General features: G+C 39.8%; 3 protein-coding genes across 5 annotated transcripts; 2 read left to right on the top strand and 1 right to left on the bottom strand.

Moving 5' to 3' along the window:
* Positions 1-23,292: 23,292 nt before the first annotated feature.
* On the top strand, positions 23,293-26,444 carry RAG1 (recombination activating 1). Its single transcript, XM_053560451.1, has one exon. The coding sequence runs from the start codon at positions 23,293-23,295 to the stop codon at positions 26,425-26,427; it is 3,135 nt and encodes a 1,044-aa protein (XP_053416426.1). The 3' UTR covers positions 26,428-26,444.
* Positions 26,445-49,023: 22,579 nt separating this feature from the next.
* Positions 49,024-56,019, bottom strand: RAG2 (recombination activating 2). The gene is made up of 2 exons (XM_053560454.1): positions 55,892-56,019; positions 49,024-50,909 (listed from the first exon to the last, which is right to left on the bottom strand). Exon 2 carries the CDS (start codon positions 50,879-50,881, stop codon positions 49,298-49,300), a length of 1,584 nt encoding a protein of 527 aa, XP_053416429.1. The 5' UTR covers positions 50,882-50,909; positions 55,892-56,019; the 3' UTR covers positions 49,024-49,297.
* Positions 51,591-129,819, top strand: IFTAP (intraflagellar transport associated protein). Of its 3 annotated transcripts, none has more exons than XM_053560463.1 (8): positions 51,628-51,708; positions 55,448-55,528; positions 65,961-66,116; positions 105,658-105,815; positions 107,412-107,483; positions 108,859-108,925; positions 119,652-119,791; positions 129,574-129,819. In XM_053560463.1, the coding sequence occupies exons 3-8, from the start codon at positions 66,014-66,016 to the stop codon at positions 129,736-129,738; spliced, it is 705 nt and encodes a 234-aa protein (XP_053416438.1). In that variant the 5' UTR covers positions 51,628-51,708; positions 55,448-55,528; positions 65,961-66,013; the 3' UTR covers positions 129,739-129,819. The 3 variants fall into 3 exon arrangements, with proteins under 3 accessions (XP_053416437.1, XP_053416438.1, XP_053416436.1); XM_053560461.1 differs by lacking the exon at positions 55,448-55,528 and adding an exon at positions 63,829-63,868 and having other exon boundaries at positions 51,631-51,708; XM_053560462.1 differs by lacking the exon at positions 55,448-55,528 and having other exon boundaries at positions 51,591-51,708.
* The last annotated feature ends 14,360 nt before the right edge of the window (positions 129,820-144,179 follow it).

Raw genomic sequence — 144,179 nt, 5'->3', positions numbered from 1 at the left:
AGTTTGGTGGGCATAGGATGAGGCAATCAGGGTCTGCTAATTGGCTTATCTGGGGATAGAAATCCTAGTTCTTTTAGTATGGGCTGCTATCTGGATAGGTCAGCCAATCCATTGAAATGCAGTTCCTTGGGTAAGGGGAGCTAAGACCAATTAAGTCCATTCCTTGCTCTGGGTGGGTTGGTCAATCCACTGTAATGAAGGACCTGGAGGATATCTTAAAAACTACCCTTAGGTTCCAAACAAGTAAGTTAAGAATCTTTACAACCAGGTAGTGGTGGTGGCTCCATCTCTAAAAATAGCCGGGCGTTGTGGCAGGTGCCTGTAATCCCAGGTAGTCGGGAGGCTGAGGCAAGAGAATCACTTCAGCCCAAGAGTTTGAGGTTGCTGTGAACTGTGACACCACGGCACACTACCAGGGGTGACAAAGTGAGACTGCCTCAAAAAAAAAAAAATCTTTAAAACCATCTGTGCCCTTTCAAGTAACAAGTATAGAGAAGCAAATAAGGGGATTGTGACTAACTACTATCAAGCAAATGAGGTTATAGGAGCTGACTATCATTGTCATTATTATTTTAGCTCAGCCTGTTTTGTCACAGAGTTTGGGGGACCCTAACTTCAGTTGTCACCTTGCACCCCTTTATCAATTTGGAAAGGACTTGTACATCATTATCATTAATGTGTTAAATTTGATTTGCTCTCATTTTATTTATTTGCTCATATTACCTTTTTGTCAGATTTTGGTAAAAGGCTTGATTCACGAGTGTATTTCTGGCTCTTAAGTAATCTGAATCAAATGCATGTAACATAATAATTAGACTTTTTTTTTTTTTAGAATTTTGAAGAACTCATTGGTAAAATAATCACTGATCCCTGAAGATTTTTTGGAGGTAATATTAAAATATTTAAACTTCTATAATTGCTCTCTTCAGATATTCTGAAGCAATTTATGTTTCAAATTATATTCTCAGAAAGTTTTCCATATTACTAAGATTTTAAATTCATTACCATATAATTTTGTGCATGACATTACTATTTATTTTAGAAAATCTTTTTTTTAGCAAGGAGTTTTCTAAGATCTGGGATATAGCAGGAACAAATAGGCAAGATTCTTGCCTTCATGGAACTTTTCTTTAGTGGTCAGGGAAGAAAATAAACAAGAAACAAAGAAAAATAGTTTAATATGTGGGGGAGAAGGAAAACATCCTGTTTGCCCCCAGAAGTTTCACTGAAAGTTCCATTCACAATAAGGCAGATTAGTAAGAGAAAGATATTACGAATTTATTTACCATGTGCCTGGGGACAATAACAGAGTAATTACCTGACATTTCAGTGGGGTATAGATGTTTATATATCCTCATTTTCAGAGAGGACAGGGAGATGAAGAATATAGGTAATTCTGTTTAGGGTACTAAGTGGTGACTAGGGGACGATGAATAGATACTTGGGAGAATGGATGGATGGAAGGAAGGAGGGAAACAGGTGGACTTACAAATTAACTGGAGAGATAGGTATTATCTTTAAAATGGGCTGGGCCAGGTCAGGTGGCATTTTTGATTTTCTTTCCTGCAATATATTGAGACAACAAGGATAAGAAGGAAAAGCAATTGTTCTTTTCAATGGGTTTGTTTGGTTTTATGGAGATAGAGGGAAAACCCTTTCCAAGGCCTATTGATGTCTAAGGGCCTTTAATTCAAAATACTTTATATCAAGGAGTCATATTTTGGGGGTGAAATTCTCTGTGCTTCTATACATATAATAGTAACCACTGTGTAAACACTGCTCAGCAAATGTTTCTAGTTTTCCTTCTGGCCTCATAGTGAGGCTGTATTGTCTTGGGGTTAGATATGGCTCTGTGACTTGTTTACTCAATGTAATATGAGAAGTCATACGTACTACTTTAGCACATATAATTTGCCATTCTGGATCTTGCCAATTGCCACAGCAATATCACTTCTTCTACATTTAATCAACCAAAGTATGTTGCAAGGCCAATTTAGAATCAAGGGATGAGAAAACAGACTCTACTTCTTGTTGAGATAAATTATAAATTATGTTTCGAAAAATATAGGCAAAGGTGAAGAATTGTGACTGTCTGGCAGTGCCTGTGGCTCAAAGGAGTAGGGTGCCAGCCCCATATACTGGAGATGGCGGGATCAAACCCAGCCCCGGCCAAAAACTGCAGGAAAAAAAAAAAGATTGTTTTGCAATTAGTCTGTCTCTGGGACTATGGGCACCTGCCACAACACCCAGATATTTTTAGAGATGGCATCTCGTTCTTGCTCAGACTGGTCTCAAACTCCTGAGCTCAAGCAAGCCACAGGCCTTGGCCTTCCGGAGTGCTAGGACTACCAGTGTGAGCCTCCATGCGCAGCCCTTCATAGGTATTTTAGTGGAATACTGGGAAAGAGGGTCCACTTGACCTTCCATTAATCTCCTCTGAAACTTTATATTTCTTAGGGTTTCTATAATATTATTTAGCAGTATGTAACTGGCTTCCCATTGAACAAATTCCAATGACCCTTAATTCTCTCCCTTAATTAACTACTTGACTTTTTGAGTTGTTTCCCAGAAATGGTGGATGTTCTGCAAGACAGAGGAGCTGAGATTTAGGAGGCCCCTGAGCAAGATTCCTGTTGCCAAGAATCACCACCCACCTCGATCTGCACAGTGTACTAGCCCCTTGTTAAGTTACACCGTGACCTGGCCCAAGGTAGGTGGCTTCATTAAAAGCTTCTGATCTCTGGGAGAGAGGGATTTGAGGCAGTTTCTCCTGTCCTTGCAGCAATATTAAAACACAATCTTTGAGGTCTCAATAATTAGATCTTTGTGCAATGAGTAACTCGATCTACACCAAAATTGCCTTTCGGTTTTCACACCAGTTATGTCCCATTTTGTTCTGTTCATCATTAGCAATACTTTAGTATCAGCTAAATTAACCTATAGTTTGTAAGGTCATTATGTACTGTAATCCCTAACTAGCATAATGCTACGCTAAAAATGCTGGAGGGTTGGTTGAGTGAAAGTTGATCATATGATTTGGGCGATTCTTGTTATACCCAACTAAAACAGAGTTGAGAAGCCAGATAGGAAAAAGCCCTCAGGACACATAATATAGCTCCAAGAGAGTAATTCTCTGCAAGCCTGTCTAATGAAACTGCCTACCTTAACCTGAAACTGAAACCAGTTTTATCAAATGGCTTCTGACACTGACTTGTTACAACACTAATACTAATATTATCTGTCACCATCACTCACTAATTGGAACTTGCCAGCAACCCAGAACCCTACTAGTACCAATGAACTTTCTCAAAGAGCAATAGTTATCACTTCTCATTTTTTTTATAAAACCTCCAACTTTTTGTTCTCTGGACATACGGAAGACCTCTTGGTCTGCACGTATGCCCTGAATTGCAATTCTTTCTTTCCAAATAAAACATTACAGTTCAGCGATATATCTCTACATTTTTGTTTATAATTAGACCCAGGGGCACAGTGATTTGGATTCTTTCTGTTTAGACATGAATTCAGATTTCAAGAGGGGTGAAGGAAGAGGAACTGGGATGAGATTATTTAGCAGTCCCCAGTTCTGGTTTCCACATGATATGCTGGTCTGTTGTTTTCCTCTGGGACCGAGTGGCAGATGTAGACAAATAGCAGGTGAGAAGGAAGGGTGGCACTTGGCTGTAAACAACAGCTGCACAGCTGTAAACAAGGGGAGCTAAGTTTAGAACGGCCTTGCATCTGCAGCATTTGTTTCAATACTGCCACCTACCGGGAATATTCCTGAACTGACTTTCTTTTTTTTTTTTATTAAACCATAGCTGTGTACATTAGTATGATCGTGGGGCACCATACACTTGGTTCATAGATGGTTTGACACATTTTCATCACATTAGTTAACATAGTTTTTGTAGCATTTTCTTAGTTATTTTGCTAAGACCTTTACAAGGGTATATGTGAATCCTAGTAAATGTGGAATGTAAAGGTCTTAGCAAAATAACTAAGAAAATGAACTGACTTTCTATTGTCAGCTGGTGAGTGCTGGATGTGAAATGATTTGTAACAAACACAGGCCATACTGGGAGAATTCTTAGGCATCATATTCTTTGGTATCTCACAAAGTCTTACTGTGGCACAGGAAATGATTTCATATGCAAACAGATGATTTTAGCTGGATGTACATTAACATCAGACACACATTAATGCTGAATTGCATTTCCAATATTCTTTCAATCTTTTGGGGGATAAGGAAGGTATCTGTTTGGTGCTTTATGCCTTCTGACACTTCTGTTTCTTTTCTTTTTCCTTTTTTTTTTTTTTTTTGAGACAGAGTCTCACTCTGTCACCCTCAGTAGAGTGTTGTGGTGTCACAGCTCACAGCAACCTCAGACTCTTGGTCTTAAGCAATTCCCTTGCCTCAGCTTCCCAGTAGCTGGGACTACAGGCGCCCACCACAATGCCCGGCTATTTTTTTGTCACAGTTGTCACTGTTGTTTAGCAGTCCCTGGCTGGGTTCCAACCCCAGCCCCAGTATACGTGGCTGGTTCCCTAACCACTGAGCTACAGGCACTGAACCACTTCTGTTTATTTTCACTTCCATTTCTTTCTAAAAGAGAGAGAGCGTTTTCTTCCTCCATTATATTTCTGCTAATACAATTTGATATCATATAAAAGTTCTTCTTTAGTTAAGTTCATTTAACTGACAAGATGCGTCCCTTTAAGGACAAGTATTAAACAAGTACTACTGCAGGTGGTAAAAGAAAAATTTTCTCTTAGATAAAAGAAAAATTGTGAAGACGGTGCACAGATTAATGTTATGAAGGTGTTGGCACAGTGCATTATCAACCTCCGACCCTTACCCTTTGCCCCTACACATGAAGAAACGGGCCTCCTTTGCAATGTTTTTCTAAGAGGCTTAGTTGAGATCGTTGGGATAATGGATTGGTAGATTTTGTTATGATCAACAAGTCCAAGAGGGAGGAGAGGCTGCCCCCAAAGTAACCAGAGGTGGGCATCTCCATGGACACTGACAATGCCTAATGCACAAATGGTGTCCCTTCTGCTGGTTCCTGGAAGACAAGAAGAACATTGAGAAAAGAACTGGGAATATGGCCTCTGTGGCACTGAAAGGTACAGGAAACTAGGGACTTTCAGTCACGATGAAGGGGCACAAGAACTAGCAGAGCGGTGTGACGGCCATAAAGCTTGTTGTCGATGGTTGTTAAATTTGGGGTCTTAAATTGCATTTTGGAGTTTTTTCTTTTAACCAGTCAAGTAATTATTGTTATATTTGTTATATACTGCTGATGTAGAAAAATAGGGGCAAAACCCTTACATGTCAAATTCACATTTAGAAGAGTTACAAATCTCAGTTTTGCAAACAAGTGAATATCTTTCTTTTCATAAGCCAGCTGACTCTGCATTAGGAATCCTCATTCAGCTCGAAGCCAGGAAAATTTAACTAATCAACGCCTAGTGTTCTCTGTCCTTTCAGATTCAAATAGGCGGTCCTGGATTTTTCATTTTCTGCTCCCTCCTTCTTCCTTGGTGACTCCTGCACTTCTGACATGATGGATTATGGGGACCTGGCTGACATCCTGTCAGAGTCTTGGGGGGTGATCTTGACCACTCCCCCTGTTCCCTTCAACCCCTCATTTTTTTTCATCATTGATCATCTTCCCATACCTCCACCCCCTCTTTTTCTTTGTGAGGGCAACATCATCTCTCAACTACCTCTGTGCCCTTTTCACCTCATCAGCATCAGAGAACCCACAGTGGGCTTGTCTCGGCCCTTGGACGCCCTGGATCCCGCACAGCCTATTCACCTCTGCTGCTGCCAGGCCTCAGGCCGGCGTGCCGTAGTGGAACTGTGGATTGTCCAGGCTCTCTCCAGGAAATCAGACCCTTTCAGGTCTCAGCTCCCCAAACTTCCTGAGAGGCGGTTCTTTTGACTGAAGCTAAGGTGTGGCCTGGCTTGGGCACCAGGTCCCTCCTTGGAGGTCTCCACCAGCCTCTCTCTTGCTTGCCCTTTTTCCTTTCTTCCATGTCTCCTTCCAACCTCCTTCTCACCTCCAGGAATATTGATCACATCTGAGAATGGAATGGCCCACTTCTTGGTCCGAATTTATTATTTGGGGGATACACTCAATTCAGAAGGCCCAGGCTAAAGCAAATCAAAACATTTTCTTTTGGACTTATTTTCTGGGTAATGAGTTTCAGCAGACTAATTCTAAACATTTGTACGCAAGTTTTTGTGTGGGCATACTTTTCATTTTTCCAAGATAAATGCCCAGGAGTGTAATTCCTTGGTCCTATGGTAGTTGCTTGTTTAGTGCTTTTGAGATTTAATAGGCTTCAAAAAACAATTTCAAAAATTTTCAAATTTACAGAGAAATTTAGAAGATATTACAGAGAATTCTTATATGTGCTGCGAACGTCTTATCTTCACATGGGACATTTACCGTAATTCATGAACCAGTAAACTTCCTTCAGCCATTCTCATGGAGTAGGTACAGTAGGTTGAATGAGGGTCCTCAGAGAGGTCAGGAGCTTCCTGATCTCTGGAGGATGGCAGAGACTCTGCAGATGTGATTAAGTTAAAGACTTTAAGTTAAGGAGACTATCCTGGATCCTCCAGATGGCTCCTAAGTACAATCACACATATCTGTAAGAGAGAGAAAGAGAGATTATTAACACAGAAAAGAAAACAATGTGACTAGTGAGGCAGAGATGGGAGGGATGTGGCCACTCTGATGGGCACACAGGAATGGAGGTCTAGAGGCCAGAAGAGGTGAGAAACTAATTCTGTGGGTTTTTGTTTTGTAGAGACAGAGGCTCACTTTGTCGCCCTGAGTAGAGTGCCGTGGCATCATACAGCTCACAGCAACCTCCAACTCCTGGGCTTAGGCGATTCTCTTGTCTCAGCCTCCTGAGTAGCTGGGGCTACAGGCGCCCACCTTAGTGCCCGGCTATTTTTTTTGTTGCAGTTTGGCTGGGGCCGGGTTTGAACCCGCCACCCTTGGTATCTGGGGCCGGCGCCCTACCCACTGAGCCACAGGTGCCGCCCGAGAAACTAATCCTGTAATTCTGTCTTAGAACCTTTTGAAATTCAAATGATACCAGAGGAATGTATGAGTTTTTCTCCAGTTCACTTCCCCTTTCTGAAGGCAGCCAGACTAGATTCTTGTACGTCTTTCCAGAGATGTTTGATGCATACACAAGCAAAGTATTCATTTGTATATTTTCTTTCTCTTTTCATGTAAATGATATCATGTATGTTGTTCTGTACCGTGCTCTTTCTCCACTAACAAGAACTCTTGAAGATAGTTTCATTGAAATCATTTCCTTATTCTTTTTTACGTTTGCATAATATTCTGTTGAAAAGATGGAGTAGAATTTATATAGTGAAGACTTCAGTTGTTCTCAATATTTTGTTATTACAAACAAGGCTTCAATGAATAGTTTTGTGTATATATTATTTTGTTTTTATTAAAGTATATCTGAATATCGTTGAGATGAGTTAACAAATGTTCACTTTCACTTTCTCGGTCCAATGGTGAGTACGTGGGCTGAATTGTGTACCCCCCCCCCACCAATTTATACTTTGAGGCCTTAACCTCCAGTGGGACTGTATTTGGAGATGGGATCTTTAAGGAGGTCTTAAGGTGAAATGAGGTCATCAGCGTGGGTTTGAATTCAATGGGACTGGTGCCTTTATGAGAAGAGGAAGAAACACCAAGAAAGTACATGCATGGAGAAAAGACCATGTGAGGACACAGCCAGAAGGTAGCCATCCTCAGGTGAAAGACAGAGGCCTCACTGGAAACCAATCCTGCTGATACCCTGATCTTGGACTTCCAGTCTCCAGGACAGTGAGAAAACAAATCCTCTGTTTCAGCCAGCCAGGCTGTAGTGTTTTGTTATGGTAGCCCTAGAAGACAAACGTAGTGGAGAAGTAATTTAGACCATTATTGTAACATTGCTATCCATACAGGCTGGACTATTGTGTGTTTTTTCCAGCCTCTGTTTATGGAATGACATTTAGGTTAGTTTCAACTGTTTGAGATAAACAGTGCTAACATAAACATTACAGACTTTTTTTTTTTTTTCTAGAGACAGATTCTCACTTTATCGTCCTCGGTAGAGTGCTATGGCGTCACAGCTCACAGCAACCTCCAAGTGCTGGGCTTAGGCAATTGTCTTGCCTCAGCCTCTCGAGTAGCTGGGACCACAGGCACCCTCCACAACACCCGGCTATTTTTGTTGTTGTTGTTGCATTTTGAACCTGCCACCCTCGGTATATGGGGCCGGCGCCCTACCCACTGAGCCACAGGTGCCGCCCCCACATTACAGGCTTTTTAAAAAGAAGTGTTTTTGGGTTTCCAACTAACAGTTGTGTACCTGATCAAAAGACAGCCAGAAACTTGGTATAATCAAAACCCCAAAGATGACCTACCTTAAGTATAATAGAAGATAACTTATTTTGGAGCATCAGGGGAGGTTCTAAAGTCCCAAATATACCAGGGGTTGAACTAAACTTTTCCTTACGATGTTATCCCCAAATTTCCAGGTAGCCACAGCTTTTAAAGACAATTCACAACAGCAGAAGGAAAGATATTTACATATGTTGGTCAGCACTTACGGTTTTGAGGAGTAGATGGCCCAAATTCAACCTAGGTTAAGCAGAAAATTGAAATTCTTGACTTTTACAACTGAGATGTCTGTGAGGTTGGAGTTTATTTCAGGCATAGTTGATTTCAAGAGTTTTTCCCCACTGTTCCTTTTCTTCTATTGCCTGGTTGGGCTTCTTTTTCATATAGGCTTTTGTCATAAGGTAGCATGATGGCCTTTGGCACTTCCAGGCTTATGATTCTTTGGGAGTACAACCCTGGAGAGAAGGGATGGTCCCTTTCTCGCCACTATTCACATCAATCCCCCACAGGTACTCTGCCTACTCGGGTCATGTGCCTAACCCTGGACCATTCACTTTATCTAAGGGATTGGGAAACTTTGACTGGCTGGCCTTGGTTCAGCAAGGAGGCAGGACTGGAGGACTGATAGTTTTGGGGTTTAGACTCCTTTTCTTTGGCGAGCATATGTGTCTGTGTAGGTCTTTCTGACTTTGATTGTCTAAGTTTCTATGAATGACTAGATTGGTTTTCTAGGGCTTCCATAACAAAGTACCATACATGAGGCGGCTTAAACAACAAAAGTTTATTTTTTCACAGTTCTGGAGGTTAAAAGTTTGAGATTAAGGTGTCAGTGGGATTGGGGTCTTTGGTGGCCTCTCCTGCTCATAGGCGGACTCTTTTAGTGTCTTCTCATGGTCTTCCCTCTGGGTGTGTCTGTAAAGACACAGTTACATTGGGTTAAGTCCATCCTAAGGACTGCTTTTTAACTTAATTACCTCTCTAAAGACCCTATCTCTAAATGCAGTCACACTCTGAGGTACTGGGGGTCATGAGTTCAACATGTGAATTTAGGCGAGGGGGACACAAGTCAACCCATAACAGTGATCAGCCATCTCATTTTGGCTAATATATTCTTTTAAGATTTTTGGTATCTTAAAGTTTCGCTCAGCCTAGAAACCATTATATTTTGTCTTTTTAATATGACTTTTTATATCTCCGTTCCAATCTGCTAAGGATTGACTTTACAGTATAACTCCCAGGAGGCAAACTTAAGTCCAGTCTTTTTTAGGGGGAAGGTACTTCTCTGTTACCCCTATATAATGCCTAATATTTATTAAATGCATACCAAATGTCAGATTTTTGGTCAGGCATTTATTATTTAATTATTTAAGCCTCAAAAGAACCCTGGAAAATAGGTGTTAACCTATTTTTACAGAAGATTAAACTGAGCAAATCACTGCTCACAATGATTAGATGAGGGATTCAAGGTCCTGGAGATATGTGGTGACAGAGCAGAAATTACATCTTATACCTCGTGACCCTCAAAAACAATTTTAATTGATACATAATAATTGTACATATTTATAGAGTACAAGGTGACATTTTGATAATATGTCATGCTCAATTTAGGATAATTAGCATATCCATCCCCTTCAACACTTATCATTTCTTTCTGATAGGAACATTTAAAATTCTCTCTTTTAACTATTTGAAAATATATAATAGATTATTGTTAACTATAGTTAACCATAGAGTACTATAGTTAACAATAATCTAGAGAACAGTATTAGAGAACACTTTAACTTATTCTTCTCAACTAGCTGTGATTTTGTATCCATTAACCAATATCTCCCTATCCCTTTCTCCCCCGGCCCTTCCAATCCTCTAATAACCATTATTCTAGTCTCTATTTCTATGAGATCAACTTTTTTTAGTTTCCATATATGAGTGAGATTATGAAAGGCACATATATATTTCTGTGTCTGCCTTATTTCCCTTAACATAATGTTCTTCAGGCTTATCTATGTTGCCCCAAATGGCAGGATTTCATTCTTTTTTGTGGCTAAATAGTATCCCATCATCTTGTCTTTACCTATACATATGTGGGTGGACACCTGGGTTGATTCCCTATCAATAAACATGATAGTGCAGATCTCTCTTGGAAATATTGATTTCCTTTCCTTTGGATATATACTCAGCAGTGAAATTGCTGGGTCATATGGTAATTTGAAATGGTTTTTTAAGGAATTTCCGTACTGCTTTCCATAATGACTGTACTAATTTATACTCCTACTAACAGCGTATAAGAGCTAATCTTTCTCTGCATCCTTACCAGCATTCACTAAGTTTTTTCTTTTTGACAATAGCTATTCTATTCAGTGAGATTAAATCTCATTGTGATTTTGATGTGCATTTCTCTGATGATTAGTGATGTTGAGCATTTTTTATATACTAGTTGGGCTTTTATATGTCTTCTTTTGAGAAATGTCTATTGAGATCATTTGTCCATTTTTAAATCAGGTTATTTGGTTTTTGTTTTTGCTGTTGAGTTGTTTCAGTTCCTTGTAGATTCTGGAATTTAATCCCTGGTCAGGTGAGTAGTTTGCGGATATTTTTTCTTTTTAGGTGGATTTTCTCTTCACGCTATTGATTGTTTCCTTTGCTATGCAGAAGCGTTTAGTTTGATATAATCGTGTTTGTGGTTTTTTTGCTTTTGTTGGCTGTGGTTTGGAGGTCTTATCCATCAAATATTTTCCTAGACTAATGTCTTGAAGCATTTACCCTGTATTTTCTTCTAGTAGTTTCACAGTCTTTATCCCCCTTTGAGTTGCTTTTTGCTTATGCTGAGTAATATGGGTCTAGTTTTATTCTTCTGTATTTGGTATCTAGTTTTTCCACCACTATTTATTGAAGAGACTGTCCTGTCCCCATTGAGCGTTGCCTTTGTCAAAAATTAGTTGACTGGTGGGATTACACCTACGGTGCATCTTACAAGAATGTAGAATATAAATGTCTTAACACAATAACTAAGAAAATTCCAGGAAGGCTATGTTAACCAATGTGATGAAAATATGTCAAATGGTATATAAAACCACTGTATGGTGCCCCATGATTACATTAATGTACACAGCTATGATTTAATTAAAAAAAAAATCAGTTGACTGTAAATACTTGGATTTCTCAGTTTTCTGTTTTATTCCACGGGTCTCTGTATCTGTTCTTATGTCATTATCCTGCTGTTTCACTCACTATAGCTTTTTGGAAGTCAGATAGTGTGATGTATCCATTTTTCCTCTTTTTACTCAGGACTTCTTTGGCCATTGAGAGTCTTTTGTGGTTCTGTATGAATTTTAGGATTGTTTTAGGTTTACTCTAGCTTGAATACCAGCCCTGAGAAATTTAGATCAAATTCCTCCTCCATCAGTGTTTGAATTCAGTCTTAGATCCTATGCAGGTAAATGAGATGAGGAGGCCAGCAAATGCCTTTTGACCACTGGGTTTAGAAATGGAACAGATGTCTTCAATTAGAAAGGATGTCTAACGGTCTCATACACTGGCCATCACTTCTCAGTTCTTCAAACTCCCTCCTGGAGATGTGGTTCTCAGGTCTTCACTTCTTTGATGAAGAGGAGGAGGCTTTTATTGCATATTTTCTGGGGCCAGTCCGCATTATCAAGACAATGAGAGTAGAGTTCCATGTTGGTCCTCTGTCTGTGGTGGGGATCTGGAGTTAATGAAGTGTGAGATCTTGTGGAAGTCACTCTGACCTTTAAATTTCGGGCTCTGAAAAATGGGAAACAGCCTCTTACCTGCCAAGGAAATGATGGCACCAGGCTGGGCTGGAGAACCACATTCACTAGATGCTGATAGCACTGGACATTCTCACTCAACAATATCCACCATAGCAGATGCTGGGGGTTTCATTTTGAGAATATTTTCTGTTGGCTTCATCTTCACTGCAATTTTGCCTACACATCTCAAAGTTCAAAATTAATACATACAATTCATTTCTTTTTAAAAAAGTTTTTGGCCCGTTACATAGTCTATAGAACCAGGGGATGTGGTGGAGGGGAAGGAGAACAGAGGTTGTGATAAGGGGAGGAGAGAAGAGAAGAAAAGCAAACATGATTCTTTTTTTTTATTCTTTATTTTTTGAATTTAATTTTTAATTAAAATCATAACTGTATACACTTATAGGGTACAATGTGATGATTTGATATATAATGTGGAATGCTTTAATCAAACTGATTAACATAACCATCACTTCACTTATTTTTCGTGGTAGGACATTTAAAATTTACTCCTAGTTATTTTGAAATATACCCTTGCATTGTGCACATTCGGTGAGATCCTGACAACTTCCCTCCCTCCTCCCACCGACCACCCTCCCTCGCTCCTCCCTGCCTCTTTCTATATTTGTGTTTTTTTCACTCCTATGAGTATGTAAGTGTTTATATATTGGTTTAATAATAGTATTGAGTACATTGGATATTCCCTGCCCCCATTCTTGAGACATTTTACTAAGAAGAATGTGCTGCAACTCCATCCAGGTTAACATAAAAGATGTAAAGTCTCCATCTTTTTAATGGCTGAATAGTATTCCATGGTATACATATACCGCAATTTGTTAATCCATTCATAGGTTGATGGGTATTTGCGTTGCTTCCATGACTTGGCACTTATGAATTGGGCTGCTGTGAACATTCTGGTGCAAATGTCTTTGTGGCTAGTGTAAACTAATACAACCTTTATAGAAAGAAGTATGGAGAGTCCTCGAGGAACTAAAAGTTGACCTTCCCTTTGATCTCGCAATCCCATTACTAGGTAAATGATTACTTCTTTTTTTTTTTTTATTGTTAGGGATTCATTGAGGGTACAATAAGCCAGGTTACATTGATTGCAATTGTTAGGCAAAGTCCCTCTTGCAATCATGCCTTGCCCCCATAAAGTGTGACACACACCAAGGCCCCACCCCCCTCTCTCTGTCCCTCTTTCTGCTTTTCCTCCCCCCCGTAACCTTAATTGTCATTAATTGTCCTCATATCAAAATTGAGTACATAGGATTCATGCTTCTCCATTCTTGTGATGCTTTACTAAGAATAATGTCTTCCACTTCCATCCAGGTTAATATGAAGGATGTAAAGTCTCCATTTTTCTTAATGGCTGAATAGTATTCCATGGTATACATATACCACAGCTTGTTAATCCATTCCTGGGTTGGTGGGCATTTAGGCTGTTTCCACATTTTGGCGATTGTAAATTGAGCTGCAATAAACAGTCTAGTACAAGTGTCCTTATGATAAAAGGATTTTTTTCCTTCTGGGTAGATGCCCAGTAATGGGATTGCAGGATCAAATGGGAGAACTAGCTTGAGTGCTTTGAGGTTTCTCCATACTTCCTTCCAGAAAGGTTGTACTAGTTTGCAGTCCCACCAGCAGTGTAAAAGTGTTCCCTTCTCTCCACATCCACGCCAGCATCTGCAGTTTTGAGATTTTGTGATGTGGGCCATTCTCACTGGGGTTAGATGATATCTCAGGGTTGTTTTGATTTGCATTTCTCTAAGATATAGAGATGATGAACATTTTTTCATGTGTTTGTTAGCCATTCGTCTGTCATCTTTAGAGAAGGTTCTATTCATGTCTCTTGCCCATTGATATATGGGATTGTTGGCTTTTTTCATGTGGATTAATTTGAGTTCTCTATAGATCCTAGTTATCAAGATTTTGTCTGATTGAAAATATGCAAATATCCTTTCCCATTGTGTAGGTTGTCTCTTTGCTTTGGTTATTGTCTCCTTAGCTGTACAGAAGCTTTTCAGTTTAATGAAGTCCCATTTGTTTATTTTTGTTGTTGTTGTTGCAATTGCCATGGTAGTCTTCTTCATGAAGTCTTTCCCCAGGCCAATATCTTCCAGTGTTTTTCCTATGCTTTCTTTGAGGATTTTTATTGTTTCATGCCTTAAATTTAAGTCCTTTATCTATCTTGAATCAATTTTTGTGAGTGGGGAAAGGTGTGGGTCCAGTTTCAGTCATTTACATGTAGATATCCAGTTCTCCCAACACCATTTATTGAATAGGGAGTCTTTCCCCCAAGGTATGTTCTTGTTTGGTTTATCGAAGATTAGGTGGTTGTAAGATGTTAGTTTCATTTCTTGGTTTTCAATTTGATTCCAAGTGCCTATGTCTCTGTTTTTGTGCCAGTACCATGCTGTCTTGACCACTATGGCTTTGTAGTACAGACAATCTTCCCCAACACATTCTATGAAGCAAACATCACCCTGATACCAAAACCAGGAAAAGACCCAAACAAAAAGGAGAATTTCAGACCAATCTCACTCATGAATATAGATGGAAAAATTCTCAACAAAATCCTAGCCAATAGATTACAGCTTATCATCAAAAAAGTCATTCATCATGATCAAGTAGGCTTCATCCCAGGGATGCAAGGCTGGTTTAACATACGCAAGTCCATAAACGTTATCCACCATATTAACAGAGGCAAAAATAAAGATCACATGATCCTCTCAATAGATGCAGAAAAAGCGTTTAATAAAATCTAGTATCCTTTTCTAATTAGAACACTGAAGAGTATAGGCATAGGTGACACATTTCTAAAACTGATTGAAGCTATCTATGACAAACCCACAGCTAGTATTTTACTGAATGGAGTAAAACTGAAAGCTTTCCCTCTTAGAACTGGAACCAGACAAGGTTGTCCTCTGTCACCTTTACTATTCAACATAGTGCTGGAAGTTCTAGCCAATAAAATTAGGCAAGACAAGGAAATAAAGGGAATCCAAATGGGAGCAGAAGAGGTCAAACTCTCCCTCTTTGCTGACGACATGATCCTATACTTAGAGAACCCCAAAGACTCAACCACAAGACTCCTAGAAGTCATCAAAAAATACAGTAATGTTTCAGGATATAAAATCAATGCCCACAAGTCAGTAGCCTTTGTGTACACCAATAGCAGTCAAGATGAGAAGCTAATTAAGGACACAACTCCCTTCACCATAGTTTCAAAGAAAATGAAATACCTAGGAATATACCTAACGAAGGAGGTGAAGGACCTCTATAAAGAAAATTATGAAATCCTCAGAAAGGAAATAGCAGAGGATATTAACAAATGGAAGAACATACCATGTTCATGGATGGGAAGAATCAACATTGTTAAAATGTCTATACTTCCCAAAGCAATCTACCTATTCAATGCCATTCCTATCAAAATACCAACATCGTACTTTCAAGATTTGGAGAAAATGATTCTGCGTTTTGTATGGAACCGGAAAAACCCCGTATAGCTAAGGCAGTTCTTAGTAATAAAAATAAAGCTGGGGGCATCAGCATACCAGATTTCAGTCTCTACTACAAATGATTACTTCTTAACCAGTTCATGGATTCAATAACCTCCTAGACTTTTTCTGATAACTCAAGGGTGTAGACTTTTGTGCCCACACGGTGGCACTAGCTGCTCAGAAAGCAGCGTAGCTCTCCGCCGGCTGTGGCACTCCTGAAAGCACGGGAGCGAGCTGCCGCTGACGTGTAGAGCAATTAACAATGCATTAGAAAAATGTCCTAACAGGGATAATCCACACTGAGTTAATTAGAAAGCAATTTGAAGACTGGGGAATTAGAGGACAAACGAGAGCGTGGAGACGCTGTCAGTCCACCGCGGATGCGAGGTGGCAAGTTTGCGGTCCCCTAAGGCTCTGCTCCGCTTATGAGCTCCTGAGATCCTGCACCATGGCCAACCTGAGTTTCCCTCCAGGCTAAGACAGGCGCGGTGGCATGGGAGTGAGAGGAGCGGGGACGTCCCTTTTTCAGGTAGCAGAAAGAATCTTGTCCTGGGACCAGGGAGACCAAGTTGATAAGGCTGTTTGTGCTACACTAATTCTCTTCTGTGACATTGAACAGGACAATTTTTGCCCTTTGGGAACGGGTTCTCACCTATCAAGTATATCCATTGGGCCAGACAATGTCTAAGTTCCCTTCTAACTCTGGCTTTTCATTTGGTGATAGCCGACAAGAGTTTTGCTCATTGGAGATATATAAATAGGTGTTTATGTATATGAATATATTTATGTCATCACTGTCAACAGCATCTGCCGGGTTATGATAAGATGCCCAAATGCCGTGTTCATGCACTCAGATCACTTCTGCAGGCGGAGATTTTGATTGATATCGGCAATTGAATTTGAAAAGGTCTCTTATAAAGGCCTTTGGGGGGCCAAGGGGAATAAAGGGAGGCAACCCTCTAGGGAGGGTTTGGGACTTGGATGGAGAGGCAGGTGAAAGGAAGCCTGACAGGGATCACAAGCCTGCAGGAGCAGGGCCAGGGAAGGGCTTGTCAACACAGCACTGCCAGGCTTCACCAGGCTGCCGCGGTGGCACTCTAGCTTGGGCAACAGAGTGAGACACTCAAAAAAACAAACAAAAGAACCCACATGAGCTTTGGAAACCAACTCCACTTTTGCTACATAGTGGTTGTGGAGTAACCACAGGCACGTTTCTACTTTGCTCTAAACTTCTGCCTCTTCAGTGATCATAATATCAATGCATCTAATTGTGGTGAGAATGAAATTATAGGTAAAGCCCTGGGAAGCCTGGGCAATTGCCCTCAACAATGGTGACTCATTTATTTTTAATTATTTGCCTTTTTCTTTTTTACTGAGACGCCTACATCTGAGGTTGTAGATGACCGAGATTGAGGCTCATAAAGTTTAAGTAATGAATCAAAGGCCTGAGCTGAGAATCCAGGTCTATTGACTTCAAAACTCTAGTCATGTTTAAAGTTAAGAGTAGTTCCAAGGAGCATCAACCTTCCCTGACCCAGATTTAACCAGGTAGAAGGGATCTTCAAAGAGGCAGGCACTGTTTCAAGCATTTCCCTGTATTCACTCTTACCGTATGACAGCATTGGCTCTGGGAAGCATAAACTCCTAGTATTTCCTTTATACAGATGTGGAACTGAGGCACAGAGGCGAAGTTTGTGCCAGAGCTCATATTGGCAAGATCATTTCTAACCCCAATTCTTGAGGAGTGAAGTGGCAGCCAATGCTTTCAGCACACACCTGTGCATGGGTCTACACTCATACCATCCCTTCCCCTCCCCCAGCTTCCTAAGGAGCCAGGTGCCAGCTGGAGCTGGGGGCTCCTGGCCTGTGATTGGCTGCCATCATTTGTGGTTAGCCCTCCAGGGTGAGGGAGGCTGAGAAGGACAGTGGAGGCTGATAAATAGCACAGCCATTTGCTCTGAGGGCCAACAGAGCCAGAGGAGGGGCAGAGAACACACTTTGCCTTCTCTTTGGTATCGAATAATAGCAACTGAATTGCAGACATCCCAACACTTTGGCCAGGCAGCCTCCCGGGCAAGGTAACACTCATACTTTTCATGTCTTGAGCCAAAATACTTGTTACATTTTTATGTTTCTAATTAGAAGCCCTTGAGCTTTTTTTTCCTTGCAGGAGATGAGGGGATGGAGTGAGGGAACCTGACTCCAGTTTGTTTTTTCTTTCTAACACATGAATACAGAGAAGGTACAGGAAGCCAAGTTGAGGGATGCTGAATTTCATGGAAAACATGCAAAAAAATTTCACTTATTATAAATGAATGCTTTTAGCAGAGGAAAGGTTTTTTTTTTTTTAGAGACAGTCTCACTTTATTGCCCTCAGTAGAGTGCTGTGGTGTCACAGCTCACAGTAACCTCCAACTCCTGGGCTTAGGGAGTCTCTTGCCTCAGCCTCCCGAGCAGCTGGGACTCCAGGCGCCCACCACAATGCCCAACTATTTTTTTTTTGTTGTTGCAGTTTGGCAGGGACTGGGTTCGAACCTGCCGCCCTTGGTATATGGGGCTAGTGCCCTACCCTTTTGAGACACAGGGGGCCCTGGGGGCCCCCCCAGAGGGGAAGGTTTAAGGAGGGCTCTTGAATGAATTCATAAACAAACCAGCAGAGGGAAAGGGAGAGACTCTTGGAGACAAATACTGTTAGTCCAGGGAAGAAAAATAATCAGAAGCAAACAAATTCCAGGGTGAGAGGGAATGTGTAATTTGCCAGGTATTGCCAAGTATTGGCAGGCATTTCTGAACTAGATTAGAGTAAGGAGATCAGTGTTTCTCAAAATGTCCACTCACATCAGGATCACGAGAATGTTTGTTAAAAAAATATACCATTTCTGGACTCCATCCCAGTCAAACAACCAGACTCTCTGGGACCTGATGATTTGCATTTTTCTTTTTCTAAAACAAGCTCCCTAGTGATTCTGATTTATATTAATTTTGAGAATTGCCATGGTAGAGACTCTCCTGTGAGTTGATATTCTTGAGTCAGGACTTCTGACCAGGACTCTTCCTTAAGTGGTTTGTGTAAGAAGTTGTCTGGAGGAAGGGCACGAATCTTGGGGTTATTTTGTGGATGCCTGAGACTTATAGAAAGGCTTTTGATGCTGTCAATATTTTCATGCATGGTGTTTGGCAAATAACACCATGCATAACATGATGGTATTTGTGGAGTGAAGGTAATGAATAAATGAGAGGTCATACCTGGGCATAAAGTTATCACTTGGAAATTGTGTACAGATCAAGTGAAAGATGTCAGGAGGGAAGATTGTGGTCTAAGTGCTAGTGTGTGTGTGTGTGTGTGTGTGTGTGTACATGTGAAAGGTGGGCAGCTGGAGTGGAAGACGGGGTGTGGAGCTGCTGCTGAAGCCCAGCCTCCTGAAACTACTAATAATATCAGTCCCCAGAAACTATAGCTTCTGTCCTGCTTAAGCCACCCCAGACTAGTTGGTCAAAATGAATCCAAGGCCCGTGGAGGGAGGCATTCCCGCAGCTGTGCTATCAGATGATGGCACTGCTGAGATGGCAGTGGCCTGTGGGGACAGAGATGAGCCAGCATCAGCCCCTCAGCCTTTTAAATGTTGAGGCTGGTCTACTACTGAGACCATTTGTTAGAAGAGAGATCAAGCATTTGCAAGATTTTTAAGTGTCAAAAAATGACTACAAGATAACTCTTCCATAATCCCAACTTCCTGCTGTCTGCAGGGCCATCTTTTAGTCTCTTTTCTACATGTTTATCAGAAAACAAAGATAAGCTAAGGATGGTGGTCAGATGTGAGACTCAGCTGGGTCTTTAACTTTGCCGAATGAAATGTAGAAAAATATGAAAAAATAACCCTGAGTATCTATACCTCTAGCCTTTCAAATAGTTTTATCCAAAATGAATTGATCATGGAATGTTAAAAAAGGCATGTTGTGAAAAATTCAAACAATACAAAAGTGAATAAAAAGTGTAAGAGGCTCTCTCACTGGAGATAAAACACTCCAATTAAGATTTTAGCGCATATCCTTCCAGAATATTTGTACTTCTAATGCACGCACAAATATGAACATGGATGACTCAGCGGGGGCCTATTACACTCGCCGTATTGCTCTGCTTTCTGCTGGTCCATATGGGTCTCTTCCATATCATTGACTTATATACAAATTATGTATATGCGTCAATGCACATAGAAAATGTCATTTCCCGTCTGGTTTTCCAATTATGTCTGGACCCTAGTTTAATTAATCATGGAAAACCCTTTTGGTAATTATTTATATTGTTTCCTAGTTTTCAAAGGAATGTCTTTTTTTTATTTTTAAATTTTTTTAATTGAAAAGTAAATTTATTTCAGGTTAATATGAGGGTATAAACAACCAGGTCAAAAATCTTTGATTTTGTTTTGTAAAATCTCTCTTGTGGTTGTGTCCCACACTCAAAAGGTATGCCAAATACTCCCAGGAAGCAATTTTTTTGGTCAGGGCTGGATTTGAACCCACCACCTCCAGCCTATGGGGCCAGTGCCCTGCTCCTTTGAGCCACAGGTGCTGCCCTCCCATGAAACAATTTTTTTTAAACATATCTATCTCTCTGTCTCCCTATCCATGTCACTGTATAGCTATAGTAAGGTTTCTATAAAATGACTATTGAATAAGTTCCTCAAAGGAGATTCATTCTACCAAAGATAATATATTTAATTTTTTAAGACATTGCTAAATTGTCCACTAGATATTTTATATCAATTTATACTTCTTCTCAATAATGTTTGGAGATATCTTAATCTCTCCATGCCTTGATAAATGGTCAATAATATCAATAGTTTTAATCTTTGCTAATTGGATAGATTAAAAAAAAATCTCACTAAGTTTAATTCTTAAAAGTTCTATCTTCTTCCAAAAGTAATTCATGTTTATTATTTTATTTTATTTTACTTTATTTTTTATTGTGACTATGTTTTTTTTTTTTTCAAATTAATATGAGGGTACAAATTTTAGGCTACCTTGTTCTCACTTCCAGGGTAAAGTTCCATTTGTAGAAGAGCGCCTCACCCAGGGAGCGTGTTGTACACCCTCACAAGGTGCACCCTCCTTCTGCCAAACATCCATCCCCTGCTCCCCTCTCCCGCTTTCCTCTACCCCTGAACTGGACTATATTAGTGTTTTATTGTCCTTGTGAGCGTACATGTTTATTTTAAAGAGTAAAAAATCACAAGTAAGGATAAGTAGTGTAAAACGTATATAGATTTCACAGATAACCATCATTAACATCCTAGCGTGTATTACGCTAAAACAAGAATAATAATACATGCCTTTCATCCATTTCTTACATAAACTTTTAGCAGTTGGGTTGGAAAAATATCTAATAAATAACTTTGATTCAGGTGTCAATAGCTAATATTAATGACTACTTGGTGATGACACTCTTTCCATGGGATTATTTAAATAAATATATTTTGGATAATGTTTTAGGCAAGTGGGAGTCAGGAGGGGAATGCATAGGGAGGGGAGATAGTTCTGGGAGTCCTACAAACGTGCCTTGTGATTGACTTACTCAGTGTGAGAGGTCAGTATTTAACTTGATGAGTTAACTACTCAAAATATTATCTTGGTAAATACAGTGGAACCTCTGTGAGCTGACCACCCAAGAGACTGTACAAACTGCTCAACTTACAGAGATGGTCAACCTTAAGAACTAGGCCTCCTGTACTGATATGTACATGTGGTGCATGTCCAGTCTATGAAAATTTTCAACTTAAGGAGGTGGTCAATGTAGGGAGGTGGTCAGCGATGAGGGTTCCACTGTATTTCTTTTAAATGACAAAAAAAAAAAAATTATCTTGGAATGTCAGAGAGAAAGTGCTTTAGGAAAAGACTGGAAATTAAAATACTGAAGGAATGAGAAGACATTTCAGGCTGAGTTCAAGCCAATAAGGCAGAAGTGATCAGAAAATCCCTAGCACTTGCCTCACAGAGAATTAAGGGACAGAATTGAACTGTAATGAACTATAACCAACTTTGAGATGTTTGTTGGGTTGAAGTTGAAATACCTGTAGAGGTTAATGAGACCTTTGAAATAGTTTGGAATTGTTTAACTCTCATACAGTCCTGTATAGCAAAAACTAATAGATCTCCTTTTTAATCAAGTCTTGGAAGTTTGCACTTAATTTTTATGGAAAACACTCATCTCTGATGCACGATGGATGTAAGATGGAATAAACTTTGGTAGTTTAAAGGGAGGACTTGCAAAGAAGCTTTGGTGGCAGTAGCTAGGATTAGTTCTTGCTGACATTACCCTCAACCCTTCCAATCCCAACCCTGATAAAAGTATGTTCATCTGAGGATTTTTCTCTAAGACTACATAAATATAAAAATTCTTATTAATTTGGCTAGTTAATTAATTTAGGAAAAACGTATGTTTTTTGATATAATTGGTAGATCAAAAGAGTTATTAGCCCAGGCCGATTTGAGAGGGAGGTAGATGGGATGATAGGACAAAAATACAGTTGCTGTTTTTGCAATTATTTGTACTAAAGAATTTTGGGAAGATTGATCTCACTGGGTCTAGAATGTACTTAAATGGCATTGTCAGATTTTTTTCTGCAACACAACTGATTTCTCCACTGCAACCTGGATGAGTAGGGTTTCCTGGCATATGTAATTGAGAACGCTTTTTTACCAGAAGAAAAACATTACCCCTACCTCTTATTAAAAACTATAGAGCCAATGGCCATTGACCAGCAATGACTTTCAAGAGGATCTTTGTGAGTTTTATCTGAAACCACCTGAATTTTTCATCTTGAAAGTCCTTCAGAACCTTGGTATAGGCACATTGTGGTTTGTTGCTGGTTTAGAATTGGGTGGTTTTTGTTTCTAATGTAGACACAGTTTTGTAATTTACACCAGCATTCACTAATTAAAATGGTAAGCATAATTACTCTCCATGATACTTATTATTAGTTTGCATTCATAAAACTCAAAATTCACTTCATTCTTTCAGGTCATGAGTAATTAGTTTCTTTGGGTTTGTAGCTTTATCATCCTTTTATGAACCATTTAGAAGAAATAAACGGCCAACCTCCTGGAAGACTGCTTTAAAAAGCTGGAAATATATTGTCCAGCTAGTGCAATGAGGCTAATACAATGTGGAAAATATTACTTTTCTTGGGTTTTAGTAGTCAGTTTATCTTTGCTTTATTCGGCAAATAACTATTGGGCACCAAATGTGTGTCAGGAACCTTAGGGGGACAAAGATGAATCACTCACAGATTCTGTCCTTAAAGACCTTAAGATTTTTGGGGGAAAATGAATAAGATTTTATGTACACATTTAAAAAGTATTTTATATATGTAAAAGGTATAAATGACTATTATAATTACTGTCAGAACAAGATCAGTACCTAACATAGTATTTAATTTAGAATAGAAGGTTAAATAAATAACTTTTGGAATGAATTAATGAGTGAATAATTGAATACATTAACTTTTATAGTTTTCAAAGTATATCAGTGGGATAATAATATTTTTCCTAATATAATTTGTGTTACTGCCCCCAGGTACCTCAGCCAGCATGGCTGTCTCCTTCCCACCAGCCCTGGGACTCAGTTCTGCCCCAGAAGAAATTCAACACCCACATATTAAATTTTCAGAATGGAAATTTAAGCTTTTCAGGGTGAAATCCCTTGAAAAGACGCCTGCAGATGCTCAAAAAGAAAAGAAGGATGTCTCTGAGGGGAAACCCTCTTTAAAGCAATCTCCAGCAGTCCTGGACAACAAGGCTGGTGGTCAGAAGCCAGTCCTGACTCAACCAGTATTAAAAGCACACCCTAAGTTTTCTAAGAAATTCCACGATGACGGAAAAGCCAGAGGCAAAGCCATCCACCAAGCCAACCTTCGACATCTCTGCCGCATCTGTGGGGATTCTTTGAAAACTGATCAGTACAAGAGGCGATACCCAGTGCATGGGCCTGTGGATGGTAAAACCCAAGCCCTTTTACGAAAGAGGGAAAAGAGAGCAACTTCCTGGCCAGACCTCATTGCCAAGGTTTTCCGGATTGATGTGAAGGCAGATGTTGACTCCATCCACCCCATTGAGTTCTGCCATAACTGCTGGAGCATCATGTACAGAAAGTTTAGCGGTGCCCCCGGGGAGGTGTGCTTTCCAAGGAACACAGCCATGGAGTGGCACCCCCACACATCCTCCTGTGACATTTGCCACAGTGCCCGTCGGAGTCTCAAAAGGAAGAGTCTTCAGCCAAATGTGCAGCTCAGCAAAAGACTCAAAACTGTGCTTGACCAAGCAAGACAAGCCCGTCAGTGCAGGAGAAGAGCTCAGGTGAGGATCTGCAGCAGAAAAGTCATGAAGAAGATTACCAGCTGCAGTAAAATACATCTCAGCACCCAGCTGCTTGCGGTGGACTTCCCTGACCACTTCGTGAAAGCTATCTCCTGCCCGATCTGCGAGCACATCCTGGCTGACCCCGTGCAGACCAACTGTAAGCACGTCTTTTGCAGGATCTGCATTCTCAGGTGCCTCAAAGTCATGGGCAGCTATTGTCCCTCTTGCCAATATCCATGCTTCCCTACTGACTTGGACAGTCCAGTGAAATCCTTTCTGAGTGTCTTGAATTCCCTGATGGTGAGATGTCCAGCCAAAGGGTGCAATGAGGAGGTCAGCTTGGAAAAATATAATCACCATGTCTCAAGTCACAGGGAATCAAGAGAGACTCTTGTGCATATTAATAAGGGAGGCCGGCCCCGTCAGCACCTTCTGTCCCTGACTCGGAGAGCTCAGAAACACCGGCTGAGGGAGCTCAAGCTGCAAGTTCAGGCTTTTGCTGACAAAGAAGAAGGCGGGGACGTGAAGTCTGTGTGTCTGACCTTGTTCCTGCTGGCTCTGAGGGCAGGGAATGAGCACAGACAGGCGGATGAGCTGGAGGCCCTCATGCAGGGACGGGGATCTGGCCTGCAGCCAGCTGTTTGCTTGGCCATCCGTGTCAACACCTTCCTCAGCTGCAGTCAGTACCACAAGATGTACAGGACTGTGAAAGCCATCACGGGCAGGCAGATTTTCCAGCCTTTGCACGCCCTTCGGAATGCTGAGAAGGTCCTTCTTCCGGGCTACCACCCCTTTGAGTGGCAGCCACCTCTGCAGAATGTGTCTTTCAGCACCGATGTGGGCATCATCGATGGGCTGTCTGGACTCTCCTCCTCAGTGGATGATTACCCCGTGGACACCATTGCCAAGAGGTTCCGCTATGACTCGGCTTTGGTGTCTGCTCTGAAGGACATGGAAGAAGACATCTTGGAAGGCATGAGGTCTCATGACCTAGACGACTACCTGAATGGCCCCTTCACTGTAGTGGTGAAAGAGTCCTGTGATGGAATGGGAGATGTGAGTGAGAAGCACGGGAGTGGGCCAGTCGTCCCGGAAAAGGCAGTTCGCTTTTCATTCACAGTCATGACAATTACTCTCACACATGGCTCACAGAGTGTGAGGGTGTTTGAGGAAGCCAAACCCAACTCTGAACTGTGCTGCAAGCCACTGTGCCTTATGCTGGCAGATGAATCTGACCACGAGACCCTGACTGCCATCCTCAGTCCTCTCATTGCTGAGAGGGAGGCCATGAAGAACAGCCAATTGATGCTTGAGATGGGAGGCATCCTCCGGACTTTCAAGTTCATCTTCAGGGGCACCGGATATGATGAAAAACTTGTCCGGGAAGTAGAAGGCCTCGAGGCTTCTGGCTCAGTCTACATTTGTACGCTTTGCGATGCCACCCGTCTGGAAGCCTCTCAAAACCTTGTGTTCCACTCCATAACCAGAAGTCATGCTGAGAACCTGGAACGCTATGAGATGTGGCGTTCCAACCCATACCACGAGTCTGTGGAGGAGCTGCGGGACAGGGTGAAAGGGGTCTCGGCCAAGCCTTTCATTGAGACGGTGCCATCCATCGATGCACTGCACTGTGACATTGGCAATGCAGCTGAGTTCTATAGGATTTTCCAGCTAGAGATAGGGGAGGCATATAAGAATCCCAATGCTTCCAAAGAGGAAAGGAAAAGATGGCAGGCCACCCTGGACAAACATCTCCGGAAGAAGATGAATCTAAAACCAATTATGAGGATGAACGGCAACTTTGCCAGGAAGCTCATGACCAAGGAGACTGTCGATGCAGTTTGTGAGTTAATTCCTTCCAAGGAGAGGCATGAAGCTCTGAGGGAGCTGATGGACCTCTACCTGAAGATGAAGCCTGTGTGGCGATCTTCATGCCCCGCTAAAGAGTGCCCAGAATTCCTCTGCCAGTACAGTTTCAACTCGCAGCGTTTTGCTGAGCTCCTCTCTACCAACTTCAAATATCGGTACGAGGGCAAAATCACTAATTATTTTCACAAAACTCTAGCACATGTTCCTGAAATTATCGAGAGGGATGGCTCTATTGGGGCATGGGCAAGTGAGGGAAATGAGTCTGGTAACAAACTGTTCAGGCGCTTCCGCAAAATGAATGCCAGGCAGTCCAAGTTCTATGAAATGGAAGATGTCTTGAAACACCACTGGCTATATACTTCCAAATATCTCCAGAAGTTTATGAATGCTCATAACGCATCAAAAAACTCTGGGTTTACTGTGAGCTCACAGGCAAGTGCAGGGGATTCCTTAGGCATAGAGGACTCTCTGGAAAGCCAAGATTCAATGGAATTTTAAGTAGACCAGCCACTTGTGAGTTGGTTTTTGCAAATGAGTTTTCTTCTGGGTTGCACTGAGGCCTCCTCCTAGCACCCTTCACTACTGTGTGTGGGGCTTCACCACCCAAGAGGTGGCAAGTTGGAGTGAGAGGCTACAGATGCTCTCGTGTCAGGAATGGATTAACCAATGAGCTGATTGCTTGAGCCACTCAGTGAGTTCAGAAAAGCAATGGGAAAAAATCAGTTACTTGAAAGCTCAATCACTCAGAACAGAGGTAACTGCAGGGGACCAGACACAAAGATCAGTGTGCATGCATGACTGAGTGCCATGAAAATCAAAGCCAAGGTTGTCAGAGAACAGCCAGTGAGGCTAGAAGAGAAATTTGTCTTGTGGTTTTCATTTTTCCTCTTGGTTTATTATATTTTGTATTGAGACATAATACATGTTTTCTATTTCATTTTTATGTAATTCTCTATTTTATAAATTTCACATATCTTGACTCATTCTACAAGGTTTGAAAGAAATTTCTTGAATTTTCTAAGAATAGCTTATATTTGAATGGCACAATGACCTTTACAAAGTGCTCCTAATGCATTTTCTCATTTGGTACGTTTATGCAGAAATACCTTGCATCATGAAAATTTCTGAAAAATCAGTCCTTTTATAGGTTTAAATAGTATATCTGTTTGTAGCCTTCAGAGTGTAGGAGGTTATCAGTTGTCATGGAGTTTGAAATACTGAAGTTAGAGGAATACACCTGTGGGTCATATTAAGTTATTAAGTCCTCTGATTATACATGTTTCCTTAGCTGTCAGTTGCCATCTACGCAGTCTTTGTTTTCACTTTTTAATTTCAAGTAATTTAGAGTTTCCAAGTGCTTTCCCATACAACCTCAAGGCCATAGAGGATTTTTAAAAATCTGGGTTTGCTCAATGTTTAAAAACAGATATCATGTCTTGCTGAAAATTTCTGCCACATTTTCTCCAAATGAAACTTGGGTCAATTTTACTAAACTCAGGTTTCCTAGAGTCCTTCCCTGTGTAATATGTTATTCTTTCTAGTACAATTAGTTTATTTTCAGCATATTTAAAATTTTATAGCAAATAACTCTGTACTTTTCCTACCTGCTAAGTTTAAATGGAGACTGCTCTTGTAAGTGAAAGAGTTAACGTTTGCTCAGTGTTCTTTTCTTTTTTTTGTGTGTATTTTTTGTTTTTTATTTTTGGTCACTTTTGGAATCTTTTCATCCTCATTTTGCCCCACTCACTTTGTTGTGTAGATGTTGTTATTATTCCCATTTGATGGAGATTTAAATATTTTGCCATTAGGTCCAGGGATAATTAGCACCTGATTTAGAATTTGAATCAGGTCTTTTGTTTCCAAATTGCATATTCTTTCTACCCCAAATATTGATCACTATTTTTTGTTTATAAGGTAGTATCACATCTAATCACCATAGCTCATAACTTTAGGATTACATTTTGTGGGGGGAAGGAATGCATGCATTTTAAAGTTATTTGTGTGTTTTGGACATTTTTTTTTCTGAGACAGAGTCTTACTGTGTCTCCCTGGGTAGAGTGCTGTGGCATGATAGCTCACAGCAACCTCAGACTCTTGGTCTCAAGTGATGCTCTTGCCTCAGCCTCCTGAGTAGCTGGGACTGCAGGTGCCCATTACAAAGCCTGGTTAGTTTTTCTTTTTTTAGAGAAGGGGTCTCACTCTTGCTCAGTCTGGTCTTGAACTCCTAAGCTCACACAATCCACCCACCGTGGCCTTCCAGAGAGCTAGGATTATAGGTGTGAGCCACTGTGCCTACCCGGCCTGTCTTGGACATTCTGATAGAAGAAAGTAATGCTAAAGCTCTACAGAGTCCCTAACACCTCTGTAGACTCCAGTTGTGTGGAAACTATTGTCTGTATCCTTAAGAATTTGGGATTTGCCAGTTGTTGGCAATATAGAGCAGGCATAGGATTTTATACACTAGTGAGTCATAATGATATGTTAGTGTTAATTAGTTTTTTTCTTCCTTTGATTTTATTGGCCATAATTGCCACTCTTCATACACAGTATATCAAAGAGCTTTGTAATTTAGTTGTCAAACGTGCATCAGTGGCATTATCCTAAGTGGTATGTGTTTGGTGCTTTTGCAGGGATTGAACTTGGAATTTTCCATTAAAAAATGCAGCAGGTTTCTTTGCTTTTTTATATGCAGGATATCAAATCCATTTATAATTTAGTTGTCAAAAACATCTACATATTTTAATATTACTTTTTTGGAAAACTATTAGTTTTGTGTTTTGGAAACTAATGGGCTTCTAAGCCACCTCTTCCCTTCATTTCACGTAATCCTTCCGACATGTCCCTGCACTAATAAACAGGTAAATGCACATTATCGTCTAGTCCCTGAAGCATGCTAGTGCTGGTTTGTGGATCCCCCTCTCCCCACTTCCACTCTGTTACTCATTTGAGTGGCACTGTAAATACTTTTCAATATTAAATTCCCCCTTTCTAGCATTGTAGGAACTATTTTGAATTCATGTGACTTAGAACATGATTTATAGCACAACCTTCCCAATAATCCCTTAATCAGATCACATTTTGACAAACCCCAGGAACATCTGGCTGCAGGAATTTCAATATGTAGAAATGCTGCCCATGGTTATTTTTTGTGCTTATCATTGAGATAGCAACAGCCCCTGGTTTTATACACGAGTTTTATTTTTAACAATGCCCATTGCAAATGCAGTCACATACTCCAGGGAAATTCAGCACATAGAATGAAGCTTTTATTTTTTGTTTGTTTGGAAATAGAGACTGGGACTTCAGAAGGCAATGCATTTTTCTCCTGTGAAACCTGATTCTACAAGTTTTCCTGCCAAGCCACTTAGGTGCATTGCAGGGACCAATGATCATGGCTGATGGAGACTGATGGTTGGTTGGTGAGGTCATAAAGAGCTTTGAGATTAATAAATGTGTGTGGAGATCCAAGAGCAGGAGGAAAAGGTGCCTTTTCCTTCCAGGTGAACTGAAATTTAGTTTTGCCTCTATTTATTTTTACAGGATAGCTGAAGATAAAAAAAAAAAAGTTTTTGTTTTTTTGTTTTCATTTGCAGTTTTTGGCCAGGGCCAGGTTTGAACCCGCCACCTCTGATATATGGGGCCGGCGCCCTACTCCTTTGAGCCATAGGCGCCACCCAGAAGAACATTTTTTTTCAGTTGAAAATATGAGGTCTCACATTATATCAAACAGAATTCAAATTCCACACAGGTAGAAGGCAGGATGTGTGAGCACAGTGGTGCCTGGGAGGAACAAACCATCATCTGGACGCAAGTTGTTTTTGATTGCAGATATGTGTGTTTTCAGTGATTGTATGACAAGTAGTCTATTCTTTTGACGTTAAGAGATTTTAAGTAAGACTAGACACTTTGTACCATTTTACTTTCTCTCCATTAACTATAGTAATCTACATAAATATACCTCAGAATTCATTTTGGGAAAGACGTTTCTTTTTGTAGAATTGCACTTCACTTTATGTTCCTACAAATAATCTTGCATTTTGTTTAACAGCTTCCAAGAGCTGTATTTTTTTTTCTGTTTTAGAGAATGTTCACGTACCAGGATGCAAGGGATTGATTTTGTGGGTGGGAGGAAGTCCTGTATTTTCATGTCAGATACTTTCAGAGAAAATGAAATAAGTTTCCATAATGTTTTTATATTTTAATATTTCCATTAATTAATATTATGGTATTGTTAGCAATTTTATGTTTCAGCATTTGAAATAAAAATTTAAGATGAGAAAACAGTGGCTATTATGATTTTTATTCAAATAATCAACACCTTTTTCCTTGAGAGAAATACAAATAAATTTGATGATATTTGGAATAAAGGGCGATAGAATAGTGATAGTGAGTGTAATTTATCCTAATGTAGAATGAGACAATTCAGTTCCCTGTGTTTCGTTTTTTAACTCCTTTGAGATGCTGATGAAAACATAGACCTATTTTCTGGACAATTCACTACTTATATGCTCAAAATTTTGGTCAGAAGTTGTTGACCTGTCCAGGGCCATTCAGATAATGGCATGAATCACTAAATCCCAAGTTCTTTTGCCCCTAAGGCTTTTTTTACTAATAATAGTAGCTATTTACCAAACTTTTTGTGGTAACCACTCAGTGTATATTTTCTAATTTGATCCTTTAGAGGTGGATACTACTATTATCTCCATGTTACACACGAGGTTATGAAGCTTATTTCAGCCAGAAAATGGCAGAGCTACATCCCTACATTTTCTAGTATCTCAGCCCCATCTCTGTTGAAATATTCTTGGTTCCCTTCTTCTCAGGACTGAGATTCAATCTGGCTATCTGTCTATAGTATCTGATTTTTTAAAATATCAAAATATGCCTTTCTTTGTAGGCAAATAGCCTGTGCTCCAAGGCCCATGGGCCCTTATACTATTTTGGCACTCCAAGTCCATTCTCCAAAATTCTCAGTCACTCCACAATCCAGCAAGAAACACGTTCACTCCTGCCACTGCTGGGGGTCTTTTGGACATGGCTCTTTGCAAATTTCAAGTACTACTCCTGCCTTTGAGAGTGTAGCATTCCTTACCTTTTAAGGCCCAGTTGGGGTCTGCATTCTTCTCAATATCATTTCTAACAACTTCAGCCTATATTTTAAATAAATACTTATAGGATACCTTCTGTGAGCAGGCAATGTATCCTTGGAACTTGAAATAGAGTGATGAACAACATAGTTTCTATTAACAAAAAGCTAGGGGGTTGTTGGTGGGATGGCAAACTAATACAGCCTTTTTGGAAACAAGTATGGAGAACTCTCAAAGAACCAAACGTAGACCTCCCATTTGATCCCACAATCCTATTACTAGGTATCTACCCAGAAGAAAAAAAGTCATTTTACCATAAGGATATTTGCACTTGAATGTTTATAGTAGTTCCATTCACAATTATAAAGATGTGAAAATAACCCAAGGGCCCATAAAGCCTGAATGGATTAATACACTGTGGTATATGTATACCATGGAATAGTATTCAGTCCTAAAAAATATAGAGACTTTGTATCTTTTGTACTCACCTGGAAAGATTTAGAGAACTTCTCCTAAGGAAAGAATTTCAAGAATAGAAAAGCAAGCCTCCAAAGTACTCAATACTAAGTAGTCCATCAATAGCCCACGTGAGAGAAAAACACAGTTAAATTCAAGAGAGGGGAGGGAAGAGATTTAAAAAAATACTCACTGAACTGGTACAATGTACAGGTATGTGGCACATTTCATGGATGAAGGACTCAATTACACCCTGGAATTTACCTTGCAAATGCAAAGAATGAAACCTAATCATATGTACCCTCATATTAATCTGAGAAAAAAATAAAGCCCAAACCAAAAAGCCTAGAGAAGATAGACAGCAATTCAACAACAAGTCTACTTAGCATCTGGTGACACACTATTAGGTGTCAAGAAAGAAAAGCGGGCTGGGTGCAGTGGCTCATGCCTGTAATCCCAGCACTCTGGGGGGCCGAGGTGGATAGATTGCCTGAGCTCTTGAGTTTGAGACTGGCCTGAGCAAGAGCGAGACTCTGTCTCTAAAAAAATAGCCAGGTGTTGTAGCAGGTGCCTGTAATCTCAGCTACTTGGGAGGCTGAGGCAAGAGGATCCCTTGAGCCCAAGAGTTTGAGGTTGCTGAGTTATGACTCCACAGCGCTCTACTGAGGGTGACAAAGTGAGGCTCTGCCTAAAAAAAGAAAGAACGAGAAAGAAAGAAGGAAAGACAGAAAGAAAGGAAAGAAGGAAGGAAGGAAAGAAAGAAAGAAAAGAAAGAAAGAAAGAAAGAAAGAAAGAAAGAAAGAAAGAAAGAAAGAAAGAAAGAAAGAAAGAAAGAAAGAAAGAAAGAAAGAAAGAAAGAAAGAAAGAAAGAAAGAAAGAAAGAAAGAAAGAAGTACTAGAATTGATCAGAGCACAGTAAGTGCAGGATGAAGTAGAACTGGACAGTAGAATGTAACCTAGTTAAAGCAACTAGGGAGAGGAAGCGTTTCAGTGGAGAATGGTAGAATGAGTGGGTGAAGTCAGGTGAGTTACCTGGAATGGTTTGTGTTACCTGGGGCCAACTTGGTCTGTGCGAAGACTCTGGGGTGGGGAGAGTAAGTGGAAGAAGGTCAGTGCACGGGGGCAGACTGAGGAGGTGCTGCTCTGGAGAATCAGGTAGAAGCCTTATCCTGCACAACCCAGTGGGCTTGGTGAGGGACTTTGGATCCTGCCCTAACTGCACAGAGAAACCATTGGAAAGTTGAGACAGGCAAACGATGCAATCCATACCACATGAGGAGGGGCTGGTGGTGAAATGCATTTGGAAGGTAGTAAGTGTGAGGGAATTTGTCCAAGGGTGAGAAGGGTTATTCATATAATTCAGATGATGGAGTACCAATTCCAAGCCTTGTTTTCCCTTCAGTGATACCCTGCCTACTAATTTATACATCTCATCCCCTCAGATGACACTGTCCAATCCAGGCAGGAGGAGGGGAGGGGAGGTTCCACAGTCCTTGATGACCTCATCTTCTTATGAAGCCAGCATTTCATCCCATGGCTTTTCCTCTTCTTTCTCCTGGAAATTTCCTTTTTCCCTTCTCTTAGCCTTGATATACTATTTTCTCTTCTTTTGATGTTGACCACATATTTCTGCCTTCACAAAATACACACTGACTGACTTAGAGGCCAAGGTCTGCAAACTTACTTAGAGGCAAAGGTGTGCAAATTATTTTTATACTAGGGTCTGATCAAGGTCTAAATAAATACCTAGTCTCATGTAGCCATTTTTTCATCTTTTTCTTTAAGAAGCTCATACTTTTTCATGGTCCAAAATTGATGATTGAGCCATCTTTTGCACTCACACCCCCTCTCTTTTGAGTTATCACTCTACATTTTGCATGGAACTTCAAATGGTCCTTTCAACATTTCCAATTTTCTTAGTTGTAATCTCTCTTCAGCGGGGATAACAAAAGAAACTTAGAGATATTTTAGCCCAATTTCTTAATTTGACCAATATTTTCCAGCTTAAAAAAAAAGGTGAATTCTTATTACATGGATAACCTGGACTCCACAGTTTCAAATTTGTCATCAATTGTTTTTAGTTTATTACTTTATTTTCCATAATTTGCCCTCTCTGCTACTACTCATCCTATAGTGAGACTATAAGGTCCCTCATGTTTTACATTTCTTTTTCTGGCCCCATAATATTTAATATGGATCTTGGGATTTTTAATAAACATTTACTGATAGGCCACACTGAGAAGTTAAGCTATAGATTCAGGGTATCTTTATTCTTAACCTGACTTTTAAAAAGGCTGTTATAGATAACTTCTTCTTATTCTTACAAATTAGGATTTAAATGAATATATATCTATTGGATTGATATCTGGAGAGATGATTAAGAATTAGTTCTCTTAGAAATAAATATACAATGTTGGATGTTTCTTGACAGAATTAGGTTTGGGAAAATGTGTTATCATCTAGGGTAAATTCCAAGTCAAAATGCAATATTCTGTGCTAGAATTGAGTTTTGTGGCATATAAATAATTTGGAATTCTTGTCACTGTGTTTTTAACACAGCCATTACAATGGCTGTCTATTCTAAATTTACCATGATATCTATTCTAATCTTGTGTGAACTGTATTCACACAAGAATACAGGAAAAGAGAATAAATATAACCTAAGATCTCATCTCCTTCTGTGAATTTTACTGTACTTTTATTTTCCAAATTCTCTGAGGTATTTAGAACATGAAGAATTTGTTTTCTTTTCTTTTTATTTTTTATTAAATCATAACTGTATACATTGATATGATCATGGGGCATCATACACTCGCTTCATAAACCATTTGACACATTTTTATAACAGTGGTTAACATAGCCTTTCTGGCGTTATCTCAGTTACTGTGCCAAAACATTTACATTCTACATTTACCAAGTTTCGCAAATACCCCTGTAAGATGCACCACAGGTGTGATCCCTCAGATCCCCCTCCCTCTACCCACCCCCCCTTCCCACTTCCCCCTATTGTTAAGTTGTAGCTGGGTTATAGCTTTCATGTGAGAGTCTCAAATTAGTTTCATAGTAGGGCTGTGTACATTGGGTACTTTTTCTTCCATTCTTGGGATACTTTACTAAGAAGAATATGTTCCAGCTCCATCCATGTAAACATGAAAGAGGTAAAGTCTCCATCTTTCTTTAAGGCTGTATAGTATTCCATGGTATACATATACCACAATTTATTAATCCATTCGTGGATCGATGGGCACTTGGGCTTTTTCCATGACTTAGCTATTACAAATTGGGCTGCAATAAACATTCTGGTACAAATATCTTTGTTATGTTGTGATTTTTGGTCTTCTGGGTATATGCCCAGCAGAGGGATTACAGGATTGAATGGCAGATCTATTTTTAGATCTCTGAGTGTTCTCCATATATCTTTCCAAAAGGAATGTATTAATTTGCATTCCCACCAGCAGTGCAGAAGTGTTCCCTTTTCTCCACATCCACGCCAACATCTCTGGTCTTGAGATTTTGTGATATAGGCTAGTCTCATTGGAGTTAGATGATATCTCAAAGTAGTTCTGATTTGCATTTCTCTGATGATTAAAGATGATGAGCATTTTTTCATATGTCTGAAGGCCTTGCGCCTGTCTTCTTCAGAGAAGTTTCTCTTCAAATCTGTTGCCCAGCCTGTGATGGGATCCCTTGTTTTTTTTCTTGCTGATGCGTTTGAGTTCTCTGTGGATTCTGGTTATTAAACCTTTGTCAGAGATATACCCTGCAAATATCTTCTCCCATTCTGAGGGCTGTCTGCTTGCTCTGCTTACTGCGTTCTTAGCTGTGCAGAAGCTTTTTAGTTTGATCAAGTCCCAGTAGTGTATTTTTGAAGCTGCTTCAATTGCCCGGGGGGTTCTCCTCATGAAATACTCACCCAGACCAATTTCTTCAAGGGTTTTCCCTGCATTCTCCTCTAGTATTTTTATAGTTTCATGTTTTAAGTTTAAATCTTTAATCCAATGAGAGTCTATCTTAGTTAATGGTAAAAGGTGTGGGTCCAATTTCAGTCTTCTGCAGGTTGCCAGCCAGTTCACCCAGCACCATTTGTTAAATAGGGAATCTTTTCCCCACTGAATGTTTTTAATTGGCTTGTCAAAAATCAAATAGCGGTAAGTAGCTGGATTCATCTCTTGGTTCTCTATTCTGTTCCAGATATCTACTTCTCTGTTTTTGTGCCAATACCATGCTGTTTTGATCACTATCGATTTGTAGTAAAGTCTGAGGTCTGGTAGTGTGATTCCTCCTGTTTTGTTTTTATTTCTGAGTAATGTCTTGGCTATTCGAGGTTTTTTCTGATTCCATATAAAACGAAGTAATGTTTTTTCAAGATCTTTAAAATATGACAGTGGAGCTTTAATAGGGAGTGCGTTGAAATTATATATTGCTTTGGGTAGTATGGACATTTTGATAATGTTGATTCTTCCTAGCCATGAGCATGGTATGTTTTTCCATTTGTTAACATTTTCAGCTATTTCTTTTCTTAGAGTTTCATAGTTCTCTTTATAGAGATCTTTCACGTCTTTTGTTAGGTAAATTCCCAAATATTTCATCTTCTTTGGCACTACTGTGAATGGGATAGAGTCCTTAACTGCTTTTTCAATTTGACTGTTGTTGGTGTATATAAAGGCTACCGATTTATGAATGTTGATTTTGTAACCTGAGACGCTGCTGTATTCCTTGATCACTTCTAGGAGTTTTGTAGTAGAGTCCTTAGTGTTTTCCAGATACACAATCATATCATCTGCGAAGAGCGAGAGTTTGATCTCTTCTGACCCTATATGGATACCCTTGATCACCTTTTCTTCCCTAATTGCGGTGGCTAAAACTTCCATTACAATGTTGAAAAGCAATGGAGACAATGGGCAGCCTTGTCTGGTTCCTGATCTGAGTGGAAATGATTCCAATTTAACTCCATTCAATATGATATTGGCTGTGGGTTTGCTGTAGATAGCCTCTATCAGTTTAAGAAAAGTCCCTTCTAGACCAATTTTCTTGAGTGTTCTGATCATGAAGGGATGCTGGATATTATCAAAAGCTTTTTCTGCATCAATTGAGAGAATCATATGGTCTTTGTTTTTTAATTTGTTTATGTGCTGAATTACATTTATAGATTTACGTATATTGAACCAGCCTTGAGACCCTGGGATAAAACCAACTTGGTCATGATGTATAATTTGTTTGATGTGTTGCTGGATTCTGTTTGTTAGGATCTTGTTGAATATTTTTGCATCTATATTCATTAGTGATATTGGTCTATAATTTTCTTTTCTTGTTGGGTCTTTTCCTGGTTTGGGGATCAGGGTGATGTTTGCTTCATAGAACGTGTTGGGTAGTCTTCCTTCTTTTTCTACCTTTTGGAACAGGTTGAGTAATATAGGTACTAATTCCTCTTTAAAGGTTTGGTAGAATTCTGACGTGAAACCATCTGGTCCCGGGCTTTTCTTTTTAGGGAGGTTTTGTATAGTTGATGCTATTTCTGAACTTGATATGGGTCTATTCAACATTTCCACTTGATTCTGGTTAAGTCTTGGAAGGTGGCGCACTTCCAAGTATCAGTCTATTTCCTTCAGATTTTCATATATCTGAGAATAAAGTTTCTTGTAATATTCATTAAGGATTTTTTGGATTTCTGATGAGTCTGTGGTTATTTCGTCTTTGTTGTTTCTGATTGATGATATTAGAGATTTTACTCTTTTTTTCCTGATTAGGTTGGCCAGAGGTTTATCTATTTTATTGACCTTTTCAAAAAACCAGCTTTTTGATTTATTGATCTGTTGTATTATTCTTTAGTTTTCAATTTCATTTAATTCTGCTCTAATTTTGGTTATTTCTTTTCTTCTACTGGGTTTGGGGTTGGAATGTTCTTCCTTTTCCAGTTGCGTGAGATGTCCCATTAAGTTGTTAACTTCCTCTCTTTCCGTTCTCTTGAGGAAGGCTTGCAGTGCTATAAATTTCCCTCTTAGAACTGCGTTTGCAGTGTCCCAGAGGTTCTGATAGTTTGTGTCTTCATTGTCGTTTTTTTCCAAAAAATTGGCGATTTCTTTCTTAATCTCATCTCTGACCCAGCTATCATTCAGCATAAGGTTATTTAACTTCCATGTTTTTGTATGGGTATGCAGATTCCTGTTGTTACTCAATTCAAGTTTTATTCCATGATGGTCCGAGAAGATGCATGGAATAATTTCTATTCCTTTAAATTTACTGAGGTTAGACTTGTGACTTAAAATGTGATCAATTTTGGAGTAAGTTCCGTGGGCTGATGAGAAGTATGTGTATTCAGTTTTCTTGGGATGAAATGTTCTGTAGATGTCTGCTAAATCTAAATATTGGATGGTTAGGTTTAAATCTAAGATTTCTTTGCTCAGCTTCTTTCTGGAGGATCGATCCAACACTGCCAAGGGAGTGTTGAAATCTCCGACGATTATGGAGCTGGAGGAAATCAAGTTGCTCATGTCTGTTAGAGTTTCTCTTATAAATTGAGGTGCATTCTGGTTGGGTGCATAGATATTAATAATTGAAATCTCATCATATTGAGTATTACCCTTAACAAATATGAAGTGACCATTCTTGTCCTTCCTTACTTTTGATGGTTTAAAGCCTACTGTATCTGCAAATAAACTTGCAACACCTGCTTTTTTCTGCTTACCATTTGCCTGAAATATGGATGACCATCCTTTCACCCTGAGTCTGTATTTGTCTTTTAAGTTGAGATGTGACTCTTGTATGCAACAAATATCTGGCTTGAGTTTTTGTATCCAGTCAGCTAACCTATGTCTCTTTAGAGGACAGTTTAAGCCATTCACATTGATGGAGAGTATTGATAAGTCTGGTGGAATTTTGGGTATCGAGTTTTTCAAAGGTCCAGTGGACATTTTTAATCCTTTCGCCAGTGTGGAAGTTGGAGTTTGATCCGAAGTTTCTGAGTGAGTTTACTTTTGTGGTATAGGATTGGGTTGGTCATTGTGGAGGATAGGTCTGAGAACATCCTGAAGAGCTGGTTTACTTATGGCAAATTTTTTCAACATATGAATATCATTGAAGTATTTAATTTCTCCATCATAGATGAAACTCAGTTTAGCTGGATACAAGATCCTGGGTTGAAAGTTTTTTTGCTTTAGGAGATTAAAAGTTGATGACCAGCCTCTTCTGGCTTGAAAAGTTTCAGCAGAGAGATCTGCAGTTATTCTAATATTCTTACCTTTGTACGTTATAGTTTTCTTTCGCCGGGCTGCTTTGAGAATCTTCTCTTTCATGTTAACTTTAGTGAAGCTAATTATGATATGTCTGGGGGATGACTTATTGGGGTTGAATCGTGCTGGGGTTCTGAAACTGTCTGCTATCTGAATTTCAGATTCTCTAGGCATGTCTGGAAAATTTTCTTTCATAATTTCATGCAGAAGGGCCTCTGTGCCCTTGGAGGCAACTTCATCCTTCTCAGAAATTCCTATAATCCTTATGTTGCTTTTTTTTCGAATTATCTGAGAGTTCTCTGAGTGAGTGATCCGTTTTTGCTCTCCATTTCTCTTCCTCTTTGAGAGATTGGGAGCGTTCGAAGACTTTATCTTCAATGTCAGAAATCCTTTCTTCTGCTTGCTCCATTCTGTTACTGAGGGATTCTACTGTATTTTTCATATCTTTGAGGGCTGTAAGTTCTTGCTTCAGTGTGTCTAAGTCTTTGGTGGTTTTGTCTTTAAATTCGTTAAATTCTTGAGACAATTTTTGAATTTCTCCTCGAATTCCTAATTCCATTTTATTAATCTTGTCTGCAATCCAAATTCTGAATTCGATTTCTGACATTTCAGCCAGTTGTTTATGTATGGGATCTTCAATCATATCTGCCGTATCTTTTCTTGGGGGGGTTGATCTATTCTGGTTATTCATGTTACCAGAGTTTTTCTGCTGATTCCGCCCCATGGTTATTTTACTCCCTTTGGTTTTTTCCCCTGGGATTTTATCGAGGGCCCGTACAGTGTTGTGGCCTGAGAAACTGGGGCCCTGTCTGGTGTAGTGGAGTAAAGTGGTTCTGTCTTGCTCTCAGCTGGTTTCTGTTCGATCCTATTGCAACTTCTACTCTGGCTTGAAGTCTCAGCTGTGTGGAAAAATCAGCAATTAAGTCACCCCGCCTGCCCACCTCTGGCCCCAGTTGGAAAAGGAGAATCAAACCTTCCTACAATCGCACACCCAGGGCACCGCCTGAAAAGTCCTCAGTCTATTAGCCCAGTTCAAAAGGTCCAAATCCGCTGTCTCAATCGGCACTTGTCTCGGGTGGGAGAGTTCAAGAGGTCTCTGGGAACTGGATCACAGGGGCTTGGTGACTCCTCTGACACGGCTCACCCCAGTGCAGTGTGGAGTCAGGAGGAGCCACCCAGCAAACAGAGCAGTCTAGGAAGGTTGACGTCTCCTTCCCCACTTTGCCCCTCTGTCAGACCCAGTCACTGGTATCTCTGCAGATGGCTAACCCAGTTGCCTGCAGTGAACAGACACTCCAAGGGTTTGCACCTGCCTGAATCACAAGGAAGTCTGCCAGGCCCCCGCAGACTGCCGCTATCTAGCAGGAGGAGATGGGGCCTGACATCTTTGAGTGTTTGATGCAGGTGATGGGAAGGAGGTGTTCACTCAGGCTTAGCCCCATCCCTGATGGATGCTGCTAACAGAACAGAACAGAACAGAACAGAACAGACAACTTTGCGGGGTTCTGTCTCTGTTCCTGTCGAAATCGCCTACAGAAGACGGGCTGTTTTGAGTTCAAACGTCTTTGCTGCTGGAGATTTGCATTCGAACACCTCTCTGGGTCGGCCCCGCCCTGGAAGTTTCCCGGGTTTGTGAGCCGTGTCAGGAAATCCCCCGCTCAGCTCACCAGTGGCCTCCTCTGGTTGCCCAGGGAGACAGGGGGTGTGGCCTCAGAATATCCAGAAGTGAGCGTTCTGCCGTTAAAGAAAAAAAGGCTGTTGATCTACCTCCAGGGAACTGCTGCTCTGGTGTGGGCACTCAGGCGACCCTTTTCTCCTCTGTCCCGCACCCCAGAGTCAGCACTGAGCGGCCGCAGTTTGTGCTGGGTCCACACCCCTCAAGAGATCCCCCAAGAATCAGAACTGTTGGGGGATGGGCCCCCAGACCCCGATTGGGAGTGGGGGGGGGAAGCTAGAGTTTCATTCAGTTTTACGCAACACTACGGCCCGGGGAGGGCTCCTGCACTGCACCGCAGGGAAGTGCCGCCAAGGCTTGATTTCCCCTCAGCAGAGTGCCCTCTCCTCGCTCACGTGTCCCAGAGTCAGCACTGACCTGACGCAACTCAGGCACTGTGCACTCCCCTCGAGAAATCACCCAAGGATCCGAACTCTGGGGGGATAGGCCCTCAGACCCCGAGTGAGAGTAGGGGCTCTCAGCTCTCAGCGGGGAAGCTAGAGTCTTATTCAGTCTTGTGCCCCTGTTGTCCAGGGAGGGTTGGTGCACTGCACCGCAGGGAAGTGCCACCGAGGCGTGACTCCCCTTCAGCCCGGTGCCCTCTCCTCACTCGCACGCCTCAGAGTCAATGCTGACCAGTCGCAACTCAGGGACTGTCCACTCCCCTTGAGAAATCACCCAAGGATCCGAATTCCTGGGGGACAGGCCTCCAGACCTCAGTGGGCGGGAGGGGAGCGCCGGGGATTCAGGGTTGCCGGCAAAGGATTCCCAAAGTTTTATTCAGCCCTATGTCCGGCAGGAGAACGCCACGGCACCCCAGTAGGGGAGGTAGGTCCAGTTTTTAGAAGGTCTGTCCCTGGAGTGTAGTGGGAGGGCCTTTAATTTCTGCCCGCTTGTTCAATTGTGGGGCTCTTGAGCCGGTCTCATGGGGGAGGGGGACTCCCGTCCGCCTGGTGGTGGATTTTGTACCTTTTGTTTGCATCCTTGTGATCACAGCTTGCCTCAGCGGTGTTGATGTACGTTCTTCAACCTTCTCTCTTGGTGAGGCTCAAGTCCACCAGGACACCTACTAAATTCCTGTCCCTTAACTCTCCTTCTGGACGGGAGCCTCTGTTGAAAGCTGGCTTCAGTCCGCCATCTTGTCTCCGCCGGCCGTCTCTATTCATATTCTTATCAAGAATTTGTTTTCATAGCTCCTTTGTTTACTAAAGAATCAGAAAGGTAGCAGAACAACAATTGTAGAAGTGAATACCTTTCAGTCTATATATAGGGAACAATTTATTATTATTATTGTTATTATTGAGACAGAATCTTACTCTGTCACCCTGAGTAGAGTGCCATGGCAACATAGCTCACAGCAACCTCAAACTCTTGGGCTCAAGTGATCCTCTTGCCTCAGCCTTCTGAGTAGCTGGGACTACAGGTGTGGGCCACCATGTCCAGCTAGTCTTTTCTACAAAAAATGGAAAGAAGGGATCTTACTCTTGCTGCTGGTCTTGAACTCCTGAGCTCAAGCAATACACTTGCCTCAGCCTTCCTGAGTGCTAGGACTACAGGCATGGACCACTGTGCCTGGCCCCCACAGGGAATAATTCAATTTGATGAACACTTACTGAGCAACTATAATGTAACAGAAGCTGTGCTTTCTGTTAAGGACACAAAGACGAAGAAACAATTCTTTCTTTTAAGGATCCCACTGTCAAATAGGGAAGACAGGCATTAGACAGCTGTCCAGAAAGTATCCATCCAGCACAAACACTATTTTTTTAATCTTACGTAGCTGGATATTTTCTGGATAGCTATTGTATAAATGAGCATCATATAAATTGATAGGAGCTACAAAAAGAAATAGTTTGGACAGAGAGGTGAGTGTTTCACTGTTCAGACTGAAGGCTTCACAGAGAACATCAACATTGAAGTAAATCTTGAAAGATGATAGTTATTCACCGGGAGGAAGGATTTTTTAGGACATTCATCAATGTCTAGCATCGATACAGAATCAAAGACAGGGGCGGCACCTGTAGCTCAATGGGTAAGGGTGCTGGCCACATACACCTAGGTGGCGAGTTCGAACCTGGCCCCAGCCTGCTAAGCAACAATGACAACTGCAACCAAAAAAAGAAAAATAGCCGGGCGTTGTGGTGGGCGCCTGTAGTCCCAGCTACTTGGGAGGCTGAGGCAAGAGAATCACTTAAGCCCAAGAGTCTCAGGTTGCTGTGAGCTCTGATGCCACAGCACTCTACCCATGGCGACAAAGTTTTTTTGGCGACAAAAAAAAAAAAATTCAAAGACAGTTGTGGGGGTGTGGGGAAAGGAAGGATGGGGTTAGAGAATCACGTCATGCTGTACTGAGGCATTTGGATTTTTTTTCCCTCCTGGGAAACAGGGAACTACTGCAAACTCTTCATAAATGGAACATCAGACTTTTATTTTTAAGTATTTGCTGTGGTCTCAGAACAATCAGAGGAGTGGAAGGGAACAGTGTGGAGTGCAGGGAGACCAGTTAGGAGATTGTTTAAAACAGCCAAAGCAAAGGTAGCCAGGACAGTGGCAATGAGTATGCGGAGCGTGTAGCTTCGTTTCTAGTTCAGTGGAGCCATCTAGTAGCCTGCATTACCACTTCAAGATACGGGGAGCCCTTTCATCTGGGATGTATACAAATATACTATATCAGATTCTGGCTAGACGCTGACCAAATCCATTCTTCTTTTCTGGACACACAGACAAACTACATTTGCCAGCCCCCATTGCACCTTTGTACACTTTTTTTTTCCAATCAAATGTCAGAGAAAATGATGTACGACTTGCAGGCTGAATTATTTACAAGTGGGTATGCCATGAGTATGGTGGGTATGCCTTACAAGTGGGTATGCCTTCTCTATGCTCTCTGTTTCTTTCTCTTATATCTGAGTCTTGAAGACACATGATGGAGATAAAGATGGTAGACTTGCCAAATGGAGAAAGCCTGGATCCCTGAAACAGGATCTGCATCCCCAACAGGGATCTCTTGGAGGAGAGCCACTTCAGGTGAGCAGCCCAATAAGAACACCTGCAGCTGGCTTTGCGTGAACACAAATTAAACTTTGTGACAATTCACTGATGTGTTTGGGCGTTTTTGTTGTAGCTGCAGGTGTTAATTACCCCGATTTATACTTTTTTTTTCATTCTCACCCATGCAGTCATCCAGAGCTTTGATAGCTTCATTTATGCTTATATCCCTTGCTTCTTTAGTTGCTTTATTCACTCCACTTCTCTCTCTCTCTCTCCACACACACACACATATTCATGGAGGGTGCCAATAATGTATACACATTTTAAGAAAGGAAAAAAACTATATTAAAATTATACTTCTCAATATATACCTATAACAAAAGGTGAATGCAAGTCACATTTCAGCACCTCTTATAATCGCAGAAGCCAAATATGACTTGAGTATTATCATTTTAATAGAGTTTTTCCTTTCTTAAAATGTGAATTCATTTGTTGATACCCTCTGTATGCATGTACATATTTTATATTTTTTGAGCACTAGGCATTCTACCAGATACTGGAGATTGAATGATGAATACACAAGGTCTCTGCCATGACGGAGTTAAGAAACAAGAGGGGGAAAAGAAAAGTAATAAGTAATTATAACAAGTGCAATAAAGAGTAAGGAGTGTTATGCTAGGTAAAGGATCAGTCACTTTACCCGGAAGGGAAGGCAGATCCAACTCACCAAAGCATTTCATTCACTTTGGTTTAACAACACTGTGAGTGCCTACAATATACCAGGTGTTACGTTAAGTGCTCAGTATATAGACATTAGAAAAACATTGTTCTAGTACTCACGGAACTCATAGTTGGTTGGAAGAGTCAGACGACACTCAGCATACCTAACAACTAGTGCTTTTAGGGGTTTAGAGGTAACAAGAGAAATTATAGGTGCTGCAGCAGCACCGAGGGAGGTGATGACTCCATGTAGCCAGGGCTTGATTAATTTTCCTCTCCTTCCTTTTATCTTGGCTTTGAATATCAAAGGTTTGTGCTTCATAGGGAAATGGGAAAAACTGAAACTACTGGCGTTGCATTTTGAAAAATATCTGATGAGTAAGAGCTATTCTATCATGTCCTGTCATTTGTTATTCATTCATTTATGCAATAAATATTTATTTGGTAAGTCCCATGACCAACACTGTTCCCATGACTAGACTTTTGAGGAGGCACTTAGCAAGAAGGATGCAGGGAGGGCTCACTGTGAGTCCCAGAGGAAAAGGAGTCTTTGTATCCTGTCCTTGGGCTGAACTATGGAGGTGGAGAGAGACAAGAGAAACCCTAGTTAAGTGCGAGGGAGTCAGGGGCAGAGAGGACAGGACGTTCAACTTATTTCCCTGATGGGGCTCAGGGAGCCACAATATCCAGAGGTGAAATGGTAGTGAGGTGTGATTATCCAGCGACAGCCTGGAAGAGATTGTGTGGTCCAGCAAGCTGCAAGAGCCAGGATATGCCTGAGAAAGGCAGAGAAATAGACAAGTCTTAGAAGATCCCACGGAGGGAACTGTGGCCAAGCTGGAAGAGAGGAAGGGGCAGAATGATCTCCCCATCATAATTTGAGCCCACCAGGGACCTGAAGCAGCTGAGAGAGAGAGCGCTAGACCCAGTGAGTCCTTGTGGTTAAGACTGAGGTGCAATTCGAGAGTCACCTTCAGAGACCGATAATGGCAGGCCAGATGGAAACATGTGTGTTGTAGCTGAAGCTAATCAGGAGGGATGATGACGCTAACGACTAGACACTTCACCCCTCCTCACTTTCACTCCTGACAACGCAGCGTCGTATTTCTCCCTGGAACTTAAAGAAAATGTTGGGAGTAAATGGGAAGAATCCTAAACTTACTGGAATTCTATTTCCAGCACACGGTAAAAGAGATGCATTATATACCATAAGTTGAACTAGAGAAAAATGCAGAAAAATGAGCTAGAGAAAAATCCCCCTTGGAGAGGGGATAGCTGAACTGGGATGTAAAGAGTGAATGGACATGGGCCAGGCAAATAAGGATATTAGCAGGGATTATAAAGTGCAAGAAGGAAGGTGTGTATTCCCTGTAGAAGAAAAAGGTTGTTCAAAGGCCCTGTGATGTGAAACAATGAGGGGTGCTCACTAGACGTATTGTCAGTTTGGCATTTTTGGAAATTGAATACAAAGTGTGAAGAGAGTTGTGAGACTAAGAGGTGAGCCAGGAGGGGACAGGTCAGAATGGACCATTCCACGATACTAAACCGGTGGTTTATCTTTTCAGCAAACTTCACGTATCGTACTTTGTTTTGTCAATCTATGGTCTACCAAAGAAAAAATAATTTCCAAATGATTAATGTTAGTGCTGACAAGTCTCATTTCACAATTTATTTTATTTTATTTATTTATTTTTGAGACAGAGTGTCACTATGTTACCCTCGGGAGACTGCTGTGGCGTCACAGCTCACAGCAACCTCAAACTCTTGGGCTTAAGTGATTCTCTTGCCTCAGCCTCCCAAGTAGTTGGGACTACAGGTGCCTGCTACAACGTCCAGCTATTTTCTTGTAGTTGTCATTATTGTTTAGCAGGCCTGGGCCGGGTTCGAACCTTCAGCCTTGGTGCGTGTGGCTGGCACTGTAACCACTGTGCTACGGGCACTGAGCCTCATTTCACAATTTAATTTTCAAAATAGGATCACATATTATCAATCATATCTTCTAAACTAGAACGTTTTCTTGAACATCTTTCTAACAATAACTCAAGACCAGTGGATTTCTTCCTTTCAGCTGACCCCAAATCTTTTTACCTAGTTCTTGATGGTGTCTGTTCCAGATTATGTATTTGTCACTTGGAATATTTAATTGGTTATACATGCTTGTTAATGTAAAATTTATGGCAAATAACACTCTATTCTTAAATGATTTTTAATCCAGAGAATCTGGGTTTATTTTACAGTGATCAAGAGTAATAAAGCTATTTTTTTTAAGCACTCAGCTAATAATAGTATATGTTTAGATAGTATTTTTCCATTTACAATAACCTGTTTGACCTCTGTAACTGCTTTCTGGTATGAGTGGAGCAGAATGCGATTTTATTTTACTGACATAAAACTGGGGCCCTGGCCCTTGCCTACCTCTCCAGGCTCCCAAGTCTCCACATCCTAATGTTTGTTCACCATATTTTCACCAGACTGACCTTTCTTCAGTTATCAAGTGTTATAAGCTCTATCTCATGTCAGGGCCTTTGGACTAACTATTCCTTTTTCCTTATGTCTTCCCTTAACACAGTGAACTCACCTGTACTTGCAAATGCATATAGTTCCTTAAATGATTATTTTGGGAAGCAATTTATTTATTGATACCACTCTTAATACCAATCTTGTACTCATGTGTGAATAATTTCAGGACTTACCTTTAAAACTATCTATGAGCCATCTCAGAAAACCCATTTTGTTAGCTTATGCTCACATTGTTTTTGACCAAAGGTGGTAATGTAATATGGAAAGTTACACTCTGCTAGGCTTCGAATGACATTTGTCCGCTTCCTGAAATTAAATCCATTTTTAACAGAGGAAGAAGGATAACTGTCGAACACTTTAGAGGAATGAACCATGGATTCTGAAGGTAATTGAAACACGTGTTCCTGCAATGTTTTAGGGAAAGGAAATATTGTTGAAATAAGGGGTCACTGGAATGTTCACAGAAGCTAATTAGAAAAGCAGCATCATTATCTTAAAGTCACATCTGATGGACTCATTGACGAGATGACTTTAAAAAGGCGTGTTTTTAACCTGAATATGTGATCTGTATAAACCAAACTGTTTGCTCTTGAAACAAACAAACACATACTCATACACCCAACAAAATTAGCTTTTTGAGATCTGCATTTGACTATGGAACTCAGTGAGATACCAGTCATTAAAAATACACACATGGACACACATGGGGTAATAGATTTTTAGCCACTGAGTCACTACAGAGAAATCAAGAAAGGGAATTTACTCCTTGGGGAAATATCTTTTTTGCATGCTGGAAAAGGATTTACTCCTTGGGGAAATATCGTTTTTGCATGCTCTAAGAGATACTTAGCTCCAACTAAAATATTTTCTACTAATAAACAAAAAGGAAATAAAAATAAAGCCACTGTGAAAAGATTAAAATGCTTAATTTTGCCTTTATTTGGGTAATTATAAACTTTAACCATTTGAGTATTTCACTATAAACAGAAGAATTTTATATTTTATTATTTTTATATAGATGATATAAACAACAAGAAATCAAATTAATGATACAGCAATTGCTCAGAAGGGGATATTCAGCAAATGACATTATTGAAACAGAATGAACATGATTTAGCTTGTCTAAATTAATGTCAATATCTGGGACATGAACTTATTAGAAGAACTTGTGCTCCAGCCTTTTTTCATATCCTATATGGTTAATATTTCCCCTAAATTTTATAGTAGCACCTTATATACTATGTACAGTGACAAATAAGAATTTATGGCTGAAGCTCCTAAGGTAAAGTGTAATGATTTACCAAAAAATACTCCAGGAAGAAATCTGTTTCTAAGGTCATCTAAGTATCAACTGATGTCTTGAATCCTCAAAATTAACAGTCCCTTTAACTACTTTCATTCTAGCAATTGCCTAATTGAACTTTGGCAAGTTCACTGATTTTATAATATTTGCTGGCAGCAAACTCCATGTGTTAACTAGACACACACATACAAAGACTTTTTTTTCCCCCATTTAAAATCTCTTGCCTGTTAACTTCATTGAATTCCTTAAAGTTTTATAATTTTGGGAAATCAATATTATTCTTCTCCATGAGATATATTTGGTAGTCCTTATATTGTTGTCTTACTTATCTCCTTGTTCCGGAGTGTGAAGTAGCAGTGGGTTCAGTTTTTCATGAAAACTCCCTCAAATAATTGGTTCCAGTGACTGACTCTCATTTATGCAATATGTAATGGGGAAGGAGAAGAAAGCGCGTGCAGATGACTCAAGAAAATGTATCAAACTTTATGTAGATTCATTCTTTTTTCATGTCAATGGAGATTATATGTAAATGTATTTTTAAAAGCTATGTGGAACTAACTTGTTCTGTTCATGGGCATAATACAAGGAGCTGCTTGGAGGGCACACAGAGAACTAGTGTGAGATGTCGTTAATCTTGGTTTTAAGTTTTGGCTAACTGCCAATTGCACAAAATAATTAATTACTTCAAGTGTTAGTTTCTTTCCTGGTTAAATTCATCTTAACTACTCTATAGGTTACTTGTTACCAAAAATCATATAAGAAATACGAGCAGATTTTGATTGTTATTATGGCACCTGTGTTTAAGATTTCTTTTCTTTTTTCTTTTTTTGAGACAGAATCTTACTTTGTCACCCTCGGTAGAGTGCCAAGGCATCACAGCTCACAGCAACCTCCAGCTCTTGGACTTAGGTGATTTTCTTGTCTCAGCCTCCCAAGTAGCTAGGACTACAGGTACCTGATTTTTCGTTGTTGTTGTTGTTGCAGTTTGGCCAGGGCCAGGTTCAAACCTGCCACCCTTGAAATATGGGGCTGGTGCCCTACCCACTGAGCCACAGGTGCTACCCTAAGATTTCGTGAATGAAAAATATCAGAAAAGAAACTCTCAATTAAGAGTAAATGAATAATTATTTGAGTAAAATATTTTCAAAATGTGTAGATTCTAGTATGACCAAAGTTAGCACTGCCTTATAAGCATTTTCACCAGGCACAGAATTCATGTAATTAAAAGAAAACATGGGGGGGGTGGATTTCAATAAACAAAAATAGAATATAATTTTTGTTATCATTATGATTCTTTAAAATAGATGAAAAAATTCAATGCACTGGAACCTGAAAGGCTTTTGTAAAACTATTCAAACAATCTTCTAAGAAAGGATTTCTTGGCAGGAGTCAAGATTTTCCCAGAACCCTTTTTACGGAGGGATTTCATGGGAGGCTTTTTTAAGGGTAGAACTCTTTTCGGGGTTTGTAGTGCTCTTGCTATCTCCACATGCTCATTGCAGTAATACTTGTTGCTTCCTTCTGACAGATGGATGAGTGTGCTTTCCGCCAGATCCATGCACTGGGCATGGACCCAGTGCCCATCTCCATGGGAACAGTAGATCATGGCAGGTTTGTTTAGTTCAGTTGAATAGAATGGTACCCAAGTGTTGATATCCACGTCACAAGTAGGGCAGCATACAATCCAGTAGCCTGTCTCAGACTCATCTTCCTCATCATCTTCATTATAGGTATCAAATTCATCATCGCCATCAAAACTATATGCTTCTGCACTGAAACAAAATTCTTCTGAGTCTTCAAAGGGGGTAGAGTCCCCTGGATCTTCTGTTGATGTCTGACTGTTTGTGAATGTTTTCTGATCCTCATTCACATCATCTTCAGCACATTTCAACATATAAAAATAGAATGCTTCTGAAGCAGCTTGTTTACTGTCTCCTGGAATGCCAAGAAAAATAGTTCCATTTCCCATGTTGCTTCCAAACCATATCTTGCTGTGTTTAATGTCTGGGGTCCAATCCGGTGTCTCCATTTCACGAACTTCTATTTTGTTGTCCTCTAAAGAGATGATGTTGCAGATCATTCTTTTTTGATTTTCAAGCTGATAGCCACCAACAATAACAAATTCATCACTGTTAATTTGAGTCACGACTGCACTGGAGACAGAGATCCCTCCTGGCAAGACTGTACAATTAACAGCTGGGCTACCCAGGGGAAGGTCAATTCTTATTCTGTACAGGTTGGCAGGGCGAATGTTATTGGCAAGTGAATGTCCTCCTAAAATGTAGATGGTATCATTTCTGGCAATAGAGACATGAAAAGATAGCCCATCCTGAAGTTCTGGAAGAATATATGATGTAGCACACCCAAATTCAAAATCCACCAGAAAAACATGGGGCAGGCAGTCAGCTACACTATTCCACTTTTCCGTGGTTCTTTGGGCTAATGGCATGTATGACCGTCCTCCAAAGAGAACACCCATACTTTTCCCTCGGCTATACACCACATCAATAGAATGACCATATCTGGCTTCAGGAACATCTCCTACCAAGTCTTTCTCCCTGCAGCGAAAAGTAACTTTTTTGCTGTTCTTGCAAACAACAGACATGACATAAATCTTATCTGAAAGCTCATTGTTTGGTGTTTTCCCTCCATGGATGATATATTGATGCTTTTCTGACTCCGAGCTGCCTTTGACTGTGCACGTGGCTGGGTAGCGAAGAGGAGGAAGGTAGCAGGAATCCTTGGAGAAAACTGTAGGCTTCAGTTTGAGATGATTATGCTTTATATCAAAATGGAAAACTCCAGTAGGGCAGGATCTCTTCGGCCAGCCTTTTTGGCCAAAGAAAAAAACTTGCCCATCAAAATTCATCAGTGAGAATCCTGGTTGAATTAAGCCTATGTTGTTACTGACTGTTACCATCTGCAGGGACATATTTTTTGATCGTGGGTAGATCTTTTATCTGAAAGAATTTACAAAATAAAATGACTTAGAGATATAGTGTCTCTCCATATACTACAGAAATCTGGGGCAGCCACCATCAAGAAGCCCCTCCTAGGGGCCAGAACTCCTTTGCCAGTGTGGATTCCTCAAGTCAGGACTGCATAATGAAAGCAGTTGCAGTTGTTGTTTTTTTTTTTTAATATCGCTCAAAGTACTTTTATTGTTGGGGATTCATTGAGGGTACAATAAGCCAGGTTACACTGATTGCAATTGTTAGGCAAAGTCCCTCTTGCAATCACGTCTTGCCCCCATAAAGTGTGACACACACCAAGGCCCCACGCAGTTTTGTTTCTTCTACAGTTTTTTCCCCCAAAATGATTTGTAGTTGTGTGTGCAGCACTTTGCCCCGATATGTGTGCTCTACAATAAAAACCAAGTCTAATATAGTATCTCTCCATATATATCGCTGTATTTAGAGTCTCTCTCATGTAAAAAGCACCTTTAAAGAAAACGTCCTCCCACAAGCTTGCAGTGGTACCAAATGAGCGAGATCCAGGGAGTTTAGCTAGCAAAGACCCACAGAACCTTACTGCCTAACTCCCTCCACACAACGGGGACATATTTCAGGGATGGACTATATGCCCTTTGGTTTCTGGGAATTGTAGTTTTTTTCTCTAAAAAGTTACAGCACACGTCTGCCCAAAGAACCACATTTCCCAGGAATCCGTTCGCCATGGGGAAGTGTAGCTACGGCTAATTTGTCTTTGTTGCTCCAGAAGAGGAGATTCCTAGGATGCTTGCGAATAAAGACGCCAAAGGTGCGAAGTGACTGGATGGGAACCGAGGGGGAAAGCCAGGGAACGGGAGGCGAGCGTGGCCGCGTCAACATCCGGGTTACGGAAAGGCCACGGCAGCAGGAGGAGTGTCGGGCTCCCCCTGCCCGAGCACTGCCGGGGCCTCTGTCCTGGGGACTCTGACTAGGTGACCCAGTAGGAACTGCTGCTGCCTGACTGCGGTTGCCTGGAAACCGCAGTCTGAGGGGACGCCAGGGCCGAAGTGTCACTACGGACTCCTGTCTGCACGCTTTGGAGTGCGACTCAGAATTGACCCCCCCGTAGCTCCTAGGCTGCTGGGGCAGAGGAGGGAAGCGGGTTGCAAGGTGACGAAAGCTGTGACTGTCTTGCAGAACTGAAAGATGAACCCCTGAATCCCTAGGGTGCAGGGGAGAAAATTGCCAGATCATGATTTTTACCACTGCAACATTTAGAAATAGAAATACAATTATTTGATATTTACGAGTACCCTTTTTAAAAGGCCCTCTGTTTTCTTTACCGCGTTTACTCCTGTTTTTAAAAGTTCTTTTAGCGGAACATGTTCCTAAACACATCTCCCCTTCTTCCTCACTCTAGGAAAATAGAGTTAGTGGCTGTTGTTTCAGATCTCTTTCCAGCACAACAACTTTGAGGTAATTGTCTAACACTTCTGTAGTAAGCAGGCTCTGAGCAAAGAAGTGTTCGAATTATTCATGATTTTATATTGGTATGAATGATGAAGCAGCTTGATAGATTTTTAATTTGTATTTTATTATTACCTACCTTGGAGAGATGTGAAATACACCCCCTGTTTATAGTGTAAAGCCGTAGGCACCAAATGGTAAAGGAAACAAAGCAGTATGAATTCCTTGACTTTCAAGAGTAAATTGTTAATCTGCTTCAAAAGTAGTATAAAACAGTGATGAAGAGTACGGATTACTGAATACTGGCTGGCTGGATTCAAATCCTTTGTCACTAATTACATGATTTTGGGCAAGTTATTTAATCTCCCTGTGCTTCAGTTTCCTCATCTGAAAATTGACATAATTTTACCTATTTCCTATTGATGTCCGTTACAATTTTTTTTTTAAGAGACAGTGCCTTGCTTTGGTATCCAGACTGGAGTGCAGTGTCTCAATCACAGCTGACTGTAGCGTCCAACTCTGGGCTCAGGTGATTCTGCTTTGGTACCTCTAAGATCTGGGGTTACAAAGTGAGTTCCTGGTCTTGATTAGTTATTTAACACAAGTAAAGCACTTAGAACAGGGCTTCTCACACAGTAAATGATAGTTATTATTACAATTATTCTTGAACTTAACCAAGAGTAAGGTTTTTAGTGTACAATACCTTGCCAGTAATGGCAGCTGATTTTTAAATGTTGGAGAGGCTTGGAGGGGGGCTTTGGGAATCCGGAAATCAGGTGTAGATGGATAAACCTTTGAATAATAAGAAGTGGATAAATATGTTAATATCTGGTGAGGGTGCTGGTGGTGATTTCAAGTTTTTAACAGAAGATACTTGATTTTTCATGTCATACTTTTTCTACCCCTAATTAAATATGCAGGCCCTGAAATTGGAGTTTCTGAGTCCAAATCTGTGCTATAACAGTTGCTGTGTAACCACCTTGGGAAAATTATTTTTCTCTCTGTTCTTTTTTTGTCTGCAAAATGGGAATAAATTAGTATTCATTCACTGGTTTGTTCTGAGAAACCAGTGGTATAGCACATGTAAATCACACATTGCCTGGCACATAAGTACTCAACAAATGTTAGTTGATGCTGTGATTTATTTTTATTCTTCCTACCAAGTTTCCTTGGACCATTTGGTCACTTTAATGAGGTTTTTCTTTTTATTTTTTTCCTTCGAAGGGCTTCTGTAGATCAGATGTAATTAATAGCTAAATAATCTCTTGTACCCTGTTTCCCCGAAAATAAGACGTTCTCTGAAAATAAGACTTATTCACAGGAAAGATAAGACGTCCCCTGAAAATAAGACCTAGCGCATCTTTGGGAGCACACCTTAATATAAGACACTGTCTTATTTTCAGGGAAACAGGGTATTTACGATTTTTAGTTTTACTTGAGACATTCCTCAAAATGTGATCTTTAACAATCATCTTATGGGTTATTAAACAAAATGAGGAAATGGTGACTGAGAAGGATTATAACCAAAGTTCTAAATGCAAGCCTCTCTCCTTCCCTGAACATGGTAGTTTGTAGATTCAGCAACAACTTGTCCTGCATGTGAAATAACCTGGGCAAGTGTTTTATTTATTCATGGCCTATCCAAATATAAGTAAGAGAAGGCATTTGAGCAACTAAGAAAATGCTGTTTATGGGAATAAAATATTATTGACTCTCAAGTTAGCAAATGAAAACCAAAAGTCATGGCTAGGTGCGGTGGCTCACGCATGTAAACCTAGCATTCGGCGGGGCCAAGGCAAGTGGATTGCCTGAGTTCAGGAGTTCGAGACCAGCCTGAGCAAGAGAGAGACCCATCTCTAAAAGTAGCTGCCTGTTGTGGCGAGTGCCTGTGGTCCCAGCTCCTTGGGAGGCTGAGGCAAGAGGATCGCTTGACCCCAAGAGTTTGAGGTTGCTATGACCTTTGAGGCCACAGCACTCTACCAAGGGCATCAAAGTGAGACTCTCTTCCCCCCAGCCCCCAAAAAGAAAGAAAGAAAGAAAATAAAACCATAAGTAATTAAGTAATTAAATAAGTAATTAAGGTCAGCAGGATGAGTGAGTATTCTGAGAGAGTTGTTCCATTTTGGGTGGAGGGCGCACCAAAACCAAAGTCCGCTTGTATCAAACACTCGTCAGGACTGTTATTGAGATATAAAGGAAGCTATACAGGGGGAATGCATTTCAGATGCAAGGGGTTTTTCTAAGAACACTTGCTTTTAAACAGCAAGCTTTTAAAAGAATGTTTTTATTGTTGGCTTAATTTTAAGATTGTTACAGGGATTTTGGCTTCTAGTAAGTGAAGACATCATTATAGATTAAACAGACTTCTTGGGTAAGACAGAAGGAAGATCGCCCAGTTTGGTAGCTTGGTCTAGGTCCCTAAAGATTTCTGGAGTAGTGTCTTTGTCCTGTTTTCCCTTCGATGCGGTGCTCTTGGTTCACTGCCTAATTTCAGGGTCCTAAAAACAGTGGTAAAGTTTACTGTTGCTCCGATGAGTTACCCCTTCTTATAACAGTGTTAAAGTGTTTGTGTATTTAATTTTTCAATTACCCATTTTAAAATACTTATAGACAGGAATATTGAAAGTATTTTCACATATTTTGTCATATTTCTTCAGTTCTTGAAATTGTGCTTTACTGATGTATATTTTCACTGGAGTAGTTTATTGCCTATCTTCTGTGGTTGTAATATGACTATATTAGTCACATCTTGGTTTTTAAAAAGAGTCTTTAAAAGATTATACTAGATCTAAAATAACCTACTGAAGTGTTTTCTTTAAATAGGCTAGATAAAAACAGGCAGAATTTTAAAAATAAGATACTGTTCTTCAGCAGAGAAAAGTTTCAAAGTCAACACATTAAAGATTCTTTTTAAAAGACAGAGATATAAGACCAATAAACTTATACCATTTCCCCAACCTCATGCTAACATTTCTCAGCAGGGAGATTTTCATTTATTCCCTGTGAAGCTAGGGCACAGTTGAGTATGAAAAGAGGACTAATGGGATGAAGTCTGGGTTTGTAGTTTCCTGTGCCGAACTGACTTTTTCTTTTTCCCAAAGAAAGATAGAGACTGCACTCTGAAGCACTGAACCTTGCTGATCAGTGCTGCCCATGTTTTCCTGACTGCTCCAGAATAGCAGGTACCCTCATGTAACTGCAGGCATTTAGTGCATGAATTAACTCTGTCTTGCATGGTTAATCAGGTTTGAGGCATACATTATTGAATTTTTGCTGGCAGTAAAACCAAGATTAGGTCTTCTTTCCTACACTTACGCCAGAGAAGGATTATATACAATGAGATAAATAATAATGCTTTGAACGTCTGGGAATTAAATCCTTGCAGCAGCCTGAGACCAGAAAGCCCCACATTTTCCAAATTCTACATCATCTCTTCAGATGTCACTAATAGGCTGCCCAAAGTGTGGTGTTATCATTCCCTTACAGTTTACAAACATAGGCTCCCATTTTTTTAGCTTTGGTAGAAATGAAGATATTGGACCTACCTGAAGGCCAGAAGAGCTGCTTACCCCTCTCTGAATCTGCCGCTAACCCGGGTATTTAATGCCAGCACTTGGGGAAGATTCACTGACTGCCCACTATGACTGTGGCAAGCGGGAGTCTGACGGTAGAGCAAGCAAGCATGTGTGTACCTACAGATGTTCTGATGAACACTGGTCTAACGGGAGTAACTGACTGTGACTTTTTTTTTTTTTAATTTTCTCTTTAGATGGTTGAGGGAAATATCCACCAGGGTATACCCTTGAGATTTAACTGTTTCATTACTAGCAACAGTGGAAGCACAATTCATTATTCATTTGCAGAGACAAAAATATATTTGGTTGAAACTTTATTTTTTTAATTAAAAACATTTTAGAAAAACAGAAAAAATGAATATAATTACTGTGGTTTAGATACTAGTGTGAATCAAATGGGAAATTATTCGTCGTAATGCAAAGACCACTGATATCAATGCTGATCATTTTAAATTTGAATGGCTCTTTTGTGGGTTCATTTCTTTTTAGTGTAAGACTCAGCAGGAAGGAATTCTAATATTAGAGATCTTCTATCAACTTTATGTCAGGCAGCTATGGTATAATATAGCCCAATGTAATGATTAAGAAAATGGACTTTGTAGTCAAGCTGACCTGATTTTCTCTGCCAGCTCTGCCATTTCTTAACCCTGAGCCTCTGTTTCTCTATCTTTGAAATGGGGGTAATAGAAATATTTACAAAAATTGTTGGGAAAAGATTAAATGAGATAATGTGTATAAAAAACTCAGCTAAGAAGTATCAAATGAAATGTAAATACAGTACTCAGCCAAAGAAGTATAAAATACAAGCTGCCTTTTTAATTTTCTAATAGTTGCATAAAATTACATTAAGTAAGTGTAACATAATTTACCTAATCTCCCACTATTTTTGGTTATTTAATCAGTTTCTGTGTGGTGTAGATGTTAGAATGCAGTGAGCACAGGTAGGCAAATCTGGGTTTGGGTCTCAGTTCTGTCACACTAGTTGAGTGACTTTTTGAGTTTTAATTTTCTTCTCTTTAAATTGGGAATGACGCTCACATCGTAAGGATCAACGGATATGAAGTGTCTGGTATATGGAGTGTACACAGTAAATCTTGCTGCTATAAATATATTTGTACAAGTGACCTTTTCTTTTCTTTGCAAAGTTTCAGGGTATGCTTGTACTGTAAGTGCTGACTTTTGAGTAGCTTAGTTGCTTGGTGTTTATTGTCATTTGAAATGTTGGTCCATCTTTAAAAAGCATCATCATCTTTTCTAGTTCCTTCTATGATGATTTTTTTTTTTTTTGGTCTGCAAAAGTATATTGGGTTAGTTCCTTAATCTATTTATGGTGTTATATAATGATTATGGTACTTGAAATTACAGCAACAATAATGACATTGTCATAAAGTTGATGTATTCATATCTTTATATGTAATGAGAAATGCAAAATAGAAACCATGGGTAGGTTTAGGCAAGTGTTTTAGCCTGTGGATTTTACTGACATCAAAAAACAGGCAATTTGTAGCATAACAATTAGTTGCTGAATGAGTTAGTTGTCTCCCGAGGAGACTGGAAATTAGTAACACACTTTGAAATGGGTTTTAGACTCTTGAGTCCTTGCCACCCCATTAGATTTGCAGTGATCTCAGACAGGGCCCCTGATCTCCCAAAGGCCTCAGCATAGAAACTAAATACAAAATAGTAAACCATATTTGTAAGTATCCAGTGTGTACAGAGTAATGTGGAGAGTTAGAAAGAAAATATCAGACACAGGTCTTGCCCTTAGAGAACATACATGATAGTAGGATGGAGCAGCTTTCGAATGCCGATGAACACGCCTTACATTTTCCCACATTCAGCTTTTCTTTAAAGTTCTGAGAAGTTCATCAAGAAATCACAATAATAAGATATTTAGCTCAATCTTAAGCCTTGAGGGAGAATTGAGATCAAACGCCTACTAGAATATATTGATTTATTCCTCCCTAAATAAAAAAAAGAAACCACTGGAAAATCAAAAAATATAAGTCAGTATAATTTCAGAGCAAAATATCCTTTATTTTATGGGAGAGAGAAAAAGACTTAGTAATGAAATACACTGACAGTATACTGAAATATACTGACTTTTTTGTAGTTGGACAAAAAAGGACGCATAATAGGAAAAAAAAGATTGAAATAACTTTAAGCCCAATCCCTTTATTTTTACAGTCAAACTACATAGGGGCAGAAAAGTTAAGGGTAACACAGCCATAGCTTTGTGTGCATGGTGGTTGGGGAGAAGTAGAGGGGAAACACGGTTGATGGTGCACTTGAAGAAATGTAGTGTACTGTCAAGCATTTCCATCCCCCCTGCACAAACGGAGAAACAACTTAAACGACCTTGGCACTTAGTGTGTTGACAAGTGTTTGAAGTAAGGTCAGCAGCAACTTTTCATAGCATTAGGACAAGCATAGAAATTATAACTCTTAACAAATGGCTGATTTTTAAGGAAAGAATATAAATATTATAGTATTGGAAAGGGAGATGTTTGTCTTGGTGAATGAATTCCCCAGCAGGAGCCACAGCTGAAACTGGCACAGGAGAGAAAAGAGGAAGGGAAAGGAAACGTGTAGAAGGAAGCAATCTGCAGTTAGTGTGATGGATTGTCAAGAGAAGAACATGACAAGTGACTTGACATTTTTTATTTAAAGCAATTCATTAAATATAGCCACTGGACCAGAATGACTAGTACCTTTCTATAAAAATTTCATGATCTTTGATTTAAGGTGAACTGTTTACTTTAAAACCAAATGGGGGGGGGGATTTCAGGGGAGTTTTACAGTGTTACCTAGAAAAAAGTTCACTTAAAGTTTTTATTTTTAAAGAAAGAAGTTCGTGGTGCTTAATTTCTATCTTTGAGTATAGAAATCATGTGGCAAAAAGAAATTATGTGTCTTTGGTCCTGTGCACTCTGTGCATTGAGACAAAATTGCAGGTAAAGTGTTGAGAGAAATTGGAAGCTGGAGAAGCACTGTATTACCTCCAAAAGCCCACTTACTATTTCACAGTCCTAGGAATTTAGAATTAAAAATATCCAGGAAACAGCTCTAACATCTTGTACCTTTTAAGGGAATACCAAATGAAAAGAGGGATTTTGTTTGCGAGATCTGGCATTTTGAAACACTTAGCAATGAATTCCTCCAGACAGAATTGATTTAGTTCCGTTGGTCCACACCTGCTCCTAACCAGCTGTGTGGGTTTTGTTGTAAAGTAGGCTTCTTGGTATTGTAAAAGTGCTGTGCACTGTGCAGGTGGCTGACAGCCGCAGGAAGTTGAAGAGAAGGGCATATCTTGAGAGTGGATACCTTTGTGTCACAGTTGTTATGTAGCACAAAGAAAGTAAGCATTAATGGGACATTGTATCCAACAATCCAAGCATTATTACATTGAGGTAATAAACCTCTTATGATTGAAATATTGTATAACGATAGAGCTCTAAAGTTGACTTAAAAACCTTACTGCCTTATGGATTCGCAGCTTTATTAGTGGTCTTGAAAAAAAAAGTTTATTGAAATACTCACTGTTTTTTATGGCTGAATAGTATCCCATGGTGTAGATATACCACAGTTTGTTAATCCATTCCTAAACTGATGGGCATTTGGGTTGTTTTCACATCTTGGTGATTGCAAATTGAGTTGCAATAAACAATCAAGTACATATGTCCTTATGATAAAATGATTTTCTTTTCTTCTGGGTAGAAGCCTCGTGGTGGAAGTGTGGGGTCAAATGGGAGATCTAATTTGAGTTGAGGATTCTCCTTACTTTTTTCCAGAGAGGCTGCATTCACATCTGTTGTATTAACGTGATGGAGTTGAAACACATGCTCAGTAAAGTATCACAAGAATGGGAAAGCAAACATCCAACATACTCAATACTAATATGAAACTAGTAGATGATCTAATTCATGACCACATAGGAGAAAAACTCATTTCAATTCAAGTTGGGAGAAAGGGGAACAAAGGAGGGAGGAGCGGGGAGGGGCATTTGGGGTGCTCCCTCTGAATGGGCACAGGGTAGGAGTAAATGGCACATCTTTTGGGTGCAGGACGTAGCTACAAGAGAGACTCTACTTAACAAATTCAAATATTGTGATTTTGTCGTTTGTACCTTCAAATTAACCTGAATTAAAAAACAAAAGAAATACTCATTGTTATGGTCCATAACTCAATTGATAGAGTTGATAACATTTCTGGGGCTAGAAGATCAGTTTTCAACAGGGTTGAAATATATGTATGGTAAATTTTTCTTGATAAATGTCAAGATTTTTCAAGAGGTCTAGAGGTCAGTTAAGAATGCTTCTCGGAGTTTTGTTAGGGGTGAAGGCTGGTTGTTTACTGATAGTTACACACAACTTTACATTCTTCAAAAAAGCAAATAAAGAACAAAATATAATGGTGAAAAGGTAATTGTCCTGATTCAAAAACAGGTTTCCTGAGATCTGTGTTATGAGTACATCCTGCAGATTTCACGTACACAGTTAATCTGTTTTTTAAAAAATGATAGAGACTGGGGAGAGAAAGTTCCAATTCACAACTTTTTGCATTTTTCTTTATTAATGGAATTAATAACTGTGTTATTGAAAACAGTCTAATACTTGGTTGCCCTGCCTCAGTGAGTCAATGCAGACATTCTGGATTGACTTCAACAACTGGAAGGAAGAGTATATTTTGGGAAATAAAGTTGATTTTATACAATCTGCTGATGAACAAAAAGCCTTAATGGATGATAGCCTCAAGAAACCTCATTACAGTAGCTTGGATGAAAGAACAGGAAAGAGAAGCAAATTTTTCAAGAGAAAAGTTTCTGCTTACACATGTAATTTTATAGATTAGTATTTTCTCCACCCCCAAAGTTTTCTGCAGAAGAGAGAAAACACACCTGTGTTGTAATGTTCTCGGTGAGCTTTTAGTGATAATTTTCTTTTCCTAAATCTCTTTTTCCTTAATTGGCTTATCCTTCTTATCTGCTCCTCTTCCCCTTTTTTTAAACTTTTAAGTTTGAAGTAATTATAGATTTGCAGGTTAAATTCACAGGAGATTCCAAAGACATGTACAGGAGAGGTCTCATGCATCCTTGATCCAGCCTTTTGCAATGTTAACAGCTTGCCTAACTGTAGTTATATATAAAAATTGGAGTTAACTCCTGTTACAAAAATGGAGTCCTGTATAGAATATGTAAATTATACACCTCTGTAGGGAAGGATCTAAATCCGATTTTGTTAAGGCAACCCTGTGATATCTATGTTTATGGTAAGTATGTACTGAACCCACATTTTAAAAATTATATGTAGTTTTTAGTATGAATGTGTTCTTATTTTCCCTTAAGGCGAGATTTGGTCAAGGAAAAATGTATCACTGTTAAGATAATACTTCTAAGACCACTGCATGGAAGACAGTACATCTCACTTTGAAAGCTTTGTAGTCAAGAGTAATCCCAAAGGCTTTCCTACCTCTCCTAAGTACTTCCTTTAACACACACTGCAGAGGGTTGTACCTGAGAAAATTTATATAGAAAATAGGTGCTTATACCGTCAACATTTTTGGTGGTAATGAAGAATTCTATGCCTTTTAAGTGTTAGAAAAGGCTGTTGATAAAAGAGTGTAACTTGAAGTGCAGTGAATTCTTTGATGCTAGAATTGCGTTTTTTTTTTTTTAATCTCATCCTGATAAAAAACAATAAAGGAGTTTAGGCTCTTTTCTGTTTTGTAAAGGATGTTTTGTTTTTGTTTCTGCCTTTTTCCTTATTCCTTTTATCTCTTCCTTTGTTTTCTTGCCTGTATTGGTAGGTCTCTTAACACAACAGCAAATGCCTGTGCTCAGGCTCAAGGTGCTTTGTATGTTCCTGAGGAACAGAATGTAGCTGGAGATGTGGACACGCCCGTCCAGGGTGAGGTGGCTATCGTGAGCATCTCATTACTATGTCCGATGTGAAAAATCACATGTCACTACTCATCACTATCATTAGTTGACAGAATCCCACCTGAAGTTTGTTCCCCCAATTCATTCAGTTGTTCGGTATATAAGGTTTCTCTCAACTCAGAGAATCTGAATTTATGTCATTGAATTTCTTTCTTTCTTCTTGATGTTATCTAAAAGACATAAAAAAAGAGAGGATGTAAAATCTTTGTAGTTTAGTCAAGAAAGAACTCAATTCATACAAGGTCCCTTCTCTCATATCTGTGCAGTCATATTAAATCTGTGAAGTTAGAGGGTAGTTTGGTCTTTCAGGGATTTGATCATTTACACAAAAATAAACTGACACCCTGTGAAGCACAAAGGTTTATGGTTTCATTTTCTTAGGCAAGGTGAATTATTTTGATATTATCTCATCTCTTTAGCACAGCAATGGATTATTATGAAGCAGAACTATACAGATTTGAGTAAGTGGGCTTTGATAAACCCTGTACGACCTTAAAAAATGTGTTACTGTTTATTATTTTCAAGTAGCAGTGGTGAACCTTAGTTTTAAAAAAAACCTCTTTTGCAAACATATATAGTATAACCCTCTGTGCTATCAAAAAGCACTTTGACAGAAGTCTGGCTCACGGCGACTTGCTTCCATAAGTTTACTACTCTGGTCTCTGAAAGCTGCATTTTGGTTGGGTAAGTTCATTGAGCGAGGAATTGAAGATGAATATCAAAGATGTGCTAAACCTTGGGTTAATTTCATATGCTGTGTTCCATAATAATGTCCTTTCAGAGAGCAGGTAACATTCACTAGCTTAGGTGGCTGTTTCATTATTTGATGGTAGGAAACAGGACTTCAGGGAAGTTATGTGATTTATTTAGCTGTCTCTCAGCAGCGCGGTAGGAAGAGAACCCTGTTCCTAACAAGGCCTGTGAACTTTAGGTGAAGTCTCGTGGTCCAAGAAGCCGTGCATGCTCCCTGTGTTTCGTTCTGGAGACTCTGACCGTGAAAATGTTATTCATGACTTACCAGTAGATAGTTATGCATACTCATTATCAGAATATGTTCTGGGTCTTTCATGTGGCACTCAAAGCCTTAAAACATGCAAACCAAACCAAAAGAAAGACTCCCGTTATCCAGGAAAGCCTCTCTCTCGCTTAGAAAAATAATTGATGATAAAAACACAAAAGTATGTGAATGGTAACTGAAAAACCATTACTTCCTTCTAAAAAACCACTAGGATTTGCATAAACCACTTGACTGTCTGGTAAATGATTATGATCATCTGCTCTGTCAGTCCCTGGGGACTTTTAACATTAGGTTCTTTGTATTTTTGTAGAAAAGGAAAGTTCTAAATTTGAAGATTGGTATTGTTAAACTCTTCCAATAATGACAGTTTGTGAAAGCAGGTATAGCAAAGGTCTTAAAAAAGTCAATGAAAACATGACATCTTTTTTTCTGTATTGTAACAACCACATGATAAAGTTAAAGGCCTGGAAGGATTTTGAATTTGTGCTGGCACAGCCTATTAATTGTTTGCCTTTAGTACTATCAAGATGTGTTAAGAGGAAATACTCACGATGTACCAATTTGAGAAGTGGAAAGGAAATTTAAAGTATCACACTTAAAGCATTCATGAAAGGCCATTTATAGCAGTAGGAACAGCCTGGCAGTTTCTCATTGGTATTTATTTGCTGAAGAAGATTACAAGAGATGGTTTGAGGAAGAGATTGACTTAATACACTTTTGGGATTTTGCTGGATTCCAATTTTGGGAAAGCAAGATTGATATTGAAATTCTTGTAATTAAGTGCATGTCCTACTGATAGTGAAATAAAAGCCACCTTTGCGTTTATTGTTATTTACTATGTAGCTGTTGCAAGTATAATTTAGTAAGCTTTGCATTGCCGAAGGCTGGCAGTGTTATAGGTAAATTTGCGTAAATCATAACTCATGCTTTTTTGTATATCTCATTTTTCAGGTGCAACTAAACTTCCTTGAACAGTTTCTATTATTTTTAAGTGAGTACCCAGCTATACTTTTAATTTTCACTCAGTCCTCTACAACATACCATGTAATCTGGAGTTGTGATACAACTTATAGATGAGGGAAAACTGAGGTCTAGAGCAGTCTTGTAACTTGTAACTTGCTCAGTGCTGCCCATAAGTGGAAGAGCTGGGCTGAGACTATACAGGCCACATCTGTACATTCTAAAGTTGTGATATGTCTGGATAACTTGCTAAATGAAATCTGCAAAGAGAAACATATATAATATGGTCCCGTTAAAAAAGATTCTATAATTCCCTATAAACATTATGGAGAAAGATTTAGAAATATATTCACTAAACTCTTGGTAGACTTTACCTCTGATGGTTGAGAATGGGCAGGGTCAGGACATAATTAAGGGTGTCATCACATTTTTATCTTATACACCTGTGTTATTTGTATTTTTAAAATGATGAATAAATACATAAAGGAGAAGTAGGAGGAAATGTTAACAGAAAACAGAATTTTACTCTTCTTTCAGAAAAATAGAAGGAAGCTTGGTGCTCTTTCTTCCTGGAGAAACCCCTTTATATTATATTGATTCCCGTATGTTTTACTGGCCACTCAGGCAGTAATTACTCTTCTGTAGATAGTCTGTTTTCTCAGAACTACGTAAGAATAATATTTTATTCAGAAAAAATGGAGTTCAAGAAGGTGCAGTATCCCAAGTGGAAACAAAGTTCAAACCATGTGCAGATTGAGGCCCTGTGTCTCAGCTGAAAGGGATTCAGTTGGCAGTCTGCTGAGTGAACTGGCAACGTAAAGTGGCCACCAGCGATGTGAGTGCTCTTCAGCCACATGGCAAGAGGGCAATATTGAAAATGCAAGAGTTGGTCAACTCTCACTGTATCAGGATTGTCTCTGGAGTCTTCAGTTCTGGATGGCAATGTGAAATCTTTGTAGATTTATCAGGGGGCTACAGGACTTAAAACCACATCATGTAAGGCATAGGTGAAATAATGTGAGTGTGGTTGGGTGTTTTGCTACGTCCTAGCGATATTTGACCACGGTCCGTGCTCAAACAGCTCCATACAGATTGCCTGTCAGACCTGTGCCACATTTGGAGCCATTAAGCATTTGGGATACAAAGATGAAAAGATGTGAACCATGGCTTTCACGGGCTTTGAATCTAGTAGAGGACAAGAAATATATGCAGCTATTTCCAATGCCACATAATAAATGTAACATTTAGTGCAGAGGCAGCACAGAGAAATTATGATTAACTCTTCCTGCAGTGGTAGGAGATGGGGAGGGAAAAGCCTTCAGAGAGAAGTGAATTCTGAGCTGGGTTTTGAAAAAGAATTTTTTTCAATGAATGGAATGAGAAGATTGACAAAGGACACTATGGCCTTGTTCAAATGTTTGAAAGGATGTCATGTACAAGAAGGATTGAAATTATTCAGTACACCCTCCAGGGCTCAGGAACCAGTTAAGGTAGCATAGAAGGAGATGGATTTAGGCTCAATTTTAGAACTTTTCAATAGAGCTGCCCAAAGTCTTCTTTGGAATGTTTGGAGTCCGCCGTCCCTGGACGTGTTCAAGTGCAGGCCCGTCAACTGTTTATCAGCAGCAGTAAGGGGAAAGGAGGTCACACAATGGCTGTGAAGTATAGTGAAATGCTGAAAGGCATGGCTTCTAGGATTAGACCCCCCAGATCTGGCACTCGGACGTTTTGGCTCTGTGATGTTAGCTGGGATTGTTATTATAAGAGGAAAAAGTTCTCAGAACAGCTTCTGGTACACAATAACTTCTAAATAAGTTGCTAATAAATATGAGCTATTGTTGTCATTGGATGGGTGATTAACGTTCTTACCTTGAAAGATTTGGAATTTCTAATTGTGTAATTGGGAGACAGTGTTATTGTGAGTTAAGAAGATGGTATTGAGGAAACTGAAGCAAAAATAAAATTGTGATAATTAACAGTTCAGCAGCAAGGTATTATTTATGAGTAGAATTGGTCTCTTGAACTAGAGACCATTGCTCTAGTAATTGTCTTGTTCCAGGGTATTTTCAGAGGGGCTCGTACTGCAGAACTCACTCTAGTCCATGTTTTTCTTTCTCTTACAGATAAAGTGGCCTCGTGAATAGGAATGCCTGCCCCAATGTGAGGATTGGAGATAATGGATAAAGATAGATTAATTGAAGAAGTCCTGGATAAGTTTGTTAATTGTCATGAGCAAACATATGAAGAATTTCTGAGCACTTTTACTCATCTTTCAAAAGGTAAAACGGAGAAGTAAACTTTCTGCAGCAATAAAGATAAATAATTTTGTTATATGTTTATGTCTTTGCTGCCTTTTCAGAAGGACCAAGGAGCATTCATTCCATTCCTTTGATCAGGTGATTCTTACTAGGGCCTGTGACTGATGCATGTAAATACTGGTGCCTTCATACATCCAAGAGTTATTTTATGGAGTCAGAGCCATTGAATTTGATAACTAAAAATGACCTGCAAAATCCTTCAATATAATACCTTTATTGTATTTTTTAAAGAAAGGCAAGTACAAAGAGTGGAGGTCCTTAGAAACATATTTAAGACTTAAGAAATACATAGTGTAAGCTCTGAACTTTTTCCACACACATTTGGATCCTGGAATAACTACTTACTTGCTATGTGAACTTCAGGTGGTGGCTAGTGAGTAAGGGGGGATGATAGTAATACTTTCCTCAAAGGTTGATGAAGGTTGTGTAAGTCTATTTTGTGCTGTAAAGCAGTGGTTCTCAACCTTCCTAATGCCGTGACCCTTTAATACAGTTCCTCATGTTGTGGTGACCCCCCAACCATAAAATTATTTTTGTTGCTATTTCATAACTGTAATTTTGCTACTGTTATGAATCATAATGTAAATATCTGATATGTAGGATGGTCTTAGGCAACCCCTGGGAAAGGGTTGTTTGACCCTCAAAGGGGTCACGACCCACAGGTTGAGAACCGTTGCTGTAAAGGAATACCTAAGACTGGGTAATTTATAAAGAAAGGAGATTTATTTGGCTCACAGTTCTGCAGACTGTACAAGCATGGTGCCAGGATCTGCATCTGGTGAGGGCATCACGGAGCTTCCCATGCAGGCAGAAGGCAAAGGGGAAATAGGTGTGTCACGTGATGAAAGAAGGCACAAGGTGGGTGCCTATGCTTACACGAACTAATGGAGTGAGAACTCCCTGGTTGCCAGAGGGAGGGCCTCATGCCATTCATTCCCTGTCACAGGCAGGGCTCCAAGCCACTGATGAGGGATCTTTCCCTAAGACCCAAAATACCTGCCACCAGGCCCCACTTTCTACCCTGAGGATTGAATTTCAGCATGAGATTTGGAGAGGCCAAACATCCAAACTGTGCCAACGGTTACTTGAGATAGTCCATGTAAAACTCAGCGTGGTGACTAACACACAATAACTACCGAATGCTAGCTGTAGTCACTGTTGTGATGCTGCTGCTGTCATGGTTTCTGTAGAATAGAAACCACCCTTTAGACCAGAGGTGATGAGCAAAAGCCAACCGGGTGTTGTGTTGTGTGTTTTATTATGTGTTTTGTTTGCCTCATACAATGTTATTCACTAATTGAACCGACATTTAAAAGTTGGGGAATTTTCCATGATCTTGATTAGTGTATCCCCCCTCCCCCCGGATCAAGCCAGAAGGTGTCCTGTTTTTCTCCTGGCAGCCTCCGCTGTAGTGCAGGAGCCCTTGCCCCCTGAGCACCCTGGTTTGTCATGCTCTTTGGCGCTTGCATAGTCTAAAAATGTGTGCATACGTATATCGTCTACCTCATTTTTTTAAGTGGCTCCTGTGGGCATTTGAGTCCTGCGTTCTGCTTTGGATTGCCATCAGCTTGCTTTCCACCTTGGTCCTTCTTGGGTCATCAACCCACATTTTTGAGACTTGGTTCGCTACCTAGTTGCACATTAGATTCTCCTGAGAAGCTTTTAGAGCCCTTTCTAAAGCTCTGCTGGGACCAAGAAGCTTTATTAAAGCTTCTCTGGTATATTATTATTTATTCTTCTGAGGTCATGATACTATTAAGATGCTTGACTTTGTGATATTAAGTCGTCACTCACGTGCCCTAAACAAATGTAAAAGAAGGGTCCTTATAATGGGGAAAAGGAAAGAAGTGATTCTAACTTGTTTCTTTTATCATGAAAGATAGTGTATCATAGATAACTGGTTTACACTTAAGTGTTTGTGTTTATACTTAAAGCAATAGAGTATTTAGGGAATAGCTAGATAACTTTGGGGCTGTCTTTGATTGGACTGTTTTGACATGATATGTAGATCAAATTAATCTTGAAAATGGCCAGATCATCCTTTAGTTTTATCTATGACCTGGGTTTAGGAAGACTCTTACTTTCTCTGCCTAATGATTTAGTTCCCGTTTTTTCCAGACGTGGCAGCATTAATGGCTGGGGTGGTGGTGGAAACAAGGGTAAGACTGGCAGAATTAGTGGATTTTGATGTACCAGTGACATTTTGATGATCCACATTATCTTGGAAATTATTGGTAAGGCTGATTTTGTTTTTATACCCTCAAAGAGTGAAAACTTTTTGCAAGGACTTTGATATTTTAAGAGGGTTATAATGTATTTGTTTTTGTGATAAACGGTCTATTCTGTTTTCAGATTCCAGTGTAATCATTGCATGCTGAGAAAGACTCTGTTGCACTTGTGGCGACTTCATTTTGAGTTCAGTTTTGGACTCCAAAATTGAGCTGGAATAAATGATGATGCAAGTCACATAAACTGCATCCCCAAGCATACTAGTTGTTTTTTCCTTTCAAAATATCCCTAGGCGGCAGTTCACATTATAAACTAATGACCTGAAAAAATTCCTCTTAAAGCACAAAAGAATTGTTGACTGCAAAAATGTGTCTTAAGTCAGTAAATGTCTTCCCCCCTCCCCCCAAACATTTAAATACCTTCTGAGAAACCAAATAGGACTTAGGGACAGTCCTAGTAGTTGAATGATAGCTGGCAGAGTTCATCAAGGTACATACATGGTTAGTTCTTTTTAAGAAAGACATTAAAGCTATTTCTTCAAAGTTTCCATTTCTCCTCTTCTTTCTAGACCCTTCATTTGTCTCAATGTGTTTAGTTATTTTGCTGATATACAGTGAGTCTTTTCTATTAAAATGTTTATCACCGTGCATACTTACGTACATTTATAAGTAAGTTTAGCCTCTCAAGTCCATTACTGTTTCCACTGATTGACTGTTCTATTTATTTTTATAATAGTTATATACCAGAATGCTTATGGGATTCATTTTCTTTCCAACAGTTTTTAAAGGGTCAGTAATTCTATTAAAATTTTTTCCCTGGAAAAAATTAAATTATACCCTTATTGAAAGAAATTTCACATTACTGCTTCACACTCTTGAAAAACATTTGGAGACTGTTAATATTGCAGGATAATTCTCACTACAGTACATTTATATTTATCACATTTTGCAGTTTTTCCTTTTTAAAAGCAACTATTTATTTTGAAACCATATGCATATTTGATAATAAATACAATGTTCTATCGTAGTATTCAAAGAGACATATTATTAGTTTTAAACAGTGACAATTGAATTCTCAGGAGTGTCTTCAGTTGACGAGGTAATTCAAGTTGTAAGATATGTATTTGAAAATCAGCATGCAGATATTTTTCCTTATTGGTGAAAACATTATTTTATTGTTGACATTATTATAGGTAAAGATTAGCATCTAAGTCAATCTCTTGTATCTTAGTTTCTTTGTGCACATAATTTTTTAAAAAAATTTTATTTTTACATATACATGTTTTAATTAGGTTTCCATTTCTTTTTTTGCCTTCACAAAATTAAAAAGATTTACAGTTTAATAACAATAACAATGTTTAAGATAAGGACTACAAACAAAAACCTCATAAAGAACGAACAAACATAAATACTTTTAGAAAAGGAATCAGACAATTGCTACATTGAAATATTAAGCAATAATAATAATAGTAATTCAAAGAAAGTAACATTTACATTGTCAAATAAGAGTATGTCTATTATAGAATGCTTTGACTCTAAGATTCAGTATGGAGTCATCAGTTAACTTCTTATTTTTTTTAAGTATCAAAAAATAGACAATATTTATAAATAAAAGTAAAAGATGATTTCAAAAAACAGATCATGCCAAATTTTATAGACAATAGAAAAAGAAGAAATACTTCAAAATCATTCTACTTGATCTGGGTACACCTGATATTAAAATTGGAGAGAATATATTATTATAAATGGGAAATTACAAACATACTTCACTTATAAATGAGGATACAATGTCCTAAACAACATAGTAACAAGTTGAGTTAAAAATTAATGTTTAAGTAATATACTTTGGTCAGAATTAAAACCAATTTATGTGAAAATTAGTCACTATTTTCTTTTCTTTCCTTGTTCTTTTTTTTTCTTCTTTTCCTCTCCGTCAGTCCTTCCCTCCTTCTCTGCTCTGCCCTTCCCCCATGCCCCATTGTGTCATTAATTGTCATTAATTGTCTTTAAATCAAAATTGAGTACATAGGATTCATACTTCTCCATTCCTGTGATGCTTCACTAAAAATAATGTGTTCCTCCTCCATCCAGGTTAGTACAAATGCTGCAAAATCTCCATTTTTTATGGCTGAATAATATTCCATGGTAGACATACGCCACAGCTTACCAATCCATTCCTGGGTTGAAGGACATTTAGGTTGTTTCCACATTTTAGCAATTGTAAATTGAACTGTGATAAACAGCCTAGTACAAGTGTCTTTATAATAAAAGTTTTTTTTTTTTTTTCCTGGATAAATGCCCAGTAATGGGATTGCAGGATTGAACAGGAGGTCTGGTTCTTTGACGTTTTTTCATGCTTCTTTCCAAAAAGGTTGTATTAGTTTATAGTCCCACCAGCAGTGTAAAAGTGTTCCTTTCTCCCCACATCCGCACCAGCATCTGCAGTTTTGAGATTTTGTGATATAGGCCATTCTCACTGGGGTTAGATGATATCTCAGGGTGGTTTTAATCTGTATTTCTCTAATAATTAGGGATGATGAGCATTTTTTCATATGATTGCTGGCCATTCGTCTGTCGTCTTTGGAGAAGATTTTATTTATCTCTCTTCCCCATTGATGTATGGGATTGTTGGTTTTTTTCTTGTGAATTAATTGAAGCTCTGTATAGATCCTAGTTGTTAAGCTTTTGTCTGATTCAAAATATGCAAATATCCTTTCCCATTGGGTAGGATGTCTATTTGCTTTGGTTGTTGTCTCCTGGGCTGTACAGAAACTTTTCAATTTAATTAAATCCCATTTGTTTATTATTGCCGTTGTTGCTATTGCCATGGCAGTCTTCCTCATAAAATCTGTCCTCAGGCCGATATCTTCCAGTGTTTTTCCTATTCTTTCTTTGAGGATTTTTATTGTTTCATGCCTTAACTTTAAGTTCTTTATTCATCTTGAATCAATTTTTGTGAGTGGAGAAAGGTGTGGGTCCAGTTTCAGTCTTTTACATGTGGATATCCAATTCTCCCAGTACCATTTATTGAGTAGGGAATCTTTCCCCCAGTGGACGCTCCTGTTTGGTTTATCAAAGATTAGGTGGTTGTTAAGTTGTTGATTTCATTTCCTGGTTTTCTATTTGATTCCAATGTCTATGTCTCTATTTTTGTGCCAGTACCATGCTGTCTTGACCACTATGGCCTTGTAATACAGCCTAAAATCCTGTATGGTGGTACCCCCAGCTTTGTTTTTATTACTAAGAATTGCCTTAGCTATATGGGTTTTTTTTCTGGTTCCATACAAAATGCAGAATCATTTTTTGCAAGTCTTGAAAATAGGATGTTGGTATTTTAATAGGGATGGCGTTGAATCAGTAAATTGCTCTGGGAAGTATAGACATTTTAACAATGTTGATTCTTCCTAGCCATGAGCATGGTGTGTTCTTCCATTTGTTAAAGCCCTCTGGTATTTCCTTTCTTAAGGTTACATAATTTTCTTTATAAAGGTCCTTCACCTCTTTTGTTAGGTATATTCCTAAGTATTTCATTTTCTTTGGGGCTATGGTGAAGGGAGTTGTGTCTAATTAACATCTCATCTTGGCTGTTGTTGGCATATACAAAAGCAACTGACTTGTGGACATTGATTTTATGTTCTGAAACATTACTGTATTTTTTTTTTTTTTTTTTTGACCGGGGCTGGGTTTGAACCCACCACCTCCGGCATATGGGACCGGCGCCCTACTCCTTGAGCCACAGGCGCCGCCCACATTACTGTATTTTTTAATGACTTCCAAAAGTCTTGTGGTTGAGTCTTTAGGGTTCTCTAAGTATGAGATCATATCACCAGCAAAGAGGGAGAGTTTAACTTCCTCTGCTCCAATTTGGATGCCCTTTATTTTCTTGTCTTGTCTAATTGTATTGGCTAGAACTTCCAGCACTATGTAGAATAGTAATGGTGACAGAGGACAACCTTGTCTGGTTCCAGTTCTAAGAGGAAAAGCTTTCAGTTTGACTCCATTCAGTAAAATATTAGCTATGGGTTTGTCATAAATAGCTTCAATCAGTTTCAGAAATGTGCCACCTATGCCTATACTCCTCAGTGTTCTAATTAGAAAAAGATGCTGGATTTTGTCGAATGCTTTTTCTGCATCTTTTGAGAGGATCTTATAGTTTTTGGTTTTACTTCTGTTGATACGGTGAATAACGTTTATAGACTTGCGTATATTAAACCAACCTTGCATCCCTGGGATGAAACCTACTTGATTATGATGTATGAGTTTTTTGATGATAAGCTGTAATCTGTTGGCTAAAATTTTGTTGAGAATTTTTGCATCTATATTCATGAGTTAAATTGGTCTGAAATTCTCCTTTTTAGTTGGGTCTTTTCCTGGTTTTGGTATCAGAGAGATGTTTGCTTCATAGAACGTGTTGGGGAAGATTCCTTCCTTCTCAATTTTTTTGAATAATTTCTGCAATATAGGAATAAGCTTTTCTTTGAAGGCTTGATAAAATTCTGGTGTGAAGCCATCCGGACCAGGGCATTTTTTTGTTGGAAGATTTTTTATTGTTTCTTTCATCTCAGTGCTTGAAATCAGTCTGTTCAGGAGACTGTTTCATCTGGGGTAAGTCTAGGGAGAGGGTGTCATTCCAAATATTGATCCATTTCCAGATACTTTTCCTTATTGGTGAAAACATTATTTTATTGTTGACATTATTATAGGTGAAGATTAGCAGCTAAGTCAATGTCTTGTATCTTAATTTCTTTATGCATATAATTTTATAGGACTTTGTATGGTGTCTGTCTAAAGGGGAAAAAAGGCTTCTTTCACATCTGTCATACTTCTATTTCCTTTTAGGTTATAAAACACAGATGTAGCTACTTACATTTGATGTTTTATTAATTCATTCATCTATTAATTCTATGAGTATCTCATTATGGTCTAGGTAACATTTTAGTTGCTGAGGATTCAGAAATTAATAAGATATAGTTTGTGTTCTCAAGCACTCATAGTCCAGTGGGAGAGATAAATAAGCAGGCAGGAAATTGCACTAATGCAGGGTAAGTACCACAGTGGAGAGAAGCAGGGAGAGTCCCTGTGGCAGCTGGTGGGAGGCCCCCAGACTAAAGCCTGAGGGAGGGCAGTGAACTCTCCCCTCTGGAGGGGAGGCCTGGAATGAGTTTGGAAGGTCCAAAACCCAAACTTGTCTTGGGCCCTAAGACATTACATAGAGTCCAGGAAGGATTGACAGAAAAGAGCTGAAATTACAGATACGTGATCCTTTTGAGTCGTGGTTGCATTGATATTAGTACTGATCCTCTCACACACACCCTCTCCTTGAAACAATAAGTCTTAAAAGATGAAGATGTAGCCTTGCTTTAATAAGGTTTAGAGTTACTTCTAAATTCTCAAAAAGGCAATTTCTTTTATTTTCCTTGCACACCAGGATCACCACGTGATTCAATTTCAGAAGCATTTGCTCCCACCTTTTAGAGTGAAAGTTTCATTGCTCATGTTGCTGTCAAACAGAAATTGTCTAAGTAGCCAAGTGACTAGAAATTGACATTAAATCTTTTCAACTCCATTTTTGTTGCATATGGTAACTGTGAGGAGTTACAGTAGTTATTTCCAATTTTCTCTTTTATACATGCTTTACACACTTGCTGTTATTATTCTGATTGTGTGCTTTAGGGTAAATGATTAATTTCCATGAAAGTTTTCTCTCTTACCAACTATTCAACTTAAAAGAATTTGGAAATTGAAATGAATCTGCTGTGATTTTATTATTAACCCTTAAATAAGTCTCTGTGCAATCTCTCATTTTACTCTGAAAATATTTATGATCCAGTTTCCCCTGTCAATCTGTAAAAGCTTTCGAGTCCCTGACATTATTTGTCTACTTTAACCTATTTTCATCAGTTTAAATCAAAGATTTTATTTCAGATTTTTATGTGTAATTTCATTTTCTAGTTTTCTTTATGCTATTCTCATTTTACTTGCAAATCTTTTGTTTTTTTCCCCATCAACTCAGGAATGGATTAATAAACTGTGGTATATATACACCATGGAATACTCTTCTGCCATAAAATTACAGAGACTTTTTAGCATTTTTATTATTCTTTTAACATTTTTAACATTATCTTTGAAAAAAATTCTTGTTAACTCAGCCTCCCTTTTTCTCTTCATACTTGTTAATATTTGAATTAAAATCCTCATTAGGTAGAACACTGTGTGTCTGAAGGTTCAGGAAAAATGGCCATCCGGTGGCTTTATAAACTGGTGATATCTGGCCTTTCCTAGTTCTTCACACTTGGAGTTTCAAACTGTTGAATAGGTTTTAGTTTTTCTCAGATTTTAATAGTAATGTGTAATCTGTATTTATTCGTATTTAGTTATGCTGATCTTTTCCATCATTCCAGATTTCAGGAAGGTATAATTGTCTACGATCTGTGATCCTACAGGCCTGCCTGTCCAGTATGACAGCCCCTGCCCACTTTGACTACTGAGTACTTGAAATGTTGCTAGTGCTACCCAGGAGATGAGTTTTAAATTTCATTTACTTAAATTAAAAATCTGATATTCAGTTATTGGAAAGCTTCTGAAGGTGCAGGGGACAACTTTGGTATCTGAATCAGTTTTTTAAAGTGTAAATTTTATGAAATTTAAGTACAGGTCAAGCAAATCTGATGAAAATTTGAAATCTGAATTGAGATATGCTGTGAGTATAAAGCATACAGTATATTTTGGAGACTTGTTAAAAATAGAATGTAAAATATCTCAATAACCTTTTAATATTGATTATATTTGAAGTGATAATGTTTTGGAAAATTAGTTTAAGATACATTATTGAAATTAATTTCACTTTTTATTAATGTATTTAATTTTTTTTTTGGAGACAGTCTTCTTGTGTTGCCTCCTGGAGAGTGCAGTGGTGTCATTATAGTTCACTGCAACTTCAAACTTCTGGGCTTAAATGATTCTCCTGCCTCAGCCTCCCAAGTAGCTAGAGCTACAAGTGTATGCCATGACACCTGGCTAATTTTTCTATTTTTAGTAGAGATGGGGTCTTTCTTTTGCTAAGGTTGGTCCTCGAACCCCTGACTTCAAGCCTCCTAAGGTGCTAGGATTACAGGCCACCATGTGTAGCCTATGTATTTAACCTTTTAAAGTTTCATTTACTTGGAAAACTTAAAACCACATATGTGGCTTATATTTCTATTGAGCAGTGGAGTACTACTATAGACCAGTAGTTCTCTAACTTGGCTGAGCATCAGAAAGACTTTTATGACAGGAATCTTTTAAAAATCCGTATTTCTAGGCTTTTGGCTTTTTAAATGAGATTCTATGGTGAGGGGACCTAAACTTTTTATGTTCACAAAGCTCTCTAAATCAGTGCTTCTCAACCTTCCTAATGCCATGACCCTTTAATACAGTTCCTCATGTTGTGGTGACCCCCAACCATAAAATTATTTTCGTTGCTACTTCATATGTGTAATTTTGCTACTGTTATGAATTGTAATGTAAATATCTGCTATGCAGGAGAACCCCAAAGGGGATGCGACCCACAGGTTGAGAACCGCTGCTCTAAATGATTCTAATTTACCATTAGTTTTGAGAACCACTGAGAACCATTAGTTTTGAGAACTACAAATTCTCATAGTGCAGTCCCTTACAAAGCAGGACTATCTATATTCCTTTAAAATACCAGGCAATTGCTGTAAGTTTGTTTCCATTTTAATTGTAAAGTTGATGGAACAATGTAATGCTCTTTATTTTAGATTCACTTATTGATATATTCACTACACATTTGTCTTGAACAACTTATTTAATTGCTATAGTGATACAAAGATATAGTTATTTATATCCCTTTTGCAGCTCAGGGAATTGAAAGTCATTGTAAATTATGATTTTATCTGAGGTCAGGCCAAGGATTCAAACTCCAGACATCTCATCTTCCTCTGTACTACATTGTACCTCTCCCACAGAAACACCTGCATGTGTGAGGTTGTGAGGAAGCCAGTGTAATGTTATTACTGATAGCAGCTAGCAGTTTTTTTTTTTTTTTTTTTGTAGAGACAGAGTCTCACTGTACCGCCCTCGGGTAGAGTGCCGTGGTGTCACACAGCTCACAGCAACCTCTAACTCTTGGGCTTATGCGATTCTCTTGCCTCAGCCTCCCGAGCAGCTGGGACTACAGGCGCCCGCCACAACGCCCGGCTATTTTTTTGTTGCAGTTTGGCCGGGGCTGGGTTTGAACCTGCCACCCTCGGCATATGGGGCCGGCGCCCTACTCACTGAGCCACAGGCGCCGCCCAGCAGTTAGCAGTTTTTAAGTACTAGGTATTATGCTTAGCAGTTTACAAGGATCGTCTCTATTAATCCTATTAATCTTTATAATAACTTAGTAAACTGGGGTTTTTTTACTTTTTTTTAGAGGTAGGGTCTCTGTCACCCAGGCTACAGTGGCATGATCAGAGCTCACTGCAGTCTCAGACTCCTGACCTCATGTGATCTTCCTGTGTCTCTGCCTCCTGAGTAGGTGGAACTGCAGGTACATGCAATTTTCAAAAAAATTTAGTTTAAAAAAAAATTTATTTGTAGAGATAGGGGTCTCACTATATCGCTCAGGCTGGTCTTGAACTCCTGGCTCCACGTGATCCTCCTCCTGCCTCAGCTTCCCAAAGTGTTGGGATTATAGGTGTGGGCTACCTCACCTGGCCCTTTTTTTTTTTTTTTTTTTTTGTAGAGACAGAGTCTCACTGTACTGCCCTCGGGTAGAGTGCCCTGGCCTCACACGGCTCACAGCAACCTCTAACTCTTGGGCTTATGCAATTCTCTTGCCTCAGCCTCCCGAGCAGCTGGGACTACAGGCGCCCGCCACAACGCCTGGCTATTTTTTTGTTGCCGTTTGGCCGGGGCTGGGTTTGAACCCGCCACCCTCGGCCTATGGGGCCGGCGCCCTACTCACTGAGCTACAGGCGCCGCCGCCTGGCCCTTTTTTTACATTTTATTTTTTATTATTTTATTAATCCTAACTTACAGGTGAGGAAACGAAGACTTAAGGTTCAATAACTTGCTGTTATGGACTGAATTGTGTGCTCTTTCAATTTATATATTGAGGCCCTAACCCCCAATGTCGACTGTATTTTGAGACAGGGGTCTTTACAGCAATAATTAAGGTTAAATGAGGTCATAAAGGTGGAGCCCTAGTCCAGTATGCCTGGTGCTCTTAGAAGAGATGGACTTGGACTATAGGTCTAGACCGTGTAACTACAAAGCCCACGGTCAGAACCACTTTCTTCTCCGCCTTCCTTAGTGCACTGGGCAGTGCTGGAGATCTTGGAGTTACTGTCATGTGGATAATGGGAGCCGCAGGGATGGATGTGCTACCTCAAAATACACTTGATTCTGTCTTCTCTAGAGTATAAGCTCCATGTGGGCTGATTTCTTGTTCCTTTTCTTCACCACTAGTACTCTGGTGCCCAAAGCAATGCCTGGTAGTATGGAATGAGTAGATGTTTAAAAAATACTTCTTGAATAAATGAAAATAAAGGATGACAGAGTGGCTGGCAGACAGGAAGGCCTCAGGTCCAGCCCTGAAGACTATCCGCATGTCATGGCCAGGCACCAAGGGAGAGCCCACAAAGGAGAATGTGTCAAGAGGCCCCAAGTTTGGGTTTGACATACTAGGTAACTGGAAGCCCTAGTACAATTTAAAAACAAACAAGCGACAAACAATAACACACATTGCAAGTGATTCTGAAAGGTAGAGGCAAGAAGGAAACATCTGGAGTCCGGGAGGCTGGGTGGCTAAGCAGGACAGGGGTGCAGGTCTGCCCTGGCGCAGTGGAGGAGGAAGTGGAAATGGGGCCAGGAGACCCTGCAAGAGAAGGAATGACTGAAGGACAGACAGCACATTGGTTATGGGCAACTGTTAGGATTAGGAAGAGGGAAAGAGTCAAAGGAGAGGCCTGAGTGCTTTGCCTGGTAGATACTGAGGCCCACAGAGGCCAAGAGACTTCTTCCAAGTTACACAGCTCTCATTTCAGGAGTCTTTTAATTTTTTTCCTTATTAAGTGAATGTTCTGTCAAGAGCTACGAATCTTGGGTTGGGATTTGGTTTATACTTCTGAACTGATAAATTTTGAGTTGTCAGTTCAGCCAAAGGAGTATCACTCCTCAGACTTGACAGCTTCAAAAAAATGTAATTAAAAGTGAAACTGGTGACAGCACATAAAACAACACTTTTCCCGAAGTTGACATATCATTTTGGTCCCCAAAGCTATTTTGAATCCAAATGTTAGAAATACATCTTTAAACTTCTGGAGGTGGGGGTGGGGTGGCGTACAAAGAGAGGCTTTTCCCAGGCTGAGGAATGAATTTAAAATCTGCTGTAGAAAAATACCACGGAGAAAAATATAGAAAGCAGCTGGCCTTCTTACCAATTTCAGAGCAGGAAAGGAATTTCAGTAGAGCATAAAAACAGCTTTCTCTCATAAAAGAAAACACAACAAGAAAAATAATCCTGGCTGTGTAGCCCTTTGCAGTTATTTTCTGTCACGCATTAGATAGAGACCGGAGGGCTTAACATTGTTTTGATACCCTTGCAACTGGCAGATTGCCTGCCAGAGGAAGTTGGAAACGAACCGGCCAGCTTTATGCTTCCAGGTGGCACTGAAGCCATGTTTTCTGGGCTGTTGTTATCAGTCATTTAATTCCCTGCTGACTACTGAGTGGTGTTTTTAGTTCACAGGTCATTTTCAGCGTTTTTCTGTTTCCTTTTTTTCGTTAGCTGCGTTAAGAAAAAAAAAAAGGGTAACTCAGGAAGCACTTTTGCAAATGTGAATTTAACAGCAAAGAGCGCAATTGAAAATAACAGAGCAAATAGCAATAAACTGACTTTGACTAAAGACCCAGGCCATGGGACATAGGCCATGACTATAATGTTAACGCAAGGGAAATTTGTGGAAGGCATCATAGGAGGACTTGCTAGTAAAGGGAGGCAATTAACAAAAGTTAATTAATCTGGCATCCCAAGGGAGAGATTAAGGAAGCAGTGTTATTTTAAAGCTTTTTATTGATGTGGGGTTTTTTTTTTTTTTTGTATTGCTGAAAAGAATAAAAGGGTAAAAAAAAAAAGGTTGGTAATTTTATATCGATCATAAATTCAGTAGCTGTCTGTATGTGACCTCTTTATCACAGCTTAACATCAAATACCACATAGAATACTGAAGGAGAAAGAAAGTATTAAGCAGAGTAAACCAATTTGTAGTGGAGTCCTATGGAGGAAACAGGATCAGCAGTATTAACCTGTTTTTTCTTTTTGGGGGAACATCTGCAAACTATAATTAAGCAATTTTCATTTGTTTCTTTATTTCTTTTGTCATCACTAAATCACTACACTTAGGGAACAAATTGACAAATTATGAAACACAGAAAATTGCTGGTTCAGTTGCAGGAGGAAATTTTCCCTCTCAAATTATGACAGATTTTGAGCTGATCGAGCCATTTTGTTTTAGATGTATTAGCATAAATCTTGAGCTGAGGTTGTTAACAATTCATATTCATTCCAAACATGAATATTTAGGCCATAGATAATCATTTTTTTTGGTTCTGCTATAGTTTAATTGTAATTGGATAAGGAAAGAAAATGTATTTAAATATGTATGACATTTTGAATTATAATCATTAAATTTATTTTCAGCAGTGTTTTTAATGTGTAGTATTTTGTTCCAATAAATATCTTTTCTAGAATGCTCTCTCAGTGAAGTAAGATATGAGAATTTCTTAAAAGTTTTGTTTGTCTATAAATAAAAGAAGAATGTTCTTAGATCCTCTGTCTTTTCAATTTGTGTATTTTATATGTGATGTATTTTATGTGTATGTATAAATTAGAGAGTTGAACTTTTTAATTCAGCTAGGGCAAGTGGGATTTTAAACTTTTATAAAATAGAGCAGAGAACTGGTAATAGCCAAATAAACTTTTAGAATGGTTATTAGCAACCTTTAAATAGCCAATTGAAACAACATCAAGTGAGTGCACACTTGTTTTATATGCGTTTGTCTTTAACTTCATTTATTATTTTTACTCATCATTATTAGATAAGTCACTACTTTATGGAAAAGGACAAATGGTTCCACTTGAAACTGAAGTGGTCGTAAGATTGTGTCCTCTGATTCAGGTGAATGGGCACATATTTAAATCTGAATGGTTTTAGCAAAATGTTCTTTCAGCCGTGGAACGATAATATTTTCTTTGAAATGGAACGATAATATTTTCTTTGAAATGGTCAGCTAAACCCGAAGGGATACAAACAGGAAACTTTGTTTTAACCAAACACATCTTCCTTTTATGAAAGTCAAACCACAATCTGTCTACTATGGGACTTTCAGTTTTTTTTTTTTTTTCGTGGTAGAGGAGATAGATTTAAGTATGCTAGTCAACTCACTCTTGCACTCTTTGTGAGGCATCATTATGCCATTTTCATGTGTTTTCTGGATTTAGCTTGTCTCTTGTGTTTTGATTTTGTAGTCTGCGAACCACTTATTAGAAAAAGGGGTTATAGCCAGTCATGTAATTCTGGATATTGTGTTCCGTCCCTCCCTATAGGGACTCTATAGTCCTCTTCCTAATGTTGAGGCCATGTCAGTATTGGCTGTTCCTGCTGTGTTTAAACATCGACTAGAATCTTGGAATACTGGATGAAGGAAACAGGGTCCCTGCCCTAGAAGAATTCATCTGCCAATATGGCATCTGTATTTATTGCTGTCTGCTGATATGGGGTGGTGTCATTCTCCAGTGCTCTATCTGTGCAAGGCAGAATAGCAGTCTGCATGTTTATAGAGTGTATCGTTAGAGGTTCATTGGTGAGGCAGTATTAACTACTCTTTGCATAGTGCTGATAAAATAATATTCAGAAAACTGATTTGCCTTTGGTCCCAGTTTTAGATCGAATATACATGCTATGATGTAAGAAAAGAACAATAAAAATGACTAGAACAGTGAATTTTCAGACATTTTTCTGCTTTATATTACTTCAAACTTTTTTTCCCTTTTTTAAATGAGGGCCATCCTAGAATTCCTTGAAAACAAGAGAGAACATGAAAGACTTATTTAATTTTAAGTTTGCTTTTGAGCTGCCCTAACGCCTTATGCCAGTGTTTTGAGTCTTATATTGTTACAAATGTGTTCAGAGGATGTTCTACTTCAGAAAGTTAGAAAACTCTTATGAAGTATTTATTTATAAATGAGAGGGAAAAATTACTCCCTTTAATGCCGTCCAACTCAGGTGAATTAAAGAGGTTGTCTTTAGTGGATGCAATTTTTGTGCAGGTGGGCAAAAGAGCATCATCTCAGGGTAAAGGAAAGTCTTTTAGGTTGTAGAGATTTATTTCTATGAAGATTTTACTGCCTTTATAGTTCCCATTATGTTGTGGGCAGGGCCAGTGTAATGGGATTCTTTGAAGTTAGAAGACCTGGGTTCTACTTTAAGCATACACTAATTTCTTGAGACCACAGGCCTGTTGCTTACTCTGAATCTATAAACCAGGTGTATTTCTGCCTGTTCGGTATGTCTCATATGGTTGTGGTGCAAAGTAGATGAAATAGTCGAGAAAGTACTTGGCAAATTTTAAAGACTTCATCAAATATAAAGTTTTATGATTGGGGAACTATTTATTTATGATGTGCAAGAAAAATATCAAAGTTAAATAAGAATTCTTGAATCTGAACATAAAATATGTGAAATATTGTCTGTAGTGTGAGTTGTTCTTATCTTATTCCTAGCAGTGATTAAAACCAGCTGTGTATTGTACCCTGTGTGGCAAATGTATGTGAGACTATACGCATTAGTTCAGGGAATAATCCTACACTGGCCTCTGGTGGATGGTCTAAAGACTGTGTCTGTACACATTTATCACATGAAAGTATTTATGTACTTTGACAAAGATAAGGTATAAGTTTCTTCTTTTTAATTATCAAATTGACATTCTATTTCATGGAATCTTTGCTTGGGAATTTTACGTTTTATATATATATATATGTAAAATCACCTGGAAGATGCTTATTAAAAGGCATATTCTTACGATCTGTCCCCAAGATTCAGTAGTTCTTGCATGTAGCCCAGGAACCTTGACTTTCCAACTAGCTTTGAGAATACTCCCCATGTGAGATCAAGAAGGAGTTTAGGGAGGTAACATGAATTCTTCTTTCATTTTTATAAATATTGCATTTTTCTAGGAACAAGGTATATAACTTTTATGAAACTGTGACACCTCCACCCTCCTCAAATCATAAGAACAATTATTTTACTTTAAATATGACTTTTTGTTTAATGCCACCATTTTTTATTATTTAAAAGTCATTTTGACAGTGAAAACGTGTGATAGGTTATAGGAATAATTGATCTTGCTGATCTGTGATACATACATACGGAGGCTAGCATACAGTAGCTCACAGAGTTTTAGTGGGGCTTTGGTTCAGCACGCATTTTGTCCCAAGTCTGAAGGACTACAGTGCATGTATCTGTGGACCAAAGCTACTGCATCACAGGGAAGTGTCCTTGCTGCTTGTGTCTTTTGTTTCCAGAAGAACTGAGTTCTCTGTAAGCACGTTGCCAAAAGCAGATGTGCTAAGGAGACCACACAGGCTGTAGAGGCATCTTGTTCCAGGAAATGCCACTCCGGTCATTTTGCTGCTTCTGATCTGTCCTGTATTTCATATGTGAAGGTACTTGGTAAGTTTTAAATTCTTGCACAAGAGTAGTTTTATGATTAGGTTAGCTGTGATTTAAAACAGGGGCATCCAAGTTAGATATTAAAGAAGTTTGACTTATAACATTATATGTATCCGTATATATACATTTTTATCTATCATTTTCAAGGAAGACTTTAAGAAGGAAGAAGTACACATATAGGTACTCTCCCTAGATTGAGGATTAGCACAAGCTTGCTTGAAATGCTTTTCATCTCTACAAATAAAAGCTTGTTTTTTAATGTTTTTATTCATGATAGAAAAATTAGAAAATATTCAGAGGAGCCAGCAAACACACACATAGAGCAAAACAAAAATCACGCTCTTTATGTAGCAGTAGAGTTTGTAGCTACTCTGTGGCCAGCCAGAATAAAGATTATATTTCCAGTCTCCCTTGTAGCTGGGTATAACCATTTGACTAATTTTGTGCCAGTGGTGTGTGAGGGAAACTGATATGTGAGGGAAACTGATATGTGCAACTCATATCCTTAAGGCAAGTCCCCTGGCTGCTGCTGCTTTTTTTTTTATTAATATTAAATCATAGCTGTGTACATTAATGCGATCATGGGGCACCATATGCTGGTTTTATACACAGTTTGACACATTTTCATCACACTGGTTAAAATAGCCTTCCTGGCATTTTCTTAGTTATTGTGTTAAGACATTTACATTCTACATTTAAGTTTCACATGTAAGATGCACCGCAGGTGTAATCCCACCTATCACCCTCCCTCCGCCCATCCCCCCCCCTCCCCTCCCTTCCCTCTCCCCATTCCCCACATTCTTAGGTTATAACTGGGTTATAGCTTTCATATGAAAGCCATAAATTAGTTTCATAGTAGGGCTGAGTACATTGGATACTTTTTCTTCCATTCTTGAGATACTTTACTAGGAAGAATAGCTTCTTTTTATTCCTTTCTTCTAAATTGTCAGTGGTTAGAGTAAACTCCCTTAGACCCAGACACGGAAGCCATGTAGTTAGGATGGCAGAACATCCCACCAGCCTGGATCCTTGGATCATCTCTTGGAACAGAGCCTACCCACCTGTTCTAAACTGTTGTATAAGAGAGAAATGAAATTCTTGTTTCAGCTGCTCTATTTTTGGTGCTTCCTGAGGGTAGAAGCTTAAACTAGCCTCAGCTAATTGCAGAGGTGATGTATGTGCCTCCTTCTTCCCTTTCTCTGTCCTCTTGCTTGGAACAAGAATACAGCGGTGCCCCGGGCTGGACCATGTAGAGAAGGATGGTCCCGTGGGGTGGTACAAAGATAGAAGGAGCCTAAACAGTTATATTATCCCTGGCTTATCTACATCTCTGCTGTGGATTGAGAGAGAAATAATCTTCCATCTGGTTTAAGCTATTGTTACTATAGGTGTCTCTTTCATGTAGGCAAACCTAGATTGATTTAACTAACTAATCAAACAATAATCCATCATTTTAGAGGTAAACCATGAGTGTATACATCCTTTCTGAATTTTTCTGTTTATGTGTGTGTATGTATATATACACACACAATTATTAGTTAAGAACATGGGGAATTGTTGGCAACCAGAATTTGAATTTGAGCTCAGCTATTGTCTAATGAGGTGGTCTTGGGAAAGTTACTTAATGTCTCTGACCTTCAGTTTTATAATTTATAAAATGGATATACACAACATTTATCTCATAAACTTATTAGAATTAAATAATTGCATACAGCCAAAACATGTACATGCATTTATTTACTTATATTCATACACCAGAATTATAGTAAGGGATCAACATAATATTTTCATTTATTTATATATTAAGCAAATTTATTATAATTAATTGTATAAAAAGGGCATCATACTATGCATACTCTTTTTTTTTTTTTTTTTGGCTTTTGGCTGGGGCTAGGTTTGAACCCACCACCTCTGGCATATGGGACCAGCGCCCTACTCCTTGAGCCACAGGTGCTGCCCTGCATAATCTTTTTTTAACTTGCTTTTTCACATAACATTGCATTATGAACATCTCTTCCTGGCAATAAATATTACTTAACAGTGTCTTTGATGACTGCATAGTATTCAATTGTGTGTATAGGCCACAATTTGTTTAAATCATTCTCTTTTTGTTGGACATTTGAATTCTAATGGATTCAGATTAACAATGTGGCTGTTATGAATGATACTACATTGCATACAGCCTCATTCATTTAATAAATGTTTATTGACCATCTACTGTGTGCTAAGTGTTATTCATAGAAGCAAACAAAATAGATAAGGATCATTGCCTTCAGGGAATTTACCTTCTAGAAGGAGGAAACTGAAAATAAATGTAATGACTAAGAAAAATATCTGTTAGAAGATAGTAATTGCTTTGAAAAGAAAAAAAGAAAACACCAGAGCAGGGTAGGGGATTATGAATGCTGATTAGGGTTGCACTTTCTATAGGGTGATCTGGTTAGGCCTCCTGGGGAATGTAAAATTTGCATGAAGGTTGGAAGGAAGTGAGGGAGTTAAGTCAACTGAGGCAGGTGGATTGCTTGAGTTTAGGAGTTTGAGACTATCCTGAGCAAGAGGAAGACCCTGTCTTTAAAAAAAACTAGCTGGGCATTGTGGTGGGTGCCTGTAGTCCCAGCTACTCCGGAGGCTGAGGCAAGAGGATCGCTTGAGCCCAAGGGTTTGAGCTTGCTGTGAGCTATGATGCCAGAGTACTCTACAAAGGGAGACAAAAGAAAAAGAAGTCTGCTGATGTTTGAGTGCAGGGGGCACCCAGTGTAGAGGCCAGGTTATAGTAGCACCCGGGCTGGTTGAGGAGCAGTGAGGAGCCCAGTGTGGTTAGAGTCCTGTGAGCACAGGTGTGAGGAGCAGAATGAGAAGGCACAGGGCTCTGAGATGGGGAAGGACCAGGCCTGGGCCCTTCTGGGCTCTTGTAAAGACTTTGGCCTTTCTTTACAATTTATTTTTGGCAGTGACATTTTTGTACCCTTTGAAAACATTTTTACATGTGGAAATTCGCTGGTTCAAAGATACGCAAAAATTTATGGCCTTGATTAAAGTAAAAATTTTCAAGGGACTAGATTAGACATTTTTGGCTTTGTAGTGAAATCTTTGTCTACATACTTAAAAATTTCTTTTAGATAAATTCTTAGACATGGAAATGCTGGCTAAAAGATAGGTAAAATGTTATACATATGAGTGAGTACATGTTTTAAGGGAATAGATTAAATGCTTCTTATAGGTAAAGGCCGTGCCATCTAACTTGCTTAACTTTTCTTCTTGTTTTCCAGTTTAGTAGAATGACAAGCACATAGTGAAAACTTGGCGTAGAACTTGCTGGTTGAATGGTTGAGTATCAATTTCCATTCCATTCTTAATTGTTACCTGTCCTTTGGAGTGGAGAATGAGTGTTTTACCTTACTGGAACTGCACCTAAGTTCCTGGTCATGGAATCCCTGCTCTTCTTAATTTTACATTTTTAGTGGGAAAGGATAGGCAATTAACAATTTAGAAAGGTAATTTTAGCTGATTTGTTACAAATTTGAAGAAAACAGAGCCACTTGATAGAAAACAGCCTAAATCTGTGACAATACAGAGGACATAAGGTGATTAGAGACTTGTAGGCTCAATGAACATGTGTGTGCCTCCCACTGTCTGTGTATGGAGAGAAGATGAAACTCTGTAATTATCCTGTGGTTTGATTTCGTCACGTTGGGGCACTGCATGGAATCTGATTAGTGGTGATGGTCTTTGGATCAAACTCAATGAAGGGGGTACAAAATGTGAAAAAAATCCAACTTCATCACTGGTGAATGGAAGAATAGAATTTGGTACTAGTTACATAGTAGAATATTATTTGACAATGAGAATAAGGAAAGTACTAATACGTATCACGGCATAAAAGGACTTTGGTAATATGATGCTAAGTGAAAGAAACCAGGCACAAAAGACCACGTATCATATGATTCATATATATGGAATGTCTAGAGAAGACAAACTTACAGCAAGAAAAAGTAGTTGCCAGTGGTTGAGGTAGGAATGAGGAGTGACTACGAATGGGCACCAGGCACCTTTCTGGAAGGGGTGATGGAATGATCTAAAAATTGAATTGTGATGGTAATAAATTTCTGTGTATTTGCTAAAAACCATTGAATTGCATACTTAAAATGAGTGAATTTTACGGTTTGTAAACTTCACCTCAATAAAGCTATTGAGACGTGGGGGTAATGCTCGTGGATACATAGATCCTTACCCTGGGTTCTTCACTAGATGAGCACATGTCCTTGTGACTCTGGGTTTGGCTCAAGATGTGGAGGGTACTAATTGTCTGTCACTATTTCCTATTAAGAAAATAAAGCAATTGTGCATAGACTTGTATGTTTAAAGTAGAAAAGGACAGGGTGCAAAAACAATGGATTCTACCTAGTGTAAACACTGTCACTAACCCTGTCGCCCTGTGAGTCCTGGAGCTATAGGAGGCGATGCTCAAATATGCTGCATTTGCTCCCACTTCTGTGGCCTTGACGAAATCAGTCGGGAAGGTAAGCTTATTTTATGGGGTGGCCTTTGTGCACCAAAGTGTAATCCCCTTGACAGGTTGCCAAGAAGGAGATAATGCTGTATCGACTGCTTCCACCATCACAGAGATTGTATAAGAAAAAAAGTTAGCTAGGACGTGCCAAATTCAAAGAATGGTACAAATTTCAGTAGAAAGATAAGGCGTATATCCTGTGGTATCTAGAAGGAGGAAACATAACCAGTTGCAGACTGTGCCTTCATTTCTGAAACAAAAAGAAAACAAACAGAAACAAAAAGAACTCACTTGTGAGCTCTTTATTTTTCTGTTCTGTATCTCTTCTATTCTTACCGCCACCACGGCACGGTAGCTGAGGCTCTCCGCATCTCACCTGGATTACTACAATAGCTCTGACAGCTCTGATTAGGTCTCTCCAAGACCTAAGTCAAGTACAGAGTTTTTGTCATGCCCTTCAAATTACCCTGTCCACGTGTTAGTAAATATGCGCTCTGATTTTTGTGATAGAATTGGTGATTCTTCCTCAGGCCTGTCTGTGTTTTCCCACCTTGGGGGTTTTGCTCGTGAAGTTTTTCCCTTTGTGGAATAACCTCTTCATAATGGTCACCTGTTGAAACTGTAGTTGTCTTTTAAAGCCCAGCTCAGAAGGCCCCATCCTGTGTGCAGCTTTTTGCGATCCTCCCAAACTGATGATGATCTTACCATTCTCTGACTTTGTACCTCCCTTACGTCATCTGCCGTGGGTGCCTCCTCTTTTGGTGGTTTGCATACACAGCTTCATATCCTAGTTTGTACACTCTGAAAGGGAAGGGACCTGATGCTTACCTATCTTGGTCACTTTGTATGTAGTTAATGCCCAGAATATAACTTCTGGATCAAATGAGCTCTAGAACTCAACTATCACAAAGATTTTCTTCCTGAAAATAAACTTTGGGCAACTTTACACTTATCTGAAAATAAACTTTGGGCAACTTTATACTTACCTGAAAATAAACTTTGAGCGAGTTTATACTCTGTTCACTTTTTTTTTCTCTATAAGTGCCTAACACTGGACATTTCAAAAATTTCAGCTTACTGTTATTATGTCTCTTATCTAGGGTGTTGACACACATTTTTCCAGGCCAGGGTTGTGCATTTGTGCCTTGACAGGTTGATGACTATGACTGTGAATAATGAGTCAATTATCACCCAGCCTCAGGGAAAGTACAATTATTCCTGACTGGCCAGGCTGGGGTAATCCTCTCCTCCCTCTGCCCTTTCAAATGAAGAACATAAAACAGTTGGAATTCAGAGCACTGCAAAGGGAATTTAGACAAAACATTTGTCTGCTGAATTTAGCTTCTTTGGACTTATTCTGATTTATGATTGATTGGTTTTTAAATTGCTTATTTAGTTCTAACGACTATCGCTCTAGGGGAGGCTGGATACCAAGAAGCATGTGAGCAAGAAGCAGTGGAGTGAAGTAGTTTGGCTGGACAAGTCAGGAGCAAATATTATTGTCCAGAGAAACATTGCTCAAGGCAAGGAGTATAATATGAAAATCACACCCTGACTTTGAATGGACCCAACCTTGTTATAAGCATGATTGCTTATCCCCTATTCTCTTTGCAGAAGGCTTTTTTGCAGTTGCCCAGTGCTGCATAGAATTCCCCCCATGAATTTTTCTTTCCTTCTAGCAGTATATACAATACCTCTTCATGACGAAGAACATGCGCTTGATTTATATTGCTGCTGACCATCGTGCAGAAGAACAGACACTCCGAGGTTACTGGCAGGATTTGCTCGTGAATTCCGATGTTGGTTATGCTGATTTGAGAAAATGCTACCGCAGGTGCGGTAATGCTTCTCAGCGTGTGGACACTGGTCTGGCTTTTGTGTGGATCAATTTGAATTTTTAAAAAAGTTTCTTTCAAAATGGAGTTTTCTGAAAATAATCATTTTTATCTGGAAGATGTATAATCAGTATACATCTGAGCATGTATACTGATTATAACATCTGATTTATCAAGGCATTAAAATTTTCCATCTTTTCAGGGAGTATAACCTTTTCCTTTGGTCTGAAATTAGACACTGTAGGTGTAGAGTGAGCCTTGTAAGGGAGATCTTTTGGAAGCTTATCTGTTTGGTATCAAAAGGAAATGGAAATTCTATTGCTTCAGAATAATGAAACCTCTAAAAAAACCTTTAGAAAAAACTTTTGTCTCATCTGTATTGAAGTTTTGACTCAGAAATGCCCAAAGAAATGCTCTTTCAGGTCTCAATAACTGACTTGTTCTCTGAAATATTGCTGTTGGATTTCTAAACTGTATTATGTCTGACACTTATTTCAAAGCAAGAAACATTAGGGATAAGATGAAAGGGTGGAAAAGGACTGTGATGAAAAACAGAAACAGAAGGAGAGGAGACGAACACTGGGGTGGCACGTTTGGATTGCTACCAGGATAACTCTGGGAAGTAGCATCTGGCTCGCTAATCAGGCTTTCAGCTACTTGGAGTCTGTGCTGTGCCAACATCTGCCATTTTGACATTATCATATGGAAAAAGAACTTTTTCCTGTCTCATTGTGCCAAAAGGTTTATTATTTGCTGAGCTTTTTTTTTTTTTTTAATGATAAAAGCCTTTAGAAGGGACAGTCTCTGGGTCTTTGGAGGGATACTGTGTCTTGTATTCTTATGGAACTAATTTCAAGGTTTAGAAAGGAGCCTTATACTGTAGGTTTAGGCAGAGAGAGAACAGGTTCTTTTCTGCATCATCTGGTGTTTTAAAAGCGAAAACTTTATGTTTTAAAAGGAGGAATTTTGAAAGATTAGACAAGAACTTAGATCTGAGATTCCAGTAATTGTTCAGTATCAGCGGCTGGGACTTCATTATATTTTGTTCTTTATTTCAATTTTTTTTTAAAGATAAAGGCTCCCTCTGTTGGCCAAGTTAGAGTGCAGTGGTGTCAACGGAGCTCATAGCAACCTCAGACTTCCAGCTCAGGTGACCCTCCTGCCTCAGATTCCCAAGTAGATGGGACTATAGGTGTGCTCTAACATACCTAGCTAATTTTTTTTTTTTTTTTTTGTAGTGACAAGGTCTGTCTATGTTGGCCAGGCAGGTCTCACACTCCTGGGCTCAAGCGATCCTCGCTTCGACCTTCCACAGTGCTGGGATTGCACGTGTGAAGCACTGCACTCGGCCTGGTCTTTACTTCAAAGGAGTTTCGTCTGGTTACCTGTCAGATAACCTGGTAGAGAGTACCCCAAGTGCTTAGGAGAACAAATAGAACTTGTTCTTATGTAACATCAGTTATTTTCAGACATTGCTGTGCTTTTCAAGTATTTAAGTCAATAGACTATTACCATAGTGTTGTGCTGGTGCGTAGTATTTTCTTAGTAAATACTAGATTTAGATTGTGCCTGACTTAAAAGATAAGTGAGGTGAACTGGAACTATTCCTCCTTTTATTAGAACAGTGCACTGAGGAATGGAAGTAGCCACAGGATATATTCTTTGCTTCTGACTTTAATGAAGTGTGAGGAACCCTTTCATCCCTGAGTTAACTCCTCCTATTTCCCAGTATCTCTATGTCTACTTTGCTCCGTCTTTGACCACTGCTTGATGTTGCTCTGGGACTGACTTAGGACATCTTTGTGGCTGTCAAAGGGAAACAAGTTGGGGAGACTAAGTCCTAAGGCGATTTCTTCCCCACTTACCTTATCCTTTATACTTCTGGTTGCCCCAGCAGTGTTCTCAGTAACCCTCTCTACACTTCACGCAGCGCCCCAGCCCCTCCACCCACAGCCAAGGCTAGTGCTCACACCAGAGTTTCTAGGGATTTGTTGTGGCAAAGAACAGGTGCCACCTGTCCCAGTGGTAGCTAGTTAGGAGTCACTGGTGCTATGCGGTAGGCAGCAGTGGAGAGTTGGCCTGGGGTGTGTTATTTATGGGTATGACCTTTTTTTTTTTTTTTTTTGTAGAGACAGAGTCTCACTTTATGGCCCTCGGTAGAGTGCCGTGGCGTCACACGGCTCACAGCAACCTCCAACTCCTGGGCTTAAGCGATTCTCTTGCCTCAGCCTCCCCAGTAGCTGGGACTACAGGAACCCGCCACAACGCCCGGCTATTTTTTTGATTGCAGTTCAGCCGGGGCCGGGTTTGAACCCGCCACCCTCAGTATATGGTGCCGGCGCCTTACCGACTGAGCCACAGGCGCCGCCCTGGGTATGACCTTTTTAAAAGAGAAAGTGATGCATTCAATATTTGTGTTTTCTGTCTTTGGTTAACTAATGATGTATTGTAGACTAGGTTACCTTATCTTTATTCCCCAATAGTATTTCTCTGTTAATGTCCCCAAAAAGTCTTTACAAGTCTTAATTCTACCAATTTTCTGGGTATTCAGAGGCAAACAGGGAATTCCAACTGGACTTAGATCAGGCTGTGGTCATTACAAACTGACTCTCAGGAGACACTAATATGGCGCAGTGCCGGTCAGGCTATCTCACGACCTGTTCAGGCAGAGACCTGCCTAAGGAGCTCACAGATAAAATGACGCCTGCGTCTCTGTGGAGTAGAGACTGGTAAGGCAATGGAACAGGATTCCCCTACCTGACATTGGCTTGATTTCTGCTTTTTAACTTCTTTTGAATATCTTTATCACTCTTCCAGTGGTCACTGATGTAGATTATGGTATTAGCCATTGTCATTAGACCTAGCCAGTTGCAGTTTTGGAATGTACCCTGTATGCTTGGTTCTTCCTTCACCATTGTAAGCTCTTCCTTCTTTGTCTCCCTTCTTGGATTTCTTTTTTTTCTTTTTTCTGCTGCTTCTGTCTCTAAGGACTTCTTCTTCCTTTGCTGTATTACTCCAGGTAGCAAAGCACAGTAGTTAGGAGGATAGGAGTCCGAACACCTGGTTCAGATCCCACTCTGCTGTTTACCATCTGTATAACCTTGAAAAAGTTATTTAATCTGTCTGTTAGCCTGGGTTTCCTCAAGTGTAAAGTGGGGACAGTATCAGTACCTGCCTCGAGGAATATTGTGCAGCTTAGATGAGTCATGAGTTGCTCACAAAAGAGTGCCTGCCACTCAATGAATGTTAATAACCCTTATTATTCATTCTAATATTACTATTAATATTAAAAACAATTTCATGGTTTAATGTGGGTGAATATTATAAAAGTTAAAATTATGAAAATAGAGTTAGATTGATACAACAATGAAATGATTGTATGAAAGGTTGTGTGATCAGGGTCAGGTATGCAGGGGAAGGGGAGGAGGATATGAGCCTCCAGAAAGAACACACTGTACTGGGGGCTTCATGACTCGGCTTGGCACCAACATCAAAGGACTTCAGGGAAAGGTCCACAACGGCCTAACTGGTCAGAAAGGACCCCTGAGGAAAGGTCCACAAGGGCCTGACTGGGGGCCTGAAAGGACCCCCCAAAAAAGGTCCACAAGAGCCTGGCTGGGGGCCTGAAAGGACCCTCCCAAAAAGGTCCACAAGAGCCTGGCTGGGGGCCTGAAAGGACCCCCCAAAAAAGGTCCACAAGAGCCTGGCTGGGGGACTGAAAGGGCTTGAGAAGCCATTTGAAGACAACATACACAGCTGACTCATTGAACAAAAAACATTAGTTCTCAGGGGTGTGAGATTAAAAGATTCAGTGTTATTCCTCCCAGCTCCTAAAGATGAGTAAGGCCTCAACCTATCTGCCCCACAGGAAACAAAGGATTAACTGGGTGCCATCGAACTCCAAATTCCATGCACCCTTTTCCTTTATTTTCTATAATCCTGTTTATGATTGATAAATATTTTAAGAAGTAAAAGTAATAAAAATAGGTAAAGAGTTATTGGATGGGTAATCCAAAATTAACATGTGTGTTGTTATTGTTACAAGCACCCATTAGCTAATCAAGAGAAATAATAAAAACTGAGTGCATCTGGAGTTTCTAGGGCTTCCCTGTCTCTCACACAAAGGACATTGACCTCCCCGGTGCACTCTATAAAGTCCACTCTGTTTCTATTGTCTGTCTTTATTTGCCTCATTCCTTCCTCACCATCAAACATTAGAGATACTCACAGGTCGTGTGGGGGCTGACTCCCTACAGTTTAGGGCATTACCTCAACATAATGAATGATCAGATATTTACCTTTGGCTATGATCTTTCTCCCACACTTTAGCCTACATTCAAAGCTGTCTTTGGGTTACTTTACTGGCACTTCACATGAAACATGGCCAAAGCTAGATTCATTATCTCTTATCATACTTATTTTCTTTATTTTCTCCACATTTCTTTTTCTTTTTTTTTTTTTTTTTTAATTTCAGGTTAATGTGAGGGTACACATAACTAGATTACTATATTTGCGTATGTTAGGTAGAGTCCCTCTTGCAGTTGTGTCCCACACCCAAAAGGTGTGCCAATACCTTCATATTGTGTTCCTTAAGTGGGAGCACACCAATTTCCTCCCCTCCTCTCCTCCCCTTCCTCCCCCCCTCCCTTCCCTACTTCCCTCTTACCCGCCAACGTGAATTGAATTGAGTTTTTCTCTTATGCGGGTATTAAATCGTCTACTGGTTTCATATTAGTATTGAGTGCATTATGATATCATAATTTTCAGTCCATTAATTTAGGATTAATCTTAGACATTTTACTTAATTTAAAGAGATAATCACGAATGTACATGGATTTAGTACAAAGGTATTTGTTTATAATTTTAAACAGTTAAATAACTGGTTAAATAACTTTTATATTTATTTAATGGAATTCTCTATAACAATTAAAATTACATAAAAGAATATTTAATGACATGATATTGCTGGCACATTGAGTTATGATAAGTACAATATGATTTTATTCTCATTTGTAGAAGTTCACAGATACATAAAAAAATTAGATAACCACTGAAAAAATTTTGTTGCAGCTTTTATGGCATGTAGGATTATAACTTATTTTCATATTTTACTTTTTTTCTTGTGAATTCTCTAAAATCATTCATACTACATTGCTTCCATAAAAAGAAAAAACTTAAATTTAGAAAAAAATTGGGTAGGTAGGGTCTAAAGACTCTTCCATATAATGTGTTTTATTGACCTTTTAACAGTGGCCATGGACAATGCTAGATATATTAGGCACTCAGTTAAGTATTTGCTGATATTGAATGAAATAGTGGAAAGATATCTTATAGAAACAGAGCCTGGCCAGGGGCCTGAAAGGGCCTGAAACGGTTATCTTTCTATACATTTTTAGTTGTGACTTTTTTTTTTTTTTTTTTGCAGTTTTTGGCTGGGGCTGGGTTTGAACCTGCTATCTCCGGCATATGGGGCCAGTGTCCTCCTTTGAGCCACAGGTGCCACCCTTAGTTGTGACTTTTTTTTTTTTTTTTAGATTTTGTAAATACAGTTTTATTGGAACACAGCCATGTCTTTTCATAATGACAGAGGTTGAGTCTTTGCTACAGAGACTGTAAGGCCCACAAAGCTGAAACTATTTATTATCTGATCCTTTACAGATAAAGTTTGCCAAATCTGATCTGTGTTTTCAAATATATTGCAGTTGTGTCTGCCTGCTTATTTCTTGCAGTTTCAAGAGTTTTTATTTCCAGTAGTTATGTCTGTTTTAACAGTCATAATTTATTTAATGAACATTTCTTCCTCCCTTTTTATTGATTATATTTGGCAAAGGTTTTTTTTTTTTTTTTATTAAATCATAGCTGTGTACATTAATGTGATCATGGGGCACCATACACTGGTTTTATAGACCGTTTGACACATTTTCATCCCACTGGTTAACATAGCCTTCCTGGCATTTTCTTAGTTATTGTGTTAAGACATTTATATTCTACATTTACTAAGTTTCACATGTATCCTTGTAAGATGCACCACGGGTGTAATCCCACCAATCACCCTCCCTCCGCCCATCCTCCCACCTCCCTCTCCCTCTTCCCCATATTCTTAGGTTATAACTGGGTTATAGCGTACATATGAAAGCCATAAATTAGTTTCATAGTAGGGAAGAGTACATTGGATACTTTTTCTTCCATTCTTGAGATACTTTACTAAAAAGAATATGTTCCAGCTCCATCCATGTAAACATGAACGAGGTAAAGTCTCCATCTTTCTTTAAGGCTGCATAATATTCCATGGTGTACATATACCACAATATATTAATCCATTCATGGATCGATGGACACTTGGGCTTTTTCCATGACTAAGCAATTATGAATTGGGCTTCAATAAACATTCTGGTACAAATATCTTTGTTATAATGTGATTTTTGTAGAGGAATTATAGGATCGAATGGCAGATCTATTTTTAGATCTCTAAGTCTTCTCCAAACATCTTTCCAAAAGGAATGTATTAATTTGCATTCCCACCAGCAGTGTAGAAGTGTTCCCTTTTCTCCGCATCCACGCCAACATCTCTGGTCTTGGGATTTTGTGATATAGGCTAATCTTACTATAGTTAGATGGTATCTCAAGGTAGTTTTGATTTGCATTTCTCTGATGATTAAAGATGATGAGCATTTTTTCATATGTCTGTAGGCCGTGTGCCTGTCTTCTTTTTTTTTTTTTTTTTCCAATGAAATGGCCTGATTATTTCTTTTTTTTTTTTTTTTAATTTTTTTATTAAATCATAACTGTATACAATGATATGATTATGGGGCATCATACACTCACTTTATAAACCATTTGACACTTTTTTATCACAGTGGTTAACATAGCCTTTCCGGCGTTATCTCAGTTACTGTGCCAAAACATTTATATTCTACATTTACCAAGTTTCGCAAATACCCCTGTAATATGCACCACAGGTGTGATCCCACCGATTCCCCTCCCTCTACCCACCCCCCCCTTTCCCACTTCCCCCTGTTGTTAAGTTGTAGCTGGGTTATAGCTTTCATGTGAGAGTCCCAAATTAGTTTCATAGTAGGGCTGTGTACATTGGGTATTTTTTCTTCCATTCTTGGGATACTTTACTAAGAAGAATATGTTCCAGCTCCATCCATGTAAACATGAAAGAGGTAAAGTCTCCATCTTTCTTTAAGGCTGCATAGTATTCCATGGTATACATATACCACAATTTATTAATCCATTCGTGGATCGATGGGCACTTCGGCTTTTTCCATGACTTAGCAATTATGAATTGGGCTGCAATAAACATTCTGGTACAAATATCTTTGTTATGTTGTGATTTTTGGTCTTCTGAGTATATGCCCAGCAGAGGAATTACAGGATTGAATGGCAGATCTATTTTTAGATCTCTGAGTGTTCTCCATATATCTTTCCAAAAGGAATGTATTAATTTGCATTCCCACCAGCAGTGCAGAAGTGTTTCCTTTTCTCCGCATCCACGCCAACATCTCTGGTCTAGAGATTTTGTGATATAGGCTAGTCTCATTGGAGTTAGATGATATCTCAAAGTAGTTTTGATTTGCATTTCTCTGATGATTAAAGATGATGAGCATTTTTTCATATGTCTGAAGGCCGTGCGCCTGTCTTCTTCAGAGAAGTTTCTCTTCAAATCCCTTGCCCAGCCTGCGATGGGATCCCTTGTTTTTTTCTTGCTGATGCGTTTGAGTTCTCTGTGGATTCTGGTTATTAAACCTTTGTCAGAGTTATACCCTGCAAATATCTTCTCCCATTCTGAGGGCTGTCTGCTTGCTCTGCTTACTGTGTTCTTAGCTGTGCAGAAGCTTTTTAGTTTGATCAAGTCCCAGTAGTGTATTTTTGAAGCTGCTTCAATTGCCCGGGGGGTTCTCCTCATGAAATACTCACCCAGACCAATTTCTTCAAGGGTTTTCCCTGCATTCTCCTCTAGTATTTTTATAGTTTCATGTCTTAAGTTTAAATCTTTAATCCAATGAGAGTCTATCTTAGTTAATGGTGAAAGGTGTGGGTCCAATTTCAGTCTTCTGCAGGTTGCCAGCCAGTTCACCCAGCACCATTTGTTAAATGGGGAATCTTTTCCCCACTGAATGTTTTTAATTGGCTTGTCAAAAATCAAATAGCGGTAAGTAGCTGGATTCATCTCTTGGTTCTCTATTCTATTCCAGATATCTACTTCTCTGTTTTTGTGCCAATACCATGCTGTTTTGATCACTATCGATTTGTAGTAAAGTCTGAGGTCTGGTAGTGTGATTCCTCCTGTTTTGTTTTTATTTCTGAGTAATGTCTTGGCTATTGGAGGTTTTTTCTGATTCCGTATAAAACGAAGTAATGTTTTTTCAAGATCTTTAAAATATGACAGTGGAGCTTTAATAGGGAGTGCGTTGAAATTATATATTGCTTTGGGTAGTATGGACATTTTGATAATGTTGATTCTTCCTAGCCATGAGCATGGTATGTTTTTCCATTTGTTAACATTTTCAGCTATTTCTTTTCTTAGAGTTTCATAGTTCTCTTTATAGAGATCTTTCATGTCTTTTGTTAGGTAAATTCCCAAATATTTCATCTTCTTTGGCACTACTGTGAATGGGATAGAGTCCTTAACTGCTTTTTCAATTTGACTGTTGTTGGTGTATATAAAGGCTACCAATTTATGAATGTTGATTTTGTAACCTGAGACGCTGCTGTATTCCTTGATCACTTCTAGGAGTTTTGTAGTAGAGTCCCTAGTGTTTTCCAGATACACAATCATATCATCTGCGAAGAGCGAGAGTTTGATCTCTTCTGACCCTATATGGATACCCTTGATCGCCTTTTCTTCCCTAATTGCGGTGGCTAAAACTTCCATTACAATGTTGAAAAGCAATGGAGACAATGGGCAGCCTTGTCTGGTTCCTGATCTGAGTGGAAATGATTCCAATTTAACTCCATTCAATATGATATTGGCTGTGGGTTTGCTGTAGATAGCCTCTATCAGTTTAAGAAAAGTCCCTTCTAGACCAATTTTCTTGAGTGTTCTGATCATGAAGGGATGCTGGATATTATCAAAAGCTTTTTCTGCATCAATTGAGAGAATCATATGGTCTTTGTTTTTTAATTTGTTTATGTGCTGAATTACATTTATAGATTTACGTATATTGAACCAGCCTTGAGACCCTGGGATAAAACCAACTTGGTCATGATGTATAATTTGTTTGATGTGTTGCTGGATTCTGTTTGTTAGGATCTTCTTGAATATTTTTGCATCTATATTCATTAGTGATATTGGTCTATAATTTTCTTTTCTTGTTGGGTCTTTTCCTGGTTTGGGGATCAGGGTGATATTTGCTTCATAGAACGTGTTGGGTAGTCTTCCTTCTTTTTCTACATTTTGGAACAGGTTGAGTAATATAGGTACTAATTCCTCTTTAAAGGTTTGGTAGAATTCTGACGTGAAACCATCTGGTCCCGGGCTTTTCTTTTTAGGGAGGTTTTGTATAGTTGATGCTATTTCTGAACTTGATATGGGTCTGTTCAACATTTCCACTTGATTCTGGTTAAGTCTTGGAAGGTGGCGTGCTTCCAAGTATCGGTCTATTTCCTTCAGATTTTCATATTTCTGAGAATAAAGTTTCTTGTAATATTCATTAAGGATTTTTTGGATTTCTGATGAGTCTGTGGTTATTTTGTCTTTGTTGTTTCTGATTGATGATATTAGAGATTTTACTCTTTTTTTCCTGATTAGGTTGGCCAGAGGTTTATCTATTTTATTGACCTTTTCAAAAAACCAGCTTTTTGATTTATTGATCTGTTGTATTATTCTTTTGTTTTCAATTTCATTTAATTCTGCTCTAATTTTGGTTATTTCTTTTCTTCTACTGGGTTTGGGGTTGGAATGTTCTTCCTTTTCCAGTTGCGTGAGATGTCCCATTAAGTTGTTAACTTCCTCTCTTTCCGTTCTCTTGAGGAAGGCTTGCAGTGCTATAAATTTCCCTCTTAGAACTGCCTTTGCAGTGTCCCAGAGGTTCTGATAGCTTGTGTCTTCATTGTCATTTTGTTCCAAAAAATTGGTGATTTCTTTCTTAATCTCATCTCTGACCCAGCTATCATTCAGCATAAAGTTATTTAACTTCCATGTTTTTGTATGGGTGTGCAGATTCCTGTTGTTACTCAATTCAAGTTTTATTCCATGATGGTCCGAGAAGATGCATGGAATAATTTCTATTCCTTTAAATTTACTGAGGTTAGACTTGTGACTTAAAATGTGATCAATTTTGGAGTAAGTTCCGTGGGCTGATGAGAAGTATGTGTATTCAGTTTTGTTGGGATGAAATGTTCTGTAGATGTCTGCTAAATCTAAATATTGGATGGTTAGGTTTAAATCTAAGATTTCTTTGCTCAGCTTCTTTCTGGAGGATCGATCCAACACTGCCAAGGGAGTGTTGAAATCTCCAACGATTATGGAGCTGGAGGAAATCAAGTTACTCATGTCTGTTAGAATTTCTCTTATAAATTGAGGTGCATTCTGGTTGGGTGCATAGATATTAATAATTGAGATCTCGTCATATTGAGTATTACCCTTAACAAATATGAAGTGACCATTCTTGTCCTTCCTTACTTTTGATGGTTTAAAGCCTACTGTATCTGCAAATGAAATTGCAACACCTGCTTTTTTCTGATTACCATTTGCCTGAAATATGGATGACCATCCTTTCACCCTGAGTCTGTATTTGTCTTTTAAGTTGAGATGTGACTCTTGTATGCAACAAATATCTGGCTTAAGTTTTTGTATCCAGTCAGCTAACCTATGCCTCTTTAGAGGACAGTTTAAGCCATCCACATTGATGGAGAGTATTGATAAGTCTGGTGGAATTTTGGGTATCGAGTTTTTCAAAGGTCCAGTGGACATTTTTAATCCTTTCGCCAGTGTGGAAGTTGGAGTTTGATCCGAAGTTTCTGATTGAGTTTACTTTTGTGGTATAGGATTGGGTTGGTCATTGTGGAGGATAGGTCTGAGAACATCCTGAAGAGCTGGTTTACTTATGGCAAATTTTTTCAACATATGAATATCATTGAAGTATTTAATTTCTCCATCATAGATGAAACTCAGTTTAGCTGGATACAAGATCCTGGGTTGAAAGTTTTTTTGCTTTAGGAGATTAAAAGTTGATGACCAGCCTCTTCTTGCTTGAAAAGTTTCAGCAGAGAGATCTGCAGTTATTCTAATATTCTTACCTTTGTACGTTATAGTTTTCTTTCGCCGGGCTGCTTTGAGAATCTTCTCTTTCATGTTAACTTTAGTGAAGCTAAGTATGATATGTCTGGGAGATGGCTTATTGGGGTTGAATCGTGCTGGGGTTCTGAAGCTGTCTGCTATCTGAATTTCAGATTCTCTAGGCATGTCTGGAAAATTTTCTTTCATAATTTCATGTAGAAGGGCCTCTGTGCCCTTGGCTGCCACTTCATCAGTCTCCGAAATTCCTATAACTCTTATGTTATTTTTTATTCGAATTATCTGAGAGCTCTCTGAGTGAGTGATCCGTTTTTGCTCTCCATTTCTCTTCCTCTTTGAGAGATTGGGAGCGTTCGAAGACTTTATCTTCAATGTCAGAAATCCTTTCTTCTGCTTGCTCCATTCTGTTACTGAGGGATTCTACTGTATTTTTCATATCTTTGAGGGCTGTAAGTTCTTGTTTCAGTGTGTCTAAGTCTTTGGTGGTTTTGTCTTTAAATTCGTTAAATTCTTGAGACAGTTTTTGAATTTCTCCTCGAATTCCTAATTCCATTTTATTAATCTTGTCTGCAAACCAAATTCTGAATTCGACTTCTGACATCTCAGCCAGTTGTTTATGAATGGGATCTTCAATCACATCTGCCGTATCTTTTCTTGGGGGGGTTGATCTATTCTGGTTATTCATGTTACCAGAGTTTTTCCGCTGATTCCGCCCCATGGTTTACTCCCTTTGGTTTTTCCCCTGGGGTTTTATCGAGGGCCCGTACAGTGTTGTGGCCTGAGAAACTGGGGCCCTGTCTGGTGTGGTGGAGCAAAGTGGTTCTGTCTTGTTTTCAGCTGGTTTCTGTTCGATCCTATTGCAACTTCTACTCTGGCTTGAAGTCTCAGCTGTGTGGAAAAATCAGCAATTAAGTCACCCCGCCTGCCCACCTCTGGCCCCAGTTGGAAAAGGAGAATCAAACCTTCCTACAATCGCACACCCAGGGCACCACCTGAAAAGTCCTCAGTCTATTAGCCCAGTTCAAAAGGTCCGAATCAACTGTCTCAATCGGCACTTGTCTCAGGTGGAAGGGTTCAAGAGGTCTCTGGGAACTGGATCACAGGGGCCTGGTGACTCCTCTGAGACAGCTCACCCCAGTGCAGCGTGGAGTCAGGAGGAGCCACCCTGCAAACAGAGCAGTCTGGGAAGGTTGACGTCTCCTTCCCCACTTTGCCCCTCCGTCGGACCCAGTCACTGGTATCTCTGCAGATGGCTAACCCAGTTGCCTGCAGTGAACAGACACTCCAGGGGTTTGCACCTGCCTGAATCGCGAGGAAGTCTGCCAGGCCCCCGCAGACTGCCGCTATCTAGCAGGAGGAGATGGGGCCTGACATCTTTGAGTGTTTGATGCAGGTGATGGGAAGGAGGTGTTCACTCAGGCTTAGCCCCGTCCCTGATGGATGCTGCTAACAGAACAGAACAGAACAGACAACTTTGTGAGGTTCTGTCTCTGTTCCTGTCGTCGCCTACAGGAGACGGCCTGTTTTGAGTTCAAACGTCTTTGCTGCTGGAGAATTGCGTCTGAACACCTCTCTGGGTCGGCCCCGCCCTGGAGGCTTCTGGGTTTGTGAGCCATGTCACCGGTGGCCTCCTCTGGTTGCCCAGGGAGACAGGGGGTGTGGCCTCAGAATATCCAGAAGTGAGCGTTCTGCCGTTAAAGAAAAAACGGCTGTTGATCTACCTCCAGGGAACTGCTGCTCTGGTGTGGGCACTCAGGCGACCCTTTTCTCCTCTGTCCCGCGCCCCAAAGTCAGCATTGAGCGGCCGCAGTTTGTGCTGGGTCCACACCCCTTAAGAGATCCCCCAAGAATCAGAACTCTTGGGGGATGGGCCCCCAGACCCGGATTGGGAGTGGGGCGGGGGGAAGCTAGAGTTTCATTCAGTTTCACGCAATACTACGGTCCGGGGAGGGCTCCTGCACTGCACCGCAGGGAAGTGCCGCCAAGGCTTGATTTCCCCTCAGCAGAGTGCCCTCTCCTCGCTCACGTGTCCCAGAGTCAGTGCTGACCTGACGCAGCTCAGGCACTGTGCACTCCTCTCGAGAAATCACCCAAGGAGCCGAACTCCTGGGGGATAGGCCCTCAGACCCCGAGTGAGAGTAGGGGTTCTCAGCTCTCAGCGGGGAGGCCAGAGTCTGATTCAGTCTTGGGCCCCCTATGCCGGGGGAGGGTTGGTGCACTGCACCGCAGGGAAGTGCCGCGAGGCGTGACTCCCTCTCAGCCCGGTGCCCTCTCCTCACTCGGCGCGCCTCAGAGTCAATGCTGACCAGTCGCAACTCGGGGACTGTCCACTCCCCTTGAGAAATCACCCAAGGATCCGAAGTCCTGGGGGACAGGCCTCCAGACCTCAGTGGGCGGGAGGGGAGCGCCGGGGATTCAGGGTTGCCGGCAAAGGATTCCCAAAGTTTTATTCAGCCCTATGTCCGGCAGGAGAACGCCACGGCACCCCAGTAGGGGAGGTAGGTCCATTTTTTAGAAGGTCTCTCCCGTGGAGTGTAGTGGGAGGGGCTTTAATTTCTGCCCGCTTGTTCAATTGTGGGGCTCCAGAGCCGGTCTCATGGGGGAGGGGGACTCCCGTCCGCTTGGTGGTGGATTTTGTACCTTTTGTTTGCGTCCTTGTGATCACAACTTGCCTCAGCGGTGTTGATGTGCGTTCTTCAGCCTTCTCTCTTGGTGAGGCTCAAGTCCACCAGGATACTTACTAAATTCCTGTCCCTTAACTCTCCTTCTGGACGGGAGCCTTTGTTGAAAGCTGGCTTCAGTCCGCCATCTTGTCTCCCCTCCTCCGTGTGCCTGTCTTCTTCAGAGAAGTTTCTCTTTAAGTCCCTTGCCCAGCCTGCAATGGGATCACTTGTTCTTTTCTTGCTTTTATGTTTGAGTTCTCTGTGGATTCTGGTTATTAAACCTTTGTCAGAGACATAACCTGAAAATATCTTCTCCCATTCTGAGGGGTGTCTGCTTCCTTTATATACTGTGTTCTTGGCTGTGCAGAAGCTTTTTAGTTTGATCAGGTCCCAGTAGTGTATTTTTGAAGCTGCTTCAATTGCCCGGGGGGGTCCTCCTTATGAAATACTCGCCCAGATGGATTTCTTCAAGGATTTTCCCTGCACTCTCTTCTAGTATTTTTATAGTTTCATGTCTTAAGTTTAAATCTTTAATCCAGTGAGAGTCTGTGTTAGTTAATGGTGAAAGGTGTGGGTCCAGTTTCAGTCTTCTACAGGTTGCCAGCCAGTTCACCCAGCACCATTTGTTAAATAGGGAATCTTTTCCTGAGTGAATGTTTTTAATTGGCTTGTCAAAGATAAAATAACGGTAAGTAGCTGGACTCATCTCTTGGTTCTCTATTCTGTTCCAAACATCTACTTCTTTGTTTTTGTGCCAGTACCATGCTGTTTTGATCACTATTGATTTATAGTATAGTCTGAGGTCAGGTAGTGTTATTCCTCCTGTTTTGTTTTTATTTCTGAGTAATGTCTTGGCTATTCGAGGTTTTTTTCTGCTTCCACATAAAATGAAGTATTATTTTTTCAGTATCTTTAAAGTATGACAGTGGAGCTTTAATAGGGATTGCATTAAAATTGTATATTGCTTTGGGTAGTATGGACATTTTAACGATGTTGATTCTTCCCAGCCATGAGCATGGTATGTTTTTCCATTTGTTAACATTTTCAGCTATTTATTTTCTTAGAGTTTCATAGTTCTCGTTATAGAGATCTTTCACGTCCTTTGTTAGATAAACTCCCAAATATTTCATCTTCTTTGGCACTACTGTGAATGGAATAGAGTCCTTGACTGTTTTTTCAGCTTGACTATTATTGGTATATATAAAGGCTGCCGATTTATGAATGTTAATTTTGTAACCTGAGATGCTGCTGTATTCCTTGATCACTTCTAAGAATTTTGTAGTAGAATCCCTGGTGTTTTCAAGATATACAATCATATCATCTGCGAAGAGCGAAAGTTTGATCTCTTCTGACCCTATATGGATACCCTTGATCGCCTTTTCTTCCCTAATTGTGATGGCTAAAACTTCCATTGCAAGGTTAAAGAGCAGTGGAGACAATGGGCAGCCTTGTCTAGTTCCTGATCTGAGTGGAAATGATTTCAATTTAACTTCATGCAGTACGATATTGGCTGTGGGTTTGGTGTAGATGGCCTCTATCAGTTTAAGAAATGTCTCTTCTATACCAATTTTCTTAAGTGTTCTGATTATGAAGGGATGCTGGATATTATCAAACGCTTTTTCTGCATAATTGAGAGAATCATATGGCCTTTGTTTTTGGAACAGATTGAGTAATATAGGTACTAGTTCCTCTTTAAAGGTTTGGTAGAATTCTGACGTGAAGGTATCTGGTCCTGGGCTTTTCTTTTTAGGTAGATTTTGTATGGTTGATGCTATTTCAGAACTACTAACTTGATATTGGCCTGTTCAACATTTCCACTTGATTCTGGCTAAGTCTTGGAAGGTGATGTGCTTGCAAGTATTGGTCAATTTCCTTCAGATTTTTATATTTCTGAGAAGAAAGTTTCTTGTAATACTCATTAAGGATTTTTTGAATTTCTGAGGAGTCTGTTGTTACTTTGTCTTTGTCATTTCTGATTGATGAAATTAGAGATTTTACTCTTTAGTTGTGACTTTTTAAAGGTAAAAGTGCTAATTGCTTCAAGCGTTCAGTTCGCAGAGTTCTTTCATTTTTTTTTTTTTATTTATTTTATTTTTTTTTTTTTTTTTTTGGCCGGGGCTGGGCTTGAACCCGCCACCTCCGGCATATGGGACTGGCGCCCTACCCGTTGAGCCACAGGCGCCGCCCCGCAGAGTTCTTTCAAAAGTATTCTTTTTTGTTGGAAGAAAGTTTCTCAGTAAACACAAAGTAAACTGGACTGGGTGTGGTGGATATTTTCTAATACTATATAACTTACCATTTTAGAGGATGATGTGACCAAAAGTGGAGCATTCGCAACTGATTCTTCAGAAAAAATATTTACCTCAACAAAGTCTACTCATAAAAACGAACCAAGAGACCACCATCTTAGAAATAAAACTATCTTTCTTCATACTTCATCACAATGTTCAGAAGAAGAACAGGTAATACCATAGCACATTTATAGAAACAATTTGAAGATAAAAGCATTCTTTATAAATTAAAAAAGGAGAGAGACTACAAGAAATATTAGACAGTTATTGAAACTAACTCTTCATTATAGAAGAAATGCCATTGGGGCACTTCATTGAAAATCAGTAAATTTCATGATTTTAACAGCTGTTGTTTATGATGGTTACTGGTTATCCTCAATTTTCATTGAAAAGCTCTTAAGAATCTCCCACTTTTATGTTTACATGGATGAAGCTGGAACATATTCTTCTTAGCAAAGTATCTCAAGAATGGAAGAAAAAGTACCCAATGTACTCAGCCCTACTATGAAACCAATTTATAGCTTTCTTATGAAAGCTATAACCCAATTATAGCCCAAAAAGAAGGGGAAAGGGGAGAAGGAGGGAAGGGGAGGGGGGAGGATGGATGGAGGGAGGGTAATTGGTGGGACCACACCTACAGTGCATCTTACAAGGGTACATGTAAAATTTACTAGGTGTAGAATATAAATGTCTTAACACAATAAAATGCCACGAAGGCTATGTTAACCAGTTTGATAAAAATATTTCAAATTGTATATAAAACCAGCACATTGTACCCCATGATTGCATTAATGTACACAGCTATGATTTAATAAAAAAAAAAGAATCTCCTATCTATAAATTCTTGAAATTATTGGTATCTTTTAGCTTCTGTTTGGAACAGAAGTGTTCCTTTTTCATAATTCTCTGTGTAAAATGGGATATTCTTTTATCTGTCCAAGATCCACCTCTTTCAAACTTAAAAGTTTCTATTATTATAAGGTTTTTATAAGATTTGGTCAATAAATGTTGGATGTGCTTTTTCTAATCTTTGCGGCTTTAAAGACCCTGTTTACATTCTCCTCAGCCGTGGTTTTTAATTAACAAAGAATAGTAGTGGAAGCTTTTCTATTTTGTAAGCCAGTTGAATTTCTAGTTTCTGATTCATCTTGTCTTCCCTGTATTACTGTGGACAAAATTATATTAGAAACTATGGTTTTATACAGGGGAATAAAAATCTCTATGTTAGAAATATGTTTATATATAACATGTGCCTATAATTATTTATTTCTGGAACTTTCTTCCAGTGAGATTATTGTGATTTTCTTTTTTTAAGAAGAGTTGCTTTTTAATGGCAATTATTGGCCCTTGAAATTATATCATATATCGAGTCTTTGACCAGCAAGTGAGAGGCAAAGAATTGTTGAATGGCATTGTTTTTTGTTAACTTGAAAATTTTGGATCAGCATTCTCTGATTTGTTCGTCAGAGGTTCAGTGGGATGGGATAGCAAGGGGAGAGTGTTCCTGTTCTATACATGAGAAGGCTGGGGTTAAGAAATCTACTCTTGGTTAAAAATGCTATAACTGCGTCTGAAGGAAGAAGTCCAAGGCAGAGCTTCTGAAACTATTCCCTGACCCATGCTGTGGGTTAGGGAATCTGGTCTATCATGCATAACTAATCAACAAAAAATAGAAAAGGAGTTTTATCATCTCAAGGGCTACAGAATCAGCTCCTTTCTTTTCTGTCATTTCATTTCTCTATCAATATGTCCTGCCTGTATTTTCAGATAGTGGCGGATGAAGGTCAAAAAGTTGGTAGTTTCTTACAAGGTGATCTGAATCGGGCAGGAAAAGTGAAGGTAAGGCACGATTCAATTTTCATTCAGAGCAAAACACACACACACACACAAAACAAAGAAAAAACATAGGTCTCATTTGCTGTCCTTTATGTAAAGTTGGAGACTTCAGCAGATTTTGTCCTTTTAAGTTTTTCTTTTCTTTCTTTTCTTTTTAAAGTTGTTTGACTATCTTAAACCCTCGTTGGTTGGCTGGGTGCTGGTCCTCTTTTTCTGAAAGCTTAACCAAGGAAGGAGGGCTTCGGTATAGAACAATGACTCCAGCCCCCTTAAGCATCACTATTAAGAAAAACAACAATACAATATTAATGTAACAGATTCTCAAATTTTAGAACTGAAATCATGTGGAAGATAAATTTATGCTGTCACTTGGATGATAAGTATCAATAATAACCACAGTTATGTACTCATGAGCAATAGAAATACCATTTAAAATTCCCGTATAATAGCCATTGCCCAGCAAATAGACTTGCAGGGGGAGTAGAGGTAGAGAGAAAGACACAGCCTCTCCTTTGAATTCCAATTATAAAATCTAAATTTGTAATTGTAAGGTATATTGTTATGCGTGTGTTTAGGTCATGAGCACAAAAGGCGTTGCAGCCTTGTGTCTTTACTAGGTCTCATCTATGCCACTGGTAAGATCATTTTCTTAATTACACTCTTTGATACTCTCTTGAGATGAATTAGTTCATGTCTGAAATGTACCATTTTGTTAATCTAAAATGTCTCATCGTCAGTTTGCAGTGGAAGGCAGTATTCCACGTGGAAATAGTTTTTCATTGAAATGCTGCTATTGTGCCTGTAAAGGTCATTTGCTCTGCTTTTTACCTTTGAAGTAGTGTTTGGTTTTATTTGCTGGAAAGAGAGAACACTTGGTTTTTCTGCCCTGCTCACCTCTCTTGTGATTTTGTTTTGAATGAACCTTTCTCTCTGGCTGTCTGTAGTTTCTTCTCTCCGGCTATGCGGGGTGCTGTAAGAAAGCACACTGTTATGTCATAGCCGTACCCACTGCCACCACCATTTGCTTGAGAAGCAAAAGCAATAAAATGAAAACAAAACCCAGAAACTCCATTTTGGAGTGCCATGATGGTGGTGTATATTCTGGGATAGAATCTGGAACAAAGTCCTTTATCAAAAACTCCAGGAGCGCATTCAGGAAAGAGGTGCGACTATGGTACTTAGAAAATCCAGGCCAGCTTCCAAATTAACTTTCAGATGACTCTGGGAAAGTACGGTGAACACACAGTCCTTGAGCTGGGACTCAGGAGTTAATGAGAAGAGTGGATTCAGCTGCTCGGTTGAGAGTTGTGGATGTGGAATTATTTAATTTTTTTTCTTTAGACCTAATATGCATAAAATGTTTTTAATCCTTTCCTAGGTAGACAATTTTCTAGACTTAGAAGATTTGGACATGGATGAAGAGATTCAGCCCCAAACGAGCAAGAGTATGTTTTCCATTTCCTTTCTACACTGCTTGACTTCTTTCTAGAAACTGCAAATAAGGCTGTAGACAGCTTTCATTTTTATGGCGATCCTTTCCTCTACCTTTTGAGATAAGAAAAGCTAAATTGTGAGCTTTCTTTTTCACTAACATACCCACTACTAACAAACATTTCAGGTGAAAGGTCACAGCTTCTTGAAGATTATAAAACCTTTAGACTTAAATGAAATAAGTTCTTCCTCCTCCCAATTTACCACATGATTGAATCTTAGATAATTATCTCGAATAGAACCATTATAAAGTCAAGTTCTTATTTCTTTGAAGTGCAGTCTTATAAAATGAGGTGGTTTTCAAGAGACACACAAAATATCAATTGATCATAAAAACTATAAGAATATAATTGATCACAAAAAATAAACAGATTTTTGCCTTTAAAAATATTCATTAAATATGTAAATTAAACACGTTAATACTAAAGATATGTTGTTGGTGTTTTTTTCTGGGGCATTTTTCCACATGGGCTGCACTGGAAGAGGCTTAATGCTAGTCCATTGATGTTCATATAGAAGACAATTTTTTCCTTTCTTGGTTAACATTTCTGTGCAAGTCTAAGTTCTTTGTTGCTCAAAGGACCTTTCAAATATTTTCAAAATTGAGTTTCATTTTTAGAAAACTCTAATTCCACATTTAATATGTGAGACTCTCTCAAAATCAGTGTTAAATTTTAAAGCAGGGGCAATTTCCAAAGGAGTTTGACTACTGACGATCAGCTATTGCTTACAGCCTTTAGGTAGTCATGAATGTGAACTTTGGTCATTATTGTTGTGGGAGGATGGCTTATTTGTAATGGGACAGAAATTAAAGTGACCAGGTGTAGCTGGTTGGGGATGGTGACAATCTGTGTATTGGTTGCATAAGCCCCTGCTCTTTCTTTGGCTCCTTGAATTTGAGAGGCTTTGGTAATTGGAAGCAATTATCATTTTTATCCTGCCCCAAACATCACAGTATTTCATGAAAGGATTGCTTTTCAGACACACTATTAACCAGTAGACTTTGCAGATTCTTTAGTTACTTATTTGGTTTAAATGAGATCAGAGTTCTAAAGGAATCACATCCTCCAGAGAGAGGTTCTCCAACTTTAATATCCTAAGTGGCTCTGAATTTCTATAAGAGCAGCATAGGGGCTTCAACTGGATTAGAAGGGAGAACTAAGGACTTATCAGGAAGCTGCATTTGTAGAGCAAGCACACTGTCTTGGGTTTTCGGTGGTTTGGGGAGGGACGCTTCTCAAAAATGCAGACTCCTGTGTCCTGCTCCAAAGAGAGACTCTAATTCAGAAGATTTAGTGGTATCTAGTGCCCTGCATGCCAACCAGCACCCCAAGTGATTCTGACACCGTTCATGGGAGGACGACACACGGTGGCAAATGGTTCTAGACTGCATGTAACATTTGCAGTGCAAGATCAATTTTATAAGAGGCCACAGAAGCCTTCGTAGTGGCACTTTTGTGATGGTTTTAAATTTCTCACTTCCTTCTAGTAATGAGAAGGTTTGTGTACTGACATAAACCAACATAGCCAACAAATCTGATTTTTGCTATATCAATCTTTTAGCCTTTTTTACCTTTTCCACTATTTTCACATTGCTTCCTTTAAATGTTTTTCAAGTTACATTTTTTTTCCATTACCAGGTTTGTTTTCTATGTTAAAAAATTGAATAAAAAAAATGTCTCAGTAGGATGATTTTTCCCAGAAATCAGATAACAGGCAGTCTTGCATTTATATTTAAAAAATTGCTGAGACTGAATCAGTCTCAGTGGACTTGAATGAACCAGTCAAGACTTTCCCACATGTAATGGGCAAAGCCTAGCCTGAAAATCTACCCAGGCTTCAGTGATGTATTCTAATTACCAACAAGGCCACTGGGGCTTCACAATTTTCATAATGCACAATCTGGGTCACTTGAATGGAAAAAAATAAATAGTTTGTGCCAAGGTGAATTTTAGTTTGGGCCTAATTTGTATTGCACTTCAGGAATGTGAGCAGAAGGCAAATATTTATATCAGATGGGAAATGTGGCATTTTAAATAGTCAGGTTATTTGTATAATTTTGGCAGCTGGAAGGTTTACTGATTAGATTCTGTTGTTATTGTTGAAGCAATACAGTTGCCTGGGGCTACAAGAAAGTGGGTTGCATATAGTTTTTCTAGCATTGACTTTATTGGTTACCCTTATTCACTCTCATAAATATTCTCTAAGATTCAAGAGCATAATTTCCCCCCAATACTTGGTCTATCATTTAGGCAGCACAGGTGGAAAGAATGGAGACCTTTCTTCAGTGGAGCCGGCTCTGTGCAGGGGTATTGAGCAGTTGTCTGAGAGTAACATTTGCCACGAGTTTGGTGCCCTGTGTTTATTTGACATTAAGTTAATCACTTTTTCCTCTTTTGAATTTGAGATGAGGTAGTTAAGCTGGTACAAGTGTTACCCAGCAAAATTATTATTTAGATTAGCTATTAGTTATTGTGCCGAAGCCATTAGGAAGAACTTCTGTTCACCTTTATTTTTTTGCCTCCTTGGTTGGCCCAACTTATTTTCTAGTTGAATGCGATTGGCTGAAGAGATAATTTTTTCTGAGGTCTAGTTAATCTCACTGTCCTGTGCATGTTCCTCGGCCCGTGGGAACACTTAATGGTTGCTTGTGTTGAATGAGAATGGGCACTCCCTCCTGCTCAAAGATCGACAGCCTCATCTGATTTTTATTTCCAGGTTCTTTAGTACTGTATTTCCAGTCATTTTTAGTCAATTAATGGTCAAGTGAAAATGAGGAGGGCATCTGCCACCTTTTTTTCTTTTAAAATTCTTTCCTCATCAGCAACTTTAAGCAGTTTCAGCCAGCCTCTGAATGACCACGGACTCCTATTCAACAAATATTTAACAACCGTGGTAATGCCTAGATACAATGAAGAATAAAACAGACCAGGTTTCCATCCTCATGCAATTTATAATTTATCCAAAGAATCAGACATGAATTATATAATCACAGATACATGATCACAAAATTGTTCTAGATCTCAGGAGAACATATGGCAGGAGAATTTAAATTTGTCTGTGGAAACAAAGAAAACTCTCCGAGAGCCTGGGATCTAAAGGATGAGGAACCTTTAAGTAGATGAGAGAGGTGATGTGACGGTTAGGGGCAGATAGGAGGAGTATAGGAAAAGCGTGTGTAAAGGTCCTAAGCTAGGGAAAAAGGACACATTTCAGCTAACTTATAGTTTAGATATTTTATATTATACTTAGGAGTGTTACAAATAATTCTTTCATTGCTTCAGTGATCACTAAAAACATTGAAAGGGAAGATAGCCCTTGCTTTAAAATAGTCCTTTAGTCCCACTCCTCTCATGTTTATTCTGTATGTGCAAATATTCATTTATTAAGGTCCAGCTTATAAGTGATATTAACCACAGAAACAAACTTGCTTTGATTGAATGGAGAAACTTTCATTCCGTTCTCAAGAAGAGAACAGAATTGGGAAGATAATTCTGTCCTTTCACTATCTCTGCCTATTTTTCTCCAAGTCTTTATTTAATTGAAGAGATTGGAAAAAGAAACTAAGTGTGTAAGGATCAGCCTCTTTGTGCCTGTACCTCCTTTCTTTTAGCAGACACACTTTAGACAGGGCCCAGAACTGCTAATGCTATAGGTTTTAACCTTAGGGACATGCCAGAATTATTTGAGGAGTTTTAATAAAACACTGATGCCTGGTCTTCCTTTGGAGATTCTATTTGAGTGATCTGATGTGTGTGCCCTGGGAATAAGCAGTTTTGAAAACTCTCCAAGTGATTCTAATGTACAATTCCACTGAAAATCATCTCTAGAGGGAAGTCTGGAGATGTTAGTGAGTCCCTGCTCTGAAGGTACTAGAGATGTGAACTCCTGGATGGGTAAATGTCAGCTATGCCGACTCTTAACAGGATAGTTCCCTGTGTGCACTTGGAGGGAAAGTGTGCTCAATAGGAAGCCTAGTTGTGAGTGTGGGACAAGGACCAGCCCCATTTTCAAATTCAGCCCTACCAATTATAAAGCTTTTATTTTGATTCTCATCTTTCTGACTCATGTACATTTCTCTTTTATTTTTGTACTGGGAGAATAGAGGTATATAATTTACTATTGCTGTCAAATGACCTATCCATAAGTCTTCCCTGGTCTTCTCCTTCTGCATAGATGGGCAGTCATCTTTTTTCTTTTGCACTTTTGATTTTATTTATTCTGCATTTTTTTCCTGAAAGTAGTTTTCGGTTTATGTGTCTCTTAATCCATGTATGGTTTATATATATGCATTTATACAAACACACACACATTCTAAAATCTTTTTTAATTTTGTTTTATTTTTACATTCTAAAATCTGTGTCTTTAACTGGAATGTCAAAGTCCATTTACATTTAATGTAGTTGCTGACACATTTGACTTTGAATGTATTATCTTACTATTTTATTTTCTACTTTTCCTGCCAGTTCTGTGTTTTCTTTTGTTTTTCTCTCATTTCTTGGCTATTTTGGTTTAATCAAGTATTTCATTACCCATTGTTTTTGTTAGTTTTATGATTTTTTTAAAAGAATTTTAAAGATACTATTACATTCCTTACTGTTTATCATTGGAAGCTCTTAAAAAAATACATACCAATCTGATTATTGTCCCTCTGATGATATGTTTTCTCCCTCATTTCACCACTTTTAAGATTTTTTTTCCTGTCTTTTTCAGTAATTTCACTATGGTATGCCTTGGTGTTGTGTTGTCTGTATTTATTTTGCTTGGGGTTTGTGGTGATTCTTCTAAGTGCTGGGAAATTATCATCTATTATCTGTTCAGATATTAGCTATCTGAATTACCTCATATCTAGTTTGCTCCTTTCTGTATTTTCTGTCACTTTTTATTTCCTTTCTTGCTTCACTCTGAATATTTTCTAGCTCATCAATCCTTTTCTGATTTATATCTAATCTGCTGGTAAGGTTACTAATACTATAGTTATTGCAGTTTTTAAAAATGAACTGGAATATATATTTTTATAGATTTCAGTTCTCTGCTGAAAATATTCATTTTCATAATATGTTTTTAAGCATATTTTAAAGTTCATGTCTTATAACTTCAATACCTAAGATCTCCTGGGGGTTCACTTATATTATTAATTTCTTCTTTTATTCTGATGTCTTTGTTTACCTGGTAATTTTTGTTTGAATACTAAGTGTATATGAAAATTGTTTAGGCTTTGAATGGTGTGATTTTCTAGAGGAGCTTTTCTTTAATGTTTTGCTAGTAATTAGAGGGGGAGTAGATCGCCTTAATCTACTTAGGGATTGAGATGATTGAGGACTAGGTTTCTGCTTTGGGAGGGTTGTCCTATGTCTAATTCTTGCTTACTCCTAGGGTGTAGCCCTTCAAGGTAAATCATAGCCTCTCCTTCTTGGAGGCACTGAACTAGTCTAATATTTATCTTCAGTACTATGAATTTCTTGGTAGCTTTGCTAAAATTTTCAGCCTCTTATACTTCCTTTCTTCTTGGGTTCTCAGCTTCTTAGCTTCTGCTTGCAAATCATGAGTTGGAAAAGTAGCTTAGACTCTTAGACTCACTTCTCGGGCCTTTCCCTGGGATGTTGGTTCCTCATGTCTTGGGTTGTCCCGGTAGCTCTCCAGTGCCTTTTAATAGTTGATTTTTATATTTTATCTAGCTTTTCTAGTTGTCTTGGGGGGAGGATTTGACTAATTTTAGCTAAAGCAGCAGACTCCTGAGGATGCAGTCTGAGAACCCCCAGGGAAGCCCAAGGGCTGCAGGTCGAGTGTGTTGATGTTTGCCCTGATGGGTGCTGCCAATGCAGTGGTGGGTGAAGGTGCTGCTATCGCAGTGTGCATCAAGGTAGTGGCACCAAACTATACTAGCAGTCGTAATCTTCACCATCGTAATTTACAGCCAGAACAAAGGCCAGTTTCCACTAAAAATATCCTTGATGAAACAGCAAGTATAAATTATTAATTTTATTAAATCTTGACTTTTGAATATACCTCTTTTTAGCGATTTGTGTGACAAAATATTAGTTCATAAAGCACATCTGCTGCATACTGAAATACAATGGTTGTCTTGTGGAAAAACACTTGGTTGATTACTATTTTAGTTTAAACTTTTTTTTTATTTTAATTTAGAGATAGTGTCTTGTTCTGTTGCCCAGCCTCGGGTGGCAGTGGTAAGACAACTGCGCTCAAGCTGTCTTCCTGCTTCAGCCTCCTGAGTAGCTAAAACTACAGGTGTATGCTACCATGCCTGTCTTTTTTGTTAAATTTTTGTAGAGACAAGGTCTTACTGTATTGCCCAGGCCAGTCTCAAAGTCCTGACCTCAAGCCATCCTCCTGCCTCAGTCTCCCAATGCTCTGGGGTTACAGGCATGAGCCAACACACCTAGCCTTGGGTAATTCTTTGAGTGGTGTGCTGAACTAGTTTTTCTTTTTCATGTATCATTATTTTTGCTCGAAAGAATGACTGCTTGACAGATTGTATTTTTCAAAAATGAATGAAGTGAGCAAACAGCTGATAATATTTGTTGCCAGTGACAAAATTGGCAATGGATCCAGTGGGAATTAGATTTTTAGAAAACTTGTATCTAGTACTATGAGCTTGACAACTTCTCAATATTTAAGAGGATTTTCTGGCAAAAATATTAACTAATGTGATTTTTATATTGCATACTGAGTAACACAGTGAACCAGTGTTTTTCAGATGACCAATTATGGTGTTTACAAAATTATACATAGGAGAAAGATCAGTTCAATGTGCAAGATCGCCTGGTGGATTTTAATTTAACAGTATGAAAAATTCACTACGTGGTTTCAGATTGTTCGTTGATAACGTTATCATTTGTCGGGTTCTAGTACAGTATCAAAGAAGAATATCCACAATTATATAAAATGAACATTAAAATATTCCTCCCCTTTCCAACTACATATTTGAGTCTAGATTTTCTTTTTCTTTCTTTCTTTTTTTTTTTTTACTTCAGCTGGAACAGCATATTTCAAAAAGTAGATACAGAAGCAAATATAGACTCCAACTTTCTTTGATCAAGCCAGACATTCAAATAGATTAAAAAAATGTAAATTAATGCTTTTCCTTGTATTTTCTGTTTTTTTTTTTTGTAGAGACAGAGTCTCACTTTACGGCCCTCGGTAGAGTGCCGTGGCATCACACGGCTCACAGCAACCTCTAACTCCTGGGCTTAAGCGATTCTCTTGCCTCAGCCTCCCAAGTAGCTGGAATATTTTCTGTTTTGAAACAGTAAGATCAGATTAAGTCTCTTTTTTTTTTTTTTGTGGTTTTTGGCTGGGGCTGGGTTTGAACCCACCACCTCTGGCATATGGGACCGGCGCCCTACTCCTTGAGCCACAGGCGCCTCCCAGATTAAGTCTCTTAAAGGACTTTTATTTTAGAAAGTCATGCCGGGAATTTCAGAAATTCTGTTTCCCATAATTAGTGAATATGATAATTTTTTCCCCTGAGAAAACATGAGTGTGTGTGTGTGTGTGTGTGTATGTATATAACCCACCCTTGACTGTAAAATGGCTAAGAGTAGTAGTTTTTGCTTTATAACATGTACCTTACCAGGCTGTTATTATCCATATCGGTTTTACCTTTTGTTCTGGAGATAGAGTCTTACTATGTCACCCTCTGTAGGGTGCTGTGGTGTCACAGCTCACAGCAACCTCAAACTCTTGGGCTTACGCGATTCTCTTGCCTCAGCCTCCCAAGTAGCTGGGACTACAGGCATCTGCCACAATGCCCCACTATTTTTTGTTGCAGTTGTCATTGTTTAGCTGGCCTGGGCCAGGTTCAAACCCTCCAGCCTCCGTGTATGTGGCTGGCTCTGTAACCAGTGTGCTATGGGCGCTGAGCCTGGTTTTACCTTTTTATATATCTGTCATCTCTAGAGTTAGAGCCATTCAGTTTTGTTCTTTATTAATTCCTATTTGAAGTCTTATTCCTGTAAAAACATATAGCTTATGAAGGTAAGAATTATACTTACTGCATGTCACCCATGTCTTATTGGCAGGTAGACTCTTGATACTTGCTGTTCATTAAAAGTTGAAACACATAAACTTCATTTCCTATCCCAAATATTTCTTGAGAATTCACTATATATCAGGTGCTGTGCTAGACACCAGTAGAGATGCATCAGTGCATTTTGCTTTTATACTGAAGAAACAAATGACAAGAATTTAAGACATGGAATACCAAATAGTGTTATTTTGAAAGAATTGTTCCCATGGCAGTAGAATTGTTAGAAAAGATACCATTTTTGTTGTTGGAAATCCTCTGTCTTTTTGCAAATAGATCAGAAAAGTAAAGGGTTTCAGTAAAGGAACTGTTGACTTATCCTTCTCGTCGTACAATATTGTCCATCAGAATGATGATTTCAAATAGCTCTGAAAGCAGAATTGATTTTGATTTCACATTTGAACTGGCAGCCAGTGGGGCTGGTAGACAATGGTTTTTAATATTGAAGCCTTCAAGTGAGGCCTACCAGGATGTCTAAACTTTTTCTTTTCTGTCTCACATTGGAAGAAGAGCTGACTTGAGTCACACATTAAATACACAAACCCTAACCCTAACAGTAAATCTAATGAGCAAAGGAAAAGGTCTGTGCATACTTTTTATAATATTCAACACCACAGATAAGCAAAACAGGCTCAAATCTGGGTGTGGTCCGTGGGTTGCTGGTTGGACACCCCTGAAACCTTTTTTCCTCTTGCCCGTTGGTAGGTCCTAACAGGCTTGTATCATATCTTAGAGCTACATGACAGAGTTTGGCTTTAAACTCATAAATAGGTACATTAGAATGCCAGCTTTTGCACCAAACATACTGAGATAAATAGGTACATTACAATGCCAGTTTTTGCACCAAACATACTGAGCTTAAAATTATTACTTCTCTGGGTATTAAAATGTGTGGGAAGTGTACCTAACGCTGTCTAACCATGCTAATGTACTGTAGTAGTGACATTTCTTGGCCTTGAGTTTGGATGCATAATCTGCTTGAGTTCAATGAAATATCTGATGAAAATGCTTATTAAAAGAAGTTTTCAGGGCGGTGCCTGTGGCTAAGTCGGTAAGGCGCCTGCCCCATATACCGAGGGTGGCGGTTTCAAACCTGCCCCGGCAACAAAAAAATAGCCGGGCGTTGTGGCGGGCGCCTGTAGTCCCAGCTGCTCGGGAGGCTGAGGCAAGAGAATCACTTAAGCCCAGGAGTTGGAGGTTGCTGTGAGCTGTGTGAGGCCACGGCACTCTACTGAGGGCCATAAAGTAAAACTCTGTCTCTACAAAACAAAAAAAAAGGAAGTTTTCAGTGTGGCTCCATAGGCTAAGAGCTTGGGTCTGAGACAGCGTGCCTGGCTCTGCTCTTTCTGACTGTGGGATCGTGGATGAGGTTGCTCTCTGTAGAACAGGAAATAATGGAGCTGTTGAGAGGATTAGCTGAGTTGATGCATATAAAATGCCAGTGTTGGCTATTATTATTGTGTTTATTTCTGCTAATTAATGAGATCATATTCTAAGATATCAATGGTTAATCACAGCAGAACTACCTTTTTCACCATCTCCCCTCTGCAGTGCTGTTTCCATGTTCTCTGTTGCTAAAGTCTTAAGAATTTTGTAATGACCTTTTTTTTTATGAATGGGGTATTTACAGTGCAGAGGGATGATGCATTTCAAATAGGTTTCAGTTTTGAATATCAGTATCTGCTCAATTATCTCCTTGTATATGCTGCCATTTGTGACAGCCAAGGCTTGCCTGTTGTTAATCACTTCCACTGAGAACTTAATTAGTGCCTTAATTAGGGATCATCCTTGAGTAGTAGGCAGTTTCCTCCCAAGCCAGCTGCAAGCTCTTGGCCAGCTCCAGAAGCCCCTCTGGTCTGCTATGAAAACATAGACTTAGGAGGAAACCTGTTGTGCTTCTATTTGTTTTTTGTTTGTTTGTTTGTTCTCCTTAAAGCAAGCTGTGGAAGATCATGAGTTATCTGTGATGTATGCATGGACTATCACACATGTGAACGTAGGAAAGTGTACCACTTACACACGTCATAGCTTGATCAGGGAACCAACTTTGGTTATTGAATTCCAGTGACTGTGCTAAACAGGCAGGAAGCAAGTTGCTGTTGTTGCTCGCAAGTGTTGAAAATTAGACCCGGCATTCTGAATAAGACAGAGTATTTAATTTTTCTGCTGAAAGTTAAACTACTTTCCTTCTGGCATCATTTTTTAATATATATTCTTTGCAACATCACCATATTGTTGCAGGCTGCAATCAGCTCTCCATTTTCTTTCTCTTTCCCCCTCAGGAAAATATGAGGAAATGGGCTCGAAGTAGCATCTTCTTGCTTTATTTTTCATTAAAAATAGCAGTTGGGTTAAGAGGGAAAGGTACAGTCATTTCAAAAGCAGTATTTCCTTCATACCTTTTGGACAGATTGTAACTCTGCAACAATAAAATAAAAGTAAATGTAGCTGTTTTACGGAAGGGGGAATCCTTTGAGCCACATTCCAAAGTGAGAAGAGGCATTGTGAAATGATGAGTGAAATGATTTTACATGAGTGTATTTACCTATTCTTTTGACTCTTAGGCTTTTAGATGATTTAGGTAAATTGTGAAGTTGGTGAAAGGGTCCATTGAAATATCTTGTATCCAACAGACATGCTGCTGCTTCCGGGAGAAGCAGAACAGAGTCTCAGCACCCACATCCCGTCCTATCATCCTTCTGTGGACCGGCCACTCACTGGAGAAGTGAAGCCCGAGTTCACTGTAAAAGGAGCGGACAGGCAGATGGAAGAGGTACTCCCATGGAATTCAGGCCTTCTTGACGTTGCCCTGATGAGTAACTTGTCCTTTCAGAGAAATGTTATTATACCCACGTGCTTTCAGATTTGGGAAGATTTAGAATTGTTCCCTCTCGCGGCCATCTATCTATAATGTCTACATTTGCAATTATGTTTTTACGTGAAAACCACATTTGTTTTATAATAGATGCCATGCTACAGGACATTGCTACCTCGGGACTGCACAGTGGGAAGGACAGACAGTTTTCTTATCTCTTCTAGTCTGAACTGGTTGTTTTTGCTTTTATCATTATTTCTAAGGTTCTATAAACTTTTTATATTAGTTGAGATCAGGCCAGGCTGCTATAACAGCTTGATTATTATCCCAATAATAATTCAGTAGTTGAAAGGAGACAGACGTCTATTTGTCTTATTTCACAGTCTTATTTCTGTAGAGAGCCTTTAAATGTGAGGAGATGGCTCAGTTTTCTGGGCTCTTTAGGGACCCAGGTTTCTTCTCTCTGGTTGTCCACTATCCCTTAGAATAGTGTTTTTCAACCTTTTTTTTTTTTATCTCACGGCACACTTGAACCTATAGATAAACTTCCACAGCACAGTTAAATTATATTGATAAAAAAAAGTAAAAAAAGAATATATTTACTGTGCTTTGGAATTCTTTTGAAAATAATTAATGATCTTTAAAAATTTTCATGGCACATCAGTGAAAATTGTCACTCTGTTTTATGAATCTTTGAAGTTTTAAACAGCTTTATAGGCCAAAAAGAGTTCATATTAGAAGAATGAAAAATTGATCCCCCTCCCTCCAAAAAACTATAGAAGAGGTGATAGAATAAACTTGTAGGGTATTTTAATAGGGGATCTCCTGGTTTTCCAAATCATAATGGGACTTCAAAAATTTTCATCTACAAAGACAGTTTATTTACCATATTGCTTTGTACAATAGGCTACAGCTCAAGGCTGCCATTATTGATTTGAGCATTAGTTGTCTTTTCTTTAATTTGCCTGTGTGGTACTGTAAATGAAGATGATTCCTTCTTTAATAGTGTCTCTGTTAGAATAAGTCACGCGAGCAATTTTAAGGAAACTCAGAGTTTTCGAATGGTGTTTTAATTTTATTCCTTGAGAGGCTACAAAGAGATTTCAATTAGATTTGAAATTATATACCTGAAATCCACATATTTCTCTCAGCTCCTTGGGCAAAAATAACAAGTTAGTAACTTAATTCACAGATTTTTGTTGTTGTTGTTTATTTGGCAACAGAGGATTTGGTGTTCCATTGTACACATTCTTCACTGAAATAAATCAGGATTTCAGTTTGTAATCTAAAACCTTGGCATCTTATAGCTTAGAACCTGAAAATGAACCTAACTTTAAAGAAGAGAATTCACAAAGTATCCCATGACAACCATTCACTGAAATACACAAATAGATATGCTGTCTTACTGTATTTTTTTTTTTTTCCAGTTTTTGACCGGGGCTGGGTTTGAACCTGCCACCTCCGGCATATGGGGCCAGCACCCTACTCCTTTGAGCCACAGGTGCCTCCCAGCCTTACTGTATTTTAAAAGCTGCCATTTAGAAGGTCACAGTGCTGTCTTCTAAATCGCACCGTACACATAGTCTCACTCTGAATTACATAGGTGTCCGTTAACTTGGAAGACTCTTAACTTCACTCCTGAGTGTCTTCATAAGGTTACTTAATTCAAATGCAAGAAGTCAGAACTAGCGCCAAGATCAGTACCATGTATACAGTAGACATACAATAGATTTTTCTAAAAGAATGAATAAACAGCAAACATCACCAATTCCTGGGAGTGGTTTCTTGGTGTATAGTAATGATGCGGGTGGGGTCGTTCTTTCTCTTCTTCTCTTCTGGTTCATCCCCCTCTCCCATCCTTAACAGAATGAAACAACATAAGGAATGACAACTTTCCCTTCATTTTGGATCCCTCTGCCTGCCAGACTTGAGACGCTATTAGACTTGACTCCTAGGTAACTCCACTACCTCTGTCCTCATTCCCCATCCAGTGTACTGGAGAGTGTCCTTGGCCCGACACACCTGCCTGGTTTCAGATGAAGGCACCATTACTTTACAGCTGCCAGGTGCAGTGGCCACTCTGAGTCTTCATTTTAATGGATCTCTCTGCCGTGTTTGGTGCCGCTGATCTTCACTTACTACTCTCACTCTGCTGGTCCTTTCTTCTTTTTTTTTTTTTTTGGTAGAGACAGAGTCTCACTTTATGGCCCTGGGTAGAGTGCCGTGGCCTCACACAGCTCACAGCAACCTCCAACTCCTGGGCTTAAGCGATTCCCTTGCCTCAGCCTCCCGAGTAGCTGGGACTACAGGCGCCCGCCACAACGCCTGGCTAATGCTGGTCCTTTCTTGACTGATCTCCTTGGCTTCTTTGTGTGTTTCTCTAATCGTTCTTTCTCTGCCTCCTGCGAGGGTTTTCCCTCCGTCCATCCCTTAATGAGTTGTCATCCTTACAGTTCCATGCTTCACCTATGGTTCTTCCCACCCTCCACACACGGAGCCATTTCATCCCCAAATTACTACCCCTGATGCTTATGTCTCCAAATCATGACCTCCAGCATCAAGGCATTTTTTTTTTCTCAGCTTCAGGTTTGTATATTCAATTGCTTATTGATTTCTCCAGCTAGATTTCTTCAAGTACCTTCAAATTCAGCGTGTTAAGAACTAAGCTTATCATTATCCACTTCCCTTCCTGCATTTTTCCTCTTCTTCCATTTCCATATCCAGTGAGTTATTGAGCACTGCGGACTTTACTTGCTGAGTATTTTGTACATACCCACTATCTTGTATGGTCTACTTCAGCAGGATCCTGGTAGTTGTCTGGCTTCAGGCTCATCGTCCTCAGATCCACCCTCTGTTAAAGCTTTGTGGTGACCTATCTGAGTAACTTTCAAGGGGGCAGGGCATCTCTATCCCAGCACCTCTCTCATTGTAGGTGCTCAGTAAAAATTCCAAAGAATGAAAGAATTTATCTGAAATGCATAGGTGACCAAGTTTCTGCCTGCTTAAATAAATTCCTTGGTGACTGTTCTTCCTCTCTAGGGTGAGTTAGCACCGTCTTCATCTCTTGCCTCATTCTATTTTCTCCTTTATACTCTGACAATGCTAAACTACCTCCAGACTCACAGATGTGAAATTCTGTATTTTATTTCTATGGCCTGCTCATGTGAACTTGCCCTGTCTGCAAAGCTCTTCTTTCCTCAACTTGTTAACTGATATTCATCCTTTAAGATTCTGCTTAATACCACTTCTTCCAGGTAGCCTTCTCTGATTCCTTCCGGATTCTTTCCAACCTGATCTAGGTTATGTGTCCCTTCTCTGTTCCCATCCATACTAACGATACTCTTTGTTCTTACCACATTTTATTATAGTGATTTATTTATGTAGTTTATCTCATTTGTCTGTGATTTCATACAGGTCTTCATTTTCCCCAGCACTAATTACAATGCCTTGAATTTGATAGGAATATAGATTTTCTGAAAAGAATGGAAAATCTATGAATGATCCCAAGAAGCTATTCCTCTGACATTTTGACTCAGGGATATGCTGGTGACATTGCAGAATATCCCCCAAATGGCTCAAGATGTCCTGAGTATCTTATTTTGGCATTGCAAATATGCCGTTGTTACTATTCTTGCCTTTATTTCAACATTTAACCGATTGCCAAAGAAATTAATTTCATAATAACTATTGTTAATAATTCTTAGTTTTTAAGTGAAGAAATTTATATCTTTAAGTATGTATTTATACCTTTAAGGATATTATAAAACAGAGGTTCTCAACCTAACAGTGAAAATACATCATGGCAGTAGGAAGGTTGTTACAAAAGAATAACCTTCCTGTTGGTGTTCTATTTATTGACTTGCTGAAAACTTTATTCCATGCTGTTGTTTTGGTTAACGGCAAGTGACTGACAAAGAAAGTCATGCTCTGTAAGAGAGAATGTATGAAAATAACTTAAAGGAAAGTAAGTTTTTTTTCATTTAAGAACAAATTCCTACTCCATTTCTTCCTCCCTTCTTTTCTTCGTTCCTTTTGTGAGACAGGGTCTTGCTCCGTCACCCAGGCTGGAGTGTAGTGGCACAATCATTGCTTACTGCAGCATTGAACTCCTGAGCAAGCTGTCATCCTCTTGCCTCAGCTTCCTGAGTAGCTGAGAACTGCAGGCATATGTTACCATGCCTGGCTGATTTCTTTATTTTTTTGTATTTCCATTGCCCAGGCTGGTCTTGAACTCCTGACCTCAAGTGATCCTCCCTCCTAAGCCTCCCAAAGTGCTGAGATTATAGGTGCAAGTCACCATGCCCAACCTAAACACAAATTTCTATTATCTGTGGTATCATGATGTTAAATATTATAGCCACCAAGCTTTTTGAGACCTTAGGGAAGGGAAGGAGTCAGAAGGGTTGGGCCATATCTATGCCATAAGACTTATATCTGACCAGAGTTTGGAAGTCCAAAACACAAGCCTTACTTAATCTGGGTTGTTGCGACAAGGTGGGTAATGAGTGGGGTTATGTGTGGGGAATCTAAAAGGCTTTTCTGGAGAATGGGAATCCTGGAGTGAGTATTCTGCACTCTCTGCACTTTCTCCTTTATGTCTCCGTGGCCCTTCTGCACATTGCTCAGTTGGAGAGCACGGCACATGATACCAAAATCATTCATCTACTTCTGTTTTCTTCTTGAAGTTATGAAAAGTTATGGACACAGATTCTGCTGTGGTCACTTTGTGTTTCTGGTATCTGATGCCTGATGGATATTTATTGAGTGAAGAAGAAAAGAGGAAGGCGGTGGGAATGTGAGGCTACTTGTGTCATGTAGAGGGAGTGTGGGGTCATGGTGTCACTGGGATGACACCAGGGAACAGGACAGCAGAGGAATTTGTTGAACATGAAATTGCATCCTAGCCTCCCTGGGAGGTGGGTGAAGGCAACGTGACTGCATCTAGTGGGAATGGCTGGTGAGGGCTAGGCCGGTTTTAGAGGCTTCAGCGGGGGAGTCAAAATCCATGAGAGTGTGGGCAGCCTCAAGTTTGGTACGCATGTGATATGACAATAGGCCTTTGAGCAGGCATGAGAGGACAGCAAAAACCCCATCAGAGATGGGGGCTCCTCCTCATGCCCTCCAGGAGTGGTGAGAATTGGCTCAGGATGGCTTTGTGGCCAAACTGCAGGCCTCAGTACTTTTACAGCTGAGTAGAGTTGGCAATAGGAAGGACACTCACACTCTAGAAATGAGCATCTTTTGTCATTCTGTGCGTGTTTTTTCTTTTCTTTCTTTTTAATTTATTTTGTAGAGACAGAGTCTCACTTTATTGCCTTTGGTAGAGTGCTGTGGCATCACACCTCACAGCAACCTCCAGCTCCTGGGCTTAGGTGATTCTCTTGCCTCAGCCTCCAAGTAGCTGGGACTACAGGTGCCCACTACAATGCCTGGCTATTTTTTTGTTGCAGTTTGGCTGGGGCTGGGTTGAAACCCACCACCCTCGGTATATGGGGCTGGCACCCTACTCACTGAACCACATGCGCCGCCCTATGCGTGTTTTTTCATTTGAGCTGGTCTTAGCAATACCTCCCCTCATCACTTTGGCTGTGGTGATGATAAATTTGACCTTGGAATCAAATGGACAGATCAGTCGCTTTGTAAGCTGTTTTGCTTTCTGTATGTATAACTGCTTTTTAAAAGATAATCACGGAATTACATCAGCCTTGAATATATTTTCTATGCTAAGATGTTGGAATTTTTCAGCTTATTCAGAAAAAGGTTGTTTTTCCCAAAGGAAAACATCTAAGTTGATTTTTGCTGGTGTTTGTGTTGAGCAGGTAAAGCTTTATCTGAAGCAGGTTGCCCTGGATTCAATTGTTGTTCTCTCCTTCACTGAGTGTGTAGCCTTGGGCAAGTTACCTAACCTTTCAGAGCTTCGAAGATGACTCCTGGCAGGGCGGTTTGAAGATCGCTGCTAATGCCCATGTGGTTCCTGGTACGAGGGCTGGCACATGGTGGGAACTCACTCAGTGGCAGCTCTTATCATCACCTGTGTCAGGAGAGCCCTCAGTCTCTGGGATGTGTTCTCTTGCTGGGTTTACTAAGAAAGGATGATAAATGGCTGGGCGTTTGCCATCGGCACTGCACTACCAGACATAACCTGTGGAACGGATAGGAGGTCACTAACTATTTATTCCTCTTGATTTCTCTTTAGTAACAGGAAACAGCTTCTAAGCTATATGCTCCATTTTTACCAATGTTGCAAAAGCCACTTAATCAGATCATCTTCCATGCTAGAATATTTAAAGCTGATTATAGCTTCGGGGCATTTTCTTTCATTCTTGCATAAACGATAGTTTTCAATTATTTCAGCATCACTATACATTTTGTAGAGCTACGTGGGGTGCTGGGTGATTTCATTGTACCCCACCATTTGTTTTTGCAGAGGCTTTTTAGGTGGTGATACAATGATGTTTACAGCATTTTCTTTTGATTTGTTGGAAAATATGCTTTTTTTCTACCTTCCTTTAGGTAGCCTTTAAAACTCAAATTATGAATAAATACATAGACTATTATTACAACTCTTTACAGCTACTCTTATAGGTAAACTTTAATATTTTTAAAATTCTTGGTAGGAAAAAGGGAACCCTGGACTTTTTAATTTAAAGTCAGAGTTTTAATTTTTTTTTTTTTTATTAAATCATAGCTGTGTACATTAATGTGATCATTCGGCACCATACACTGGTTTTATAGACCGTTTGACACATTTTCATCACACAGGTTAACATAGCCTTCCTGGCATTTTCTTAGTTATTGTGTTAAGACATTTACATTCTACATTTACTAAGTTTCACATGTACCCTTGTAAGATGCACCGCAGGTGTAATCCCATTAGTCCCCCTCCCTCTGCCCCCATCCCACCTCCCTCCCTCCCTTTTCCCCCTTCCCCATATTCTTAGGTTATAACTGGGTTATAGCTTTCATGTGAAAGCCATAAATGAGTTTCATAGTAGGGCTTAGTACATTGGATACTTTTTCTCCATTCTTGAGATACTTTACTAAGAAGAATATGTTCCAGCTCCATCCATGTAAACATGAAAGAGGTAAAGTCTCCATCTTTCTTTAAGGCTGCATAATATTCCATGGTGTACATATACCACAATTAATCCACTCGTGGATTGATGGGCACTTGGGCTTTTTCCATGACTTAGCAATTATGAATAGGGTTGCAATAAACATTCTGGTGCAAATATCTTTGTTATGATGTGATTTTTGGTCTTTTGGGTATATGCCTAGTAGAGGAATTATAGGATTGAATGGCAGATCTATTTTTAGATCTCTAAGTGTTCTCCAAACATCTTTCCAAAAGGAATGTGTTAATTTTCATTCCCACCAGCAGTGTAGAAGTGTTCCATTTTCTCCACATCCACACCAACATCTCTGGTCTTGGGATTTTGTGATATGGGCTAATCTTACTGGAGTTAGATGATATCTCAAAGTAGTTTTGATTTGCATTTCTCTGATGATTAAAGATGATGAGCATTTTTTCATATGTCTGTAGGCCGTGTGCCTGTCTTCTTCAGAGAAGTTTCTCTTCAGGTCCCTTGCCCAGCCTGCGATGGGATCACTTATTCTTTTCTTGCTTATCCATTTGAGTTCTCTGTGGATTCTGGTTATTAAACCTTTGTCGGAGACATAACCTGCAAATATCTTCCCCCATTCTGAGGGCTGTTTGCTTACTTTACTTACTGTGTTCTTGGCTGTGCAGAAGCTTTTTAGTTTGATCAGGTCCCAGTAGTGTATTTTTGAAGCTGCTTCAATTGCCCGGGGGGTCCTCCTCATAAAATACTCGCCCAGACCGATTTCTTCCCTGCACTCTCTTCTAGTATTTTTATAGTTTCATGTCTTAAGTTTAAATCTTTAATCCAGTGAGAGTCTATCTTAGTTAATGGTGAAAGGTGTGGGTCCAGTTTCAGTCTTCTACAGGTTGCCAGCCAGTTCACCCAGCACCATTTGTTAAATAGGGAATCTTTTCCCCACTGAATGTTTTTAATTGACTTGTCAAGGATTAAATAATGGTAAGTAACTGGATTCATCTCTTGGTTCTCTATTCTGTTCCAGACATCTACTTCTCTGTTTTTGTGCCAGTACCATGTTGTTTTGATCACTATCGATTTATAGTATAGTCTGAGGTCAGGTAGTGTGATTCCTCCTGCTTTGTTTTTATTTCTGAGTAATATCTTGGCTATTCGAAGTTTTTTCTGATTCCATATAAAACGAAGTATTGTTTTTTCAATATCTTTAAAGTATGACAGTGGAGCTTTAATAGGGATTGCATTAAAATTATATATTGCTTTGGGGGAGTTTAGGCATTTTAACAATGTTGATTCTTCCCAGCCATGAGCATAGTATGTTTTTCCATTTGTTAACATTTTCAGCTATTTCTTTTCTTAGAGTTTCATAGTTCTCTGTGTAGAGATCTTTCACGTCCTTTGTTAGATAAACTCCCAAATATTTCATCTTCTTTGGCACTACTGTGAATGGGATAGAGTCCTTAACTGCTTTTTCAATTTGACTGTTGTTGGTATATATAAAGGCTACCGATTTATGGGTGTTGATTTTGTAACCTGAGACGCTGCTGTATTCCTTGATCACTTCTAAGAGTTTTGTAGTAGAATCCCTGGTGTTTTCCAGATATATGATCATATCATCTGCGAAGAGCGAAAGTTTGATCTCTTCTGACCCTATATGGATACCCTTGATTGCCTTTTCTTCCCTAATTGCGGTGGCTAAAAATTCCATTATAATGTTAAAGAGCAGTGGAGACAATGGGCAGCCTTGTCTGGTTCCTGATCTGAGTGTAAATGATTTCAATTTAACTCCATTCAATATGATATTGGCTGTGGGTTTGCTGTAGATGGCCTCTATCAGTTTAAGAAATGTCCCTTCTCTACCAATTTTCTTAAGTGTTCTGATCATAAAGGGATGCTGGATATAATCAAAAGCTTTTTCTGCATTAATTGAGAGAATCACATGGTCTTTGTTTTTTAATTCAGAGTTTTAATTTTTACTGTTATGTGGGTCATTATGAAAGTTTCGAGATACACAAAAATCCAGAAACATAAAATTCATGCAGATGGAGACAAATAAAGCTCTCCCAGAAATACCGAGACAGGATGCTGTTGTCTAGGCTTCTTGGAAGTGAAGTAATGAGCCATAATACAGTGCGTCTCTAAACTTTCGTACTGATCCATGTGTTAGTCAGGAGCTGCAAGTATTTTCTGAAGAAGTATGTTTAGTGTAGGCTATTTTTAAGTTTGAAAATTATGTTTTGTTAACATAGATCTTTTTTAGTAAATGATGGAAATGTATTTAAGGCTGATCAAAATCTTCAGGTCTATTTTCTCACATTTTAATATGACTGTTACTTTTTCCATATGCCTTTACCCTGATGCTGTAAGTGATAAAAAATGTAATGGATATGTGTAAGGGAGACTGTCACGTTCTTGCCTGGGGCAGAATTAGTTAATGATACTTATTTAGATACAGCACGGTACAGTAGGGCATATTAAGAAGCTTAAATTAGGTCAAATTTAATAAATGAATTTATTCCTTTACTAAAAAACAGCTTAATCAGCTGAGCGTGCTGAATTCTAAAAAGTTTAATTAAATATTTATAGAGAGTTTGTTTTCAACTTATTTTGTCTTCATTTACAACGATTGCATATGTTTTTTTCTTCCTTTGTTATCTTTTACAGATACTTGGAGATGAAGTTCAACCCTTCTCACTCGATGAAGAATTTGATTATGACAGTGTTGTGCTAACCCCCAAGTTCAGTATTGCAGAGATAGAAACCCTCAAAGAGCTATCCACGGGAAAGGGAAAGAACAGCAATGCAGACTTAGCGGAACCCCTTGGCTGATTCACTAAAGCATTTTTGTGTTTATTTTAATTTACTCTTATTCAAGCAACATCAGAATAAAAGATTAACCTACGAATTTTCTTTGTGGAAATTTACATGTGTGCATTCATTGCTCCGAGTTACCTGTTATTAGGGAGATAGAGCAGCTAAGAAGCACAAGCAGGAGCTGCCCTCCCAGAATCCCCTTCAGTCATGTCGTTGCTGTGTTCTGTCATTGGTTGGGGAGTGGGAAAGGGGAACAGGAAGAAACACCTGCTGAGGGTCCATTTTGATGAGAGCCTTGCACGAGGTGATGTAGGGTACTGTGACAAAGATCAGAAACACGATCTCACCTGTTGGGGAGAACAAGTACACACGTAGAATTCATCGTAGCACATAGCGATAAATTGCTAATATGAGTAGATCCCTGGTCCCAGCAGTCCAGAGGTAGTGGTATCAATTGTCAGCATTGAGACAGTAGGCTTCTGGGATTGATTGGGAAAGGCTTCACTAAAGAAGGCATCTGGTAATTGATTATTTGTCATATGTTACATTCTTGCCATTAAATCATGAGGGATAATTGTTAGCAAGTACAAGGATTGATCTCTATGTCCAGAAGCTTAAAAATACAATTTAAGAAGAAAAGACAACTAGAGTGTATTAAGACAGATGAAGTGCTAATTATTAATATATAGAATACTTATAAGTGCATTCAGGGAAGGAGATAAGAGGGGTGAAGACACAGAGGAAGAGAGAATAATATATATGAAGTAATTTTTATTATTGAAGTAATCAGCAATTCAAATATACTTAGTCATCATTACTTTTTTTTCCTGTTCAATAGACCTTATTTTTACAGCAGATTTGGATTTACAGAGAAACTGAAGAAGAGGGTAGTGAGAGTTTTCATATACCTCCTGCTCCAACCACACACACAGACTCTTATTATCAACAGCCTGCACCAGAGCAGTACATTAGCTATTTGCACAATGTTGAACAATATGTCTCCGGAACTTACTGATGGATAACTGAAAGTCTACACCCATTGAATAGCAACTCTCCACTTTCTCCTTCCCCAGGCCCAGCAACCACCATTCTGCTCCTGCTTCTGAGGGTTTGACTGATGTAAGTGCGCAGGTATACTTGTCCTTCTGTGCCTGGTGTGTCACATCCCACTTCTGACACCACTAGTCAGGGACCAGGATTGGCCAGGTCTTGGGCCCAGCTTAAGTAGGTTCTGGACACGGACCACTAAGTTACCTTGCTGAGGTCTCTTAAGTGCCTGAGGGCTATCTACTTTAGCTGGAAAGAGAGAGAGAGTGTGTCTTAGAGTAAAGCAGTCTTAGAACAGATAGACCTTAGTCTTTAGTAGAGCTTAGTGATCTTTAGCAGAGAGACACCATGCTGGCGTTCTGCAGGCAGAAGAGGAAACAGAGTCAGAGTAAGTGAGTCCATAATAGAATGCACATACCTGACTGCCTTCTCCTCCAGCCTAATATACAGCAGATCTTGTACCGCTCAACACCACAGGTGTAGAGACTGCCAATTCACCACTGCTCTCATCTCGTGCACTCTCATGCTTGTTAGGAGAGTTAAATCCCTGTCCCTGCCGTTTCCACCAAGGTGTTCCATTATTGAGCTATCCAGGTATTTCTTTTCTTGAGTTTTTTTTTTTTTTGGCCGGGGCTGGGTTTGAACCCGCCACCTCCGGCATATGGGACCCGTGCCCTACTCCTTGAGCCACAGGCGCCGCCCTATCCAGGTATTTCTTATAACTCTCACTCCTCCCAGCCATAGGCTATATGGGCTGCTACACTGGTGCGTCTCACTTAACCATTATGTCTTCTAGGTTTGTCCATGTTGTTGCATATGGCAGGATTTTCTACTTCGTTTTTTTTGTTTGTTTGTTTTTTGAGACAGTCCCACTTTGTCACCCTGGGTAGAGTGCTGTGGCATCATAGCTCACAGCAACCTCAAACTCTTGGGCTCAAGAGATTCTCTTGCTTCAGCCTACCAAGTAACTGGGATGACAGGCACCTGCCATACATCTGGCTATTTTTAGAGACAGCGTCTCACTTTTGCTCAGGCTGGTTTTGAACTCCTGAGCTCAAGTGATCCGCCTGCCTCAGCCTCCCAGAATGCTGGGATTACAGGCATGAACCGTCACTGCACCCAGCAGTTTTCTTCTTTTTTATTTATTTATTTATTTTTCACCATACACTGGTTTTTTGACAAATTTTCATCACATTGGTTAACATAGCCTTCCTGGCTTTTTCTTAGTTATTGTGTTAAGACATTTATATTCTACATTTAGTAAGTTTCACATGTACCCTTGTAAGATGCACCGTAGATGTGGTCCCACCAATTACCTTCCCTCCGCCCATCCTCCCCTCTCCCTTCCCCTCCTTTTCCCTTTCCCCATATTCTTAGGTTATAGTTTCATTGAAAGCTATAAATTAATTTCATAGTAGGGCTGAGTACATTGGATACTTTTTCTTCATTCTTGAGATACTTTACTAATAAGAATATGATCCAGCTCCATCCATGTAAACATGAAAGAGGTAAAGTCTCCATCTTTCTTTAATGCTGCATAATATTTCATGGTGTACATATACCACAATTTATTAATCCATTCATGGGCACTTGGACTTTTCCATGACTTAGCAATTATGAATTGGGCTGCAATAAACATTCTGGTACAAATATCTTTGTTATAATGTGATTTTTGGTCTTCTGGGTATATACCTAGTAGAGAAATTGTAGGATTGAATGGCAGGTCTATTTTTAGATCTCTAAGAGTTCTCCAAACATCTTTCCAAAAGGAATATATTAATTTGCATTCCCACCAGCAGTGTAGATGTGTTCCCTTTTCCCCACATCCACGCCAACTTCTCTGGTCTTGGGATTTTGTGATATGGGCTAATCTTACTGGAGTTAGATGATATCTCAAAGTAGTTTTGATTTGCATTTCTCTGATGATTAAGGATGATGAGCATTTTTCATATGTCTGTAGGCCGTGTGCCTGTCTTCTTCGGAGAAGTTTCTCTTCAAGTCCCTTGCCCAGCCTGCGATGGGATCACTTGTTCTTTTCTTGCTAATACGTTTGAGTTCTCTGTGCATTCTGGTTCTTAAACCTTTGTCAGAGACATAACCTGCAAATATCTTCTCCCATTCTGAGGGCTGTCTGTTTGTTTTACTTACCATGCAGAAGCTTTTTAGTTTGGTCAGGTCCCAGTAGTGTATTTTTGATGCTGTTTCAATTGTCCTGGGGGTCCTCCTCATAAAGTATTTGCCCAGGCCTATTTCTTCAAAAGTTTTCCCTGCACTTTCTTCTAGTATTTTTATAGTTTCATGTCTTAAGTTAATTTTCTTCTATTTTTAAGGCTAAATAGTATTCCATTGTATGTATATGCACATTTTCTTTATTTCTCCTTCAGTGGTGGGTTTTTGGGTTGTTTGCATATCTTGGCTGTGGTGTCTGGTGCTTCAAGCCTGTGCTTGTGCAGGGGCTTGTGCTTATCTGTGTATGAGGAATTGTGTGTGTATTCATAAAAATGCTATTTCTGTTTTTTGCTAAAGAATATTCTTGATTTCACATTACACTAGAGTCAATGATTTATTCATTTATTTTTATTCATTCCACAAATTACATAAAGCACCATTTGTGTGTCAAACCTCATGCTAGGTAATGGGAGGAGTATAAGTAAATTAGACATAATCCAATTACTGGGGAAGAGAGATGTAAATACAAATAATTATGTTACAGCCACACTGTCTGATATAATAGCCACCTGCATTCTCATGCACTAGAACACTTGAAATGTAGCCGGTGTGACTGAGGAATGGATTTTTAAATGTTATTTGATTTTTTAAATTCAATTTAAAAAAATATTTGATTAGAAAATTTTCTAGTACTTATAGAACAACTTGTATATGTGAACTTTCTTAATTGTAAATTTTATGAAATTTAAATACAGATTACTTTTGATGATAGCTTAGTGTCTGAATTTAAAATATATTGAAAGTGTAAAATACACATTGGATTTTTGAAGAGTTAATATGAAGCATTGTGAGTATCTTACTGTATTTTTATGTTATTATGTGTTGAAATTATACTACTTGGGATTTACTGGGTTAAATATAACATTATTAAAATTTACCAATTTCTTTTTACCTTTTGAATGAGGCTGGAAAATTTAAAATTACACACGTGGCTTGCATAGTTTGAATTTGACATAACTGCACTAGAGGATAATCTATGTTGTAAGAGTGGTGCATACCAAGAGCTACTGGGGGAAAGCTAATTGGAGTTATTTAGTTGTCCCGTGGAGAGCTAGGGACCCTTCACAGAGTTTTAACTTGGTCATAAAGAATCAGCAGGAGTTTTTGAGGCAGAGAAGGGAGAAGGATATTATAGTCAGAGGGAATAGTGGAGAGGTGTGCAGGGCTGGACCCTGACCTGCGGACAGGAGGGAGGGGCTGACTCTGGAGAGGTGTGCAGGGCTGGACCCTGACCTGCTGACAGGAGGGAGGGGCTGACTCTGGAGAGGTGTGCAGGGCTGGACCCTGACCTGCTGACAGGAGGGAGGGGCTGACTCTGCAGAGGTGTGCAGGGCTGGACCCTGACCTGCTGACAGGAGGGAGGGGCTGACTCTGGAGAGGTGTGCAGGGCTGGACTGGTGACCTGCTGACAGGAGGGAGGGGCTGACTCTGGAGAGGTGTGCAGGGCTGGACCCTGACCTGCTGACAGGAGGGAGGGGCTGACTCTGGAGAGGTGTGCAGGGCTGGACCCTGACCTGCTGACAGGAGGGAGGGGCTGACTCTGGAGAGGTGTGCAGGGCTGGACCCTGACCTGTGGACAGGAGGGAGGGGCTGACTCTGGAGAGGTGTGCAGGGCTGGACCCTGACCTGCTGACAGGAGGGAGGGGCTGACTCTGGAGAGGTGTGCAGGGCTGGACCCTGACCTGCGGACAGGAGGGAGGGGCTGACTCTGGAGAGGTGTGCAGGGCTGGACCCTGACCTGCTGACAGGAGGGAGGGGCTGACTCTGGAGAGGTGTGCAGGGCTGGACCCTGACCTGCTGACAGGAGGGAGGGGCTGACTCTGCAGAGGTGTGCAGGGCTGGACCCTGACCTGCTGACAGGAGGGAGGGGCTGACTCTGGAGAGGTGTGCAGGGCTGGACTGGTGACCTGCTGACAGGAGGGAGGGGCTGACTCTGGAGAGGTGTGCAGGGCTGGACCCTGACCTGCTGACAGGAGGGAGGGGCTGACTCTGGAGAGGTGTGCAGGGCTGGACCCTGACCTGCTGACAGGAGGGAGGGGCTGACTCTGGAGAGGTGTGCAGGGCTGGACCCTGACCTGTGGACAGGAGGGAGGGGCTGACTCTGGAGAGGTGTGCAGGGCTGGACCCTGACCTGCTGACAGGAGGGAGGGGCTGACTCTGGAGAGGTGTGCAGGGCTGGACCCTGACCTGCGGACAGGGGGGAGGGGCTGACTCTGGAGAGGTGTGCAGGGCTGGACCCTGACCTGCTGACAGGAGGGAGGGGCTGACTCTGGAGAGGTGTGCAGGGCTGGACTGGTGACCTGCTGACAGGAGGGAGGGGCTGACTCTGGAGAGGTGTGCAGGGCTGGACCCTGACCTGCTGACAGGAGGGAGGGGCTGACTCTGGAGAGGTGTGCAGGGCTGGACTGGTGACCTGCTGACAGGAGGGAGGGGCTGACTCTGGAGAGGTGTGCAGGGCTGGACCCTGACCTGCTGACAGGAGGGAGGGGCTGACTCTGGAGAGGTGTGCAGGGCTGGACCCTGACCTGCTGACAGGAGGGAGGGGCTGACTCTGGAGAGGTGTGCAGGGCTGGACCCTGACCTGCTGACAGGAGGGAGGGGCTGACTCTGGAGAGGTGTGCAGGGCTGGACCCTGACCTGTGGACAGGTGGGAGGGGCTGACTCTGGAGAGGTGTGCAGGGCTGGACTGGGAGGGGCTTTTTTTTTTCCACTGGAATTTTTATGATGTCATTATCCCCAGTAACAAAAATCCACTGAAAATTTATGATGATCTGTTTTGGCATATGTCTGTTTTCACCCTTTGTTCTGTGTACGCGATAGTCTGAGAAATTTTCTCAAATTTATTTGTTCAGGGGGATGGTTTTCCCCTTCCATTTCTTCTTCATTGTCTTTCTAGAATATCCACTGGACTCCTTCTGTTGCTAATGTTTTTGTACTCTCTCCTGTTTTTAATCCCTGCTAGTTCTATTTTCTGATTTTCCCAACTTTATCTTCCACATTTTTATTGCAATGTGTGTAATATTATCTTTTAGGTATTTTATCTTATTTTTAAGTTTGCCAAGAGGAAAGCCATTTCCATTAAGAAAAGGGGGGAACATCAAGAAAGCACATCCTTCTCTGCCAGAGTGGCATCACAATTGGAGATTAGAACTGGAAGATGAAGATGGTGCCTTTGCTGTATGATGTTGAGCATTGATGTGAGCACTTGTGTCCACTGAGGTGAGCACTTTTGTCCATTGATGTGAGCACTTGTGTCCACTGAGGTGAGCACTTTTGTCCACTGATGTGAGTACTTGTGTCCGTTGATGTGAGCACTTGTGTTTTCTATGTTCAATGAATGAAGCATAGAAAATGGAGTACGATGAGAAGAGGGGTTTCATACCTTTCTGGAGAAAGCCTCAGGTGTGACTATAGCTCAAACAAGTTCTAGGATCCCTCACTCTGCAAAAGGTAAGAGATGCCTTAGGGTGGTGGGTCATCCCTGGGCAGGGCTGCCTTTGGCATGCACAAGGCTTCATGTTTGGAAGCCCTACCAGCTACAGCAGCTCCTCTCTCTTCCTGACGTTCCTCTCTTTCCTGTTTATGGCACCAGGGTGATTACTATTTTGGCCTCTCCACCGCCTTTTGATTCTCCTCTGTACTTCTGCCGTTATTCAGGCCTTTATTTTTACATAGCTCCTTTAGGAGCCTTCTTATTTTCTAATTAGTCTCTAAATGCCTCTATTCTCTCAATTCTAACTTGTTTTACACATTGCTTTCATATTAATCTTTATGCTGATATCTCGTTTTAAAATTACCTCTAGCTGTTCATTGTCTACTAAATTATTAAAAACATTTCAACTTAGCATTCAAAGGCATATTCTCATACACCCCACAATACAGACAAAACTGACTACATGTGGCTCCTGGGCATTTCCTTCCACCTTCATGCTTTTGTCCTTACTGGTCTTTCTTTCTGGATGATCACCACTCATTTCTGCCTAGTGAATTTCTACTCATTCTTTAAGATGTGTCCCAGAGGTCAGTTCCTTTTAGAAGCCTTACTGATTCTCCCAACCAGGTATAATTTCATCTTCCCCAGAATCTTGATAGGATTTTGTAACACCCTTGTCACTCATCACATTCTGTGTTGTATTGTAGTTATTTGTGTACATGTTTTCCTCCAACCCAAGGGCAAGGACAAAATCTCATTCATTCTTGCATCTTTAGTGAACCCTGTGTCTTACACATTACAGGCCTCATCACTGACTTTGTTCACTTGTAAAATCCAGGTTGAGTGTCCCCAAAGTAGATCACATTAAGATTTATTCGTTCAACTAATATTTATCTAGTGTTATATTTTGTTATAGAAACAAATAATTGATGTCACGATTTTAATCCATTGAATTTCTAGTGAAAAAACTAGTGAGGGTGGTACCTGTGGCTCGAAGGAGTAGGGCGCCGGCCCCCTATACAGGAGGTGGTGGGTTCAAATCTGGCCCCGGCCAAAAACTGCAAAAAAAAAAAAAAAAAAAAGAAAAGAAAAGAAACTAGTGAAAAATTTCTGTACAAGCTGCATCAGAATGTTGATTTATTGTGATAACAATCAGAAAAAGTTACTGCGTCTGGTATAAAAGTGGAAGGGAAAAAAGGGAACCAATAGGGCGGTGCCTGTAGCTCAAAGGAGTAGGGCACCAGCCCCATATGCCGGGGGTGGTGGGTTCAAACCCACCCCTGGGCAAAAACTGCAAAAAAAAAAAAAAAAAAGAGCCAACAATATAATTCTAATGTGAGGAAATTTTGCATGAAGGGATAGAGGAAGACATTGTAGCACCAAAATAACATCAAGTCAGTAATGAAGGTTATGGTACTAATTATAATACTTTTATGTCTACAAAAATGTGCAGTCTTTCTAAAGAGTTTTTTGTTGGTTCTACTTCAATGATAGAGGATTGTTACCTCCATTGTGTGCACTTAGAGTATTGACATCCCTGTTAAAATTTACAAAGTAAATCCAGGAACTCTCCAAATTGTGTTAATATTGGCTATTTTCTCAGAAAGAAATTAGCATCCATTTTCATTTAAACTGAAAAGCATTTTCAAAAGACGGCTTCTGTGCAAGTGGTGGTAATGGCGCTTGAAGTAATTAGCGTGTTTAACAACCAGGCAGAAAAAAAACTACTAATAACCAATTATTCTCATCTTCTCTCCTCTCCCCCTCCCCTGGAGATGGGAAAACCCACAAAGGATTTGATCGTATACAGATCAGACCTTTTTTTTAAATCACATATCAGATGTCTTTGTAAAATGGTTTTGAATTCCTTGGAGTTGAAGAGGGTCAGTGTCTTGGGCTGATGGAGGACGTAGCTTCGCAATATGAACATTAACTGCTTCCTCAAAAGGCTTTAGTTCCTGAAGACTATTTTATGCCTTTTAAAAAGTGTTTTGGTTATAGTGTCATCCTGTTATTCATGCATTGACTTACTAGCTTCTGAGGACACAACGTTTTTGTACATACATATAGATATACTACATCTCTGTGTGTGTGTATATACATATTATATATAGTTTATGTATTAGTACATTTTTGCAGTGAACCCAACTATTTTCAAATGTCAGTAAGTTCCACAGATTAGTCTGTGTTGCCTTTTCATTTTTCTGAAATTGGGCTTTCTGACCTTTCTCGGGGAAGAAACATGCAGCGTTTGTTTTTGCTCAACTCTATTCCCTTTTATTGTTCTGGCCTGTGGGCCTCGCCTGTAGCATCTGCTTCTGCCTCTTCAAGCCACCGAGCGTAAGTGCAGCATATGGAGATGCCTGCTGGCTGTTGTTTTGTGTATAAACAGCTGAACACCTGGCTGCCCATGGGCAGGTGCACTGAACTCTGGAGGAAGGGTTTTAATTTAAGACAGATGAGGGTTTGGGTGTTGGACTTAAGACACTTTTCTGTATTCAAAAACAAGTAAGGACATTCGAGTTCCTTATATGTCAAGGACAGTGTGAAGTGCTGGTCACAGTATTTATTTTCCGAAAATGTCTGCCCTGACATAATGGCTTCTGCATTTGTCATCCTAAACAAGTCCATCATATCTTATTTAGTTGTCCTCAATTTTCAAGGTTCACTAAGGGTTTTGCACAGATGGCACCCAAAATGCTCACTTCTGAAATTAAGCTTAAATATGCTATGTGTGAAATAATTTATTCAATGCCATTACAAGGGTTTAGAATGAGAGATGAAATAAATTTTGCAAAAAGTGTTCCCCCATGTTCATATTCTCCATCTAGGACGGTCAAGACAATCACTGATCAAAATTAGAAAGTATTAAGAAAATACTAAATATCACTCGAGCATCCACCATACGTTCAGAAACACTTTAGTTGAGACGTGGGAGAAGGAAAAGGAACGGATAACAATTTATAATATCACAAAGGGGCAAATTTTGGTACAGGGAAGAGGAGTCAGTGCAATGCCCCGGGAATCCCAGTCATACACTAGCTTGACCCACTGCCTCGAATATAGTATTCACTTTTTATTGCTAGAAGGGGAAGTAAACAGATTTTCTTTTTTTTTTTAAATTATTTTTTTATTAAATCACGACTTTGTACATTGATGCATTTATGGGGTTCAGGGTACTGCTTCAATATACAATGTGAAATGTTTACATTAACTAAGTAACACATCCAAGGTGAGCTCAATGCTCTCTTGGAGAGAGGGCTCATCTCAGCTGTGTAGTGTCGTGGCGCATACCTGTGACTTGTGTACCTCCTTGGCCTGTCCCACCCGCTCCCCCGTGGGACACCTTGCTGCACGCAGATGCACGTTCATCTTGTGTTGGTGAAGGGTTGGCATCAAAGGCAGAGAAACTCCTGCAACTCATCCCTCCCAGCCCACAAGAGCAGCGTCTGCCTGCCACAACGATGAAAGCTGCAGATAACAGGGGCATTCCCACCGCTGCACTCTCTCTTGTGGGCAGCTGACAGTTAACACAGGTGGGCGTCAGGTGCGGCCCACCTTTTGAAGGTTGCTTGTTGAAGGGGAATGCCACCTCTCTGGGATAGGTTCTCTGCTTTGGCCCATGGAGCTGCTTCTGGGAAGTAATCAGGTGGCAAATACCTGCCCAGCTTTTCAGAAAATCACAGGTGGCTGTCAAAAGACTCGCTCATTCAAAGGCTGCCAGGCAAGGTGGGGAGTCTCTGTGCTGTGTGGCCGTTTGAGGGGCCACTTTGGTTCTTGCTTCCCCCCCCCCCCCAGAGGTCAAATTGAATTGCTAAACAGCTGGCTCATTCACCTCTTCCCTGGATGGGAGGGAGGCTGGGTCTGTTTGACTGGGATGTACACAGCTAAAGTGCATAAGGAGAGCTTCAAGTGTTAAATGAGCCTGCCATTCAGCAAGCAAACATCGTTTCATTTAAATTACACTGTGCTATTTTATCTTGACCCACAACCAAATGGAACTCGTAATACATTATCACATACAAGACGGTTGGCTCATTAATAAAACCCTAGGCAGAAGACAGGGGTAAACAATGAAAACTCCCACGCATTAGCACTATAATGCATTACAATATTTTTCCTTCTTTTCATCAAAACTCCCCATGTAATTAAATCTCAAGTAAGTCAGCAAACAAATTCTCAGCTTCTTTTATTGCTCTTTTTTTTTCTTTTTTTTGGAGGTGAATTAGTTATTTTTCATACAGCTAAGTAGCAAATAAGCACAAAGCCTGGAATAGTACTGAACGTTTTTTTCTTGTGGGAAATAAACAGGTACTGAATGCTTATGGCCTGCCCGTGGCACTCGGGAGTTACAGCAGTGAACGAGACAGAGGCATGTTAGTGATCAGTGCTACGATAGACATCAGTCTGAGTGGAATGAAATCAAGCACTTAGGTGGCAAAGGAAAGCCTCAGTGGGCAGGTTACGGGTAAACTGAGTCTGGGACGACAAGATGAAGCTGCGTCTTTGATGACCTGGGGAAAGTGTTCCTGGTTGAGCCAAGAGCTAGATTGAAGACCCTGCAGCAGAACAAGCTTAGTGGCCCAGGAACAGGAGGAAGGTCTATGTGGCTGGAGGTGAGGTCAGACAAGCAGGGGGTTCAGAAGCTGTGACAGGGCAGGCCCTGATAGGGAACTGAATTCTACTCTCAGCACCATGGGAGGCCATTGAGTTTTTTTTAAAAGCTTTTTTTTTTTAAGACAGTATTACTCTGTTGCTCTGGGTAGGGTGTCTGGGCATCATCACAGCTCACAGCAACCTCCAATCCACAGCCCAATTCTTGGGCTCAAGCGATTCTCTTGCCGCAGCCTCCCGAGTAAACTGGGACTATAGAGGCTTGCCACAACACCTAGCTAATTTTTCTATTTTTGGTAGAGATGAGGTCTCACTGTTGCTCAGGCTGGTCTCTTAAGTCCTGAGCTCAGATGATCCACTGCCTCGGCCTCCCAGAATGCTAGGATTACAAGCATGAGCCCTGGCCTCTTTTTTAAGCATTTGATGTGCTTTCTATTTTAAGAGATCAGTTCTGCCTGATGGGAGTTAAGAAGCAACAAGACCAGCTCACAGACTAGTGCTGTAGCAACTCAGCCCCCAGGTAGTGGCAGCTGCCTGGCTTGGAAATTAATGGTGGAGGTGGAGCCAAGGGGATGGATTCAGAACTTGATCTGCAGATAGAGTTGCTGAAAACTGAATCTGGTGTTAGCTGTGGGGAGAGTGTTAGGGGTTGAGGCTGACCTGTGAGTATTTGCTTTATAGGTTTTTCTTAAGGTTTTTCTTAAGGTTTTTCAACTGATGTTGATAGGGGGTTTGAACTTATCTGGAACTTTCAAAAATAACATTGTGCAATACCACAGGGGGTTTCATTCCCTGTTATTCATCATGTGCTCTGACTTGGATCTGATACCTCTCAAGCCAGGTATTATCTTCCCTCTTTTCAAATTAAAACCTATGGATAATTTAATACTACTATGGCTTTGTGATAGCCCATCTCATTCTTCATCTCGGCATCTAAAAGAGGTTTCAAGCCAGTCATTTAAATACCATTGGTGCCCACAGCACCCAGCCTAGACATAGAAATTACCTAATAAATGCCTGAAATGGAATCAAGTAGGGATTTAGGGCCATAGTATTCAGTGTGATCTGCAGCCCCATGTGGCTCCGTGAATTGTTAGTTATGGACTGTTTGTTACTGGTCCAGGGCAAGATAAGTTCAGAAATGAAGAGATAACATTTCAAAACTTTTATAGCAATTTAAAATTGCTGTGACATCCAAGCATTTCTAGTAATTTACTTTTATTGCATTTAGTAAAATATCCATCTGAGATGAATTGGAAATTAAAAACAAGACAATACACAACCAGTCTTTTGCTGCAGATAGCAAAAGAGAAGCCCTGGTTGAGAGAATTATGCCATTGCCTTTCCAAACAGGGAGGGACTGTGTGGTGGCATCCGGTGGCAGGTCAGAGGTATTTGTGGAAGGAACGGAGCTGGCTGCTGCTTGTTCCCATCACAGGTGGGTCACAGAGAGTCAGGACTATCCTGACACGTGGAATCTCTGTGGATATCTGAAAAGTTGAAACAGGAAGCAAGTGGAGGAATTCCAGGCGTCCACACATGGGAAGAACACAGCTGAGCTTGACCAGGCAACAGAAGACTGATGTGTTAGAACTCTTTAACCAGAAGGTTCTGAAAGCTGGCTTCTGATGGTTGATCTGAAATTGTTTTGCCATTTTGGAAAGCCATCAACTTCAGAGTGGGCAGGCACTTCCCAGACTGTCTAGTTCCATCCCCTCATTTTACAGACGGAGTAATTGATATCCCAAATACATCTTTGGAAAGAACCCCCCGCCCCCCTGGGTTGAGCAGCCCAGGATAAAAGGGCACTTGCTGAACTTTTTTCGCTTCAAACTGAGCTGAGGTCGTGGGTGGTTTTTCATGCTGCTTATTTCTCAGTGTTGTGATTTTGATCAACTCTCTCCACAAATTCTTGTCTCTGAGAAACTGGAGCTTGTGAATCCATTTTTAGTATCTTGTTTTGACACAAACCAAATTCTTGTTTAGTTGTAAATTTGGGCTGGAAAAACACAATTGCAGGCAGGAGCAGCCTCCCTCAGTGTACATCTGTCTTTGGAAAGATTTGCCAAGAAACCTCCACACGGTGCCTTTCAGGAGGAAACCAAGCAACAGTGTGATTGGTTGGCATGCTCTCCTTGTTCACTCCCAGTGGGGTTTCATGAATGTTTAATTATTATTATTATTATTATTATTATTATTTTTGCAGTTTTTGGTCGGAGCTGGGTTTGAACCCGCCACTTCTGGCATATGGGGCCAGCGCCCAACTCCTTTGAGCCACAGGTGCCACCCACGTTTAATTATTTTATTGAGGGTTTTCAGTTAGTGGGTAAGACATTGAGTTTTAGGGTCAGAAAAAGCAGGGTTTGAGTTCAGCATAGATTAGTTGGGTGATTGTGTAAGTTACATAATCCCCGGGGGGTTTAATTTTTTCATCTTTAGAGTGGAGATAAGGCTACTTACTTTGCAGTGTGGCGACAGTTAAAAGGGGTGATAGTGCCAGCACTTGATGTGATCCTGGGTATAAACTGAGTACTCACGTAACCATGGGTGTTGTGGCCAGATGTTGTATCTGATGAAGGGAAGATCAAGAGACTAGGTCGGCTGTCCAGCAAAGTCCAGCACGAGGAGCATCTGTAAGTCAGATGTAGCAATGGAGTTTACTAGGTACTGAAAGGAGCAAGGGGACCTTGAGCTGGGAGGTACAGGTCCTCTCCAGTGCCTTCATCTGCTGGGCAGGCTTCCTCCTAAGCAGGGAATTAGAAGTGGTGACACAATGCACCTGTGCCATTAGAGACTGAAGCCTGAGCTCCACGGCTATGGGAAAGCGAGGGGTGGGTGTCCCCATGAAAAGGAGCTGCAGAGAGGAAACTGAGCAAGGTAGAAACATTAGAGGCAAACAAATGAGGATGGAGAATGGAGACAGAGGCCAGAACATTCACTAGCAGAGACGAAATAGGGTCTCTAGGATAGCAGATGTCTGAGCCAGGATTCGGACCTGGTCTGAGGCTCGGGGTGTCACACCTCTGTGCCATGAAAGGTAATGGTCCATCAAACAGAGCTGGGCGAGCACAGTAAACTACACCAAGGTGGTTTTGAGTAAATTTCTCAGCCCATCCATGCCTCATTTTTCTAA

This window comes from Nycticebus coucang, chromosome 14 (genome assembly GCF_027406575.1).
Source record: "Nycticebus coucang isolate mNycCou1 chromosome 14, mNycCou1.pri, whole genome shotgun sequence".
NCBI lineage: Eukaryota > Metazoa > Chordata > Mammalia > Primates > Lorisidae > Nycticebus > Nycticebus coucang.
The sequence above is the reverse complement of the archived record's forward strand: the minus strand, read 5'-3'. Positions and strand labels throughout refer to the sequence as shown.

Excerpts from the sequence above, each read along its gene's own strand:
- RAG1 (XM_053560451.1), top strand. The coding sequence starts at position 23,293 with ATGGCTGTCTCCTTCCCACCAGCCCTGGGACTCAGTTCTGCCCCAGAA.
- RAG2 (XM_053560454.1), bottom strand. The coding sequence starts at position 50,881 with ATGTCCCTGCAGATGGTAACAGTCAGTAACAACATAGGCTTAATTCAA.
- IFTAP (XM_053560462.1), top strand. The coding sequence starts at position 66,014 with ATGGATAAAGATAGATTAATTGAAGAAGTCCTGGATAAGTTTGTTAAT. Across the intron at positions 66,117-105,657 it reads TTTTACTCATCTTTCAAAAG|AGGATGATGTGACCAAAAGT; the intron begins GTAAAACGGAGA and ends TTACCATTTTAG. Across the intron at positions 107,484-108,858 it reads ATCGGGCAGGAAAAGTGAAG|GTAGACAATTTTCTAGACTT; the intron begins GTAAGGCACGAT and ends ATCCTTTCCTAG.